General features: G+C 33.6%; 2 protein-coding genes across 2 annotated transcripts; one reads left to right on the top strand and one right to left on the bottom strand.

Annotated features, from left to right (window-relative positions):
* The first annotated feature begins 27,583 nt into the window (after positions 1-27,583).
* LOC129220115 (poly(rC)-binding protein 3-like) lies at positions 27,584-53,016 on the top strand. Its single transcript, XM_054854457.1, has 11 exons — positions 27,584-27,706; positions 30,869-30,892; positions 30,983-31,015; positions 32,728-32,844; positions 40,923-41,051; positions 41,769-41,897; positions 42,757-42,873; positions 46,835-46,916; positions 49,851-49,998; positions 51,751-51,870; positions 52,704-53,016. The coding sequence occupies exons 1-11, from the start codon at positions 27,584-27,586 to the stop codon at positions 53,014-53,016; spliced, it is 1,335 nt and encodes a 444-aa protein (XP_054710432.1).
* A 19,020-nt stretch (positions 53,017-72,036) lies between these two features.
* LOC129220462 (sarcoplasmic calcium-binding proteins I, III, and IV-like) lies at positions 72,037-115,647 on the bottom strand. The gene is made up of 7 exons (XM_054854883.1): positions 115,544-115,647; positions 111,337-111,390; positions 108,670-108,722; positions 103,774-103,887; positions 93,171-93,303; positions 76,733-76,830; positions 72,037-73,024 (listed from the first exon to the last, which is right to left on the bottom strand). Exons 2-7 carry the CDS (start codon positions 111,386-111,388, stop codon positions 72,857-72,859), a joined length of 618 nt encoding a protein of 205 aa, XP_054710858.1. The 5' UTR covers positions 111,389-111,390; positions 115,544-115,647; the 3' UTR covers positions 72,037-72,856.
* Positions 115,648-144,179: the final 28,532 nt, after the last annotated feature.

Below are 144,179 nucleotides of genomic sequence, written 5' to 3'. Positions count from 1 at the left end.
TGAGAAAAACCACTTTTGTTATAAACATCATTAATATCTATTGCAAAAAAAAGTCCAAGTTTTCATAAATTGCAAATTTTTTCTAATTTTGGGCTTTTTAAATCATGTTCACTGAATTTTTGCTTTTCAATCCAAATATATAATTTTATTTCAAACAATGTAAAACAAGCTTTTGCAAAAAAAAAAAAAAAAAAAAAAAAAAAGCAGAATTTTTGCTGTATAATAATGTTGTATTTGGTCGTTAATTACGTTTTAGTGGCCTTCAAAATTCACATATTTCCTGAAATTTTTACATTTTATGATTGTGGGCAATTTTTTTTTTTTTTCAACGTCTCTACGGACGTATTTTCCGCATTGCATGCAAATCGGAAATACACCACAAAAAATTAGTCAAACGTCTTTTTTTTACGTTGTGTATTTTAAATTAAAATTTAGTGGGGAAAGCAACTGAAATTTTACAAGTATTACGCTTGAGTGTTTTGCTTTTTTTTAGATTAATTTATTTATTTTAATTCATAATACTGTCAATCATTCTTAATGTTGAAAATCAAAACACTATACACCTCATCTTTCCCTGCCATCGTAAATTTATCTTTAGAAAGTTTTTTTTTTTTGAATTGATTACTGTTTTAATGGTTTGTCTTTTCCTCCTTTTTTTTTTCATGTGTTTCGCTGTGCTAAAAAATGTCAAGGAGTGTTGTCACGCATTGAAAAAATCCCAGCTATATCTTTGAGTAATCTTAGCATGACTGAGAATATCGCGTAACACACAAAAAATTTTGCACGCACATGTTCGGAGAAAAATCTGTAACTGCGAAAAGTTATATTTTTGGGATCTAATTACTTTCTTCTATATCTAATATATAGAAGAAAGTATTGGATTCGTGCAAATTTTCGAATTTCGAATTTTGACGGATTCGAACGTTTTGAGGTGTGCTGAGTCCATATCGACTATTTTTGGAAAATGTCTGTCTGTCTGTCTGTGTGTGTGTATGTGTGTGTGTGTGTATGTGTGTGTGTATGTGTGTGTGTCACGTCTGTGTGTGACCAGTTTTTTGTGGCCGCTCTACAGCAAAAACTACCGCATGAAATCGAACGAAATTTGGTACACATATGTGCCCCTATGTAAACTTGTGCCCATTGGTTTTTGGCGCGAATTCCTCCAAGGGGGTGGAGCAATGGGACGTTTTTTGAGTTACGCGTGCTTGCTATTCCTCAGAAAGTAACTGGCGGAATTAAACAAAATTTGGTCCATATGTTGCCATTAACAGGAACAGGTGCCGATTCAATTTTGGTGTCAATAACTCAATTGGGGGTTGAGCTATAGAACGTTTTTTGTCGTCAATTGTGACTGCTGTATCTCAAGAAATAATGAACGAAATGAAAGAAAAATTTATCGGCAAGTAGCCCTTAGTGGGTATAAAAGCTGATTTCATTTTGGTGTCAACAGCTAAAAAGGGGGTAGCGAAATCGCCCGTTCTTTTTTTTCCATAGTGAGTGCCCTATCTCATGAAGTATTGCTACGTTCTGGTTGAAATTTGGAATATATGTGAATCCATACGTAAACAGGCTTTGGTTCAATTTTGACGCCAATCGCTCCAAGAGGTGCAGATTTTTTTTTTTTTTTGCGAACAAAAATAGCTTTATTAATGCAACAATAAGAAAGATAAATCGTAATAGATTATCGTCTGCGTATTTCTCGTGATTTTAATTGTATGGAAATGATCGGAAATATTATCTCAATGATTTAAAATTTTTAACTGTTGCCATTTTATGTTTGTTAACAAATAAAATATTTGTATTTAACTCAAGCAAGGCTTTTAAAATAACTTTCAATTTTCGCTCTTTGCTTTGCTTTTGCAATAATTCAGACATTGGAATGGTCGTCAAGTTTTTGCATGTGTAATTTTGTTTTTGTTGGGAATATTGCTTCCTCGTCAAGCATGGGGAAGGATCAGAAAAAAAAGAAAAATGTAGAAGAAAGTTTCGTGATGGCCACAACATACTAGTTTTGGTTTTGTACTAGTTTTGTTTCAGGTTTAGTATTTATTTATTAAATGTAGAAAATGTGCGAACTTGGTTTCTATACTGTACATCCCCAGCCGTCTCACGAATTATCGTTTTTCCCTATTTTTATTATTATTTATTTTTAAATTTTTCATTATTTTTATTATTCTGTGATGATCAAATTTGTATTTTGAGCGCTCTTTAAAAAAAGGTTTTAGAGATCAAACTTTTTAACAAGTACAAACATGTTGTTTTATAAGTAGGGGCGTGTTGTCATAGACGGTTATCTCTCTCTGTCTCTTTGAGAGAGAAAGAATCCCTATAAGTTTGCAATTTATCTGCAATTCTTTACACAATGTATCTTGCGTACCGCACACGAGAGAGACCAAGAGCTAACTTCGTTGTTTTAATCATTTTGAAAAATCAATTAATGAAAATCTTATTTTTTAAATGTCTATTGACATGCGTGTAATTCAACTTTAAACAAACGCTAACTGGTTCGTAGTGTTAGTGAATATTTTTGCATTTTGATTTTAGCTGCGGTTTTTTATTTAAAAAATGGAAAGATCAAGCACCCAGGGGAAAATACTTCTCTCTTCTCTCTCATTCACGCTGCTAGTTTTCCTTATGATTAAAGTTTCTGCGGAATATTGAATTAATTTTCAGTGCCATGACATGATATGGCAGTTAAATTAAACAACGGATAGAGTTAGGGAATTGGAGTGGGGTTCAGAGTAACTTATTTGCTTACTTGCAATCAATTACGATTTGGACGTTCGTTTTTTCTTTAAATTACTGCGTTTCCAGATAACAAAGCACTCGACAAATATTTCCTTATTATGTCTCACTTTGCGGGTGCGCTCACGCACACCCACACAAAGTTTTCCGAAAATAACTTAATTGACTTAGAAACTAAAACAATAGTAATAATCGCAAAAAATAACGCTGTTGTGTATAGCAGTAGTTTAAACTTTGATTACCTTAAGACTTTTAAAATTTTATTCTAAATTATGTCCTAATTTCTTCTTTCCCCCACTCCTATACCTGCATTTTGTAATTTTTGTGCTTTTTTTTTTTTTTTTTTTGTGCATGAAACTGCATTTAGTCATAGTTATTTTTTCTATAAACGTTTAAACTTCAAAACCCTTTTTTTTAAATTTATTTTACTTAAACTTGGAAATTTCAACTGATTAATAAGGAAAACTGGCATCTTTGTTAAACGTTATAAATTTTCAGAATTGATATTTATAAAAAAAATTGAAAAAAAAAAAAAGTTTCCTCCCCTGTTTTTCAATGTCCTTTTGTTTTTATTTTAAATCTGGTTGTATATTTCGAATTGATAAAAATATTACCAATCGTTATTAATGCTTCCGTTTTGAAAGTTTCACTCTTACAATTGTTTTGCATTCTGCTTAATTTTTAGTTTTTTTCGTACTATAACGTTTATGCTCTACTCCAAACTTTTGAATTTCATTTAGTTTATTCGTTTAATATCATTAAGATACATGATTCATGCAGTGGCGTCGCTACCGGGGGGGGGGAGGTCGGAAAGGGCCATCCGAACCGGGTGACACCCTTCTGGGGCTGGGGAGTTACACCCAAAACGAATTTAAAGTTTGATTTAAAAATATATATATAAATGCTTCAAGTCTGAAAAAAATTTCCAATATGTTTTGCATTTCTTGATTTTTTTTTTTTTTTCACTTATTTACACCCAAAATGAAATGCTTTCAATTTATATTTGTCTTCTGTCATTTAATGTATATTAGCTAACTTCAACTTTTATTTCCATAAATAAAAAGTTGTTCTTGAAAATTGAATGAACTTTTACATGCAATATTCAAAGGTAAATTTGGGGGGGGGGGGGACACCAAATATTACCGCCCCGGGTGACACTCGTGCTAGGTATACGCCACTGGATTTATGTATTTGCCTTTTATTACTGGGATTTCCATTAACCAAGTATAAATCTTGATAGTACATAAAATATGAAAATCTTACGATTTACCTTGAACTTTTGGGGATTACACCCTATTTGTGGTGCTGTGAAAAAAATAGGGTACTTCAAAGTGGGTTTTTTTTTTTTAATTTATTTATTTTTACCATTTTAGAGTGGACCCTGCGATGCATTCGAAATTAGAACCATCACTTCAGCTGGATATTATATAAACGAAACTTCTAAAACACTTCTGATTTCTGACAGCTATCAACATTAAAATTCTGAAAATAAGAAAACGAAAAAAGGAAGTAATCGTCGAAATGATGTCTGTTTTCTTAATTATACTTTCTTCTCATTCCCCCCTCCCCCTCTTCAATCTTTTTCACTTCTCTCACAACGATGCCAAAAGTAAATGTATTTCTGTGATAAAGTTTGTTTATAATTGCAATTCTCTCAAACTGCGACTTTTGTTTTTTGTCAGTAGCGTAAGAAACGTTCTACACCGCGCGTAAAATGATTCACGTAGGTAAGAAAGGACATTTTTGTCGACAAAAATTGATGTACTTTTCGCGTCCTAAGTGATAAGCCCAAGGTTTAGGTTTTCTTGGGAAATCTCATTAAAAGAGTAAAAAGGAACAGGAAAAAAATGTAGAAAACATGCCTTGATTGATAGGTGGAACCCGAATCTTATAAGTACTTGCCTGTTCTTTTTCTGCAGACTTGATTCGGATGGCGCGCATTGATGGTAGAGCATAATGGCCCTTTTGATCAGCCTCAATTAGGCAAAAGTTAAATAATATAGTAGGCTGGGCCTAATAAATTAGGATTATTTTGAGATTTGTTCTTGCCGCTTGAAGTTGCTTCTATGCTTTAGTACAGTGGTTCCCAACCTTTTTTAGTCCATCGCCACCCTCTATAGCTTGCCTGACACCTATCGTCCCCCTTTTGTCCTTGAAAAAACCATAAAGTTGCCGCGATTAAACATCGATAGTATTGAAAATATAAATTTCTAATTTTAATTTTAGATGAAAGGTTTAAAATAAAACAATTTTATCGAGTTACTCGTAGACTAAAAATAAACAAATGAAAAAGTACTTTTTCTATGTTTTTTTTCTTTCTTTTTTTAAAAAACGATTGACGTGCTTTTCAAAAACAGAAGTTCATTTTTTATAAAATTATTTTCTTTTCAAATTGGAATCGGGGGGGGGGATAGAAACAATGACGCTTTTAATTTAAAATAATCAAAAAGTTGAAAATTTTCAATTTTTGCAATGGATGATGAAATACTTCCTTAAGATTCAACCAAGGTGTCAGGAGAAAGCTCCTGAACTTTAATTTGTTAAACTTGTAATTCCTTGTTTGAACTCTGAACAGTCGGTTTCGTATGCAATTTAAATTTCGATATTCGCTGGCTTTTTATTATTATTGATTTTATCTTTTAAATACTCATCGCTCCCTCTATCGCTCCTTAAGAATTTATCGCCCCCTTGAGGAGCTAAATCGCCCTTTGGGGGCTGTCGTCCCCAGGTTGGGAACTACTGGTTTATTATGACTAAGTAACTATAGAAATGTTTTTAATAAAGTTGTACATAGGCACTTTCGTTACTAATCTGAATTATTGGCGGAAATAGCTTTGTGCTCAAACTCTTGTTTAACGAGTTGATGTGTGCATCACACACTTTACACCAATTTAAATGTTATTTCCCCATTATTGGCAATTTTAATGTGATTCAATTGTTAACTATCTAAATATCCTCAACAATGGCCAAATTGAAACCAGATTTAGAAAAAAATGAGCTGATGTGTGTATCACATGACTTCCTTTTACTCCAATTTAATGTCATTTCCCCATTACTGGCAAATTTAATGTGATTCAATAGTTTACTTTCTAAATATCACCAACAGTGGCCAAATTAAAACAGATTTTTTTAAAAAAATTGCCAAATTATGTCGCAAAGTTGGCGACAAAACTTGGCGACCAAAATGGCGACATATCGCCAAGTGTCCCCCAAATTATAACACCACTTGAGTTTACATCGAAATTAACAATGATTTACCCCAAAAAGGGGCAAAAGACACCTTTAGAAACACCCGAATGCAACCAAAAGGAGAGGTGCACAACTAGACCCCACTAGGAGTCTACGTGCCAAATTTCAACTTTCTAGGACTTACCGTTCTTGAGTAATGCACGCACATACGTACGTACGTACGTACGTGCATACAGACGTCACGAGAAAACTCGTTGTAATTAACTCGAGAATCGTCAAAATGGATATTTCGGGTGTCTATATGTTCTTAGGTATATATGCACGTGTGGTCGGGTCGAAAAAAAAACCCTCAACATTCATTCCGGGGTGAGCAAAATGGAAATTAAGGTCGATTTTTGTGTGAAATTATTTCGCGAATACAATACTTCCTTTTTTGGATTTGATATCCCGTTCTTTTTCCCTTGCTGCTGGCTGCAGATTGAGTTTATTGAAACAAAACATTTTAGCGCTAATACAAGTTAATAAGAAATACGTCTTTTCATTTTCCACCCAAACTAAGTAGAAAATCAAGTAATAATAAATTAAAAAGACACACTTGTTAGTTGGCTCTGGGCTTAATTTTGTCGTCATGTCTGCGTGTTAACAAATCTTGTCATTCACTTCGTTGAAAAAAAAAGCATGATAAATAACTTCAGTGAAAATGCCCCCCCCCCCCTCAAAAATGAATAAATAATAGAAACTAAAACTTAAAAATTTTGAAAAAGTACGCAATGGAAAGTCGTATCTGCTTATTTCATTTTCGAAATTTTTTTTGTGAACCTCCATTTAAATGACTCACGAAACGCCCCTGCATGGGATGAATTTTCAGATCACTGAAAATTTTTAGCACCGATTTTCTACGTTTTAATCTAAGCTATCCATTATTCTTATAAGTTTCAGAAAAGACCCTCTTATTTTTTGAAATTTATGTGCAGTATACTTTCTGCTACTTTTACGACTACAGCACTGTATATTTTATGGTTTATTTAATGCATGCAACGCATGGAATTCTCCATTAAAAGCCCTTCAGTGTTTGTTTAGTGCATGCAGCTAGTACCGGGATTCTTGCCGTGTGTGACGTCGACTCGACGTGGATTATTACGAAAGTTGTCGAGTTAACTAAAAACGGGAATAAAACTTGGCTCATTAAGCTTGGGAAAAATCTAATTTTATCACTCTGTAAAATGCGGAGCCATCGATTAATTTCGCACCCTACTCTGACGTCATCTGCTTTATCATATACGTTTTTCGTACTCGAAAACATCTTTTTAATTAGGGTCTTGAAGTGGGAGTCACTTTAAGTGGGAGTCACTTTTAATTTGGAGTTAGAAGTCTTGATAGGTAAATTTATGCTCGAGTGTTTGGAAACGGGAAAAAAAAATAGGTTGTCGTAACTGATGCCTCGTTTCAAATATGCTGTTTAAACTTTGAGCCTCAAAATTTTAACTGTTTAAAAATGCTTTTATCATGTGTTTTTTTAAATAAAAGAATCAGAGTTGTGAAGTCGGAGTCCGACTGATTTTGGAGTTAGAGTCGGGAGTCTTAAGTATAAAATTCCAAGTGTCGGAAGTCTGTTTTTCTCTTTGAGTCGGAGCTGGTCATTTTAACCTCTGACTCAGCAGAGCTGAAAAAAAATTGGATGAAAAGACATAAGCTCACTACGTGTTGCATTGAAAAAGGCGTTCCCTGAAACGCTGAAACATATATCTGCAGTCTGCGAATTTGTGCTTTTTTTGACGTTGTTACTTTACGTTACTTTACTGTTCAGCACAAAGATATTTATTTATCTTAATGCAAGTTTGCTAAATAGTTTTTTTTTCTTTCTTTTTTTAAAAATCTATGCAACTTTTCTATTAGGCACATAAATACACAAAGTAGACCAAGTTTTTCTAAAATTACATGTAAAAAAAATCCAAGTAGCTCTTTTATAGTTTTTAATTATCATTATTTTTCAGTCGTTAGCATTTCAAAATAGTCCGAAAAGAATATTTCAACCAAAACTTCGTGTACTACCTAATTTGCTTGTTTACTTAAGATTTATTGAGACTGATTATGAACAATGGAAGCGATGCACAGTGTAAAAATATCTTAACACTAGAATATTTAAATGACAAGTGAAAAAAAAATAACTAAAAATGTCCTAGAACACTTAAAGTAGCATAAAATTACGCTTAATACCTGTTCACACTTTTTTTTTTATCCCCGAAAGACGATGCAGTAAGAGCAAGAAAAGAGAATTCATAAAATTATGAAAACATAAAGCATTCGTGTAACTCTGTGCTCTTAAAAAAAATTAATGCCGAATTTTCACCTTTCAAAGAACTTTTTTTATCCCAATATAACAAAAGAAGTCTCATGTATGAATGGTGGAAACAATGGACCTTAATTTTTATGACATTATTAAAATGTGTATCGTTATTAAAATATGTTAAAATTGTATTAAGTTTGTACTGAGGCTTTTAATTAAAATGATTTTTTTTTCTTTGATAAAAAAAATTGTATTCCTAAATGCATTAAACCAGGAGAAATAATGTCTACAATGGAATGGAAAACATAATGATTTTCTTAAAACCTACTTGTCCTGTATCTATAAATGTTGTCACTGATACATTAGATAAATAAATTTCATGATTTGTAACTTTTAAAAAAAAATTTTTAGACAAAATATGCATTGATCTTTTGATTTTTAAAGTTGCATAATGTACATCAGACTTATGATATATTTGTAGACAGTGCAAAATACTTTTCCATGTTTACGAATGCGTGCTTTTAATTTTACTTTTACTTTTTTATTTATAGTCGAGCTATGATTATGAGGAAATTAATTTGCAAGAATTTATTCTTAGTTATTTGTAAATACCCAGGGTATATACCCGGGTAAATACCCAAATTGGATATATACCCGGGTATTTATTTCAAAAATTTATATTCAGCTAAAATACTTTTCTGTATGTATTCCACTATGTATATATATAACCAACCATACACAAAACAATAAATTTTTGCCCAAAAATTGTATTTTGAAATGATATTCGCATTAAATGTGTTGGATATGCCTAATCAATGTTGATAGCCATATTTCAGATATAAAAACCATTCTACAAAAAGTAAAAAGCTTAACTGGTTACAAAAAAGCAAACAGCAATTTTTTAAGGTCCTAGTCTTTTATAACCCAGTAATATGTCCCTGCATGACATCAAAATGTAACGAAATGCCGCTCAATTTTTTATTAATATTTATTTACCTATATCCTATATGCAGAAATTTCCTAAAAAACCTAGTTCAAGTGTTTAGGTGTATTCTGCAGATAACGTATCAGTCCTTAGTTCGCTTAATTCATTTTGATATTTTGACTTTCACTTCATATTGTATTTCAAGCATATATATTGAGTGTGAGAAAAAATAGAGACGTTACAGCTGATATGCTTTAATTTAAAGAGCAAAATAATTTAATACTAAAAATAAATGCAGTACAACATAAATGTAGCATAAAAATACTTGATCATTCCTTTTTCAGTAAAATGTGTTTGAAGATGTTTTACGGTTTATGTTTTTTAAAAAGAAAATCATCACCTTTTGATATCACCTTTTTTTTTTTTTTTTTTTTTTTTTTTTTTGCAAAATGCGCAATTACTAGGGAATTTATCCTGCCTTAGGATAAATATCCAAAAAAATATTAAACTTTCCTACCCTACATTACTATTTGCGTGTATTAAAAATAGTTTGATTAAATTTTCATCATGAAGTACGGAGGAGCAAATGCAAATGAGCAAGGCAACAGAAAACAATATTTTGATTTTTTTTTTTTTTTTTTTTTGCTTATTAATGCGAAAACTGTTCCTATATTTGCCAGGTTATCACTAAAAAAGCAATAAAATAAATAACATCATTGTGTGTGTGTGTGTGTGTGTGTTTTAATAACTTCTCAGTTTATTCTTCCAAACATCCCTCATGCTTCCTTTTTTTTTTCCTTTTGGATATGACTAACCTAGATCGTGATTTTGAAATCCTGAAGTTCATCATTGAATTACTTATACTTCTCCAATTATGACATTGAAAAGAAAGATTCTTTGGTTCACGATAGATTTCTTTCATAATTTCATCAAATCTTTCAATAAAAATTATTATAAACTGTGTTATTCGTATGTATTGGTTTTACTAATTATTTCATATTTAGATTTTTAAAAACATTTCCCATTCACTTTTTGCATTTTTTTTTTTTTTTTGTAAACTACCCAGTTTTTGGGTAAAATACCCAGGCCTTGGGTAAATACCTGGGTAAATACCCAAAAAATATTTACCTACCCGCTGGATATTTACCCGATCCACATCACTATTTGTAATTAATAATGTCTGAACTATCACAGAAAATTATTTCTTTGATTATTTATACCAAGACATATTGTATTTTTTTTATAATTGTTAAAACTTTTCAAACAATATTCTCCTATAGATGAGGAAATGAAATTACAAGATTTTACTCTTAATCATTTAATTAATTACGAAGAAATTTGGTACAAATATGAATATTAAACATTCCTTAACAATTAATTCTTAAGATCTTCATGATTTCCCTAATTTTTTTTTTCTTTACAAATGGTAATAAGAACCAAATAAACCCGGTTTAAACCAAAAAAAAACTTTTTTTGTCAAAAAAATCGGTTTTTATACCAACCCAGCCCTTCAGGCTCGGGCCCAGGTCAACAAGTGTCCCTTCTCCCCCCCCCCTTTGCACGCCCCTGGTTTGAAATGATTAAACGCACAAATTATCAAGAAATGTATTTATGGAATTGAGATTTCTTGATAATTAGTGCTTTACTTACTTTGGTTTTTCACTTCAACCTCCGAAACTAGTTTGAAATTTCAGTTTGTAAAGTGCTATTAAATTCGAAAGTGATGAAATCTGTGAAAGCCAAGAATTATTTTAATTTGCAGTTTTTTTAACTACATATTTATCTTAACAATCAAAAGAACAAAACATAAAGTTACTTAAAGAACCAAACAAAAACTAGATTATGTCTTATGACGTTTAAATAGCATTTTCTGACTAATGTGACAATGTTTGAACTAATTTGCTGCATGTAATAATAGTGCAGAGTGTTTATTAAATCTCTCAGTAATAAAGAAAATTCATTTTTTCAAAAAGTACTATAGATGTAAACATAATTATTTTATATGTGTTATAATTCTTATCTCAAAAAGTATTTTTCACAACAGTATTCTGAGAAGATTTCGATTTCGCGATAGGCACTAGCGCAGCCAGTGTTTACCGTTTAGCGGGGGGGGGGGTTGACCCAAACAGTCCTTATATGGGTATAAACTGTTGTATTAGTGTAATCAATGTGTGTTAAACCCAAAGGTTCTGGTAGCGGATAGACGCCATTTTCAGTTTTCGCTGTCAGCGCCACCTACATGCCTTTAGCTAATGTGTTACTGATGGGTGAGAGAAGTTGAGGAGATAAGGATTAAAATAAAAATAAAAAAATTATGCATTTATCTTTGTTTTATTTATTTTTTAAATACATTTTCGTTATCAGGGCAGGACTTGTAATCACCCTGTATTTTGCCCAGTTCAGTCTTTCTCACCACTAATGGATTTTTTAATATGCTGTACGCAAATTCAAAGGTTGACAATATTCTTTAAACCTTCTACAAATATGAGCACCTGATAATAAACGCTTGAGACCGAACCAAAATTAAAGAAGAAATCATTAATGTTGACTAAGAAAGAGGCAGAGCTTGTTTTCGACTAGTTTTAGCTAACTTTAGATTTTTCAAGAAAGATTTCTTGAGTCCAGTCTTCTTTAAACTATTGACATCTCGATTTGTTGTGATCCGAACCGACGACCACCAGGCACCAAAGCAAGTTCTTAAATTTTGTTTTCGAATGTGCGCTCTTAATAAATATTCATCGAGACAAAAGAATTACCTCCACATTTGTTTTCCATGTATTTACATTGCAGCCAGGTGTTCCTATTAAACGATATTTGTTCCGATGTTCAGGTCATGTACCGAAAATACAACTTTTGGGAAAAATATCCTTTTTTAATTTCGACTTGGGGTTTTTTTTTCCCTCCATCCTTCCCTGATACAATTTTGTTGAAATGAAAAAACTCTTTCAGAAGAATTCAAGCAAGCTATTACAGGCATTAATAGAGGTATTTCTATCGTAGTCCTAACTCCTAATGAGTATAAAAAGTCCGTTATTTTCTCTGAATCTGAATATTTTTATTTAAGCGCAAGTTCTTCTTTAATGTTTTGTGATATGTAATATATTATATACACACACATATGTGTGTAATTGTGTGTATACAGTAAACTTCCGATTATCGGCGGTTGGATTATCCGCCGATCTTTTCACATTTTTTTTTAAATTTATGATTGTGTTATTGTTTACTTTTAGATTTTGCATATATTTTTTATATTTAATGTTAGTAGATGCGACGTAGCCACGTTTTTAGTACTGGTAGCTAATACAGAATTAGCACTGACCAGCATTTGGCACTCTTGGCTTCCTTAAGAGGTTTTCCACCTCCAGCTCAGTCACTCCTATGCCGGGCTGATGAGTGCTAATAAGCACGAAACTGCAGTCCTCGGCTGGAAATGACTGAGTTGGTGGTGTATTTCACGTATTTCTGCTTTAGCCCTGGTTAATGGGCGGTAATTTACTGAATATACCTTGCCTCGCGTTCAATCTTCGAGTTGAACCGAAATGACTGAGCTGGCGGTGTATTTCACGTATTTCTATACGGTATTCAGGTTCCCTAATTTATGTTTAAAGAAATAATCTCCATTGAAAGCTATTACTGACACGAAAAACTTGACATTGGTGCGACCAAAACTCAAGGAGATATTCCATTTCAAAGTTTTAAGGGACCATATAGAAAATGAGGTTGGAACTTATCGCCCTTTCAGAAGAATGACAGGTTGTCAAAGTAAGAAAAACAAGGAGTTTTAAGTTTTTCATTGCTATTCAAAAATAAATTCAAGTGTTACGCTATGATACGCAAAAATACACTACAAAACCTCGCACAATTTGAAAAACTACACTATATGCATACATATAATTCTAAGCATTTGCTAACAACTATATTTTCCCCCAAAAGGTATTATTGACGGCTAGTGAAAAGTGGTCTAAGTCACAAAACGCTGCGTTTCATTGTCTCGGCGAATATTGGTCTTACTAATTTCAAATTTTTTGTGCTAGAATTATTTTTCAATGGAGATTATTTCCCTAAATATAAGTTAGGGGACCTGGGACCCGTATAAAAAGTTAAATTTTGTATTTTTTGGCTAATTTTTATTTTTACTTCAAACTTTCAATACCTTAACCCTGCATCTGATTTTGAACATTTTTGCAATTGGAAGTATACATCCAGGATTTACGGTTGCGAAAATCAAGGTCTTGCAGGTTAAAGCTGAACACTGTATGTATATGTATATATATATATATATATATATATATAATAATAATAAAAGTGAAAAATATTGAAAAGACCACACCAAGAGCCCAAAGATGCGCAACGCAGCAAAACTAAATAGCCAAGTAAATATAAAATTAAGCAATCAGAATTACAAATACTAAACAAATTATAAATAACAAATGATGATAAAAAGGAAAAATGCAAACAGCTATTACGTAGGAATAGAAAAAGAGTGAATCCAGAGCTCATCAGCCGTGGAGGATTCATTAATTATGGTCAAAAGACCAAAATTTTAACTATAAATAGCTTAGCAAGTGGTGCGTTTGCCCATTGTTACTCTATATTACATGTACTGGAGCTTAAACATTCTCTTCTAGTTTATAGTTAAAATTTTGGTCTTTTAACCATAATTAATGAATCCTCCACGGCTGATGAGCTCTGGATTCACTCTTTTTCTATTCCTACTTAATAGCTGTTTGCATTTTTCCTTTTTATCATCATTTGTTATTTATAATTTGTTTAATATTTGTAATTCTGATTGCTTAATTTTATATATATATATATATATATATATATATATATATATATATATATATATATATATATATTAGAGACGTACCGAGTACTCGGTAACTACTCGGTACTCGGCCAAATTTTGATCAGATACTTGGCCAATACCGAGTAGTTGCGAAAAACTGAATATTGTCCAAGACAGATATTGAAATTTATAAAAAAAGCGCAATCACATATAATATTATGCAGTCATTTACAAGTTAAATTTAAATTTTGAGAATAATGAAGTTTGTAATGCTTCACAAATGGAAGTAATTACTGGAATAAATCTTTATTTTAATGTCCCCAAAGTTAAAACTAATTTATTAAAAATTGTGCAAAAAAAGTAAATATGGAAAATATGGAATTTATATTAAAAATGGATTTTTGCTACAAACAAAAATTAGTTATAAGAAATATAAAAATGCCTTTGCGTAAAAAAAATAAAAGGAAATAAAACAACGTCAAAAGCACAGTGCAGACACGTGTTTTGGCATTACAAGTAAATCCTTTTTCAATGCACAAAATGTGAGCTCGTTTAAAGGCATCCGACAAAAGTCGGATTCTTTTGTCGAATGTCTTTACATTTTTTAGCTCACATTTTATGCACTGAAAAAGACGTTCCTTGTAACGCAGAAACACGTGTCTGCAGTGTTCCTGCACATTTGTTTTATTTGCTTTTAAAAATTATTTATTTTTGGCGGACAAGAACTATAATATTCAGTAAATTACCGCCCATTAGCCAGGGCTAAAGCCGAAATACGTGAAATATACCGTACGGTATATTTCACGAAGAACTATAATAGTTTGGTATAATTTGTTTTAATTCCAACTTGATTAATCATGCCTTTTATATTTATTTTTAATTTTAAAAATAATTCTTTTGTAAAATTTTTGTCAAAAAAAAAAAAAAAATATATATATATATATATATATATATAAACAAACTATTTTAAATAATGCATAATTAAATTTCAGCAGGAATTTAGTTTTAAAAACTATTATATGGACATGGAGGTCTATACAACTATTCCATTAAGTTCAAAATTCATCACATGTGTGTCGGTGGTTCTTCTTAAAACATAATTGGAACTCGGTAACTCGGCCGAGTAGTGAAAGGCTGAGTACTCGGTACTCGGCTACTCGGCCATAGTGCTACTCGGTACGTCTCTAATATATATATATATATATATATATATATATATATATATATATATATATATATATATTATGTTTAGTGCTATTCGATTTGTTTTATCAAAACAGTAAACTGTTACGTTAAAATATTTCAAATTCAATTTTATATACTTTCTCATTGTCAGCCGTTTTAAGAATGGTGACTTTTTTACGAGTCACAAAGTGTGTTATAAACTTGTATATATACAGAAAAAAAAGAGCTTTTAGCTGTCATACTTTTTTTTAACGTCGCGTTTATATTAGTGTGATGTAGTATAAACACATACAAAACTTATGCGGGTAATACGAGTCGATGTCCAGGGTTGCTATTTTGTCCACTTATTTGTAAAAAGTCCGAGACGCCGGAAGAAATTAGACAAAACTGGGTGAAATGGACGGAATGGAGGAAATGAAAAATCAACTGATTATTATTATCCATACATAAATGTATTGTTATGGTGTAATAAAATTAGTATATAATTCTAATACATTATCTATTAGAAATTAATCATTTAATTAAAATAGAACAATTGTTAACTTTGGAATTTAACAAATCTGAAAAAAAAAGAAAAAAAAAAAGTTTAATTACACATTGGTGCAACTAATTTTAGATCATAATCATCTCAAAATTTGAATTTTTATGGAATGTTAATTTTACCAGATGGTCATGCTTACAATTTATTTTTGCTTTTAAATATGCCTAGAGTGAAGGGAAGCACATACTTTTAAAATGTTTTTTGTGTGTGTGTGTGTGTGTGTGTGTGTAACTTTGAGTCAGTAAAAATAGTGTTCAAGTTTTATTTATTTCTTCAATTTGTTGTTTGCATACTTACTATCGACAACAGTTCATTTGTGTTTTTTTTTTTTTTTTGTACTTATTAGACCATAGAATCATAAGTAATTTCTATTGTTTTGAAACGTAATCCGTTTACAATTCCTACTGATTAGAGCAATGACTTCAGATAATCAGATGAACTTTTTAGTCGTCACGTACTTGATGAAAAATCACGTCAAATTGTTAATACTGTTTTGCTTTTTCTCTGCTTGTCATAATAAAAACTGAAACAAATTATTCGGAAGAATGAGGTAATTTTACTGTTTCGGAATATTGAAATGCATATAAATCACAGATTACGAAAACTTTTTTCTTTATAGATTCATGAAGATACATTTTTGAATGTAGCTTCATCATCAGTTATTCCCCCGCTACGGTTTGATTTTTTTAAGCCTTTTTTTAAAAAACAATATTTAATATTTTCTTCGTAATGCAACAGTAATATATTTTCAATAGCATCGATGTTCGTCACGACGTTTTGGGGATCGTTCACAAACAATGTCACGCTTTAAGAGATGTCTTGAAATTGTCAGTGGGTAAAAAGGGGGAGGGAAGGAGTAAGAAAAGGTGTGACTGTGAGTTAGGGTGAGGTGAAGTATGACACTTTGTGACAAAAGGAGGGAGAATGATGGAAAACGTTGAAAAAAGTATGACATTAGTTATGAAAGCCCTTGACATATTGGTACTGATGTAGTCAAAGACCTTTTGCGCAATGGAAATTGCAAATTCGCCTCAAAAATTTAGTCAAGTGTATTTTCTTGTTTTATGCTTTAAATAAGAACTTAACTTCATGGGAAAAGAAGAAAAAAGAAGTGATTTGATTTTTTAAAATATTTTATATTAATATTTTATTTTTGAATAAATACCAAGCATTTTATGTCAAAAATTTCAATAGCACATAGTTCTTTCCTCTGTCTTATCAGTGCCGTTCAAATTTTTCCAAGGCGGGGGGGGGAGGTCAAAGGGTGAATATTCAATGTATATTGTATCGAAAAACAACATAAACCACGCCCAATTATATGTAAATACATTTCAAAAAAACAGCGGGCAATAGACCTCTCCTGATCCCCTTACATGACGAGCCTGCCTGCCGGGCTTAGTGTCACATTTCGTTCTTAGAATGTTATTTATTTTTTAGTTTTGTTTATTTATTAATTTAATTTAATGGAATTGATCACTATTTTTATGGTTTTTACTGTTCTCATATTTTCACCCCTCCAGTATGAATTTCACTCCTCTAAAAAAAGGTCAACGCAAGTTTTCACGCCTTGAAAAAGAAAAAAAAAATAGCAATATCTCTGAATGTAGTATAAATGCTTACTATAATGCTTTCCCTAGTTTTATTATTATTGAGCAATCACGATTGCTTATTGTTCTCATTTGACGGTCCTCGGCGTTCCGGTTTCTTTTTCAGCTTGGACAAGGGGCCTCTGCAGCAGCACCACCGCCCACCGGCCAGCAGCGCACTGTCCCCCGGAATTTGCTTCTTACACACATACACACTCACACAAACACGCCTTTACACACTCAGACAAACACGCCTTTACACACTCACACAAGCACGCCTTTACACACATACACACTCACACAAGCCTTTACACACATACTCACACGCCTACGTGCATACACACAGGTCTACGCACACATACGAGTCTACACAACACGCACGCGCGCCTACACCAACGTGCGCTTACACACAACTGTACACACGTAACCGCCCAGGAGGAGGAGCAGGCTTGGGGGGACAGGAGCCGTTTCTAGAAACAATAACTCCAATGAGTAGGGTCCTGTCTCAACTCGTGATTGCGAAAAACATAATTTGAATTCAAAATGTCAAAATTCAAATTTTTTTTTTTTTTTTTTTTTTTTTTTTTTTTTTTTTTTTTTTTTTTTTTTTTTTTTTGTTTTCTTAACTTGCCACAATTCTGAAAGATTATCATTAGGAATTCTGCAATTATGTTTGTCGATAGTTAGCATTGGTATATTTTGCATGACTGCATTCAATGACATTAGCTAAAACATCTATTTTTCTGTCTTACACATTACGAAATCCAACGTTATTGGGTAAAAATTGTAAACCTACATTTTTGAGTTCTTCTGCTCAAAGGAAAGGATTTCTTGTTACTCGTCAGAACTGAGAAACAAGTCTAATAATAGGCGATATCTCACGGATTCACGCTTGTTATTATGCATGCAGGATTGCTTTCGGCCATTCCGATGGTAAAATTATTAGACCTGATAAGCAAAAGTAATAAATGGTGCCCGGATCTGATGTACCGGTTTTCTTCCACTTGACCTCCATTCGTCTATCATTAGTCCGAAATCTGCTCCAGTATTTTCGATTTTAATATTTCTTATTCCCGTCACAGTTTTTAGGTTCCTTTTAATGTGGCACTTTGAAAAGAGTTAATAGGAAAAAATGAGAAGGCTAGGAATTCCTTTCTTGGAAAGAATTATTTATATTATTTAGCTTCACAGACCATAGGCGTGTTCGAGCTTCTCAGAGGCTGTTGCAATATGGTTTTGGGTTGCGTTCGTCTTTTATTCTTAAAACTAGTGGTACCCGCACGACTTTGCCCGTAGTAGAAAAAATTAAAAGGTCTTTTGGTTCGCCTGTATATTTACAAATAATGTATGGTGAATTTTTTCGCCAATTGACTTGTACCAATGTTACGGTTCCACGTCATGATAATTTCGTAATTTACTCGTCCATCTTATGATAGTTTTGTTCTTAAAATTGGAATAGAAAAAAACCACATCGAATTTTCGAAAAATCGCTTCGAGGTGCACACCCCCATGCTACAAACCAACTATGTGCCAAATTTCATGAAAATCGGCCGAACGGTCTAGGCGCTATGCGCGTTACAGAGATCCAGACATCCTCCGGACAGAGACTTTCAGCTTTATTATTATTATTTTTAAAATAAGAGTTTTTGAGAAACAGGTATTATTAATTGTCATAACAAAAAACATCACGTGGCAGTCATTGGAGAGACTTGAAGCTAGCATAGCTGCCAAGTGCTCCGTTTTTCCCGGAGTTTCTCCGATTTTTATTGCGTACTCCGAAAATCCGATTTATTCTAAAAAACTCCGATTTTTCGACTTTTCTTCACTTATCGATTTCACAAGAAATTTCCTTATCCTTAAAGGCAGGACTTATATACAAACTCAACAAAAGGGAAGACAATTTGATGCTTTGGAAGCATTAGTGTCAGGATAAACACTGACGGGTGCGCCGGAGAACATCAGTTTTTGATCGAGCATTTCGGCTGCACGCGTGTAAAACATCGTCGCCATGTTTGGTCATTCACAAGATGGAAGTCGACGATGCTAAGCGCCCAAGTTTTCAAAGACGAAGCAGATTCGGGTGTTTTTCTTAACTGAAAAATCATTAAAGTAAAGTAAAATGTGCTATAATTTTTTTAAAAAAATATTTTAAATAATTTTCTTGAGAAATGAAAAAAATCATACTATTTAAAATTTCATCTTATCCTCACTGCTTTGGAAGCAATTTTCAATTAAATTGTAGTTTCATGAGGATTTTAAGTTATTTGTATGCAACAAGTTCAAACATTTCTATCCTAATTTTTGACTTAGTCACAATATTTGGTCATTTTGTGAGATTTAAGTACTTAAGTCTCTTTTAATGACCTAGTTTCCAAAAACGGAATAAGATGTTTATTGCAATGTCTTTTTACTTTTCAATATGTAGCTACGTAACGATGCTTTTTTTTTGGGGGGGGGGGTAAAATTATTTTATTTTAATCTTGGTTGTAGTTTTGCTGAAAATCGAACATGAAAATTCAGAAAAGCATTATAATGGTGCTTAAAACTTATAGAAGCTTATGGTACAGAAGGAAGGCTTAGCACAGGCCACAATTTCGTGCTCCTATTTTAACCCTCGTTGCTCCTATTTTTTCCTTTCGGTGCTCCTATTTTTTTTAATCTTTAGGTTGGCAGCTATGAGCTAGTTTCGCTTTGTAAAAGTGTCTTATTAACAATCATATAACTTAAGGCGTTCCTTTTAACAAGTTTCACGGAAAGGAACTATACAACGTATTTCTTACTGTTATCAGAAAATTAGTGTTGTGAAAGATAATTCGTTTAAAGTTACGCTTTTCCGTGCTTTTTTAATTTCCAAATTTCATAGCTTGTCGGATTTCGAGTCCTATACGGGTCATTCTTCAAAAAGTGTTACTTTTCTGTCACACGCCTTTTACAGAAAAAACTTTAAGGAACAATTCATTTAACAATGCTTTTTCATCAAAAATATATCTATTTAAACCAGCCAACAATTTTTTAATAATTTTTATTTTATTACATTTTTGGTTCACAACATGTGAATTCTCACCTCCGTGGCATGCCACGCACCTTAAGTGACTGTTTATGTTGCTTAATAACTTGTTTAACTAAAAGTATATGTTTATTTATTATTCCTTTCACAAGTTTCTCAAATACAAATTGTTTAAGTACGTTTGATTTTTTAATATTGTGTTTTACTTTGTTTTTTTTTTTAGGATAAGTAGTCATGCCACACGAAAAACTCTCACCTCCATTACCTAAACACAAAATGCCATTCCTCATTAGCACGTGGCAGTAATGACATCAAAATTTATTTTCGTGATACAAGGGAGCCCCCTTGTTTATTTTCAGCCATAGTTGAAGTTGTGAGATTTTTGTCGAAAAGCAAAAAGATAGATTTTGCTTTAAAAACTTAGTATGGTTATTCTGACTTCTCACGTCCGTGAACTTGAATTTCAGGGACGTAAATTAATGTAAAAAAAGAAGTGAACATGGTTTAATATGCTTAACATGTGCAGATTGCAGCAACAAAGAAAAAAAAGTTTTCCAAGAAAAATGTATCTATTAGGCCTATATTAAAAGAAAGATCCTCACCTCCGTAAATCTCACCTCTGTGACAGGCCTTATGAATTTCATTATTTCTGAGGTAAAAATAACTGATGGAGGGGAATTACATCAATAATAAGCATTCTACCAAAATTATAAATTGCCAGTACTGTCTGACCACGGATTGTATGGAAAGACAAACATCGGTTTTACAGCCGGAAATGGACAAATCTATTATTTTTAGCGATGTCAACTTTTGCAGAAGCAGAGTCTCATTCAGATGAGCGGAATACACGCATCAAATTTTACTTTTCCCCCTTATTCACATAGATTCGTCTTATCTAGACCTTTGAAAATTCCATGCAATCCGTGGTTGGACAGTATATCCTCAAATTTACTAAATACTATTTTTTGACATACATTTGAAACTACTAATTAAGCCGTACTTGAATTAAGAGGGCTTAATATTATATTCTCACTAATCATTAAAATAGCTGATTGTTTGCACAATTAACAAAATTACTACTTTGATATTAAACTGACCTCAATTTTTAAAATATTTGAAGGTTTTTTTCTTTTTTCTTTTTCTTTTTTTTTTCGTGAACAAGGCATTTTTATTATTTTTTTTTATTTATGAGTAAAATAATTGGAACTTAGCGGGTCATTGTTTATGGTTACTTCTAGTAGGTACCACTTTCATGTAAGAATGAAAAAAAAAAAAAGGAAAAAAACACAAAAGGTTTCGAAATCGAAAAATATTTGCGTTCAAAAGTTACGTTTTCTGAAGGATGACCCATACAAGCCGAACTTAGAAATCCCTCCCTATATTTTAAAAATACCTTTCACACTCTTATTTTTTAGCGTTAAATTTATTTATGTAAAATCGTTCCCTAATTTTACGCATATTTTTTCCCTAATTTTCCGCTTTTAACATTGGCAGCTATGCAGTGGCGTACCTGGCATGGGTGACACCCGGGGGGTAATTTGTGGTGTGTCCCCCCCCCAGGAAAATTTTCAAATTTGTAGCCGTAAAAATGCATTTTAGCTTTTTTTTTTTTTTTTCAAAAGCTTGCAATTCCACTTTGGGTGTCACACCCCAGACGGGTGACACCCGGGGCGAGACGCCCTCCCCCCATAGCGATGCCACTAGCTATGATATGAACTTCAGAACTTATTCACATTCGCAAGCAGCCTGTACTCAGTTTAACGTGTAAAACTTTTCGTAAAACTAAAAAGGCGTACAGGGACTATGTATATGTATAGTTTTTAAATTTAAACAAGAATTCCAGATGCAACTGAAGTAAAAGAATAACAAAGCCGCTCTTCTTTCGGACAGAGAACAGGGGGAAACCGAAACACTCATTCCATCTAAAGATGCGAAATTCGTGGAAAAACTGAAAGAGCTTTCAAAAGTTTTATGCAACTTTCCACTTTTTGTAACCCCTTCCGGGTGCTTGAATAGTGCGTTTGAAAAATTCTTTCCTAATTACCGCCCATGCTATGCTTGTATGCTAAGCTTGGAATCTCATCAAGGATTTTTGGCACTAACTCAGATTTCTTTTCGCTGTTTCCTAGATGCTTGTTTTGTCCTGCTATAATGGTGTCGTTCTTTTTATTATTGCGTCCCCAGAATGTTCTTTTGTTGTGAAATGCTGATTGTTGAATTTTTTCCCCCTAATTGTTTGCTCGTCCTTGTTTGCTGTGATATTACGTGTGCATTTATTTCATGTGTTCAACGAATGGCGCGTTTTTTGCGCTTAGAATACCTTTGTTGTTCTACTTAGTTTTTGTATCGAACCCTTCCACGAGTGTATTTTCGTTCTTCCTTAATAGAATGTATCGAATACTTTTCGCGTTCTCAATGAAATGCAGATTTTACAGTTGAATTGGTTTAATTGTCTTATCGGTTTCAGTATGTTTCGCTTTAGTTGAGGTCACAAAGGTAGAAAGAACTAAAGTGTGTTAATAATAGCTCTTCAGTTGCAATTATTATCCTGTTGGCTCTGAGTCAAATTAAAAACTTAAATGATGATAGCAATTGTGCTTGAAAAGAAATTAAAAGGGCAAAGACTTGTTGTTTTCTGTTGTAAAATGTTATCTAAATCAGCTCGGCAATGGAATGCATTAAATATGTGAATATTATGGAGAATTTTACACCGGGAATTGTTAAATTTTAATAATCATTACAAAAAGTAACAATTTTTCTGTTCCTTTTTTATTAACAAAGACGAGAGCAAAATTCTTAACTTAAGTGACTTCAATTTTTTTTTTACTTTTCCGTAAAGGAGTGTGTAATTCTCCATTGAGGTACATCATTGTGATGTAGTGTAGAGAAATGTATTTCTGGCATATTTCACACTTTCAAAAACCTTGATCGCCTCCTTTCTTCGCACTTCATTGGCTGTACAATTTAATAAACACGCCCGCGCGCGTTCTCATTGGTTGTCATTTATTCCGTCATCAAAAATAATTTTCACCGAAAGGACCATGATTTATCCATTCCTCTAAGATGTTTATTATGCCGGGATAAGTGCAAAATTAATTGTTGCTGTGGGCCTTTATTATTTCTGCAAAATAGTTTCTGCTTCATTAGCTTTATCAAGGAATCATGATCCTCTGCTTTAAAGTGAAGTTTTAATATGTGGTAAACGAACAGCCAATGGGTATGCGATCGGACAAGTGAGCTCATTGTTATGTTGAAATTGAAAACATAGCGCAGCGCATTTCACATTGATTACAAAATAATTTGACCCTGATGCACCGATGACAGGTTGTTTTCTGTGTATTGACACTGTGCTTGCAGAGAAACAACTTTTACAGAGATCACTTGCTTTTCTTCAGAGTAAAGAAAGACTAGAATTAGATTTGAAAAAAAAAAAAAAATGATTTGCCACGTTCGCGTCAAGTTACCTTTAATGCGAAAGATATCGTAATTGACTGTATTTTTAAGTTGACGATCTCTTTAATTTGCTTCTTTGGGAAGCTGAATTTTTCGTGTTTGTCCTATTTTCCTAGTATCCGTTTCATTTCTGCTTTATTTTCAATGCATTCGTATTACTCTGAAACTTTGCAAATAATATTTATTCTTCGACAACTTAGCTCAAAATTCTGGAAACTTTTGAGTCTTTTTCTCTTTTCCTATTTTAGTTTTTCCTCAACAAAAGTTAAACTCAGTATTGTACTCATTGATTTGCAGGAAGAACGTAGTTATACTAATTATACATAGCATGCAGGAACTGGGGAAAATTCGAAAAAAAAAAAAAAACATGCATGTCTTTTCACTATTATGCGCTGTTATGGTAATTCCACGGCAACAGACAAATTTAGTTGTTGCACAAAAGAACTCCAAATGGTGTCCCCTACTTTTTGACGGGCACGAAATCCCCCCCCCCCTTCTCTGTTTCTCAGTTTCAACCTTATCTTTTGATGTATAATATTTCTGTAAATGTATCAGTTTTCTATGCCTGCTTCTTAGAGTCAACAAAAGTTCGGAAATGGATTCAGTTAGGGTAAAGAAGGCAATTGTTAAAACTTGGTAACAAAGCAATCTGAACTAATGAACCCTTTCAGTGTACTCTTACAATTAGGATAAGTTCTCTAGATATTTAACAAATTTTTAAGATTCATAAATAGGTTATAATGTTTAGATAACATATGATTTTTTATATGCTTTGCTACAAAAGGTGGTTTCTATTATCTTGTACATTTTAAGTGTAAAATAATATATTGAACAATTACTTTTCTTAGCTATATTAGTCATTGTGAATAAGAAAATTTTTTACTTTTTTCTGAACTAATTTTGGACTAAAAGGCAAGATTGAAAACGTCTGAAAATCTGTTTCACAGAGAGAGAGGGGTCTGTGTAGTTTAGCCAATTGAAGTTAAGATTGTATAATGCAGTGTAGTTAAATTTAGAGAAACACATTCTAAAAGTGCAAAATAAATTTATAAAAACAAAATCAACTGATGTTAATGATTTTGAGTAAAAATGACAACAACGTGCATAAAGTACAAATAAAGTAATAAAATAAAGTTAAAAACTTTGTAAACTTTATAAACGTTAAGAACTTTGTAAAAACTTTGTTTTTTAACTCTGTTTTATTACTTTATTTTATTACTTTATTTGTACTTGATGCACGTTGTTGTCATTTTTACTCATTCCATAGTAGAAAGTTTTCGACTGCTTTTTTTACAAATTAATGATTTTGTTTGAAAAATCACTTGATTTAAATAAATGATTTTTTATTTAAATCACATGATTTAAATCAAGGAACCCTGTTGTAAAGAAATTTATTCGGCTATGTTGCACTATTTTCTTCATTTCTAATTCAAAAGATAGCTCTGAACTTTAACGTCGTGAAATGGGCATTTTTTAGAACCCCCTTTATTGCTTCTTAAAGCTTTTTTTTTTTTTTTTTTATTCCTCCTAAACTTTTTATGGCAACTATTTTTAGTTTCAAAACCTGGGTCATGGCAAATGAGGTATTTTGTTGCACTTGCGGAAACAAAGAAAGAAAGCGGCTCTATTAATAAATAAGATTTATGTGTGCTGTGTGTTGCCAGTGAATACGAAAATAAATGAAAGTGAATTCTGCGTAAATTTTATTTACGAGCTTGTTAAGTATTTTAGTAGTATCTTTCATATCAAAGGTTGGGGAGAGTTTTGTCGGAAGGACAGAAGTTGGAAAAGAAGTATTTTTGGAGGACATTCCAAAAAAATAAAAAACCCATTTGCGTATTTAGATCTAGAAAATACAGAAAATCCTCTAGCTCCTAACCTAGAGCCTTTTTCTGCCTGCCAGTTTTTTGAATAAGGCGGAAACAATACAGACCTCTTTCCCTTTAGTTTATTTTATGAATTTTTATGAAAATATTGATTTTTTTTTTTTTTACTTTGAAAATTGAGGGTATTATTTTTAGCGCACATTTGCGTTAGGATCTAGAAATAACGGCAAATCCTCATTTCTAATCACCACTCCCACACCTTTTTTTTTAATAATTATTATTTCTTCCCATAAGTTTCTTTATCTTTACTAATAATAATACTAATAATAAGTCTCTCTGTCTGGATGTCTGTAACGCGCATAGTGCCTAGACCGTTCTGCCGATTTTCATGAAATTTGGCACAAAGTTAGTTTATAGCATGGAGGTGTGCACCTCGAAGCGATTTTCCGAAAGTTCGATTTTGTTCTTAGTCTATTTCAATTTTGAGAACATTTTCCGGAGCAAAATTATCATAAGATGGACGAGTAAATTACGAATCATGACGTGGAATGGGAGAGCGAATGAACATAGCCAATTGGCGAGAAATTCGTCATCCATTATTTGTAAATGTACAGGCGAACCGAATGACCTTTTAATTTTCAACTACGAGCAAATCCGTGCGGGTACCACTAGTGTTGAATAAAACGGAAATAATTCGTGCAGATTTTCCTCAAGTTTCGGTATTAAAGTTATGTGAAAATTAATGAGTGATAAAGCTTATGTCATTTGCATGCCATTTCATAAGAAGTATTTTAGAATTCGGAGATGTTATTTAATCTATTTATTAAATTAGCGTATTCTGAGCTAAACAAAATGCTCAATAAAACCCTATTTTTTTCCTCATATAACGTCGTTTAAAATCTTTCGTTTTTTCACTTTGAAACTTTGACCCAACTCCTGATTTTTTATTGCATAAGGTTTGCAGTTATGATTATGTGTCTGACCCGCGACATTCATCTCAATAATCCTGGGATAAAAGCAAAAGGGTTGAGCAGTGGGTACCACTGGTGTACATTAAACTAAATTCTTCTTTTCAAAAGTTTTTTTTTTTTTTTTAATTAATGAAAGGATGTTTGAAGTTATTCCAGGGTTCGTACGTTCCTTCAAAACTCCTCCAATTCTCCTTCATTTGGAAAAAATTTTTTGAAGGGCCTTTCAAACTCCTTCATTTTGATTAGAACTCCTTCAAAACTCTTTCTTTTTTAGTTGAAGACTGCATAGTCTTCCTCTATGACAGTAACTTAAAATACATACTTTGATCGACAACTTAACTTTGTCACAAGGGCGAAGGTATAAGGGTGATGAAGGGGTGAAAATATTACTTGATGACTAAGACATTTCATAATTGAAGTAAACCATGCTTAAATGGGGGCTTGACTATTTTTCAAGTTTTATGATTATTGCATTTCCTTCCACCACACTCTCAGCTGCAAAAGTCGATTTCTCTAATTATTACATAAAGATACATAAACAGATGTACTATATTAAGTGATTGTGTTGATTGTGTAGCAAATGGCAGTTATAATATTGTAAAATTGGTCATCCACAAGTGATGTCATGCCTTGAGGGGGAGACTGGGTCACGAAATTGTGACAAGGGGAAGAGAGAGGGTGACAAGAAGTGACATCACACTGTTATTATAACAATATGTTTATAAAAATGACATGTGACTAGAGGAGGAGTAAGATGAAGTGTGACACTTTGTGACAAAGAGGGTAGGGGGTCAAAGATGTTGAAAAAAAAATGCGACAACATTTAAGGACAGCCCATTAGTACGCACTCCTTCAAATCCTCATTTTACTCTTTCAAAATTCCTCCAAAACTCCTTCATTTAATTTTTGAAATTGAGTACGAACCCTGTATTCCCTTTTCTTGCGTTCTTGACCCCCCCCCCTTACATAAACTTGTATGATATACCCTAGTATTGAACAAAGTAAACCATTTTTTCTCTTATCATATTCCATTTTAAGCTATTATGAAATGAAAATACGAATTTCTTTTTTGTAGGAACATGGCATCAGGTGTAGAAGCTCCTCTGAAAAGTATTTATCATATTCCTCATCAACAAACTCCTCTTACAAATGGCGTCAGTCCTGCTGTCACTCTTACAGTTCGTCTCATTATGCAAGGAAAGGTATGTTATTACTGATTGTAGTCTGCTTTAGAAGTCACATTTTTAAAATCTGCTTTGGGTAATAAATATGAACTCAAATATTTCCGTTTAGGGCTTATTACGAAGAGTTCGTTCAAATATTTCTCTCATAGTTTTAATGAAATCGTACTTTCAGTTAATGACAAAAAGATAATCTATAAGTATTTATTAAGCTATTTAATCTCTATTGTAAAGTTTATTGTATTAAAAGTGAATGGTACTTCTGTTTTTTACTTCCTTTTACAAAAAAGGAAGTATTGTATTCGCAAAAAAAATTTCACTCAAAAATCAGCCTTAATTTCCATTTTGCTCACCCCCGAATGAATGTTGAGTTTTTTTTTTTTTTTTTTTTGACTCGGACTACACGCGGATATATGCCTAGGAACGTACAGACACCCGAAATATCCATTTTGACGATCCCCGAGTTTATTACAACGAGTTTTCTCGTGACGTCTGTATGTATGTGCGTATATACGTATGTATGTCGCATAACTCAAAAACGGTAAGTCGTAGAAAGTTGAAATTTGGTACATAGACTCCTAGTGGGGTCTAGTTGTGCACCTCCCCTTTTGGTTGCTTTCGGGTGTTTCTAAAGGGGTCTTTTGACCCTTTTTTGGGGACAATCATTGTTAATGTCAATGTACACTCAAGTGGTGTTATTAGTTAACGGGCACTTGGCGATATATCGCCATTTAATCGCCAACTTGGCGACAAATTTGGCGGATTTTTTTTTAAATCTGTTTCAATTTGGCCACTGTTGGTGATCTTTTGAGAGTAAACTGTTGAATCACATTAAAATTGTCAGTAATGGGGAAATGACATTAAATTGGAGTAAAAGGAAGTCATGTGATGCACACATCAGCTCGTTTTTCATGAAAACAAGAAGTCTTTAGCCAATATTGCAAACCTTTCTTCGCTCGCACGAAACCTTTCAGCTGTGTTTTGGCGTAGTGTTGAGGGCTTAGAAAACTGCGCTCTTGTTTTCACTAAAAATTTAAATCCTGGATAAAGTGGTAACTAAAAATGAAAATATACTTACGTGACTAAACTAAATTCGCTTTTTGTGTTACAAATAAAACTTTAAATCAAGAGTTTTTTAAGTATGAAAATCAGGAAATAATCCAAGTATTTTGGGTCAGACATAAAAAAACTACCACTCTTATTTAAATTCATGAATTTGATGGAACAGGTTAAAGTGCTAATTTTGATGCCATGAGCCTTTTTTTTTTTTTTTTTTTGGCATATGCATCAAAATTCAATTAGGAGCAGGTAAAATTGTTACCAAATGTCTTCCAAGCGACTTATGTTCCTTGAAAATAATAGTAAATTCTTTTATCAAAGGATTTACTATTATTTTCAGATTATCAGAATATTATGGTACATTGAATATTTTAAATAAATTTATGAATTACCTGCTCTCAATATTTATGCCAAGCAGGCAGTGGCGCCGACTCCAAAGGACTTGAGGGGGCCGGAGCCCCCTCAATAATTTAAGAACATTATTTGTCATATTATGGTTTCTAAAATCACAAAATTATGTTGGTATTTTTTACTTTCCTTGTTTGAAGATAGTTACATTGTAAAATACATTCAGTACTGAATTAAAACAAATAACTATTGCGTTAGTAAGCAGGTTAGTTGAAAACGAGTGATGGAAGACGTGATAGTTTTCTTCAATTATTAGAGTTAATAAAGTAATCTGTATTAACTTTTTTAACTCTATTGAAGGGGCATTCCAAGGTATGTTTGACGTTTATGTAGAGTCCGTAACGTGACCTTTTTTGCCATAACTTTTTAATTTACTGTTTGATCAGCATATTATTTTATTTTGATCTTTACCAACCAACATACCAGCTCAAATTAAAATAATTTGCAAATCAAACGGTAAATTAAAAAGTTATGGCAAAAAAAGGTCACGTTACAGACTCTACATAATGTCAAAAATACCTTGGAATGCCCCTAAAGCATTAATTTTGAGACATTATTTTTATTTAATGAACTCTAAACCTTATTCAAAGCAAGCTTAAATTAGTTATTTCACTTATAGTAATCAAGGTACGACAGCAATCTTTTATGCTTTATTCTTTTAATGATAGTTAAGATTTATTTAAATATCATTTCACTCTTTTCAGAGCTATATATTCACTGCTTTGTAATAGACTAAAAGCATAATTATTACTGTAAATTAAATTAGCTTTTTATGAAAATACCATGCCTGTTTTTTTTTTTTTCAAAGCCAAAAAATGTGTCGGCTTGTCGAGTTTCTCAGAGTGCCGATGGATTTACCAAGAGTCGAGTTTTTGAGGCTCTAATGTTGGTCATGTGACTCTAAAATGCTTAAAAAACTTTAAAACTCACTATTTTTTTATCTCGAATTTTAGAAAATTTCTCCTGGCAAGGCCCCTGTTATGGCACCCTCCCCCTAATAGTTGTTATAAATCGGTGCCACTGGGAGTTCCTTTCCATGCAAGTCAAGTGCACTACCTTGTATAGTGCCGTAGCCTAGCTATGGCACTTCACAGCTCCCCACAAAATGGAACTGTAAAATTGTCCCTCACTTAAGGCAAGTGACATGATCTAATTGAAGCAGAAAATTTGTGTACCAATTTTTAGATTGTTTTACTTTGAAAACACCATGTCACATATTGTTTGTTTGTATAAATTATACATACCTAAAAAATATGTAAGTTGGCATTTTCAAGGCACAAACATCTGAATTTTTTCGGATGGGGGGGGGGCTTCGTGCCTTAACATACTTCCTAGACCCCGGTGACATCCGGACCCCCCAACAATTTTTCCAAGTCGGCGCCCCTGCAAGCAGGTATTGCTTGTAAAACAGCAGCACATACACTCCAATAGTCGACCTTGGCGCAAGGTAATTTTTGTCCTGAAACTGTCTGGAAATTTAAATATATGGGTCTTGAAATTTTCTCTTGTGCTTGTGCTCTCCCTGTTAATGCAATATCTATCACAATAAATGATTTATGAATTTTCTGCTTGCCAACAAAATAAAAGTAAATCCGACTTTTTTGTTGCTTAATTTTAATTATGTTCTATGTTTTATTAAGTTCAAAACAGTATATATTTGTTGAACCATAAATTTGTGCTTGTTTGAATCTAATTTTTTTATTTATTTGTTTACAGGAAGTCGGAAGTATTATTGGAAAGGTGAGAATTATTCTTCTAATTATCTTTTTACAGAAGTGTTTTAGTGGCTGAATTTTTTCTAATGTGCTTCCTTTTTTATTCGTATTTTAGAAAGGAGACAATATAAAGAAGTTTCGAGAAGAGGTAAGTTGTTTACAATTTTTAATAATAAGTAGTGTCTAATTCAGTGATAGTCAACTTTAGTTATTTACTTTGTTTGATGTTGTGCCTATATGCTTTGAGAAAAAAAAAAACGCTCTTAAAATGTGCTTTAACTTTTCTCCACAAATAAGATTTTTTTTTTTTTGAAGAAAATCCCTTTATTCTTGTTTTAATTTACTCCAAAACTTGCTCCAGAGCTGCCAAGTGCAGAGAATGGTGAAGTAAAACTTGTCATTGATTGTTCGCTATCTGCAGAAAAGTTTTCAGCATTATTCATTTAAGAGCTTTAATGAGAATAGCCTGTGAAATAACTTTAAAAAGAAACAAAAATCTTGGTTAAGATTCAGGGAGCAACATAATTGTTTCTTTGAGAATCACTTTCAAAATAGTGTTTGCAAATAGAAATCTTGCAAATTCGCCAAATATAGTATTGATAGGATTATCCTACTGAAAGGCAGGAAAGTTATAGGCACTGGCATATTTTTTAAGTTTTAAAAAATATGTCATAAAAATGTTTATAATTGTTGAAAATTCTAGATTAGAAGTAAAAGAATTAATCTTCCACTATGCAGTTTTCAATCGAACCTAGAACTAATTTTTACATATTGTAAAGTAAAAATTATTTTCAAAAAACCTCAAAATATGTTCGCATTTTTACTTCTTTTTACAAAAAAGGAAGTATTGTATTCACAAAAAAAAATTCACTCAAAAATCGGCCTTAATTTCCATTTTTCTCACCCGAATGAATGTTGATTTTTTTTTCGACCCAACCACACGTGAATTTATCCCTAGGAAGGTACAGACACCCGAAATATCTATTTTGGCGACCCCTGAGTTAATTACAACAAATTTTCTCGTGATATACGTATTATGTGCGTATGTGTTCAGCTGCATATGTATCTCGCATAACTCAAAAAGGGTATGTCCTAGAAACTTGAAATTTGGTACGTAGACTCCTGGTGGGGTCTAGTTGTGCACCTTCCCTTTTGGTTGCATTTGGATGTTCCTAAGGGGTTCATTTTCCCCTTCTTGGGGGAAAATCATTGTTAATTTCGATGTAAACTCAAGGTGTTATAGTTTGTCGGACACTTGGCGATACATCGCCAGTCTTTTGGTCGCCCAGTTTCGACAAATTTGGCGATTTTTTTTTTTAAATTTTGTTTCAATTTGGCCACTGTTGATGATATTTAGAGAGTAAACAATTGAATCACATAAAAATTGCCAGTAATGGGGAAATGACATTAATTTAGAGTAAAAGGAAGTCATGTGATGCACACATCAGCTTATTACTTAATGTTTTTATTTTTTAAATACTTTTTCATATTTAATTTTTATGAAGAAAAAATCTTTTTTTTCCTCTTATGTTGAATTACTTAGGGTTCCCAAACTTGGTGCATCAACACCAAGATTAGATTGCCGTAGGAACAGGCAGGGGTACAACAAAGTGTCCATGGTATCAATATATATGTACGTGTATAATAGCTATAAACTGGGGTGCCATGAGAAAATGGAGTGCCATAAGAGATTTACTGGGGTGCCGTCAATTTTTCAATGGTAATAGTAAATGTAGAAAGAACATGATTCTAAAGTGTTACCAAATTTATTTGTAAAACATTGCAATGTTGTGCAAGTTAAAATGTAAGACTTAATTTATCTCTTTGTAGTGAGTGATAATTTTTTGAATTCCATTATAGAGTGGGGCTAAAATAAATATATCAGATGGTTCATCACCAGAAAGGATCGTCACTGTCACTGGTTGCACAGAATCAATTCTGAAGGCTTTCTCATTAGTTGCTCAAAAGTTTGAAGATGTAAGTCATTTGAATTTTATATTATTACTTCCTATTAAAAAAACTTTTTCTATTATCTTTCTCTCTCTCTCTCTCTCTCTTTTGTATTGTCAATTGCACTTTTAAAGCACTATGCTTTTAACCCATTCGGGACGGGAGCTCGCCAAAGCCAATGCTCCCTCAGGACGGCAGCTGTTACACGCAGACTGTGCGTACAGGCCAAGGCAATTTCTCCCTCTGAGCCTATTTCGCAGTTTCGGAAAGTACGCATTATATAACAATGAATAAAATGTACACTTTGCATAGAAATGAAACCATTTTTAAATATATGATAAAATACGTGTGTCATAATTTCAATCATAACAAAAAAATTTAATAAACAATAAAAAAATACAAAATATATTGTTTTTTACTGTAACTAAGATTATTAAAATTAGACAATATATTTTGCACAAAACAGGAAAAATATTTGTGCTTAATTTTTGTGAAATACTTGAAGAATATTTTAGCAATTCATATTTTAAAGCCTCGTGAAAAATTTCAAAGCACTGAGCAATGTGCATTGCGCATTTTACACTCATAGGTACTGTTAAGTCGTTTGTTCTGCTTCGAGCAAACGACACATCTCCGTCTAAAATCTTTGCCTTCTTTTTTCAGCGTATAATTTAAAAAAGTATCTACTGTATGAAGAACTAAAATAAAAATAATTTATAGTTGTTTCTGTTACGAAAGGAGGTAAATTATTTTCCAAAAGTGTTGGCAACCTTAATTTGCATTAGTTTTTTCTCATTCGTTCTTTCCTTCTTGCAACGAGATAGCGTCAGCAGAATATGCAAATTGCCGGTAGCATAGCATTTAAGCTCCCGCCACTTTGCCTCATTCTCTTCCATTTCAATTTCCACCCAAGTCAGACTTGGTTGTTTTCTTTCGGCAGCTCAGTTGAGTCTGTCCGTTTTTGCCGATAGCTTCGGCTTACTGCTCTTGACATGAATATCATAGCTCGATATGTTTAACGTTTCATACTTTGACTTAGAATGTTATCTTCAGAAGTCATTTAAAGTAGAATGAGCTACTTAATATTGTAAAGAGCGTATTCTCAGCATTTCCTTTAATATGTCATTGTATATATCATAGCCATAATAAACAAGTTACTTTTTAAATTTGGCTCTTCTTGGTGTTGCACAAGATAAATATGTTTCTTCAAGAAGTATCATATGTCCTGGTTGAGCTTCCACTGAAAGTTAATAAGCTGAGCACTTTTAAAAGCTCACAGTTTAACAGTTTCAATGTCGTCTGAAAGATCCATAAATGGATCAGTCACGATTTTAGATATTTCCTCCTCGTAAAGATGACGTGTTCACCATGGCTACACAAATGAATCTAAAAGTAAAACCCCTTCCTAGAATATCTCTCATGAAATCCCATTATAAATGGAATCGAAACTAGAAACATCCATTTCAAAATGAGTATGCGTTTCCCTTTTCATTTGCTAGCACATGTTTATATTTTTTTTCATGAAATCCAATAAATCACAGACACTTGACGAACCCCATTCTGACCCCATTCTGACGTCAGAGAGAGAAATACTAATGTTCTAGACCAATCATCTGGACGGAACATGAATAAGTAACGTCATCTGATAGTAAACTATTTCGTTCCGAAATCGAGCCGCACACTTGCTTCGCTCGGAATCTTGAGTAGTATACGCAAATACACGTGATTCGGATGGGACAATCAGCCGCCACTGGCGCAAACGTGCTCATTCGTCCCGAACAGGTTAAAATACATAAGTAGTTTATAGCTTCTAAAACAAGATTCATAATCAATCTGAAAAGCTGTTGATGCTAGATTGGTGTAGTTGAAAAAGAATTCAAGGAAACTACATCCCCCTACGTTTCATTTTAACCTGTCACTCCTATGTTTTATTTCAATGCCTTTTTTATATCAATAAATGTTTGGTTAGCATTTGCAAGGGTCTCGCCACCAAGCTTCCTGGACTACTACCCCATTAGTTGATATCACAAAATAGTTACGGCTACATCCAATTTCTTCCCAAGTTCCTGTCCCTCGAGACGTCACCTGTCAGATTATCCATTGTAGACACTTCCTTTGTCAAAGGAAACAAACTTTAAAAGCAGGTACAATGTGTCCGCCATTACTGGTCACGCAAAATTTGTAAATCTCTGGATAGACGCTCGCCAAAAGAAGAAGGATAACAGGCCAAATTGTTGCAATCCTTCCAAAAGAGGAACCAGTGTTCTCTCTTCGCAGTTCTTCGAAAATTCTTAGAAGTCGTGAAACTGCTCTTTGCAGTGCAACGGGTGGTAGAAAAGAAATAAGAGATGTGTCACAGCATTCAGTATATAGTCGTTTTCACTCATTTTATTTTTTAATTTAGGACTATTTCTTAACATACCTTCTCTGTCATAATGCACGCTTTTTCGAAAAACATTACAAAATAATAGTAATTTTAAAATTAGAGTTTAGCTAATAAATTTAACGAATTAACATCGAGGATTAAACTTTTCAAATGATGCAGGTTTTTGAGCTTTCTGTGATTCGAAGCAAGTAATCAGTTCAAAAGCGCTTTTAACAGTCTTTTTTTTTTCAGTATAATTGTTCAAAATGGCTTTTGAATTTGAGCTTAAAAAGTTGCAATGTTTAGAGCAGATAATGGGAAACATAAGCTATTCTCTCTTTAAGCGCAATATATTTTTTTTTAAATGAAAGTCTATACTTAAAAAAAATAACAGGTAAATTTACCTTTAATTTAAAGAAGTTTCACCACAAATAAATTTCAAAACGATAAAAACTTAAAATGCACAAAATGGTTTTTAATTCTGAAGACTATATGAGTTTGGTTCGTTCTAAAAAAGTATCAAATGTAATAAATGAGATTTCTAGATGACAAAGCTCAAAAATTTGCATTTTATCTTTTCCCATTATAACTAGTTTAACTCTAGAGCAGCCAATATATTTTAAACTGCTTAGCTGCTATTAAGTTTAGCTAACCTTTAACTAATTTTGTATAATGAACATCCCTGCTGCGGATGAGTCGTAAAGGGGGTGACTGCCTCCTCACTCCTAAAAGTAAAGGGTTCCTTGCTCCCTCCCTTTTCGGAGGTAAAAATTAGTGATCGATCGAAAAATAATTTTCTGCTCAGTGGGGATTGATTTATATCGCGAAAAAAAAAAAGCTGAAAACTCCAAAAAAAAAATAGACCTGTTTCATGTTATTTCATTCGAATGGAACTTTGATTTGGAAAGAAAGGGGGGGGGGTCCTACAGACATCCAGACATAGAGACTTTCAACTTGATTATTAGTAAAAGAAAAATAGTGCATAATAGACAGGGTTGTTTCGTTTAAACCACGTTGGTTTAAACCGTGGTTTAAACTGTTTTTTTTTTTAAACCATTTTATTGTTTTCCCCCAAATGTTTTCCTCAATTTAATATGTTATTGCAAAGGGTAAAATATAATTAATGCAAAGTAACTAGCAAAGCTTTATAGATAAATTACCGATTTAATAAATTTAGAAATTATATTTTTTAAGGTAATGAAAGTTTACTGAATAGTTTTCATTTTTTTTTTTTTCTTTTTAAAAACCTATGCAGCTTTTCTATTAGGTACATAAATATACAGGGCAGACCATGTAAGTTTTTCTAAAATTACATGGAAAAAAAAATCCAAATAGTTCTGTTATAATTTTTATTTTCCATTTTTTTTTTTTTTTTTTTTTTTTTTTGGAATTTTCAAGCTCGTTGCACAATTGGAAGATAGTCTTCACCAGTCGCAACTTTCTGTGCTATTGCAACTCGCAAAAAAAAAAAAAAAAATAAATAATAATAATAATAAATAAATAAATCAATAAATAAAAATTAATTTGAATTTTGACATCTAGAATTCAAGTTATGTTTTTCGCAATCACGAGTGTGTGTGTGTGTATGTATGCGTGTGTGTTTGTGTCTGTGTGCAGGTATGAGTGTGTGGGTAGTTGTGTGTATGAGTGTAGGTGTCTGTATGTATGCATTTGTGTGTATGTGTTTTTTTTGTACGTGCGTGTATGTATGCGTGTAAGTGTAGGATATTGACTCAACCTGGAGGCGGTTTTTGCTAGAGGAGCAGCATCGTGAGGAGCCGGTCGACGGTTATGCTGCAGAGGGTGCTGGCGAGAAAATAAAATGATAGCACATCAAAACAGTCAAATAAAAGCAATAAGCAATGGTGATTGCTCGAAAAAAAATCGATTTTTTTTTTTGCTCCTCTCTATTGAACACTGATAGATTGTGATATTCTAAATAAACTAGCTCTGAAACTGTCAAGTGCGTTATTTTCCACGCAAAAGAAAAAGCTGCAAAAGATTTTATTCTCGATGCAAATGATTATAAAGTTATCAATCATTTATTAAGTTCATAAATTTTTTGGTTAATATATTCTTGATTTTTTTAATAATGATTGAGAATTAAAACATTTTGTTACTCGAGAGTTGAACTTTTTAATTTTTTTCAATTAATAGTTATTTTATAAAATTACGTTTCTTACAATGTATAATTTTGCATTTCATAATTTCAAGATACATATTTCAATGAAATTTTGTATCCTAGATTTGCACTTTTTTTTTCTTTTTGCCTATGTTTGTATACTAACATACTGAAAATATGTGATTGACCGAAAATGTTTAAGAATTTAAACACAGTTTTTGAAATTATGAAACTGCACCAACTAAAACATTTTCAGAGAATCTTCTCGACTTCATGTTTATAGCAGTTAGTGTTTTATTTTCATCTAAAATGATTACTTGAGTTTCAGAGAATTATTTTTATTGTGAAAAACTTTGACTTAAGCTGGAACCTGAGTCAAACGAGAGAGAGAGAGAGAGAGAGAGCTAATATTAGTATCAACGTTAGTACACAAGAAAGTAGCCTTATGTACTTCAAGAATAATTTCTGATTTATTAAATACTGATTTATTAATTCTTAAAAAATAATATAACATTTTTTAAAACCCGTTACTGAATGCTTTTCAAACTGCATATACAGTGGCTCCCAAAAGTGTTCATACACTTACGATTTTCAATGAAATACGCCATTATCCATTCGTTAAAATTTATATTTTCGCTGAGTATTTAATTATAAGATCTATGATTTACTACATGAATTCAACAAAACTACATGAAATTTTTTAATAACATAATAAAACTAGATTTTTAAGAAATCAATAATCAAAAAGTGTCAGAAACTTGATCTCACAAAAGTCTTCGTACACTTTGAAAAAATGTCAAAAAACTAGTCAATAATCTAACTTTTTACTAATTTATTAATTAGTAGAATATCATGCAGTATCAAGAGCAGCTTTTAAACGTCTGGGAATAGATTTCATTGTTTTTTTTTCTTTTTTTTGTGCAATTTCTGAGTAAGTTTTCAGCCGCATTTCGAGTCTTACAGTTTCTAGCTCGCTTTTCGTTTCAATGGTGTATTTTCGTAATCTAGCCACCAGATATCTCCAAATATGTTCCATTAAGTTTAAATCTAGCGATTTACGAAATATTTCTAAGCTTAAGGTCAATTTTTGAGGCACCAAACGCAAACTTGTGCTGCTTATCGTTATCTTGATTAAAAAAAAAAAAGTTGTTTTCGATTACCAAATTTTGAGCTAATAGTTTAAAAATGTTTTTAAAAATATTTAAATTAATAGCATGATTCATTATTTCATCAAAAAATTAAAAAGTTCCAAGTCTTGATGCTGATATACACCCTCACACAAGAACACCTTTACCGTACTGATTAACTGGTCTAACTAAGTTCTTAAGATTAAGACTTGTTAATAAAGTCATCCTTCTTCTGTTTTTTTTTTTAAAATTAGAACTTGATATAGGAATTTGAAGAAAGATTTATATGGGTGTTAAGTATTAGTCAAAACATGAAGAAGCGGCACATGAGGTCTTTGCACACGGGCGGCCGACACCCTAGGATCGTCCCTGATGACAAAATGAGCTTACTGAATTATGTAACTATTCAAAAACAACAAACATCTACAATCTTAACCCAGTAATCTTGCAATCTATAAACCTGTCTCGGATTTAAACATTTAGAAATGTCATCCCTTAATATTGAACAAACATGTAATTGTAGAGTACCCGTGCAACTGGAAAGTCAGTGAAAATCATCATGGATTTCAGTAATTATAAAAAATGGACATGGAAACTAACAATTTGGATTTGTGGATTTTATGTTCTAGAACAAATATATGTACCGAATTTCACAGATTGTGTCCAAGCTGAATGACTAACCAAGTTTAATTTACAGTTTGATTTACACATCGTTTTATTTTGAGTTAGTCCTAACAACATGCAAACTCAAAATAAAACAATGTGCTCATCAATGTGCACAGTACATCAAGCAGTTATGGCAAAAAAAAAAGTGTCATGTTGAAGCCTTACATTCGGAAAAAATTCGATGAAATGGCCCCTTTATTAATTTTTTTAAAAATATATTTATTAAAAAAATTTCAGAAGTTGAAAAAATAAAACTAGCTTAACTATTCGCTATTCACCAGTACTTTTACTTCATTATTACTAAAAGTTTTGAGGATTCTTTTATTTTGGAAAACCATTTTAAAATTAGAAGACAGAAAATTTTCACGACAATTTCATGTCAATTTTCTAATGCGGAACCAGTACGTCTTGTTTCCTCTTTTGGAATGAAAATATGCAGTACAAATAATCTTTATATGTTGCGGAGATTTTCTTTTTCTTGTAGATTGAATAAATGTTACGTCCGCCATTTTGAAATCGTGGACACACGTGCTACCTATTCTTAATTTTCACTCACCTGTTTATGGGTGGGCAACCCCTTAAGAGGCCAAGTAATCGCCAACTTCATTTTCAGAGGAAAAACAGTTTTGTATTCTCAAACACCTTTCTCTGCGGGAGATATGGTTGGAGAGCATCGGCTAACAATAAGCGCTTTGTTAGCTCCCCCTATTCTCCTGGGTCTGAGGAAGAAATTGGAATCCACCAATAGTTACATGACAAAAAGGCTTGGGAAAATGAACTTTTTATATGCTTATCATATTTTGTCTTAGTAAAATAAATCATCCATCTTCCTAGCATCTCATTTAATAATTTTATTTATGAAATCTCTGTTTAAAAGGACATTGGTCTTTTATTTAATTTTGAGGATTGCATATAATGATAGTTTGAAATAGTTTTTTTCTCTGTTTAAAAGAATTCATTTATTGTTTAGTAACGATAATTTTTTCATTCAAAAATAATACTATAGACAGTTTTAATTCTACACAGTTCAGGACCAAAGGTTTTGCAAGTTATACATAAATAAAACTATTAAAGTTAATCTGTTAAAATTATTTTATAGTGAAAGTTTTTTAACTATTTTATAGTACCTTAAATTTATTTTCACTTTTTTAAAGCAATCTAATGTTTGTTCGAAAATTTTGTCAATGAAACATTTTGTATGTCTTTCATATTATTACTCTGCTCTCTGCTCTGAACATATTCATTCATATAATACAATCAAGTAAAAAATAAAATCTGAAATAATGCTCTAAAATCACAGTGGTCAAAAGTAAAAAAATATTTTTTTAAATAAAAAATGGTGAAAACTAAAAAAAAAAGTGCAATATAAAAGTAACAAATTGTGATACATATTTATGACTACTAGTCCATATCTTAATACATTCATAATGCATTATTTTTTATACACTGATTACTTGAAAAAAATGCAGTTTTTTTAATTTTCTAAACCTTTTTTTTTTCATTTTTATTTATGTCTTTACAGCCCTCATTTGCTTTGCCTATTGCTATTCTGGGCCATTCCACTAAAAAGTCAACCCTTTATCCATAAAGTAACGGTTCATTTAAAAGTAATAATTTTGTAGGATAATGACAAAATTTTTGCTTAAGATATCACACATAAGTTTGTAATTTGTTATGCAGAAAAAAAAATTTCATATATATTTTACAGTATTATTTTTAATGACATGAGGGGTCACGTACGGGACAAAATGACCATTTTCCGTGGGATGGCCCTTCTGCGATATTGATACTATTTTTATATCATCTAACTCTTTATGTTTTTCAGGATTTACAAGCTAGTGTTACTGGAACTAATGTTCCAAAACCTCCAGTTACACTTCGCCTCATTGTTCCTGCTAGTCAATGTGGATCACTTATTGGAAAAGGAGGTTCAAAAATCAAAGATATTAGAGAGGTTTGTTGATGATTTTTCATTATTTTTAATGAATTCAGAAATTTTTAAGGGATCAAAAACTTCAATTTTGTAAAAAGAAGTTCAAAAAATCAGTTGCCAATTAAGCTTTTGAAATCGACTACATTGTCACAGTCAACTCGACTACATGAAGCTGACTGTATACTAAAGCAGGAATATGCAACATCTGCCAGATAATTTCATGCGTTCAATTGAAATTGTCAGTTACCTAGATAGAAATAAAAACCTCAATGTGAATTCATCAGTACATTATCCTTTGCTTCTGAGAATGCTGCTGCTTGATATTTTGTAGCTCAATACCATATCAGAAATGTTGATGTTCACATTATACTACTGTTGGTTTATAAATTATTAACTAGGAAATTCCTGCATTTTGACTATGAGAGCCAGTTAATTCATTAAACTCACTGTTAGGATATGTTTCTGATATTACATATTAATTTATTTACAACATTTTGCTTTGTAAATAAATCTTTTAATGCAATTCTCATACTTGGGGGGGGGGGGGGAATGCTTCTTAGATATGTTATCACCTTTTGCTTAAAACGCTTTTGTGGAAACAAAAAATATATCCTTTGTACTCTAGCCATATTGAAAATGTTAAAAGAGAAAAAATCTTTGTATAAAAATAAAAAGTTGTGTTCTTGTTTTGTTATTCAGAAAGTATGAAATTAATTTTTTTTGTAAAAACATTTTCAGGCCACTGGTGCATCTATTCAAGTAGCTAGTGATATGCTTCCAAATTCTACTGAAAGAGCTGTTACTATATCTGGTACAGCCGAAGCTTTGACCAAATGCATCTACCAAATTTGTTGTGTTATGATGGAGGTATTTCTTCATTTAATTTTCATTTTGATGATTTTTATTACTTAAATAAAAAGATAAATTCTTTGCAAAATATTATTGCAAGGAATTTGTTTCAAAAAATGAAATTATTTTGACTTTTACATCATGTATCTTCTAATTTGCTAAATCAAACCTATATTATTCTTGATGATATCTACAGTGAGGGCAAACCTAAGCATTGTGATCGCTATGCAAACCCAAAACACAGCATTATGACGCTGCCAGTTAGGTTCGCCACAACATAGTACCAAAAAAAATTTTCCTTCAAAGCCATGTAATTCATGCACAAATTTTCTGCAAAAAACTTAGTGGTTCACCCGGAAGCTATACTAGGTTCTTTTTAAGTATTATAGATAGCACCAAAAAAAAAATCCTTCATAATTCGAATTTGTTTGGAGCCCCCCCCCCCCCCACACACACCTTAATTTCTATCTGTAATTAAACGAGTGGGCCCTATATGACCTCAAAATGTCTTATCTGTGCACCATTACAATTTTTTTACCTTAATTAACTACATTCATTGCAAAATAGTAATATTTCATGATTGAACTGTATTTATTGTGTAAAATAAAGGTAATGAGGGGATTATGTATTATTTTGAACACAGTTCATAAATTCATGTCTTTAAAATACAATAACCATGTAGCAAAAACTTTTTTAAAGAAAACAATTAAACATTCAAAATGTTTATGGTTAGTGTTTTGTGCCACAGACTGTGATAAGATTTTATACAAAACAAGCGATCAAATTTCATGATATTTTTAATTGATTTTTTTTTTTAAACCTCAACATCATTTTGGCTGCACTGAATATTTGCTAACTGTGAAGGTCTTTTTTTCAGTCACCTCCTAAAGGAGCAACAATTCCTTACCGACCAAAACAAACTGTCATGCCATTACTTTTCTCTGGTGGTCAAGCATTTGCGCTACCAGGACAGTATGCACTTCCTCATCCTGACGTAAGGAAGTTTTCAAATTTGTTTGCAATGTTTTATTTCTTAAAATATTCATAAAATTTCAAATATTTCTGAGTAAATAATTTATGTGTGTTTGTGTTTGTTAAGTTTATTGTAAACATTGTTTATGTGTTTAAGATATTTGAATTTAGAATCATATTTTGATTAACAATGTGTTTAATGTTTGTTATTATTTGAAGTTCATTGCAACATACTTAATGTTTGAAAAGTGTGTGACTTGTTGGTTATTTTAGTTTAGTTAATGCAGTTTAGCTTGAGTAAGTGTTTGTGTAGATATATATGCTGCTGTGATGTTCTTTCACTCTTTGACAAATAAGATTTTTAAAACGTTCCCTTCTCCTTTTAATGTTTCATCTGCCAACATCAGTTTCAACATTATCATTACATTACTTAACAATCTAAAAAAGTTACTTTTTTTAGTTTTCGAAGAAATCCTAAATTTTGTGTTTTATTATTATTATTTTTTTTTTAATTTAGCTATTGGTTTTGCTGCTCTGAATTTGCTTGTTGAATATAGCAGGCATCAATTTAAAGTCACTGAGATGTCAAATCCACACTTTGACACTTAAATCTATGAATTAGATTGAAAGTATTCCAGTATTCTCTTAAGAAAAAGATATTTTTTTAAAATTTGCATCAAATTCTTTGTCGTGTAAAGCCCCTCATTTCATTTTTTTCTGAAATGGGAGGGGACAAAGAGTTATATACTTAATGTATTGTATATTGCATGGAAAAACTACAAATACCGTCCACATATTTTTATTTTAATGCTTTTAACTTCTCAAAACCAGGGAGTGGATTACTCCCCGCTGACTCTGGCATAGTCCCCACTTTTTTATAAATATAATTTAAACTTTTAGAAATTTTCTGTTGCTTTAGGTTTCAATTTTTTTTTTTTTTTTTTTTTTTTTTTTTAAGTATTTTAGATGACATAACAGATGAAATAAAGACAAAAAAAAAAAAACTTTATTTTATTTATTATTTTTTTCCAATTTAGTTGAAATTGTTATTCATTTCATGTAGCATATATTAATGCTTTTTTTTCCCTCCTAAATTTAGAATTCTTAAGTCATTTAGGTCCTTCAATTATTGTACAAACAGAATATTGATAATTTTAAAAGTGCGTAGCCCTCTCTATCAAAATACAGAGAGGGAAATTAGGTCTTTTTCTTGGAATGAGCTTAAGCCCTCTGATAGAAAATTTTGCTGCAATTTTATTACAAACTAGCCGCCTTCGGCCACCAGCTGGTCGCGTTTCTGTGCAAGCAGCCACCTACGGCGACTGTTTGGCTAACTTGTCGTTTACTTTTTTACTTCAAGTTTGTCGCCCTCAGCGGCTTTTTAAATAATTTTGGCCGCAGTATTAATCAGTCCATCTCTATCTTTTTTTTTGTGCCATTCAATTTTTTACGCCAAAATTTCCGCCTTCGGTGGCTATCTACCTTTACAATCTATTTCTAAATTTTCATCTTTCTAGGCCTTACCGTTTTCCCGAGATGTGCGCCACACACACACAACTTATTTTATTATATGTATAGATTAAAACTAGGGCAAAAAAAATTTCCTAAGGAAATACTTCAAAATTTATGCTATGACTGAAATCAATCTTCTTTTTTTTTTCTCAGTATAGATGTTTTGGTTTATTTTAACTTTTTTACTTTTCTTAACTTTTTTTTAAACATTTGTTATCAGTAAAAAATCCTATTTAGTTTCTGAACAAAAGTACAGTTGAGCTGAGTATACTTAGAATCAATTTCATGTATTATCTGTATGTTATGCTTTGTTAATAAAGCATTTTCTTTCGGAATATTTTTTATCATAAGGATCTTTAAATGGTGATGTATGATATACTGTTTGTAAAATGCTGGTCTGTTTTTGCGTAATTAAATTTTTGTTATGATAAAAACTGAAACGAGAAAAGAGTCCCAAAGTTCCTAAGGTTTTTTTCTGAATGCTTAATATATATGCTTATCAAAGAATCTTTTTACTAATAAGTATATATTTTTCTCCCTGTTTCATTTTTTTAAAAGTTGCACCTAATGCCAAATTTGTCCAATAAGATATTTTTTTTTTTTTTAAATTTTTAAGTGTGAATGTATTGTCTTTCATTAAACAAAAAGAGTCTTTTTCTTTTACTAAGAAGGTTTAAAAATTCTATTTTAAATGCTCTCTGCAATCCATTTTGGCGTCGCCAGGGATATTCTTTTTTAAACCTTCCAATAGTTCTAAAATTCATGTTCTTTGATTTGAAATTATTTTCAGTATTTGCTGTAGCTCTTAAAAATGCTTTTGCATTACACAGTGCTTTTTTGAATTTGTTTAATGTATCATATAATTTTTATTTTCACTTAACACAATGCATACATGTTAGGCCCTTCAAATTTTTACTCAGCTTTTCCCAAATAACTTTCAACATGCTTACTTATATTTTTGTCTTCATAATACATTTGTTAATCATTGATAATTATGTATGCAGTCCTTTTGGATTTTGTCATGTGCTTCTCCTTATCCTTGAAATCTCCCTGGCGACGCCCACAAAGTCTTAAACCAGTGGTTCTCAACTAGAGAAATTTAAAGAATGTGTTGAATGACATTTGAAAAATTATGCTTAGTAGGATAAATTATTTTAGCGTATTGCATCTTTTTTATGATGCAATACTTATTGTAGATCAGATTCTTCATATTTTACCAAAATCTGATATCAACTATGAAATATACTTGGAACTGTGGAAAAACCGTTGAGGTTCAAATTTGAAGTCTCTATTTTTTGTAATGTAAAGCTTCTTTAAACTTTAATATGTTCAATCTTTGTCAAAAATGAAGAAATAAATGTTTGATTTATTTTTTAAATCAAAATACTCAATGTAAAACTCTTTACTTATCCGTAACTATTTTTATTGCCTCATTACTAAGTATCTAGATTTCCATTTAAATATTGGGTTTAATTTTGATGTAAGCATCTTTTGTACGAACTATTCTTCTATATTTGACTGGTAGAAAATTACTAATGCAATGTGTACTGAATGAGAAAGATATAAAAATTTAAAAATTAGCCTTGCTCCTTTCACGTTTTTCTAGAATAGCTTCATCAATAATACTCAATTGTCTGCCTGTTCTTGTAAAAGATTCAAAACTAATTTCTTTAGTAGTCAAAAAACTTAAATGCTGACTTTCTTGCAAGTACATTTATTGATAACCTAGTGGTACCCCCGCACGGCTTTGCCCGTAATAGAAAAATTAAAAGGTCTTTCGGTTTGCCTGTATATTTACAAATAATGTATGGTGAATTTTCTCGCCAGTTGGCTTGTACCCATGTTACGGTTCCACGTTATGGTAATTTCGTATCTCGCCAATCGGCTTGTGCCCATGTTACGGTTCCACGTTATGATAATTTCGTAAATAATGTATGGTGAATTTTCTCGCCAATTGCCTTGTACCCATGTTACGATTCCACGTTATGATAATTTTGTATCTCGCCAATTGGCTTGTGCCCATGTTACAGTTCCACGTTATGATAATTTCGTAACTTACTCGTCCATCTTATGATATTTTTGTTCTTAAAATTGAAATAGAAAAAGAACCACATCGAATTTTCGAAAAATCGCTTCGAGGTGCACACCCCCATGCTACAAACTAACTTTGTGCCAAATTTCATGAAAATTGGCCGAACGGTCTAGGCGCAATGCGCGTCACAGAGATCCAGACATCCAGACATCCTCCGGACAAAGAGACTTTCAGCTTTATTATTAGTAAAGATTAAACATCATTCTGCTGACTTCTCTATCTATCTGGTTTGTCGTTGCACTTTGCTACTGCTGAAATTTCTTTGTAAAAAAAAAAAAAAAAATAGGGTTTGCGCGAGGCTAATGAAAAAAGTTGAGAACCTCTGTCATATAGAATGTTGTTATGTGTGTGTTGGTTGACCCCTCTCTTTCCCTCTCAGCTGAGCAAGCTACAACATCTGGCAACCCTTCAGCATGCCTCCACTGCACCCCTCTTGCCTGGGCACACAACGTCACCTCAAGGTAGTCAACCCCTACTCTTACTCTGTCCTCTTCATCTATCCTATGCTTTACCATCGTGTGGCTTGTATTATTATCATCTGAAATATTGTTTCATCAAGAATAAGTGTTACTTCTTTCATGCATTTTACATTACAGTGGCCCCTCATGTTTTGCTCTATTCTTTTCAAGTTTTTTATTGGAATTTTAATGAAAACAATGCCTAATGAACTATTATTTATAATTTATACAAATACAAAAGTGACGACCAGCAACAGGCTCTGGGCCCAGCTAGGCTGGTCCCAGTCAATTTACAATCCCCAGTGAAGATCAATGGCCCTCTTAAAACTATCTACTCCCTTGCTCATTACCACCTCTTCCGGTAAGCTGTTCCAAGGTTCCACTACCCTGCTATAATAATAATTTTTCCTAATATCCATGTTAGCCTGAGATTTAAATAGCTTAAAACAATGGCCTCTTGTCCTGTTTTCAGCGCTAAACTTCAGCCCCGTAACATCTTTCATTTTAATAAATTTAAACAACTGAATCATGTCCCCTCGGTCTCTTCTTTGCTCAAGACTGTACGTTTTTCTCCTTCGAAAGCCTGGAATCATAGTCTAAAATTTCAATTATTCTTTACGGTTAAAACGTTTTGAAACGCTGAATTCACAAAAAAATTTTATTCATAAGAAATTAGCCATAACTGCAATGTTGATTCATGATATTTGGTTACAAAAATTGGATATCTTACCAATGTGCTTCTTTTTAGTTACTAAAGTGCAATTTTGATCTTCATTATTTTTTCTTTTTTATTTAAAACCTAACATTTTGTTTTTATTCAAATATTCAAGAATAAAACCCACAAAAGTAGTTAATATGCTCTAGGCCTAAATTGACTAGTTCCTTTGTGCCTGGCTTTCTACCCTCCGAATGAATATCCATTGACCATTGCAAATATTTAAACTATCATGGATTAACATTCCTTTGCAATAAACTTTCCTTTCATGCATAACTTTACCATGACTGTAATTACTCCTAGCTTTTATCTTGGGATTTAGGAAATTTATAATAACAGATTTTTACTTCCTTTTCTTTTCTCAATTGTAGATCATCAACATTTCTATCTCAATAAACTTTCGAATATAATGTATATATATTTTATTCTTTTTTGCTTTTTAAAATGCAATTCCATTCTTGTATAGAAAAAGCATTGTTAATTTAACGTTTTTTACCAAAAAGTAAGACCTTACAATCTGTGTATATATGCAGGGGTCGAAGTAGTCCTATATATCCTCTATTTTCAAAAAAGCATCAAAATCATTCTATATTTTTCAGAAATGTCCTATATTTCCTATATTCCCTTTTATACCCTATATATCTTTTAAAAAGAACAGTAAATAAACTTTCTGACATCGGGTTTTTCGCTGAAAGTATGTGCCCAAACGAATTTCAAACTAAAAAACTCAACTGACTAAATTCTGCAGCAGGCATCTTCTCTCATTGGCCACAGCAATGTGATGTCACTGTTATAGTGGGTGGAGTTTTGAGAACTAAGGCTGAAGTTGGTTTTAGAATTTTGCATTGGGGGGGGGGGGGGCAACAGCCGTTTGTTTTGTTTTTGTGTTCAGTGCATTATCTAATCAGAATGTTCTAATTTTCCTTTTGCAATCTTGTGGAATTTTGGGATTGTGGAATGTTAGCTCCTTATGATGTTAAAACGTAGTTTGTTGTAATAAGTTTAATTATTATGGCGAAATCGCATCACTTAACAAAATTTCATGTGGAGTTGTTGAACCAGGAGGACATTAATACTACAAATTTTGGTGCATGATGCACTAAAGAAAAAGATGATTTCACCGTTTTTTGACATTTTTGGTACTGTTCAGTGCCTATAAGCAATAGTGGATTTTCGCAATTGAGGCAGCATGCTAAAACATTCAAGCATAAAGAAAACTCTGAAAAACGTCAAAAGTATCCTTCTCAAGCTCTGTTTGTTCTTAATGCAAGTGGTAAAGGGTTCAGTTTAGATATAAAATCAAAGAGCAGTGGAATTAATACTTGGGTCATGAGTGAGGAAGAAAAAATAAAAATTATCTTTGTTCAAATTTTGTTTAGTTATTTAGTCTATAAAGTACACTTTTTTCAAAAATTATTTTTTCAACCACAGGAAAGTCATTTTAGATGTAAGGTATTTTGTTTGAGGTATTTTTAAACAAAATCATTGATAAGAATAAATAATATATGATACATATTATTTCTTTTTTCATAGCGAAGTTATTCATATAATGTGTCCTAAATTTGTCCTATATTTTATGTGGAAAATGTCCTATATGTGACAAGTCTCACTTCTACCCCTGTATATACAAATTTACTCCTAAAAGGAAAATTTGCTCTACATAATTTTAGGGAAATTTTAATGGAATCACTACTTTACTTGTGTTTGTCTTCTGCAAAAGAAAAGAAAAAAAAAAGCCATTTCATCTTGTAAATAAAATATTTATATTTTTAAAAATTGCTCTTGCGTCAAAAACATAAAAGAACCAGAAATTGTTATTTTGTTATATATTGCGCTCTATTCATTATTGAAAGTATTCCATTGCTTAAAAATTAATTCGTACACTTTCATTTCCTATCTTGCATCTAACATTAGCAATAGAAAGGGTAAAATATGCATTTTTGCAATTTTCTTATTATTTTTTTTATTCCTTTAATTTGGCTTATCTTAAATTTTGTTTGTTGTCTCCCAAATATGGCCACTGTAATGAAACTTTATTTTATTTGTGTTTTATTACTTGACTCATGTAGCTAAACAAAGAAAATCTAGTTGCCAAAATGCATTTTAAGTTGTTCATTTCATTCTTTAATTAGCAAAGAAAGGGGGAAACATGTCATTTCAATTATGATTTTAGTTGAAATATAGCAGTATTAACATTTTAAGCTCAAGTGTTTAACTTACAGCATGGGCCTCCTTAGCTGCAGCAAACAGTGTTCGGAATTTGAGCAGGGCAGCTTCCGTGGCTCCCACTTCCACTTCTGAGATGAGCATTTCAAATGAACTCATTGGATGTATTATTGGAAAAGGAGGAACTAAAATAAATGAAATTAGGTATTTATTAATTTTTGTATAGTTCTGAAAAATAACTTTTGTGAAGAAAAAATTGAAACACTGGGAGAGTCTTACAAGAATTGAAATTTTCTTACGAAATTTGGCAGTAAAAACCAAAGGGATGTAAGTGGCCTTATTGAAGTGTTGAATAAAAGGTGTGCAAAACTCAAACTCTTTGATAGTAGTGGTGCGACATCAATGAAAAAACATTAATGTTCAAAATTGAAACATCATTTGTATCGATACATCAGCCCCAAAACATTGGTGTTCAGAAACATCAATCTTTTAAATGTATATTCTATTCTTGCATGAAAAAACCCAAATGAGTGTTTCAATGCTAGAATTAAATTAACAGCCTGTACTTATGAATTAATAACTAACATTTTTGAACTGACAAAGAAAGGTTAATGATATTGATAATCGATAATTAATGTTTCAAATTAAGAATACAAATAAATAAATAATATTATGAGAATCAATTAGAGATTTTTAAAAAAATTCCAACTAGATAACACACACACAAATAAAAAAAAAAAAAACAGAAAGAAAGGAAATATAACAAAGGATTGTTCTTACATACTTACTTCTAACATAGTTACATGGAAGAATTATACAAATTACATTGTGAACTCAAAATATGTTCAAAGATTGTACGTATTTATAATGATTAGAAATATGCATTAGTAACAATATAGTACACACTTATGAATGTAAAAATTATATATTTTTTAATCTACTACTTACTGAGAGTAGGGGACTATAATACAAGTTCATATATATCTAAGAGGAAAAATATCATAAATACAGTGATGTTTTTATTAAGAGAACTTTAGTAACACTCATTATTCAAGTTAACATTGTTCTTTGGAAAAAATTGTTAACTTTTCTGCGATATAAGTCTACTTTTACAGACAACTAACAATTGAAAATTGTTTTCAATGCGATAGATATCCCAATAACTAATCAATAATGAATCTTTTGCCACAACTGTAAACGTATCCCCTGTTCTTTCTCAGGATATTTTTGTTTCAAATAAAGAACTTCAACATCATAAAAACATCGACCCCAAGTTGCAAACATCCACATTGATGTTGTATCACTACTGGGTAGACTTTCATCCAGTTTTGTTTTTTCTTTCAAAAACCTGCTGTATAGCAGCATCTACCCGAGCTTCCATTACTATCCCTTGTTCCAAAACAGGTGATAGTTTCTTACCATTTGAGGCATTGAGAAGCAAAGGGATGTAAGTGGGCTATTTAAAGTTTTGAGTAAATTGCGTTTGAAGTTCAGATCCTAGGTGGGCTTTCATTGAAAAATTCCTGAATCATGCTATACAACAGCACCAACTAGGGGTACTACTATTATCTCTTGTCCCGAAGCAGAGGAGAGGTTAGCCTATCATTTGTACTGGTTATCTCCAAATTTTAAATTTAGTCACTTACATCCCTTTGCTTCTCATTGCCTCATTTGCTCTAATTATCTCCAAATTTTGAATTTTGGCACTTCTCTCTTTGCTTCTTGGTGCTTTAAATTTTGTCTAGGGAATATTTTTATTTGTCTTTAATGTTAAAATAATGCTAAAGGATTAATTGCACTTAAAATAGTTTTGTATTGAATTTTGATATCTTTAAATTTTATCAACATTAATATCCTCCAAAAATATTTTTTATTTATTTTGCTTGTTTCATGATAACTAAATTAATAAAATATGTGGACAAACCTGTTTTTATTTATTTATTTTTTCTATGCTAGGCAAATATCTGGAGCAATTGTGAAAGTTTCCAATACTGAAGAAGGCTCAAAAGATAGAACAGTTACAATTACAGGAAGCCCAGCAGCAGTCAATTGTGCTCAATATCTTATTAATGCAAGGTTAGTAATTTACTGATCTCTTTATACTATTGTGTAGTCATAAAAATAAATTAAAAGAGCAACTCCTGGCCCAACAATAGCATATGGCTGAATGAGCAAGTCAGAAATTTATCTTCAACTGTGCAGTGGTTGCAGCATTCAGAGTCAGGGTTCGTACAGTCGTGATAGGTGTGTATAAAATATCTTTTTTTTCCATTTTTAAGGAATTAGAATACTTTTTTTTTAATTTCTGATGCTTGTTTTTTAAATTTAGCCCTTCAAAAGTCTCAAGTATTTCCAAAACTGCGAACTTTTATCAAAAATGCTACAACTTGTACACAAGTGTATATAGTAAATACATTACTGTAAAAAACCTTTAAATGACTAATCTGTATCATCCGCACAACTTTTCCGACGTAAACAATAAGTTGTGTATAATTTATTTAAAAAAAGAAAACTATTGCTGCATTAGCGATATACAGCATTTTTGGCATACTGCATTTTGAAGCTTCCTGTCATCTTTCCACATTAATTCAAAGCTTTTACAGTGAAAAATAGTGCCTGATTGTACTTGAAAATGCAGCTATTATAAAAACACTTGAGTGCAGTACAATGCTCTATTATGGCGCGTCTTTATTTCAGAATGATAATTAAATTGTATTATTTGAGTCTAATTTAGTCATAACTAATTGTGATGTGCAAATATATTTAAATGTGCCAAATATTTTATAGATTTTTGAAATGATCCATATGATTCCAAAATCATTATAACACAAAACCTGTAGGGCCTAGGTGTGCGTAGTAATGATCCTTCTACCACACATTGATTTTCTTCCTGCTCAACTCTTTTATAGTATTGAAAGACACAAAACTCTGGATCCCAAACAAGTTCCCACCAATGCAGCCGCAGTCAGTTTTGCTCCATCATTGGCAGCTACTCCTTTGAGCCCCTTGGCTGCCGCTTCCCTAGGGCAGCTGATGAAAACGACCCCTTCACCCTTGTCACTGGGCCTCGCTCCGGCTTTCCTGCGAGGGTCGGCCGCGGCCCTCTTTGCCGCAAATTTCAAACAATTTCAGGCGAAAAACCTTTCTTACAAGTTGAGAGCTTCTTCCGTGACCACCGGAGGCCTCAAGAAGGAGGACAGGAACAAGTTTTCTCCCTATTGATGCACCTGCAGCTGTTTTCACATTACTTGTTTAGAACAATGTGCCAAGACAGGTTCCTGCAGAACTCTACAGGGTAGCCACTGTGCTCACTGCATCAACTTTGTGGCTCTTTGGTTATTCAAAGTTTCAGAACTTGTACTTAATGTGTGTGTAAGTACACATGCCCGTGTTATGTGTCATTTCATGTATATAGATATACAGTGGACTTTTTTGGTTCATATTTCCAGGGACCACGTTGTCTAACCATGTTGCTTTAGTATGCTTATTTCTGTATGTGTGTAATTTTAGCTAATGTGAGAAAAAAAGAAAAACTATGTTTCTCTGAAAATTTTGGTTTAAGTTACTTAAAACTCTGTTCTAAAAGATTGCATTGAGAGTAAAAATTTTGCTGTTAGAACATATTTAGATCAATTCCTACAGAAATTTTATTTATGTATGCATAGTATCTAACATGCAGCAAAATGTTGAATATCTAAAGCAGTTGAGTGTTCCACATGCTTGGATGGGTGGTTTTTTAGGTCATTTATAGAAAAAATGCACTATTATCCTAAAAGGCAGTTAGAAATGAAAAAAAAAAATATCAAGCACAAATTATTGTATATTTTGTATCACATTACTTATAAATAACACGGAAAGCTGATGAGCTTATTGATGTTCAAAATAGTGATTAAATTGACAGTTTTTTTTTTTTTTTGAGAGGGGGGGGGGGGCTTAAACATTTTGAACCCCTGCAGAGCTGCGATTAGAGCAACTTCTAAATTATACATTAACTTAGATTCCCCAAATGGAACACTCTCTGTAAGCCACCTTACAACTAATTGGTTTATCAATGCTCTGCAGTTTATATGCGTTTTGGTTTAAGTTCAAATCCAAATTGTGGGTTTAAGAATAAGGAGTTTTGAAAGATTTTTAATTCAATAAACATGTCACGTTTGTGTGGAATTTTTCTTGTTTTCCAAGCAGTATTAACTTTAGAAATCTTATAGTATGATGAAGCTGTATCAATAAATCTTCTAGTAAACGTTTTTCCCTACTGCAGTGAAATATTTTATCATTATAAATATCAGACATTGAATTGATGCAAGTCCACTGTATGTATATATACTTTTTTTCTGAATTAATCTGACCAATTTAAGAAGAATCAACTTTTAATTTATTATTGTGTATTCTTACGTGCAATTCATTCTGAACACTTTTATGTGTATGCAGTACTGGTGATTTAAAAATATTATTATTGTGTATTCTTACGTGCAATTCATTCTGAACACTTTTATGTGTATGCGGGTACTGGTGATTTAAAAATATATCTTTAATTCAACCTCAAAAAACTCCAAATCATGTTGCAAATATACAAGATGCTTATTTATTTTGCCCTGTGTGTTAGTAATTGCAGTACTGAGTTTTGAACTATAATATAAATTTCGTATGCATCCTAGTCAGAAAGTTATTAAATGCACTTTGTGTCATTTATGCACTTGTTATGTGAATTGATATTGAAGAAACATATTTTATCTTGATTCTGTATGCAATTCGGTGTGTTGTCCAAGTTTTTTTCCCCATTTTTAAAATGTATTAGTCTTTAATAACATAAATTAGAACCCTTTAACTTTCTGCCATTTCTAGTTATGTTAGAAATATTGGTAAGGAAACAAATATCATGCAAAATGAAAGGAAGTTGATACATTGTCATAGGATTGTTTTTTAAACATGCCAAAATTGATTAAAGTAGGAAATTTTTGCAATGCGGTTTTTGTAAATAGAAAAGAACTGCAGAAATAGGATAAGTGCAAATAATAAAGAATGCTTAAGGTTATGTTCTATTTTTTAGAAACATTCATAGAATGTAAAAAACGAATTTCTTTTTGCAAAATTAGAATGTATTACATCTATTATTTTTTCTCTTTTTTTATTGTTATTATTAAAAGATGGGTGAATTCAAGTATTTAAGATATTGCATTAGAATAAACCGAACTTACATGAGAGACAAATTCGTAGCTAAAATTTTCACTTTTGTTTTAGTGGTCAGTGATTTTTTTTTTTTTTTTTTGCATTGTTATTTTTAATATACTTTTGTTTTCATGCTATGAATATTCAGCCTCTTGGGCTTATATGGCCAGTATTTCTACTCTGATGAATTAAAGTCCATTAGCTCCTAAATGGAATAGTACTATGAAAATAAATTTATTCATATTTTGACATTTAAAATAGTTGATTAATTGATTTATGCTCACTTATGAAAAGTTTAATGTAAAAAATGTAATGCGTGTGAAATTATAACACTGAGGCTTTTGTGTGTTGGCGTATCTTTGAGCATGAATTTCTTCACTATTCAAATTTGCAAGATAGAATGGATTATTGAAAACTGATTGTTTTGAGGAGGGGGTGGGGGTCAAAATGTATTATTATTTTAAACATTTGTTATCATGCACATATATTAATGTTCCAAAATAGAAAGATATGGTAATACCATTACAATATTTAATAATTTTCAAAATTTATGGTTTTAAAAGTTAATTTAAGGTAAATTGGAATTCTGATTTTAAAGCACACACACACAAAAAAAAAAATAAATAAATAAATAAATAAGCAAGTAAAATGCACACACACATACACACACAAAATTCTGTTGTGTAACCAGAGTATAATCACCCTTGCTGAATGCTCCGTCTTTAGCCAAATATTCATTTTGGGCATTCTTAGTTTCTTGTTGCTTCATAACATATGCAGGGTATTTTTATTGCAAATTCGTACTTTTTTGATGTTGAGATTTATTTAAGCATACAATGAGAAGATTTACAAAACATGTGTACATTAAAGAAAGTGTTTTAGAATTATCTTTCGCATTGATATGTAGTATTAAAAAGACTGAATTTAAAGGGTTTTAATTCTGTTATTAAAATTCGTGATTTGAAAGAAAAAAAATGTGATTTTTCGTAACTGTTATACTATTAACCAAGCTTTGATAGTATGTATTTTAGGTAGCTGAGTTTATGCTGTATGGGTTACATATAGCAGAAACTTCACATATCACTATGTCCTCAAAAACAGACCAAATTTTTGCTATCAGGAGACTTTTGCTACTTCATCAGCATTTGCCAATCACTTTAATCATGAATGTAAATAACCAAAGGAACTGAAATTCTAGTAAAGTTTTCTATGTTTGTGATGGCAGCATATCAAGCAGTATTTTGTGTAGATTTTGAAAATGCTTAAAGTATTTTCCTATTTAATCCAATTTATAGGATTAAAAAATAATCTATTGTAGGGTAGGTATTTTCTGCTCAAATGCATTGTGATGTTTTTATCAGTGTTATTTAGTAATGAATATTGTACAAAAATGAATTTTCAAATTTGAAAAAAAGCATTATTACTCTTCCCAATATAATGCAATTTTTGTTCTCTTTGAAAGTAACTGTACATATCCCAAATTATGTTAAATAATTAATTGCTAATGTGTAAATTTTTATATTTTTCTAAATTATATATTTTAAATCTTTTTTAAAAAACTTGACTCTTAAAACATAACTCAGCTGGAGAAAATCCAATATCTCCTATTAGTTTATTTGCTTTGGAGTAAGATGTCAAAACTTGCCATTTAGGCTTCAAAAATATAATTTTCAAAAAAAAGGGGGGGGTCAGGGTTTGCCCTTAAATTATTGTTAAAATGTGCTTATTTTTTTATTGAACTTTCAAAATGTTATATAAACACATTTCCTTTTTAGTAATTTTCTTTTAATATGCTTCAGTTTAAATAATATTAAAAATTAGTAATATATGATGCTTTCAGATGTTTCTAATTATTTTGGCCATTTTCTGAAATAATTATATTCAAAAATGATGAAAGAAATTGTGTATATTACTGATTTTAAAATTATGAAAATGTCTCAAAGCTTACACATCAAGCAACGTTCTTGACGATATTGAAAAACTTCTATATTTTTTGCAATATCAGACTATCTTTCAAAAAGACTAAAATCTTATCTCAATCTTTCACGATAGTTTAGTGTTATCTTTTGCTACTTCATTTATCTAGTCACTACTATAGAACATTTTTAACTGTTTGGATTCATCAATATTCAGTTTAAATTTTCAGGCTAATATTTAATAATAAAAATTTCTATTTTCCCCCTTATTCCTATTAATCGAAAAATATTTTAATTTATACACACTATTTGCTCTGCATAGTTCAAATATTTTATTTTTTATTGATTAGAAGTTGATAAAAGCTAAAAGCATCCAATGCGAATAAAAGTAAATTTACTTTTTCAAAAAAAAAAAAAAAATACAGAAAACTTTTCACTGTGTGATAATGTACTGTGAAAACTGGTTGAAGTTTTGAGAATAGTTAATATTCAGTTACATTAAGTACAAATATTAAAATGTAGTTATCATGCATATGTTAGTTTTTATTTAATTCTACGTACAAGTTTCATGCTCTACATTAAGAAATAAATGACTTTTTCATTCAGTATTCACATAATAATTTTGATTTTCATGAAACCTTAAGGACTAATACAAAATTGCACCTTTTTCAAAAATTCATTATGATCATTATATTTATTTACTTATTTTTTAATTTAAGAATCAGTTCTTATGAAAATTTCAGAAATTGTAAAGTATGATACATTTTAGGTATTATTAAAAATCTGTATGGGTCATTTTTAATGTAATGTATTTGTTGCAATACAAATAACTGTTTTCAACCGTAAATGATTTCTAGTCTGGATACCTTCTTTGGAAGGGGGGGGGGGGGGGTAGTCATGAAATAAATTTTGCAAAAAAAATTGAGTATTACTTAAAGCAGTTGTCATACCGTCAGCTAATTTTCTTTATTTCTTGTGAAGTTTCTATTGACTTTAAACTGCCTTTTTTTTTAAATAAAAGGCTCTGCTCTCCTATAAAATGTGTTCGATATCCACTCTTACCATACTTTCTATAAAATACATACTCAAAAATTGAGTACAATTTCAATTTCTGAGGCTCCTTATATGCACTAATCTAACTATGTTGACAACAAAAACTACACATTTTAAACTTGACACATATCCCAGTTTACAGCAATAATATTCAAATAAAATTTCAACGCTGTAATTTTACATTAAATTTTAATGTATCTAAAACAGTTTCTTAAAATTCTATTTTCTTAGCATGTAGAGTATTTGTTGTTATCTTGTTGTGAAATATGTAACGTGCAATGTGGTTGTTTAATGTGTTTTTTTGTCTGATATATATATAGAAAACTAATGCCAATTCATTATGTGGCATGAACAACACTGTTCACTTTTTACTCAATTTTTTTCACATTTCTCTCTTCATTTTCTTTTTAAGGTTTGTTAATGTATCAAGTCTTAAAGCTAAATGCCATAAATATCTGCACTAATCTTAATTTAGCGATGCCTGTAATAAGTTTGAATCAAAACTGGGATTTGCTCGAATGAAAGTACCAGGATGGTGCTAAAGAGGGCGGTTGGGGGGGGGTGAATGATGTGTAAAATTACTGGAGAATCAAATTTTTCATTGAAGTAAAATTTGAAATGAATGCAGAAGTGAAGAATGAGTAACTCAGCACAATAAAAAGCACAAATTGCGAATATCCACAGAAGCAAGATTCGAGGTTATACGGAACCCTAATCAATGCATTTAGCTTTGAGCTATGTGATGCAAGTAATCCGATTAAAACTTAAAGCTCACAGCTTTTTATGCATTGGATGTTTTCCTTGTTAAGGGGTCACAGTACCTTTCAAGCATTTTTTTTTAATTTAAGTAAATTTTATATTTCTTTGAAACCATAACATGCATACTTATTTCTTAATTAATAATTTATTTTCAAAATTTAAAAATATTGCCAACTTTTTTAAAAATTTTAAGGCTTTTTTATTTTTGCACTAATTAAAAAAAAGTTTTTTTGCTAAACGATCACTGTAATCATCACTAAAAATCTGTGCATTCATTTGCTTATGAGTTTATCAGAAAATTTCCTGTGATTAATTATGGTAAAAAAAATCAAAGATTTAAAAAAACAAATTTGGTATTTAAAGGTTTAACATGCTCTAAACATTTGAGTAATTTATAAAATGCTTATCCAATGCACAGTTTTGTCAAAACATGTTATCCCAATTGCAAAAAGTATTACCTTTAAGCTGTATCTTTAATAGAAAAAAATCCTTAGGGATTCTAATGACATGAAAACACACACAAAAAAAAAAAAAAAAAACAGCATCGAGCAAAAGGAATTTAAAGTTTTTCTTTTGCATAAGAACACATAGCAAGCATGGGTCTAAAACCACGCATAACTTTTTTAATATTTGAACTAAAGCAATGAAACTTTTCCCCTGTGTTCAGCATAGTTTTTAGTTTTGAAATAAGTGATAAAAAAATTTTTGATCGTTTCATCATTTTTGAGGTACTGTAACGCTTAACTTCAAAACGCTTGCATTATTTTCCCAATATGTGCTTTTGTGATGTTGATTTTTATCATTCAGCTGTGCTTTTCGGAGTAAATTATAACTTCTAAAATAATGATGTACAAACATTATTTGTTACATGTATAGTTTAGTTTAATTGCATTAACTATTATATATTTAAATTACAGTGGACTAGTATTTTTTTATTGAAAATGTGATTTGATAAATTGACAATCTTTTAAAATTATTAACAGCTTCTAAGACTTTTCCAATTAGCCATGTATACAAAATTATCACGTATGTACATATATATATATTTCTTTGATTTTGTCACAACTGTACAGTTTTAATGTTAATGTGATCAGCTAAAGTTTTTGTAAACGTGATAGTTTTGTAACCAAGAATTCATGTTTACAATAGTCAACTTTGTTTTAATTTTCTAGACTTATTAGAGTTTGCTATATGGTACAGCAGGATTAATGTTCAGCTATTTTAATATTTGTCGTCCTCAATTTTTAATTGATTTTAATTTATGTTTCAAATTTGAAATTGTTTTTAATTTGTCTCAAATTTTAAGTTGATTTCATTATTTATAATATTTTTATTCTATATAATATTTCAATGTCATGCCTATAAGTGTGAGTGTTGTGTCACTTGGCATTGTAATTGTTTTATTTTAAATTTAAGTTAAAAATGTGTGTAGTAATGAAAAACGTGAGCTGGATACTACTGCTAAACTCCATTTACAAGAAAGGTAAACTAGATGTAAACAAAGAACTAAACCATTTGGTGACGTCAATCACATAGCTTGACTTGGACAAGAGCAAATTGTTGCCTAGCAGACAGCAATTCCTATTGGTTAACTTTTTTTTACTCTAGAGGAAATCCCCATAAGTGGCATAGCAGCAAATCTTCTGGAAACCTTTTTGTTTACTTTCGGTCTATGTATTTTGTGAATGGAGTTTAGGTAACTACAAATTCGGAAGAAATAGAATATTTGCTAAAAAAAATTTTTTTTTAAGAACGCAAATACTTCTGATTAAATTAAACTTAGAAATGGTAGTTCAAACTCAAGCCTTCACATTCCCCAAAAATCGCGAACAAATATTAATATGTTCAGTTTTACCTGAAGTAGTATGAAATAAACTGAGTTGTGTAGTTGCTTACTTGCAGTATCCACCCCACGATATGAAACTCAAAACCGTGCATGCACGTTATAATTTAAATTAGCATTTTTGATCAGAGTGAAAGGGAATACAATCTAGTCACAATTTTATTATTAGATCACTGCTACAGCTTAGGGAAATGTTTTCCATTTGATTTCTGTGTATAAAAAGGGGGGGGGGGACAATTCATTTTCTTAAGAAATACTTTGCTCTTTCTAACTTCCTATTGATCATAATCGAATAGCAATTTCTGCAGTAAACCTTCAGCAACTCTACCGAGTGGCCCAGAAGTGGAGGTTCTCCCCTTTATTTTCAACATTATTTACATTCAACCGTATTCAACATAATGTTTAAAATAAAGGAAGGAAGGGTATGGCAGACTACTTGACAAAACTGAGTATACAAAAAATTTTCAAAGTTGAAAGTAAAATTGCTGTGCTTTTATTATTAAATTTATTTACTTTATTAAGAGATCTCCCAACTTTCTTTTCAATGTTATATTGAAGTTTTCTTGATTTTTATTTTCATCTTTGTTTCTCCCTATAACTTTGTTATAGATTTTATAACTATAGATGTACAATTGACTGTGAAAAAAGGATTTATATACAGGGTGTCCGAGAAAGATCCGTACAACTTCAAAAATTTATTGAAAAAGAAACAATAGGGTTACAGCGAAACTAATTAGTACATTAGATAGAATAACTCAAAAAGTTTTTTTTTTCCTATAACTTAAGTTATTACCTTAGGAAATTTCTACATGAGACCCTTTCTTAGAGGAACAATATCAAGACGATAATCCAATTCCATCCACGACCGTTTCAGCATGCTAACATCAACAGTAGCTACAGCTGTTTGGATGTTTTGTTCCGTTGTGTTTGCGTATCGGATTTTGTTTCGATAAAAGACGCAACACATTGAGCTTTCTTCACGCGATCCGCCATCGAAATAACTAAAATGCTTTAATTTTCCTTTGCGTGACATGTAGCGCCATATATAGTCAGAAACATACTGCAGAAAAAAACTTTTTGAGTTACTCTATCTAATGTACTAATTAGTTTCGCTGTAACCCAATTGTTTCTTTTTCAATAATTTTTTGAAGTTGTACTGATCTTTCTAGGACACGCTGTATTACTAACTCTTCTGTTTTATTATTGTGTGTGCCAAAATATATATATCTATCAGCTACAGTGCTGATTTGAAGCTACGTTGTTATTGTTTTGTCTTCATTTGTGTAGTAATCACCAAAGCAATAAATTTTGTTATTTTGTATACAGATATACTAGAAGTCATATTTTAATCCAGGTAATTCTATATATTTCTATGTTGTATATTTCTTTTCTGTATGAAATGGAATATGTATTCTCTTTATTGTTGATATTTTGATGTTTCAGTACTTGTTTTTTCATTTCATCAAAAGAAAATGAGAAGTTTGGAATGTGTCTCACGTATTGCATAGTTGAAATTTGTTTTGTTCAATATTTTGTAAGGCGTCAAAGGCTGTTACGTTGTTAGAAGTTTTATATTATCTTGGAAGTATAAATGGCATCTAGCTATAAACAACTGTAAATGTTTAAAACTTTATGCACACGCACAAAAATGCTATTATTGTTTCTTTTTTTTTTTTTGCTTAAGATTACATTAATTATGAGATGAAAAAAGTTACTTTTTAATTGAAATATAATTTTGTAATATATTTCAATTTCATTTGACAAAATTATGCACCATTTGACATCAATTATTACTAACCTTAAATGCATAGCATAAAATAAACATGTTCTGTTGGATCCTTAATTCTTAACTCTCCATTTCGTTAATCTCAGAATTCAAAAATTCTAAATACGAAGTTGAAACAAAAACTAGTTTGGGAAAATTTTCTGGTCGCCACTTTTTTGGAAAATGGATGGAGAAGGTTATTACTAATCTTTTTAGTGTCCAGCTTTTTTTTTTTTAGTCACCAGGTGGCAAGTGTATCCCCCTAATCTTTATCTTTAAAATTAGTACTATTTTTATTGGTCGATTCTTGAATGCTCAGAAATAAGAATAGCAAACTCGTATGTTTTCAGTACAGGGTATCATCTAACTTTTTTTTTAAGTTTGATTTTATTTTTGGAAATTGAATTTAAAAATGTGTGAAGAAATTTAGTTGTTCATAAAGTTTTAAATATTGTGTCTGTAGAAACATATCAGAAGGAAGTGAACATATCGAGATGATATGAGAAAGACAAACAAAGTGTAGTCTCCTCTAGAGATTTTTCACAACTTTATCATTGTATTTTAATATACGAATATGTTTCAATAAAAGATTATACACAAATATGTTGTTTTAGTATTGTTTTCCAAATATATAATCAGTACTGTACTTGAGAGAGGGACACTATTCCATAAAGGTTTTTTTTTTTTTTTTTTTTTTTTTTTTTTTTTTTGAGCAATCACGATTGCTTATTGTTCTCATTTGACTGTTTTGATGTCCTATCTTTTTATTTTCCCACCGCCACCCTCCGCACCCTGTCACCGTCGACCGGCTCCTCACAATGCTGCTCCTATAGCTAAAGCAGGCCGAGGAGTCAGTCACCTTTCTCACCTTTAGTCACCTTTTGAAAATTTGGTTACTTTTAGTCGCCTTTTGCAACTTTTGTCACCTTTCTCACCTTTTTTGAAATGCGTCTTAGGAATTTTCTTTTTTAAATAATTAAATCTTTGAAAAGTATCTGAATGGTAGCTTTAACAGTGAAATTAATTTAAAAAATAGCCTTAAATATGCCCCTCCCCACCTTGTTGTTTAAGAAAACTAGCTATGCTATCAGGAAATCGGGGAATTTTTTTTATCGCTTGCATTGCACCCTATGAGCAGAACCAGTCTTTCTATCCCTTCTACAGATGGACTTGCTCCTTATTTTTGGGAATGTATGTTAAAAGAAGCATGTTTATCTTATTATACTTTGAGCTTTGATGAAACTACCAATGTCAAAGACAAAAAAGAACTGCAACGAACAACAAAATATTGGTCTGAAAGCCAATGTTGCATCACAACAAGGCATCTCAAAACTTTCTTCTTGGGCAAGGCAGTTGGTGAAATTTCGATTGAGAAGCTATGTGAAGCACTTACCGAGAGTAATTATCCATGAATAAATGTCTCATGCTTTCCTTTGGATGGTCCTTATGTTAATAAAAAGGTTTTTAGGTTGTTTGACACTATTATCCTTGAGACATGAGAAAAAAGCCTAATAAATATTAGTACTTGCAGTATTCATACAATGCATAATGCGTATGTCAAAGCATTGCAGTATTTAGGTGAAGAAGCATCTGAACTTCTTAGTACTTATAGCTATTTTGATGGTTGGCCCTTCCCGTTAGGAGGACTTCGAAGAAGTGCAAGCTCAACTAAATACACCTCATCACAAGTTCCTGAAACACACAACTACCCATTGGCTTACTCTTGGACCTGCAGCAAACAGACTACTGGAACAGTGGGATGCTCTTCAGTATTATTTTTTTAAACATGTGCCTTTGAAAAAGAATTCAGCTATGCAATGCAGGTCATATAAAGCTGTTGCAAATGTTTTAAAAAGACCTTCTATAAAAGCTGAGCTGCATTTTATCTTTTCATCTGCTGATATGTTTATGCAGTTCACGAAACGCTTTCAATGCCAAGCGCCTGTGATACACAAATTGTACCAAGAAAGAGAGACCATTGTTCAAACTTTTATGGCTCGAGTTATAAAAGCCTCTGTCATAAAGAAAGTTGATTTTTCAAACGTAGACACGGATAAACTGTTTGCAGTTGGTAACAGACTACCTCTTGAAGATCTCGTTGTTAGTGGATAGGTGACAGATGAACTGTCAAAACTCAAAGAAAATGAAAAGGTTATGTTTTTAAGAGTTATTAAAAAGCATTGTATGACTGCATGCAAGTATGTAATAGAAAAAAGTTGCATATCAAACGGGTTACTGAAAAGTTTCAAATTTTTGGATCCAAAAGAGAGAAGTAAATCAAGAAGCTGTAAGGATTTGATAAAGATTACCAAAATCATGCCTTTTAATGTTCCATTCGATAGGTTACAAGATGAATGGAAACTTTTGCAGCTGGAAAAAGATGATGAAGCATCCAAAAACAAAACCATTGATATCTACTGGCAGCAGCACATTTCAAAAAAGGACTCAACTTCCAATGTTCTAAAGTTTCCCAATGTTTCTAAGGTGATAAAAGCTTTACTTGCATTATCACTTGGTGATGCTGACATTGAAAGATTATTTTCCATTTCAAAGCCTCTTTTTGGTTAAAATAAGACAGCAAGGACTGAAAGATTTTTAAACAGCATACTTATAGTTAAAGACGCTGTAAAAAAGAATATCCTCATTTGCTTTCTTTACCAATTGGTCCAGAAATGATTAAATGTGCACAACAAACACATGCAAATTACACAACATACAAGGAGGAATGTAAAAGGAAAAAGGATTTGGAATTGAAACAGAAGCAAAAAAAGGAGCAAAAAAGAAAGGATTGTGAAGAAGAAACTAAGAAAATGGAGAAAAATTAAAACATCTATTGAAAGTGAAACTGTAGAAATCTTTACAAAAAGCATATAGGCTATTTTGGTAAAAGTCAGTAAAAAGAGATAATCCGTTTCTGTTTTTTGAGTTCTTAACAAATTGCTTTTGGTCTCCTTTTAGTTACTTTTTTTGTCACCTTTTAGTCACCTTTATTTTCAAATTTGTCACCTTTCTCACTTTTTTCAAAGGCCATCAGCAGTCCTCGGCCTGCGAAAGCCGTCTCCAGGTTGCATCCATGTCCTACACACACGCGCATACATACGCAGCTACACACACACACACATTCATGCCTGCACACTGACACAAACACATATGCCTACACCACACATACCCCCCCCCCACACACATTCATATACGCAACTACCCACACACACATACCCCTACACACAAACACACATACCCCACACACAAACACACACGCCTACATACACACACTTGTAATTGCGAAAAACATAATTTGAATTCAAGATGTCAATATTCAAATTATTTTTTTTTATTTTATTTTATTTTTATTTATTTATTTATTTATTTATTTATTTTTTGAGCAAATAGAATTGCTTATTTCAGGAGTGATTGTGTTCCGGGATTTTACCGGATTTCCGGTATTTACATCTTGATTTCCGGTATCTTCATCTTCGAAAATACTGGAACCATCCTATATTTTCAGAAAAACCCACTTTTGTAAAATTTAGGTCGATGTTTAATGAAACGCCGAAAGTCCAAATTGAAGACGTTTCGTTTGGTATAAAGCGTAAGCTACCGTCATGTTTTGCAATCTCTATGGTAATTATTGAAGAACAGCTGAGAGATGAAATAAAGGCTAGATAAGAAGAGAAAGGAGCGTTACTTGATATTTTCCCCCTTAATATTTTCTTTTCAAGATGTCTAATATCGTTTCTCTGTTGCATATCTTAATATGCAGATGATGTAACTAGGGTTGCCCATTCCCCCCGACTGCGATGGCACCCCTCAATTTTACCAAGCCCCCTTTTCCCTCAAGAATTGCCCCCAACTAATAAAAAGACTTAAATTCTTCTAAATTAATTTCTCCAAAAGTTTCTGTGGTATAATCTGCTTCATGACCCCCCCCCCTCCCGGCACAAACACATGAAAATCCTTGCTATAACTATATTATTAGATTAAATTGCTAAAATATTTATTCACCAAGATGGCCTATGGCTTTTCTCTGTTGTAGATGCTTATGTAATAGGTTTTACAGTCCCCCCCCCCCCATTAAATGTAGAATTTAACGACTTATATATATCGAAAATATCAATATTTGGAGAGCGATATATCGTGGCATTAAAATTCGGATATCGATTAGCCCTATTGCGCAGTGATCATAATATATTCTGCCCCTTTTGCCCCAAACTTATTTAATTCTGAAATATTTATGCACTTTTAGAAAATGAATGTAATAACTGGTTAAGGATTCAGATACAATGGAGGAAAATAAAACATTCTTTGAAAAATTTTTAGAAACGAGAAAAATTAAAAGAATTTAATTCTCTTCATGCACACGGACATATTAAGTCCAATTAAAACTTCGAGTTTTAGCCCCAACAAATAATTATGTATATAAATAATGTGTGCATACACGTAATGTGTATATGTATGCCTATCAAAACACTTTTTCTTCTTGGAAAAAAGTTCAGGTATTTTTTCATGGAGTCACAATCACCCCTGGTTATTCTCTCACTTGACTTTTTTTGGCGTCCTATCATTTTATTTTCCCACCGCCACCCTCTGCACCGTCACCGTCGACCGGCTCCTCACGATGCTGCTCCTATAGCGAAAGCCATCTCCAGGTTGCATACATGTCCTACACACACGCGCACACAAACACATGCACACACATACACCCACAAACACATGCACAAAGACATACACACACACAACCAGGGGCGGCATTTCAGCATTTCGTTTGGGGGGTCGAGTTTCTTGAGCATGAATTTCCTCAGTACGGTATAAAATACATATTGGTTAACGAAGGAATAATAAAATGGTTTTAATGTTAAGAATAATTAGGCTTGTTAAGAACAATTAAAATATTTGCGAACAAAGCTTCAAATTTATTTTGTGACAAGTTATCTCGCAAAATATTTCGGTACTAGTTTTTATTTTTTAGTAAAGTTTTAGTCTGATATTCTTGGGGTCAGGAAGAACAGAAAATTTTGGAACTATATTTATTCAATAGTGTTTTGCTTTATTTCCAGTATAGCTAAAGATGAAGGTCTTACTTGCCACATTTCTCTTCAAAAGTAATTCTCTAACCTCCTGAGACACAAAAGTCATCTTAAAAATGACTAACCAGATTGAAATAGACCAAAAACAATGGAAGCAAGAAAGTTTTGTTAAAAAACACACTTCCTTCATATTTTTCTTTGAAATAACCAAGAAAGCTTTTTAAAATGGGCTAGTATTTATTTTGTGTCATTAAAAAGTATAGTCGTAATTCACAAAACAATTGCTCTTCCGTCATGCTATGAATTTTTCTTGTAATTGTTGTGACGCAGCGAGGGGGGAGGGTGAAAACACCCCCCAGAGACATTGGTTTTAACATAAACGCAAATTCTAATGCAGCAGTTTGTGCATATGAAAGGGCTGTTTGATTTTTAAAAAAATCCCCTTCAGAACGTATTTTTCATCCAAAAAAAAAAAAAAAAAAAACCCTCCAGAAAATATACCTACAAAAAACCAAAAAATATACCTACCAAAATACCCTCCAGAAGGAATTTCTGGCTGCGCTAGTGTATAAGGGTAATATTTTCATTTCCGTTTTCTATAACCAACTTACAAAATATTGAATTTAAGACCAAAGAGAACTGTATCTCATCAAATCCTGTCTCATTTTCTTGAGAAAATTGATTAGTCATACATATTAAAATAACATTAGATTTTCTATAATTGAGAAGATCACTTTCCAGTAATTCTTCCAGGGAGCTTTTATAGGTTTAACTCTTGAATATCATTTGTGTCACTCAGAGATTGTCAAGTAAAGAGCCTGAAGATATATTTGTTGATGTGAAAGTATCTTTTGATGGGGGAAGTTTTTTAAAAAGAGCATATCTTTTCAAAAAGTTTCTATGAAAGAATATAATATATCGAGTTGCTAAAATGTGTTTCAAGTACAGGGAAACAATGAACACTTACTAGCGAAACATTAAGTTAATATGAGCATTAAATTTGCGTAAAATGATATGGAGTTTACGTGTCAAAATTGCGCAGTTTCAACACTGTACGGACATCTCATACAAGATGCACCATCATAACATAGATTACACAATTTTTAAATATTTAATCCGTATGAAAAGATTACTTCTTTAGTTAAGGCAAACCATTATTCTCAATCAGTTTTTTCTGTTCTGAAATTGCAGGCAAATGATTTTCTAAGTTATCTAAATTGAATTTACCCCTTTTTTTTAATTATTCTTAGTGAAAAATTTGGGGGTGCAACCGCCCCCTCTTGACCCCCCTATTTGCCGCCCCTGCACACAACTACCCACACATTCATGCCTGCACACAGACACAAACACTCATACCCCCCACACACAAACACACACACACTCGTGATTGCGAAAAACATAATTTGAATTCAAGATGTCAAAATTCAATTTTTTTTTTTTTTTTTTTTTGTCATTGTAAACAATAATTGTTAAACAAAATCAAAACATGAATATGGGTGGTTTGTTGATGTGTTTCTTTCAAAAAACCCATTATTGGGGCAAACCTAACATGGTGGAATTTTGAAAGCAACTCGGATCCTAATCACAGCATTATAACGCTGCCAGGATGAGTTTGCCCCAACTATAGTATAAAATAAACTTATTGAACACAAATATCTAGAATCTGGACATTCAATGATGGAATCAGACAGCACTATGCACAGTGCTATTAATTTGCTGAAAAATGTGTGATGTGCACAAAGCAGGAAGTTGAGCAAGTCCTGGGTTGTGTGAACCGCAGTGGTTGCTCCTTACCCCAGGCGGTAGTCTCAGGGGGACGGGAAATTTACCGTATTACTGTGGTTTTTTCGTTGAAATTTGATATAAAAGCTTGAATGGAGAGGGGCAAATACAGCAGTTTCAAAATTCTGCCCCAGCTCGGAAAAATTGGAGATCCGGCATTGACTGTGCAAGAACTTCTTCAAGGTACGAGTAACTCGCCCTTAGTGGTGGATCCACAAAGGGAGGGGGGAATCGCCCCCCCCCCATTTTTAAATTGGAAAAAAAATTACTGAAAAGGTCACCAAACTCTCCCCCCCCCCCTCTAACACATCACAAAAAATCACCTACAACTGTATTTTTACGACTTTAATTCTAAAAATTTTCCAGGGCCTTCCCTGGAAATTTTTCGGAGGGTCCTTCAACCCCTTCTCTCCAATGTCATCGAAGGTCGCCTAAATTTTGAATTTTTAGAGCTTCAATTTTGAAAATGTCGTTATTGAGGGCCTTCAATTACGTTTTTAGAACTTCAGTTCTAAAAAAAATCCGGGGGAGAACCCCCAATCCCAAGCCCTTCTCCTAACATCAATGAAGATCCACTAACATTACGTTTTTGAAGCTTCAATATCGAAAATTTGAGGGATAGCTCCTGACCCCATCCTTTTTAACGCTACCAAAGATGGCCATTGGCCAACCATCGCATTTCAAGGCACCTATTTCGAACAATTTCTGATGGAAAGTTCCAAACCCAGTTCCTTCCCCCTACGTCATAAAAGATGGCTTACGACTGCGTTTTCAGGACTTTAATTTCGAAAATTTCCGGAGAGGAGCCCCCACGTCCTTCTTTTCTCATCTTTCAACATCATTCAAAGATCGTCTAAAACAGCGTTTTTGGATCTCCTACATCGAAAAATTCTGAGCCCCATGTCTTCTGCTGCGTCATCAAAGATGGCCTACAATTGCGTTTTTAGCCATCAATTCCAAAACTTTTCGGGGGAAAGCCCCGAACCCCCTGGTTTTTAGCATCACTAAAAGATATCTAAAGTTGCGTTTTTGAAGCTCTGATATCGAAAAACGATTGTGGGAGAATTCCTGAATATCATCCTTTCCTTTCAAGAAACCAAATTGTTTTTTGAAAATATACCCTTAAATTTCAAAAATTTTCCGGAGGGGGAACTCTTTTTCTTATTAACCACCAAATAGTCGAATGGGAAATCAGATCTGGGATTTTGGGCGGTCGCTTTATCTTGTTGTCCAATAGTTAGAGAAAGATTATTAAATTAATATCTTGAACACTGCAACATTTCTTTTACAAGGAAAAAAAGTACAATTGAGGACCTCAAATGGCTACTGAAAATAGTTCACAAGTCCTCAAACGAATCAAAAGTTGAAGGATTTAATTTGGATAATAGATCCAGAATATTAGTAGATTTTTTTTTTTTTTTTTTTTTTTTTTTTTTTTTTTTTCAATTTTTTATTCTTGGTACTCGAACACTTACTTTCATTCAAACTCTTTGAACAATTTTCATTATTCGAAAGAAAAAAAACATCATGCTTCGTTTTTTAAACTTTTAAAAAAATTTATTTTCATTAGTCCCCTCTCCCCCCCCCCCCCATAATGTATTACTCAATCACCCCTCCCAACAGGAGCTTCTTGATCCGCCACTGCTCGCACTGGAGGTAAACCTTTTCTCCATCATGTTGGTTTGGAGCTGATTGCCAAACAGTTCAACAAGCTGTGGCTTTGTGCCCTCGATTTTTTAAGGGCATCCAAATGATTAAAAAATGTTGAACTTCAAATCTATTATTTAAAAATCAGTACATTCAACTCAAGCCCCAATCTCTGAATCTTCAGTCTGCCTCTTCTTGGCATCGGTTGCATGCCAAAGATAATGCAGAGAATTGGCTGAAAGTAAAATGTTTCCTGGGGGAAGAAAACATGCTGGATGTTACACGGTGAAATAGGGAAGTTTTCAATTTTATTTTTATATGATAGAGTAACATGTATGAACATCATAGGTGAAAAAATTTTTGCGATACGATGAGTAGTTTTTTTTTTAAATTAATTTTTAAAGTTCAAGCGCTTGTGACGTCAAATGGCATAGGAAGTGACGTCATGCGCTCTTCCGATAGGGGAGAAGCCGAAGGTCACGCATTCGATTTCGAAGACGAAACGTAAAAGGCCCATCTCCTCGCGTTTCTGGAACATTAAACCTCTCATCCTCTCGGAAATATTCGAATATCATCATTGATATTACATGAGGAAGATTATTCAGATTGTGCTTTAACGAATCCAGTCTCCATAGTGTGTTCAAAAGGATTATTGAATTTCTAAAAAATAAAAATATCAGCGCGCTCAAAATGTCCGTAGCGAAAACAAGGGATCTTCGGCGGAAGGCTGCCCATTCGTGCCCTGTGACGTAGGTTCGTGACGTTTCAGAAGAGCGCACTTTTGAGCGTGGATTTTTAAAAATTCATTAAAAATCAACCACGGTGTTTTAAAATTCGGCGATGGTGAGTTTTTTAGTTTTGAGAGTCAATTAACAATATCCAATAGCCAAAATATGAACATTTAATAGGTTGCAACTTCCCTATTGTTCTGAAATCGATGCTTCGGACCGAGAACATTTAACAACTCCTACTCTTTCAAATACTAGGTTTGGTTTGCAGGTCAGGTTTGGTAGTAGGTAAGATATCCAAATGTATGGAGATTACGAATTATGCTTAAATGCCAGATGATGTCTAAAAGATAGATAACAATATTAAATTAAAGTAAGAAGAAGATTGCAGGTAAATCAATTCCTTACCTTGAAATCTTGTATGAAATGAGGTCGAACAATACTGGTTCAAATCGACTTATAATAAAACGAGTACAGGGAGTTTCATTTACAAGTTAAAATAAAATTTAATGTTAATGAAATTGTTTCAGCAAAGAGTACAGTTCATGCAGTCATTGTGCAGACAAAAATATCTAGACTATCATAATTTCTACTCATTTTTGCTGTAATGCTTGTTTTACATCGACATTTACAAAATAAGTTGTCGTCGCTGTTGCTATGAATACACCAACATGAATCACCTTCCATTTTCCGCAATCAACCAATCATACTCCTTAGGGACATTGTTATTTCTAACGATGGAACAAAAAAAATTCCAATAAGTAAGCGACTGTACAACTAGTTAAACATAAAATTATGTAGAAACAATTGCATGTGTTGAAAGCCAGCAACAAAGATTTTGTTGCTGTCACGATCTTTGGGAAATTGGCATCATTCATTGTTTCGATTTCGGAATCAATGAAAATAGTACACCAGAGCCCCAATTATCCGAATTTCAACAAAATGAATTTCCTGTTTATCCAATCTCTCTCTTTGGGTGTAGCAAGTAAATGTTTTAAAAAATTATGCCCCGATTTGTAAACGTTGCGAGAAGTAAAAAGAAAATTTATTTCACCAGGGTACTTTACACATTATTCTGTTGACCATTTTCGTCAAAATCAAAACTTTGCCAAACATGCGATGGATTGCCATCGATAGAGTCGCCAAACGTTTAAAACTTTCGAATAAAGATTTTTCGCGATTTTATCTTTATAGTCCTTTTGCGACAGTATCTTTAACAGTTTTAATAAATTTATTAACGTCCTTTAATTGCCAGTTCAATAATCCGAACTTTTGCTCATCCGAACCAGTGCGATTGCCGTTTGTCCGACAGGTTCGAGTATTCGGCCTCCTGCTGTATGTCTTATCAAAAGGTAATAAACAAATGCGACTGGACATTAGCTTCTTGTCTTGTTCATGCTTTCCAACTCTTGCAAAAGTGCGGAGTCGAAAGTTCCACAGATGTATTTTCCGGGACTGTCGTCATTTTGAGATACCCAAAAGTCGTAAACTAGCTCCCGGAAGCGGTCAGATGTCATTGCATTACCGTTGGCTCGATCTTCATCCTGTGGGTAAAGGAAAACGAAATATTAATACATACACACATACCCAAGCCTAATACAGTAAAACCTGTAAAGTTGACCACCCTTATAAGTTTATCACCCGTGTATATTAACCACCAAAATATGCACCAAATTTTGCTGGGAATCATATAACAAACCCTTTGTAAGTTGGCCACCTGTCTAAGTTGATCACTAAATTACTGCACCGCAAGTGTTCAACTTACACAGGTTTCACTGTACATACAAACGCGAGAGATTCATAAAATAAGTTTCCCTTGTTGACTATGGTCAGAGTTTTGTATGAAAGTCAAAAAATTGAATGATGCATTAAGGGAAAGACTTAACTTTATTTTCGTACCAAGGACATTGAGACATCTGTCGTACTGCTTCGAAGCAGTAAAAAATCCAGGGTTTTCCGTAAGGAAGATTGACTTCAGCACAGCTTCCAGTTTCCTGTCGACCCCACAAAGTCGTCTTCCGCCGAGATTCTTCGTCAAAGTCGGAAATAGATGGAAGCCACTTTGTGCGAGATGAAGACTATGGTGGATGGTGTAGGCGCTCTCATCCAAGAGTTGCAGTATGGTCTGCCGTTGCCGAGTGTTGTGTAGCATTGTCATCCAACATCAGAACGCCAGGCCGCTGTATCACTTTGGCTCCCAGCCGTTCAACACTTCGTCTGTATACAAAGCCCTGATGTTTTCCTGAAGGACTTTTTGAAGCTTATCAAGCATTAAGATGAATTGTTCAACGTGCTTGGTTATTTTGTTGACAATTAAAGTTGTGTCATATATTTCATGTCTCCCGATGTTGTTTAACTTTTATCAGTCATATTATGACTGGTGATTTTTTTGATTAGGTGAAAAGAGACATATCCATAAAATGAAATCAAATGGTAATTAGGATGCGATAATAAAGATACCTTTATTATGGCTAATTTGCACCCGTACATTTGAATCGATTATTGAAAGACTAATTTAGAGCGATGAAAATGCATATCAAGTGAAACAGATTCGTTTCAAACTGCTTTATAATAATAAACGAGCTGATTGTGTGCATCACATGACTTCCTTTTACTCTAATTTAATGTCATTTTCCTGTTATTGGCAATTTTAATGTGATTCAATAGTTTACTCTAAATATCACCAACAATGGCCAAATTGAAACCAGGATTAAAAAAAAAAAAAGAAAATCCGCCAAATTTGTCGCTAAGTTGGCGACCAAAAGACTGGCGATATATCGCCAAGTGTCCGCCAAATTATAACACCACTTGAGTTTACATCGAAATTAACAATGATTTCCCCCAAAAAAGGGGCAAAAGACCCATTTAGAAACACCTGAATGCAACCAAAAGGGGAGGTGCACAACTAGACCCACTAGGAGTCTACGTACCAAATTTCAACTTTCTAAGACATACCGTTCTTGAGTTATGCGACATACATACGTATATACAGACGTCATGAGAAAACTCGTCGTAATTAACTCGGGAATCGTCAAAATGGAGATTTCGCGTGTCTATACGTTCTTAGGCCACACTTATCCACGGGGGATTGATTCGAAAAATAAACTCAACATTCATTCAGTGGTAAGCAAAATGGAAATTAAGGTCGATTTTTAAGTGAAAACGCGAATACAATACTTCCTTTCTTGTAGGAGGAAGTAAAACTAATATAACGAAGTGACAAAAATAATTAGTGAAGTCCGTACTCATAACTGGGTCATTCCATACGAAATGAGCAAAATTCGCAAAAAAGTGGTGGCCGCATGGTAACAGATTTTTATGAAATTCGGTATATAGGTTCCTTTTATGCCTATATAAAAATATCTAAAATATTTTTGCTTAATTTTTTTTCTTTGAATAGTTACATGCGATAGAAAATTGGTCAAATTGAACAGCATTCTCATAAATGATAAATGTTGCAATTTGAAGGCTTGTATCTTATTAACTATTTAATGAAAACATAAAAGTTATATGTTGTTGCAGTCTATGGAGTAGGGTAATTAATCTGATACATATCAGTAAATTTTTTAAAGTTATTATAGTTAACTTTTAGCCGAGTTTCAAAAACTGAAAATATTTCAATTTTCTCATAATTAAGCATTTTATTTTTTAATCTCAATCTTTAAGGAATGCATATCTTTGATGAAATTAATACCCAATAATGTGCTAAGTATCATAAAAGAAATATCTTACTTTTGAAGTTGTATTTTAACTCCTTTGTCTTCAAAATCAGTTTTAAACTTAGTGACATCTTGTAAAATGATGATTTTCATCTTCACATACACACAAAAATTCAAATGAGGGAAAATTCAGACAACTTCAAAATTTTACAAGAATATAGAGCTGTGTTTCTACTATTTGCTTGAAGAAACTCGAAATTGGTTTTTGATTTCTAAACGTAAAATGAAATTCAGAAAAATAGCTTTTTTTTGTTTTATGGGTCAATTTATACAGGTTCGACGGATGGGTGCGCTCGAACATTTAATTTTTTTTTTTTTTGAAATTCATATTCTTAAAAGCTGCATATGAAAGCTGTTTAAAGCCACTTTTATTTTTTCGCTCAACTGGACCTTTGATTTTTTAGAGGTCATCAAAAGTGATTTTCGTAGTCAAAAATGAGACTTTTAGACCTTTGCATTTTGGCCGAAATCTATTTGAATTACATTTATGACAGTTAATTTAACGCTTTGATGTTAAAGTGCATAAGTTGATAGTCTTACATGCTGAGTTACGTAGCTGTAAGTTAATAATTAAAATAATGGCAACTGGTTAAAGTTCAAGACCAAATGTAAAAATTTTACTTATTTCAAAGGGGAATAACTCACGTAGGGGACGGAAACACAAAATGAAATACGACAAAAACTAATCACTGGAACTATGCTAAAAAGAATATGTAACTTACGGAGTTATTGAGTCACAAACTGGCAGCAATGAACTCTAAAAATTTAGGCTTAGCGTGAGCATCAACTTCTAATTTCAATAACAAAGCAACAAACAGTTTGTAAACTTCCATACTTTGCATTCCCTCATAGATATGCATGGTTTACCAAAATAAAAATTTTCATTGAAATCTGTGACATGTCAGCCACAGCTGATTTGCTCATTTTGCATGGAATGACCCAACTTCATCATCTTAAGAAAATACATCGTGTATTTTCCTCTTTCTCTCGTCCTGTTCTTGTGAAATAATAAAGTAGTGGGAAAAAAAAAAAAAAAACAGACTACCAAAGATATAGGTCCATTCCCACTAGGTATGAGCCCAGGTAAAGCGGTTTGACTGCATAGGCCCTAGTTCGTCTGCAACGTGGATCCAAAATTGATAATTCGGATTAGGATCTGGATTTTTTTTTTTTTTTTTTTTGATGAATTTTTGCTTTTTAAGTTCATTTTCATGTTGATGCTTAAGAGGAATGACGCAAACGATTTGTAACCATGGAAAGGAAAATTAGTTCTCTTAATGAATATCAAAACATTGAGCTAGACCTATTCTCGTCGTCATAGCTATCTGAAAAATCAGAGCAACATCACCATCGATCAAGTGAGCTTAAGAAGAAATTCGTGATTGCTCAATAATTGCTCCTAATGCATCAAAATCAAAATAGCTCATCTAAATTCGTTGAAGACGATCAAAGAATTCCATGAAAAGATAAAATCAACATGAAAATGAATTAAATTCAAATAAAAAAACTGAGTAGAAGATAGAATTTACTTACGATTAGCATAGTTTCGAAACATTCTTTTGCTCTTGTAACATCCATATCATGGCTGCCGAGGTATTTTTTGTAATCCTTAATGCAGAAAAGCCCATCTTCTAAAATGATCACAGATATTATTTTTAACACCTTTAGTCAGAATTATGAAATACTTGACGAAAAATGTTTTCATTCGGTAGACAGTGCATTACGGTGATGAGTATCTTATAGACAAAATTTGAAGTTTGTAGATGAAAAATTAAGATGTGTCCAATATTCCGGACTTTCATTTTTGAAATACATATTTGAGGTAAAAGACGATGAAAAATCAAACAAATTTCATTGCTCCAACTCCAAACAGCATTAAAACATAATACAAGATTTTGAAATGATCAATAAAAGACTACATATTTTTTTAAAAAATCAGACAAAAAACCTCGCCTTTGCGAAGAGAACCCATGGTTAGAAAAATTAGCCATTCTCAATCTCCCAGACCCTATTTATTAGCGTTGTCTCAGTCCCCCCCCCCAAAAAAAAAAAATCTTTCACAGATAAAAAATAAACAGAATGGCGGTGTATTTCATGTATTTCTGCCTTAGCCCTGGCTAATGGGCCCCGGTATCTTACTGAATATACCATGCCTTGACTTCAATGTTCGAGTCGAACCGAACCATTGTTTCGGTCCTGGGCGGTCATTCCAAGCTCGCTAGCTTGCGAGATCGAGATTCTCGCTCACGTGATTGCTTGTGACGTAGAAATGTCGCAAAGTAGTATTCTCATCTACTCGAACCTAACCGCAAGCTAAGTTCGAATAGATTAGAATACTACTTTGTGACATTCCTACATCACAACCAATCACGTGAGCGAGAATCTCGATCTCGCAAGCTAGCGAGCTTGGAATGACCGCCCTGGTCTGTTAGCTACCAGTTTGTTTGGCACTCTTGGCTTCCTTAAGAGGTTTTTCTATCTCCAGCTCAGTCACTCTCCTATGCCGGGATGATGAGTGCTAATAAGCACGAAACTGCAGTCCTTGGGTGGAAGTGACTGAGCTGGCGGTGTATTTCATGTAGAATATAGAGTCCAATACGAAAAATATCAAGTAAATTTAATCAATTTCTAAATGATTAGCAGCTGTTTAAAGCGTATGTCCGTTGTACTGGACTGGTCTGAAGGGGTAAATTTTCTAGCATGCAATGTTTGTACCATTAGGCGAAAAAATGCCATGCAAGCTTGAAAGAGTAAAGAAACGTGTACATAAAAAAAGCAAATGGAGTTAGTCTGCAAAACACGGTAACGCAAGGACGGCTACAAGGGATGCGGGCGCTTGCCCCTCCCTAGAGGGTCTCTGCACCGGCAATTTTTCCAAATTAAAGTTCTGAAACACATGTGTAGGCCATCTTTGCCGATGTTAAGGAAAGAAATGGGGTTCGAATCTCCCTCACGGAAAATTTTCGGAATTGAAGTTTCAAAAAGGCAATTTTAGATGATCTTTGGTGCTGTTAGGAAGAGGCGTTTGGAAGCCTTCTCCATTTATTTTGAAGTATTTACGTCAAAAATTACATAACATTACATCTCAAGTAGTGTTTTTAGGGGAAGGAATGGGTCCAATGTTTTTTTTTCCGGTAATATTTCGAAACTGAAGTTCCAAAAAAAAAAAGACGTCTGATCCTCGTCCTATCCAACGAACACGCAGCTTGTACACTCTATAATAATAATAAAAAAAATAAATAAATAAATAAAACAATCGACGCACTAAGAAGGAGGGATCCGATTGAGATGAAAATTGGTGGATAGGAAGACAATGCACAGAATAGTAAATGATTAAATTCTCAGAACAATTGAATAATTTATGTCAGAGTTACAGTAATAAGTTCAATAAGATATTTACCCGCTTCTAGCCTGGATACAAACTGAAGCACGACGTGGCAAACACCGATAAAGCTCCCGGAGGTTGTCCTGCGGTATTTCCGGCCAAATTCGCTCCAGTTGTCGGACCAGGTTATCAACATTCCTTGCCAAATGCAATCGCCATCCCATCATACCCAAGACATGCTCGATGGAGAGAGATCTGGCGATCTGGCTGGCCACGGAAGAGTTTGACAAGCTTACAGACAGTTCATAGCAACACGGGCCGTATGTTATCTGGCGTTGTCCTGCTGAAAACCAGCCGAGAGTACTGCAAAAGGAACAGCAGCATAACAGGTCTTAGGATGTCGTCGACGTACCACTGTGCAGTAAGCTCTAATTACGACCAAAGGGGTCTAGTCATCAAACGAAATGGCACCCCAGACCATAATGCCTTGTTGAGGGCCAGTGTGGCGTGCAAAAGTGAAACCAGGTCCCCCCCCCCCCTCTGCCCTGGGTGTCTCCAAACACGTCTTCGATGATCATCATGACACAGTTGGAAGCGGAGCGACTATACGTCCTCAGTCGACACCATTCCAACCTGATCGAGTCATGCACCACTGTAATCTATCTCGGCAGTGTGTAGGCGTCAGCGGCAGGTGGCGTAACGGTCGGCGCGAGCGCAGATTTCGTTGTCCCAATCGTCTGTAAATGGTCATGATGGACACTGGTGTTTGGGTTGAACGTCTGATAGTTCATAGAGATGAAGAAAGCGCTGTGACAACTAATCGGACAGTCACTCTGTCATCACTATCTGTTGTGACGCTAAGTCAACCGCTACCATCCTGACGCTGAACTCTGCCATTTTCCACGCATCCTTGCCAGCATCTTCGAATCGTCGCATCGCTTCGACTAAAATGACGAGCGATTCTCCCATTTGACCAACCGGCCTCTTTCAATCCAATCATACGACCTCTTTTAAACTCTGATAGTTGCTCGTAATGAGCAGGAAGAACGCGGCGAGGCATTTTTAAGTTGTTGAAAGGTAATCTGAATCACAATCAAACCGAAAGTTGTAACAACTGTTGTAGAACTGCTCTTTATATACATCTGCGCAGTTTCGATGCGCTGGAGGTCAAACTATTCAGTCATTGGACACCAAATTTTAATCATTTGCATATCAGATCAAAACATTCATGTATACAAAATTTCAAAGCAATCTGATGATTACTTCTTGGTGCGTCGATTTTTTTGTTATAGAGTGTAATTAAGGAAATATTATTATTGAGGAGGCGAATTTCTGTTAAATATTGGAGGGCTACCCTCTCCTGTTGGAAAACGAAAAAGCATGTTTTGGCAATTAGTGCTATAACAGACTAATATGCGGACTTATATATAGTTTCTGTTCTATGGTGACTCGGTTCTTGTTTTTTGGTAAGGTTACTTGTGTGACACAAGTGTTTCACTGTGTGCGCTTAGAGAGGGGTGGGGGGCCTAAAAAATCGGGGCCACAAAAATAACTCATTCCAGAGTATTTTTAATACCCTGACCCAAGTTTAAAATTCGAGAAACGAAAATAGAAATTACAAATAAATAAACAAAAATAAATCAGTCTGGGCTGTTTTTAAATGTACAGGATTAATAGTGTTTTGACAAGGGATGTAAATTTGCGGAAATTTCGAGGCAGTGGAAGAAATGCTTATTTCCCCCATTTCACTTCATTTTCACTTTTTCTCTGTAACTGTGCAGTTGGAGAGAAATTATGTTCTCTGCAATGAAGATAACAGGGGCGGCAAATAGGGGGGTCAAGAGGGGGCGGTCGCACCCCCAAATTTTTTGAGCAGAATGATAGAAAATGGGTGAATTCAATTTATGAAAGTTGGAAATAATGTTCCTTAAAAAAAAATCTCGCTGGTTCTCAGTAACTATTTGATGAAACTCGACACATTCTTACAGTGGCGTACTGGGTCGACAATATGTACCGGGAAAAACACTTGACCGGCGCCTTGCCCTATTTTCGTAACTCCCCCACCCCCCTCCTCCACCAAGCTCAACTCATAAATTAAAATTGACGAATTTCCTATCAGAGAAGTAGATAATCTTCAGCGCCCTCGGATAACTGAAGCTTTTGTGCCCCCTCGCGTTTGTCGAAATGAGAGAAAGTTTCTTTTTTTACTTCCTTCGGTGATGTTAGAAAGAGGGGTGTTCTGGGGGGGGGGAGGGTATGCTCAACTGGAAGTTTTTTGAAATTGAAGTCCAAAACACGAGTGTAGGAAAATCTTAGACAACGTTAGTAAACGGGGAAGGAATGAGGTTTGAGACTCTTCTTAGAAATTTTTCGAAATATGTCTCAAATACGCAATACAATAAGCTATCTTAGGCGAAGTTAGAAGGGTTAGTGTGGAAAACGCCCAAGAACTGAACTGTTACGGAGATGTGAGCCAATGGTTAACATTCTGGAACAGTTTTGAATCTGCGATACATAAAAATGAACTTTTGAATAATGTTGACAAATTCAACTACCTAAAGGCATATTTAGGTGGAACTGCCATGAACACAGTTGAAGGATTTCCAATTACAGCTGAAAATTATGATAACGCGATAAGAGCATTGAAGGACCGATATGCTGAAACTGACTTATTAATTAGTGCTCATATGAATAATATCATCAATATGCAACCTCTTAGAGACTCTAATGATGTTCGTGCATTTCGAAGATTTTATGACAACTGTACAACGCAAATACGGTGTTTAGAAGCATTAGGTTTGTCATCGGAAAATTACACTAGTGTATTATGCCCCCTGCTATTAAAAATCCTTCCTGCGGATTTAGTTTTAGAATATAGCAAATTAGAAAGTAATACCCATTCAAATCTGACAAACTTACTTGATTTTCTGTCAAAATCTTTGATGTCGCGAGAAAGAGCAATGCATATTATGTCAGTTAACATAAATCAAATTTCCCCCAACGAGACTTTCGCGCCACATAGGCAAAACACTGTCGAAAACCGTAATAGAAATGATTTAAGGAAGAATAGGAAACAAATCGCTACCGCGTCTGAACTGATTTCTACCGATGAGATAGAAAATCCCAGAAAAATTAAATGCGTATTTTGCGATTCATTTACCCATTTCAGTTCTGAATGTGAATCTGCCAGTAATTTATCGCTAGAAGAACGGAAAAATATCCTGATGAAAAAGGGAGCGTGTTTCAAGTGTTTAGAAATTAGGAAGCATATTTCTCGGTTTTGTAAAGCAAACGTAAATTGTAAGCATTGTAAGGGAAAACATTCTTCTTTAATGTGTTTTACTAAATATAAGCAGAAACTTAACGTAGATAAGAATGTCCCTCCTGAAAATTCCGTCCTCTCAAACCAATCTTCGTCGAATGAAGTTTATTTGCAAACTTTAATTGTGCGTATTCGAAATCAAGGTTTAGAACATTTACTGCGTGTAATTGTCGATTCAGGGTCACAAAAAAGTTACATTTCGGAATTTGCTGCAAATAAAATGGGGTTAAAGAGTTCGGGAACTGAAATTGTTAAGCATGGGCTTTTTGGAGGGATAGAAACTACAGAACAGCATAATCGTTATTCTGTGCTCTTGAGTAGTCTTGATCGGAAGCATAGTTTTCAAATTGAAGTAATGGATCAGAAGAAAATTTGCGCTTTTATTCCGAAGGCTAAGACAGGTCAGTGTATTAAAATTTTGAAGCGGGCTGGTATATTTTTGAGTGATATATCGTCAATGAGTAAAACATGTTTGTATGAAGAAAATAATAATGAAATACACATGTTGTTAGGAGCGGATATAGCGGATAAATTGTACGCGAATGGAATCAGACATTTTTCGAACGGTTTAGTTGCTGTTAAAACTAAGTTGGGATGGACACTCATGGGAAAAGACTCAAATAAAGCTAACGTAGATAATTCACTGTAACTGTTATCTCTTCATGTTAGTGACGCTAAAATAAAAGATTTGTGGAATTTAGATTCTTTGGGAATTCTTGATCCAAGTGAGAAAATAAATAAAAAAGAAGCCCAAGAATTGGCGTTAAAGCATTTTAGAGATACAATAGGAAGGCAAGAGGATGGGAGATATATTGTTTCTTTACCGTGGGTAAAAGATCCTCATTTGCTAAATGATCATAAAAATTTGGCAGAAAAACGTTTGAAAAATACGGTAAAAAATCTTAAATATACAAGAAACTTAGGGGACTACGAAAATGTCTTTTGTGAATGGGAAACAGAAGGAATAATAGAAAAAATTCCAATTTCAGAAAATAAAACTGAAACTGCTTCTCATTATCTCCTACACAGAGCAGTAGTTAAGGAAAGTTCGACTACTAGAATTCGTCCAGTTTTTGACGGATCCGCTCATTTACCAGGAGGTTTATCTCTTAATGATTGCATCGAGAAAGGGCCTAATTTGATAGAATTGATCCCTATCATCTTGAACCGTTTCAGGATTGGAAAGTTTGGGGTGGTTGCTGATATTCGTCGAGCTTTTTTACAGATAGCTTTGCAACCAGCCGATAGGGATTTTTTGCGTTTTTTGTGGAGGACAGAGGGCAATCCAGAAAAGACCCTAATTTATCGCCACGCTCGTGTCGTTTTTGGCGTAAGTTGCAGCCCTTTTCTTCTGGCCGGTACACTTGCTTACCATCTCGATCAAGCCCCAGATGAACTTAAAGAAACTGCGCAAAAACTTAGAGATTCTCTTTATGTGGATAATTGTGTGGCTAGCGTAGACAGCGTAGCAGAATTAGAAAATTTCCGTGTACATTCTTGTAGGCTTTTATCATCCGCAAAATTTGATCTTAGAGGTTGGCAGAGTAATGCATTAATTCCTGAAATCGCTAACTTGGAAAAAAGTGAACCGGTGTCGGTTTTAGGACTTTTGTGGAACACCGCTGAAGACACGCTGTCGTGCGATGTCAGAAAAATAACAATAGATGGACCAATCACAAAAAGAACTATTTTGTCCGTTACACATCAAATTTTCGATCCGATTGGTTTTACTTGCCCAATAACTTTGATACCCAAAATAATTTTACAAGAATGTTGGAAAATCAAAGCTTCGTGGGATTCTCGGCTTCCCGATGAATTAGTGAAGCGTTTCGAAAAGTGGAAAAATGAGATTGCAAAATTGTACAGTCTAAAAATATCCCGACGTTTATCCAAATTGCCATTTACTCTTAAAGACATAACTTTACACATTTTTTGTGATGCTTGCAAGACATCTTATGCTACGTGCATATATTTTAGAGTGGAACAGGTTGGATTCCCAGTAACTTGTCATTTGATTGCCGCTAGAGCTAGAGTTGCTCCTTTAAAAAAGATTACGATTCCTCGTCTTGAACTTTTAGCTTGTTCGATTGGAGCTAGATTAGCAAACACCATCATATGCGACTTACGTCTCGAAGCCGTAAAAACTGTCTTTTGGTCAGATTCTATGGATGTGCTATTTTGGATAAAAAAGGAAGGCCCGTGGGCAACATTCGTAGAAAATCGTGTTCAAGAAATCAGAAGACTGACAAAAATTGAACAGTGGAGATTCGTACCAGGAGTAATGAACGTAGCTGACATTCCGTCCCGAGGATGTACCTTAGGAAAGCTATTGCGTACGGAATGGCTGTGCGGACCGGACTGGTTGAAGAGATCTGCCAAATATTGGCCGAAAGACGAATTTCTGCCTGCCATGGAAGTAGTGAACGCAGAAAAGAAGAAAGTTATAATCACAGCTACTAACTCCGAAGATAAGGGAAAATACTACTACAGATATTCTTCTTACGTTAAACTACTACGAATCACCGCGTGGATTTACAGATTTGTAGAAAATTGTAAAAAATCCAAAAAAGATAGACGATTTGGTGTTCTTGACAGTAAAGAGCTTCAAAAGGCTGAACAAGTAATTTTAAAGCAAATTCAATCAGAAGCTTTTGGAAGAAATCCTGACGCAAGATTAAGATCGATCAATACAATCGTAGGCGACGATGCCTTGATTCGAGTGAAAACGAAGATATTTTTTAGAGATGATGACATGCATTTTCGGCTTCCAGTTGTACTTCCCTCCGAACACCCGGTTGTCCTTAGTCTCATTCGGTGGAAACATAAAGAGTTAGGACATTGTGGCGTACAACTGCTTATGTCAGCGCTTCGAGAAAAGTACTGGATTTTGAAGAGCGGGAAAACCATTAAGAAGGCAATCAAGTCCTGTATTGTGTGTCGAAGATTCAACTCTAAACCGCCCGAAGTTCAGGAAAGTGTTTTACCGGAAAATCGTGTAAAAGATGCATCAGTTTTCGAAATTCTAGGAATAGATCTAGCAGGACCCTTGATCCTCAAAGATAACTCAAAAGTTTGGATTTTGATTTTCACCTGTGCTGTTTTTAGAGCTGTTCATGTTGAGATGTTGACTTCAGTGTCTACAGATAACTTTCTTTTGGGGTTGAGGAGATTCATCGCGAGAAGAGGCAGACCGTCAATTATCTATTCCGATAACGGAAAGAACTTCGTTGGCGCAAAAAACCAATTAAGCAAGATTGATTGGAAAAAGATTCAAGATGAAACTACTGCTTCTTCTATTGCTTGGATTTTTATCCCCCCTTCTGCTCCCTGGTGGGGAGGATTTTGGGAAAGGTTAGTAGGAGTTTTGAAGAGAATTTTAAGAAAAGTTTTGGGTCAAACATCGTTGGATTATGAAGAGATGTTAACAGTCCTCTGCGACTGTGAGAGTATCATAAATTCGCGACCGTTGACTTACGTTAGTGATGACGTTCAAGATCTTACCCCGATTACACCTTCTATGTTTTTGCAAGAGATTAGAGAAATCGGTGTTCCAGACTTAGATGTGCTGGATCATCAGAAATTAAATAAACGTCACGCGTATACACAGAAAATACGAAAAGATCTCCGTTCGAGATTTCGAGTGGAATATCTCGGACAGTTGCGACAACCTGTGACTAATAGAAATAATTCTCCAGTTCTAAAAGTTGGTGACTTAGTTATCGTGTGGACAGATAACTGTAAAAGAATTGACTGGCCACTCGGAAGAGTTCTAGAAGTGTTCACAAGTAAGGATGGATGTGTGCGAGTTGCTAAAGTCAAGACAAAAACGGGTGTCTTCATTCGTCCTGTTAAAAAGTTGTGTTCTCTGGAGTTAGGAGCGGTGTCATCTTGTGAGCTTCAAAAGTTAAAACCCCCTCCTGTGACTGTTCTTGAGGATTTGTGTTGCACCACCACCACCAGTTCATCACCTAGCCTGACAGCATTGAAGTTGAGTTCCGGAGTCCCGAGCCCTGAACTCAAGGTGGGGAGTGTGGAAAACGCCCAAGAACTGAACTGAACTGAGTAGTTAAGTTTAAATAAATTAGCCGGACTCGCGCACCTCGTAGCAGTTCTTATAGCAGTATGTAATATTCAAAATTCTTGAGATTTTATTTTCGAGAGAGTTCGTTGCCGATATCTTCATTATGTTGTGTTTATTAATTAACAAGTTTTTATTTGCAACTAACATTGTAGTTTATTGTGCTGTAATTAAATTTTTCTAAGTTAAAAATTTCAAGTGTTTGTGTCACAATTTCTACACGAAGGAATATCTGAAGACTTCAGTACAAATGATTTCATTGCCCCGCGACTTTTGGAAGCGTTGAAGAAGTTAAATAGATGGTAAGAGTTTTTAAATTTAGAAACTTACTTTGACGCGCAACAGTTAGGTTTCGGAAAATTTCGCTCGGAATTTTTTCCATATTACAGTCTGAAAAACGAAAATTCAGACGTTTTTTTCAGCAATTTTGGAACAATGCTGAGTTCAGAGGTTCTCCTCCAGAATATTTTTAAAAACTAGGTTCTATAAACAAAATTAATGATGTGGGAAATGAGTTGCTCAGAACTTTTTCTCCGGAATTTTTTTTTAAATTAAAGTTCTGAAACCGTAATGTAGACCATCTTTGATGATTTCAGGGATGAAGATTGGGAATTCTCCTCCAATAATGTTTACAAATTCAAGTCCTAAAAGATAAAAAAGAGACTTTTTTAAATAATAATGGGCAAAAATAGAGTATGGGGCACACTCGCGGAAATTATTCAAAATTGAAATCCTAAATACGCCTTCGTCTGTCATACTTTGATGACATTAGTTGAAAACATGGATTTCGGGGACATTCCCTGGAAATTTTTTCAAAATTGAGGTCTTAAATCGGAATTTTTAGACGATCTTTAATGAGGGTGAACATTGCGTTTGAGGGGTTCTCCCCGAAAATTTTTTGAAATTGAAATCACAAAAACGTAATTTCAGACTTAAGCTATCTTTGTTAACCTGAAAGGAAGAAATGCAGATCAGGTACTCATCCTCGGCAATGTTTCGAAATTGATGTTCGAACTTCTAAAAACTGAACTTTAGACGAGGTCTTATAAATTTATGACAGGATTCACGTTGACGGAAAGCTCTCCCACAAAACACAAGAGGAGGCTCTCTCACAAAGTTTTTAAATTGATAACTTGGAAACGCTGTTTTAGACATTTATAAATGTCTACAATCGGGAGTGTTCCCTGGGCTGCCGCGAAGTTAAAAAAGTAGAGGGTGTACAGGGGTGGATACAAAGACAGTTTTTTCAGGGGACAATGGACAGTAAAAAGCAGGGCAGGACTGGACCCCTCAAAGGAACGCATGATATTTCTGAACCTATTTACCCATTGTAGATATATACAACGAGGGGAGTAAGGGAGGAGAAAATGTTTTCGCGTGTCATTGCTCATTACTAACTACAAAATTTCTTGCATAGGTGTTCCCACGAGAGGGGCATTAAAATTTTTATTTGGGAGTTTTGGGGTATTTTTGGGGGGGGGGGAGTTGTCTTTCTTAGGATTATAATGTTTTTACCTGCTATCTTTTTTTTTAAATTGACCTTAAGAGAGGGAATTTTATTAGAAGAGTAGTGCAGGGTTTCCCTTTTAGTGAGATATGTAATGCTTTAAAATTTAGGGGGGTCCGGAGCTCCCCCGGAGGAAATTTTCAAAAAACGATGTAAACTTATGCATTTTGAAGCCTTATAAGGGGGAAATCGTCACTACAAAAATATCAGAAAATAAAATGGATCAACTAAGTTTTTTACGGTATATACTTCAACTGAAAATTAAGATAACACACAGTAAAAATTGTTTTGGGGTTGACAAATCAATGGCTGCAGTCGACAGAGAGATAGAGCCGCGGAGGAGAAAAAATAATACTTTGTTACCTCTGTTACATCGGCTTTCGGTGTGATTAGTCTTAGAACAACCCTCCAACAGTGGCGCAATTTTTTTTTTTTTGGAGCACATTAAAAATTCTAGAAATTGAAGCTTTAAAAACGCGATTATACGCCATATTTATTGACTTTTGGTTAAAGAATGGAGCTTCAGGGAGTGACCCCGATCTTTTTTTTTTTCAATAGATCGAAATCAATTATTCCTCCCCCTCCAAATTTTCGAAATTGAAGTTTCAAAGACGCAATTGTCGACAAATTTTGAAGATTTTACAAAAAGGAGGTTCTGGAGCTCTTCCCTGAATTTTTTTTCGAAATTATGGTCCTTAAACAGAAGGAATATTTTGTATTCAGGGGCTATTCCGCTTTTTTTTTTTTCTTTTTTGCAAGTGTAGTCTAAAGAACCTAATTTTATATAATTAGAGGAAGGTGGTTCGGGGACCCTTGCCCATATATTCTCCTTAATTGACGTCTTAAAAACGCTATTGTAATACCATATTTTGTAACCCAAGAGCCGGTAAGTTTTCGAAATTAAAGCTCCAAAAACGCAATTTTCAAACTTTCTGGGCATTTGGGGGTGTTTCCATAAAATTTTGCGGAATTGAAGATTTGGAAACGAAATTTAAGATGATACATAATGCTTTCGGTGTGCGTGTGTGTGGGGGGGGGAGCTTCGGAAGAGTAGCATTTCGAAGACTTTCGTACTTACAGTCGAACTAGAAAAAAAGGAAAGGAATGGGGGAGGGGGGATAAATAACTGACCAATAAAAAGTAACTATTGAATATTTTTCATTCAAAGATTTTTTTAAAATAAATTAAGATTTTCCCCCGACAGTATTATTTTTCTTTTTTAATTAAAATCACTTTGTTTTGACCTATACGTGTTATTCAATAATGAAGAACAGTTTTAAAAAACATTCAACTCAGCATTCTGGGGAGAGCTGTGAGCCCCCCTTCTGGTTACACTGACTGAGACACTGCCCTCCAACCAAAAAACTCTAATAATTGCATAGAAATTTTGCAAAAGGAACCTGTAAAGCTTTTATGACATTTCTACTTTAACTGATTACATGTCTGATGTCATTGATTTTACTGCTTCTTTGGAACGAATTAAAATAATACTGATTACCGATACACAATGTATAACATTAAATATTTCATTATAATAAAAGTAAAATATGATTCTTTTGAGTCTAAAATTATGTTTAAAAAATGTGGTTACCGTATCATAGTGTACAAGAAATTGCTCTTTTAATCAAAATTATTACCACATCCAAAGCTAAAGTAACATGGCTAAACATCAACATAAAAACGTAATATAATGTTATCTGAAAATAACGGAAAATCTATAAATAATTGTGAACGAATTTTACGAAATAAGTAAATGAGCTGAAGTCAATAATGGCAATTGTGGAATCAGATAAGAGAAATTATGAATTATCAATATATGTACATAAGGATGCTTCTATAAAAGGAAAAGCGGACATTTTCCTAAAAAATAAGTAAAAGGTTATCATAAAGTTTAAAGGAATAATTTAATAAATATCTTCACAATGATAAAAGTCGTCTCTTTTTTTGACTTCACAGAGTTCATCAATAACTTTTTCATTGTAAATTGTAAAAAGTTTCTGTTATATCCTGTCTTTTCAAAATTCAAGCTGGCAAAAACGGACCCTTCAAGAAACTATTCGCCTACAACAGTGCATAAAAAATATCCTTAAAGACCTGAGAAAATGGGGGAAGGGAGCAGCCCGGATCTACGTAACCGCAGACGCCGCAGTACGGGGAGCGGGGCACACCGCAGAGTGACCCACGGCCCGAGAGACCAAAGAATCTTTGTTAAAATAAATAAAAAATGTGTGCTCAAATTTGAAAAGGTGAAAATATTTTCAACATTATTATAAAAATCAGGATATAAGCCCCTCATAACTGCTCAAAACCTTAAACAAATATTAAATAAAAATAAATTTAACATTTAAACAAATGAGCTCATAATTATGGTAGAAATATTGAAGCGGTAAAAAACAAACAACAACAGGGAAGTTTCAACCTATTAAATGTTCATATTTTGACTATTGGATATTGTTAATTGACCCTCAAAACAAAAAAAATCACCATCGCCGAATTTTAAAACACCGTGATTGATTTTTAATGAATTTTTAAAAATCCACGCGCAAAAGTGCGCTTTTCTGAAACGTCACGAGCTTACGTCACAGGGCACTAATGGGCAGCCTTCCGCCGAAGATCCCTTGTTTTCGCTAGGGACATTTTGAGCGCGCTGATATTTTTATTTTTTAGAAATTCAATAATTCTTTTGAACACTCTATGGAGGCCGGCTTCGTTAAAGCACAATCTAAATAATCTTCCTCAAGTAACATCAATGATGATATTCGAATATTTCCGAGAGGATGAGATGTTTAATGTTCCAGAAACGGTAGGAATTAAATGCGAAGTGATAAGCCTTTTACGTTTCGTCTTCGAAGTCAACTTCGAAGCACGTCGGTTTCTCCCGTATCGGAAGAGCCCATGACGTCACTTCCTATGCCATTTGACGTCACAAGCGCTTGAACTTTAAAAATTAATTAAAAAACTACTTATCGTATTGCAAAATTTTTTCCACCTATGATGTTCATACATGTTACTCTATCATATAAAAATAAAATTGAAAAATCGAAAGCTTCCCTATTACTCGTTTTTAAAAATTAGCGATTAAAGGATTGCCGTAAAACTTATGCACTTCAGAATTTCCAGGTGTCAGGATAAGAGAGTAGAAAAATCGTCAAAGGGAAAAAAATATTTTTTAAGCGACAAAAAAAGAGGGGGGAATCAGAGCAACGTGAAGTATTCATGGGGGCGCCACGCCTGAGCCACGAAATTTGCAATTACTTCACTATAAGAGAATTATGAAACTATTGAAATATTCCGCGGTGCTCCTGAATCATGAATAACACTAAAGGGCTGTGCAATGCTGTTATTTCAGTTTTATTAATTTTTCGCTGTTAGTTATGATTAGTTATATCAGTGGTGAATCCAGGGAAGGAGCTACGTGTTTTTTGTGTGTGTGGCTGCAGCCTGCAGCCGCACTCCCTGCCCGCAAATTTGATGAAACCAAAGTTTTTGCTTTTCTTTTACTTCGTTGGAACCGACATCAAGACGATATAAAAAAAATTCGACCTCAGTCCCCCCCCCCCCCCTGACGGACTAAAACCCTTGCCTTGCCATTGAGTTATATAGTGAAGGGCGCCGTAGGAAGGTTAGATGTTCAAAATAGACTCCTTGGTTCACAAAATCTTGTAACCACGGTAATAGACAAAAATTTAAATGGAAAGATGTATTAGTTTCATTTGAGTTCAAGTCGGTGCTACTTATTGTACTATAAAAAAAAATCCTATGAAGTAGTACGGTCGTCTAACTTGTTCATTTCATACAATAAATCTTATGGTAAGTGGCGCCGTAATATCCAGTACAAAATCCTTTAAAAAAAAAAAAAAAAGACTTAGACACCGGCGCACCGGGAATTTTCCCGGTATCCCGGCGGCCCAGTACGCCACTGCATTCTTAGACTAGAAAAAGTGTTTTTCGTTATTTGGAAGTAGATTTAGAAATTTATCAAGCATTTTCCGGCCGTTTCAGAACATAGAAAACTGATAGAGAAACATGGTTAATTTCAACTGACGAAGACATTTCCTCATATAGGCTAAATATTTCATACTTGTGTGCCCAGTGTAACGATGGTATGTCCAATATGAGAGACTCGTGCAAAGTGATATGGCTACGTGGTTTTCACAAGAAGATTCCTTGATATTTTACATTCACTTTTACGCTCACTTTTGAAGTGTATATTTATTTAATGAGTGTTCATCGCTTTCTTCTGCTAGAAACACGTTTCAGCTGCTCAATACATTATAATGCTTTCATAGAAACTTCTTAAAAATGCATTTGATTATTGAATTAATAAAAACATCTCAACAAATACCTTTTATAGGGTTCTATAATTATGTAATCTTGGAGTGACACAAGATGGTATTCAAAAGTTAAAACCGTAAAAACATTTCTCTATAACTTCAAAGCAGTGATTTGACGACTGGAAGAATTTTTGCGAAACAATTGTTTCAATGGTGAAAAAGCTCATGCCTTTTAGCATGTATGACTTCGTTTGAATTTTTATTCAATTTGTTTGTATTGAGGAAAGTTTTTGAAAAATGCTTTACTCTATCAAAACATCTTTACTCCACTACCCTTAATTTTCGGAGTATTCAAGCCACAGTTCAATCTACAATTGATCTGTTGTGCACCATACTACCATAGTTCAATCTACAATTGAAACTGAAAATAGATTTTACATAGATGTATATTTCAATCAAGCGTGAAACTTAAAAAAAAAAAATTTCTTCCTTAGTGCCGATTTTAAAAAAGCGAAAAAAAAAAAAAGTGACAAAAATCCACATGATGTTGTGAAGTCAAACAGTGATTTTTTAATATTTTGTATAATGTAATAGATTCAGTTTGAATGAAATTAACACAAGATTTGATGATAATTATTTTTCTGTATGGTTGGCTCTATATTATTTGAATTGGATTTTGAAAACGTAAAATAAAATGTTTTAATTATGAGTAAAATTTTAGCATGAGGCAAGAAAAATTACAAGCAATATACCGGCAGACCAGTTATCACATCCGGAGACAGCAGTTTCGTCAGTCTGGAATAGTGAAGAACAGACCTGGAGGCAGATGACATCTCATTGAAGTTGAGACTGCCGACGAGACTAGATTATTCAATGATGAAAAATTAAGCTCCTCACAAAGTTTGAAGTTGCTTGGGTAATTTTAAAGAACAATATATAAAAAGTGTTTTCATACATAACTTAGTTACTTCAATTATTTTTTAACTATTCCAATCAGCTTAGATAGTAGAGAAAGATTTTTTTATTTCTCAGGGGGTTGTTTTCGGAGCACAATGGGCAAAAAAAAAACAAAAAAAAAAAAAAAAAAACCTTTTCTATTTAGCTGTACCGACAAAACAGCACGACACTGGGCACTGATTGATTAGTAACACGATTCCCTGCTCTTTAGAATTCCAAAAATCATGCATTAAAACTTTTCCAAAAGCTATAAAAACTTGAGTATCGAGATGTTTTGCATAATAACTTATTAGAAAATGAATCAAAATTTTAATTGTTTCTAAACACTATTTTTATCTATATTAAACTGATTTTATGACCACTTCCTGTTGGCTTATGTGTGTTTGGTATCACACTGTGGTAATACATATTTAAGAAACTCGACCCCCCAAATGAAATGCTGAAATGCCGCCCCTGGAAGATAATAACAAGTAACAGTAACAATAATTATATATAATGCGAAACTTACTGTTAGTGTCCATTATGAAAAAGAACAATTGAAGATAATTCTGTAAAAAGTCTGGTAACTCCTTATGGGTCTTGGTTTGTTGACCCATATTGTGAAAGAATTTCAACCATTCGTCAAATTCCACAACTCTGTCCTTCAAAAGAAAAGAAATGGTTATTCATTCGTTTTTAGTTTAAAGACTCTTGAATAGAATGGGGTCGTTTCCAAAATTTTAAAATAATTTTTTTCTGAAAGAGCATGCTTAAAAATATAGGATATGACCATTTTTAACACGCTTTTATTAGCTTCACCTGTATGTATGTATGTATGTATCTTGTAACGGAATCTTGCAGCTCAAATTTCGCCCACTTCCTGCGATCAAATTCTTTTGAAATTTGTCACGCGACCTCAGACCCGATGACAATGCAATATTCTATAGTCAAATTAATTAATTAACTCATTTAATTGTTAGTTTCCTCCAATTTTAATCAATATTTTGGCATAAATCCAACAATGTGAAAAAGAAAAAAATTAAAAAAGATACATTAAAAAAGGCTCGCAAAAATTATTTTAAAATATCTACAAAAACCTTTAATTTTTCTGCATCAGACAAAATTTGTTTCAATGTTCCAAGGTAATTAGAACATGAAATATAATTGTTTTTAACTAATTTCATGCCAAAATTTAGGTGACCCTTCAGTTGGAAATTCATTGCTGATCAGACCATTGTTGAACAAAACTTTTATTCAAATGCATCTCAAATTTTCAAAGTATAATGTAGATATGATTTCCGCACACATACATCGATGACTCAGATGGATTAGCTGTATTAGACAATTACTCCACAGGCAATATATCAGCGAAGTTGAATGTTTTTAGAGCTCGGCTATTACACTTTAAGGGGTACTGTTACTCTTTTGGGAGTTCGAGAGACCACGCTTCAAATGCCACCCGAGACCTTTAGTCGCTTTTTTTGGGAACATTTCATGAATATAAAAGATTTGAACAACGTTGAAATGAATATTTTTTCGTAAAACAAGTTAAACTAAAAAGAAGAAAATAAAATAATAGTTTAAAAAACTAAAAAACACGCTTTCGTAGCAAAATGAACTAAAAAGTGAAAAATAATCTTTGAATGATAGTAGTTGACCAATCGCTTAGTTTTAATGTAATACAAAAAAGCGTGGGGGGCTTCTTATCAGTTGTCTTGAATTTCTTCCATTTGTTGTCCAAGCAAAAATGTAAGTAGACAGCACCCCACGGTTTTTTGTATTGCATTAAAATTAAATGATTGGTCAACTACTATCATCCAAAGATTATTTTTCACTTTTTAGTTCATTTTGCTACGAAAGCGTGTTTTTTAGTTTTTTAAACTATTATTTATTTAAATAATTTGTTTAAGTTTTATATTTTGAAAAAATTACTTAAATCGGCGCGCTTTCAATGTTTATGCTTCTGTCCGATGACATCACAAATGATGAAATGCCATTCTGTGTTGCCATTCACAGAGAAAAATATTTAATTCGCATCTTTACTCACGTGTATTGGCAACGATGTGGTTGATAGCAAGCGTAGAGCGCAATTGTAATTCGCTGCTTGATTATCATAACGTGGAAACGCGGTACAAAGATGCGCCTAAAAGCATCATTTGTGACGTCATCTAGACCACGCCTTTTTTGAAAAATCGGACAATTTAAAAAATTAATTAAAAAATAACTGTAGGGAAAATGAAAGAATTTTCTGGGTTCAGGTTATTATTATTATTATTTTTTTTTTTTTTTGCTTATTCTATCAATTTCAGTGACTAAAAGTACTAATTTTGATGAAGGAAACAACCCCATTTAAAAAAAAAATGCATAGTCGACCAGTGCAAATGTTAATCGATTTTCTGATTTTGATCGTCATCGAACGTAGTGAGGACTTTGGATTTTAACTTCGGCGTAGATTCGGATTTTAGGTTCATGCTGAAGAACCTAAAACTTTCAATTTTCGTAACGGTATTACAAAATCTGTTTCAATGAGGTTGTGTCCATCAGTCAAAAGTACTACTTTTAATCACTCAAGTTGATAGAATGAGCAAACAAAATTTAGCATGGAACGAGGAAAATCTTTTATTTTCAAAACGATTAATAAATTTAAAAAGTGTCCGATTTTTCAAACAAGGCGTGGTTTTTATGATGTCACAAGTGAACTTTGGCACGCTACTCCACTGGCGTGCTGTATGCTTACGCCTGCTGTCTACCGCGTTTTTAGATTATGATAATGGGGTGGTTCCCTTCAGTCAAAAGTAGTACCTTTTGATATATAATTTAAATTCAAGTAGTCAAGTTTCATGATAACTATTGAGTAATTCACAAATGCATTCAAGTTAATTCTTTATTAGTTGACACAACATTTATCGTAGCTTCATGCACTACTACAACTTATCTATATAACTGGCAAATTTCAGAAATTCAATGAATGATCAAGATTCGCATTAGGTGCGGTTACAGTATATAAACTAGTTCACATGTGCAGATCTAATTTACATAAATAATTCTAACACACTGGGCCCGGCTGAACAGAATGTTCAGAACACCAAGAACCCAATAACTTTCATATTAGAGCTTCAAGATGCTCAAATCAAATTCAAATATTATTTTTAAACAATTTCAATTGTTTTTTTTTTTTTTTTTTTTTTTTTTTTTTTAAGAATTACTTACCAAACTTCTCAGAAATATCTCAAAATACCTTCAAAAAATTACTTTAAATTAAGAAATTTTTACATTTAAAATTTTTCAAATTTTATTAGAATTTATCAAACAATTCAAATTAACGAAATTGAAAAAAGGTTCAAAATTTTGTTTAAACAACAATATTAGTAAACATTTTTTTACAGCATAAACTTGCTAGTAAGAATATCAAATATTAGTAAACTTTTAACAACAATTAAAAACAAATGTTCACAATAATTTACAATTTTAAATACATGTAACAACTCATTCACATTCTAACTTAACCAGCAACTGAACTGGCCTTTTTAATATGCCTCTTTCCGTTTTAATTTCGCAACTGCGAATTAATCCATCTCTTCCAGTAAAAGTCTTAACAACCTTTCCTAATCTCCACATGTTACGCGGTAAAAGCTCTTCTCTTATTACAACAATATCATTCACGTTTAGTTCTGTTTTAGTTTTGTGGTTTTTCGCACCGTTTACCGATTTTAATTGCAACAAATAGTCTTTGTAGAACAACTTCCAAAATCTATTTAAAAGTCTTTCACGATATTGATACATTTTACACATAATTTTCCTATTACTAGTAGGCACAAAGTCTGTATATTTCACTGGAGGCAAATTTAATGGTTTATTTCCTAAAAGAAAATGAGCAGGTGATAATACCTGGTATTCATGTTGATCATCCTCAATGTACGTCAGAGGTCTGTGGTTTATCACCGATTCTATTTCAATCAAAACAGTTTCCAACTCGTCGGCATGCAGTGAGGCGCGACCAAGTGTTTTTCTTAGCATAGTCTTGACTGATCGTACAAGTCTCTCATAGAAGCCACCCCACCATGCTCCTTTTTCTACGATGTATCTCCACTGTATACCTTTTGCGGCATAAAAGTTCTTTACGTCAGGATGACTTAATACTTGCCACATCTTTTTAAGTTCTGCATCAGCTGCCTTGAATGTTCTTGCATTATCAGAATAGATAACAGAGCATAATCCTTTTCTTGACACGAATCTACGGAAAGCTTGCAAGAAAGATTCCGTAGTCAAGTTTTTAGTTAATTCCAGATGAATACCTCTAGTCACCGCACAGGTAATCAGAAGAATATAATACTTCGTATCTTCGTTTTTAACAAACAGAGGTCCAGCATAGTCCACGCCGATTACATCGAACGGATTTGATTTTTCGATTCTGGCAGATGGCAAAGGGGCTATGTCTTGCTGCATTGGTCTGGAATTAAACCGCTGGCAGATGATACATTTTCTTATAATACGTTTCACATTCTGCCGTCCTCTAACTATCCAATATTTTTCCCGAAGGTACCCAAGAGTACCTGCCATTCCCGAATGGAAAACTTTTTCATGTGCATCTCGCACCAAGATTTCAGTAAAATGAGTTTTTGATGGAATAATAATTGGATGTTTTTCGTAAAAACTCAAAGTCGATTTTTGTAGTCGGCCTCCTACTAACAATATCCCGTCTTCACTGAGGAATGGATTCAATTCACGAATTTTAGAATTTCTACTAATTTGATGTTCTTGTTTTAAACAAGTAATTTCGTCACTAAAATGCTCATGTTGAATTTCCTTTATCAAACTTAACTCTGCAGCGAAAAGTTCTTCAGCTCTTAAGGGACCTTTTTTCTTGTCAGCTTTACACCTTACATTATAAATAAATCTTTGTATCCATGCGGTCACCCTAACAGCTCGACTTAGTTTACTATACTTTTCAAGATTCAGAAGACTGTCAGAATTCACCGCAACAGAAGGTAGAACTGTATTTTTAGCAACACATTTCTTCTTTTCTAGCTCCACATCAGAAAACCCAGATGTCAATGGCATTTTCTTGGGCCAATTGTTTTTTGATTCGGACAACCAATCTGGTCCGGATTTCCATAATTTTGATGACAATAAATGTTCAGCAGAACACCCACGTGACAATATATCACTCGGATTGTCGGATCCACTGCAATGTCCCCATGCATTAAATTTTGTTAAAGATTGTATTTCAGATACTCTATTCTTGACAAATAATTTCCATCGCTCAGGGGCACTTCGAATCCAATGTATTACGATCTGACTATCAGTCCACAAGTAAATGTTCTCTTCTTGAATGGAAAACAAATCTTTTAGATACTTTGCGAGTTTTGATGTCGTTAATGCAGCTAACAATTCTAGTCTTGGTAGTGTGAGTTTTTGTTTAATCGGCGCAATTTTAGATTTTGCCATAACAAATGCTACAGTACAGTCCTCAACCGATCTTAAATACGCTACTGAACCGTAAGCTTTTATTGATGCATCACCAAATATATGCAATTCTTTATTCTTATTACGATTTAGTTCGCAAGGAAAATATTCGCGGCAAATTTCGAATTTCTTTAGAGTTTCTATTTCATCGCACCACTCGGACCACATTTGTTTGCATTCAATTGGAACTTCATCGTCAAGTTCTAAACCCAACTGCCAAAGATTTTGCATTATTAATTTCGCTCTCAATACAAAAGGTGAAATAAATCCTACCGGATCAAAAATAGTAGCGGTTACTTTTAATATGTTTCTTTTTGTGATTATTCTACATTTATTTAGTATTTCAGACAACTTATCTATATTTAAAAACAATACATCTTTACTATTACACCAGTTAAGTCCTAGTACCTTTAAAGTATCATTGTGCTCTTTTTGTACCTCAACAATTCCATTCTTATCCCAGATTTTTTCAAGCTCTTCTGAATTTGTACTAAATTGACGCAAATTCATTCCCGCTTCTTTAAGTACGTTATAAGCTTCAGTGCTTAACTTGAAGGCATGTTCTACGGAATCTGAACCGTAAAAAATGTCATCTACATAAATAAAATTATTTAACATCTTAAAAATCTCTGGATTTTCCACTGACAATTTCTTTATGCGATGTTTTATAGTACATGCGAGAATAAAACTGCTACAAGCAACTCCAAACGGAGCACGAGTCATACGATAATGTTTTATATTTAATTCATTGTCAAAATACAAAAATCGCAATGCGTCCCTATCAGTTTCTACAATCCCAATTTGATGAAAGGCTTTTTCGATATCTGCCGAAAACGCATATTTAAACTGCCTGAAACACAATATCAAATCTAAAATTGAAGGGTTTAAATTTGGGCCAGGTATCAAACATTGGTTTAAAGATACCTCATCATTAACTTTTGATGACGCATCATACACTATACGGACTTTAGTTTTTGACGCATTTTTTCTTACGACCGGAGAATGCGGCATGTAGTACATTGTATTACCATCGTGACTTTCAACGCCACATTCTTCAATTATTTTGTTCCTTAACTGATCATTTATGATACTATCATAATTTTCCCTAAGCCACTCATCATTAATTAATTTGTTAGATAAATGCATAAGACGCAGTTTAGCATTTTCAAAGTTACTAGCCAAATGTTCATGATTTGACTTCCATAACAAACCAGCTTCATATCTCCCATTTTTGAAATTCAATTCACTTTCAAACTTTTTTATGACCAATTCATCGTTTTTATCATCTTTTTCCTCCAAACCCATATGATCTAAAGCCCAAAATTTTCTCAAACTATCATTAATTGAGCTATGATCCTCGCTTTCACATTGCATAGCACCAATTGTAAACATAGAAGCACTAGATTGATTTTCCCCGAAAGCTCCAACTAACGACCACCCAAACAATGAAGAAACTGCAAATAACCTTTTACTAATTCGTTTCTTTTGCCCTGTTTGTACTTCCCAACACGAATCAGAACCCAGCAATAATTCTATTTCAGAGGACTCGCCATTATCGGCTAATTGTAAATTTTCCATTTTCAACATTTCTAAAATACTTCTCGAGGGTACTTTTATAAGCGCTCCAGAAATTGTATCTGTTACAAGGGCTTCAATTGTTATACAACTATTAGGTTCATGCATACTTTTTAGTTTAACTTCGACAACATCATATTCTTTCAATTTACCCTTAATGTATCCAAAAGAATATATGTACAGTTTTTCCCTTCTTATACATTTTAATTTTAATTCCTTTGCTAATTCTGATTTAATGAACGTTTTTTGTGATCCTGAATCAAGCAAAATGCGCGTGATTCGACTTAACAAGCTATTTTTATCTGAAACATGAACAGTACAAGTTTGCAGATATATACCTTTATCAGCAGTTTCAGAAATTGTCTTTGAATTCAGCGACAAAGATGCAATCGCATTTTCTTTATCTTCAGAATCTGAAACAATTTTCCTACAGAACAATTTATTGTGATTTACACTGTTACAAACTTTGCAAGGTGGAATTTTTACCCTACATTTAAACGAAACGTACCCTTTTCTAAAACATTTATAACAACGCCCTTGATTCTTTAGAATCATCCTTTTTTGTTCATTTGTTTTCTCACATTTTCTAACATCATGAGTATTTTCATTACAATAATAGCAGTATGAATTAGTCATTGTGGTTAGCGCCGAAGTTGTGGGAACACTTCTAGAGTAATTATTTTTATTCTGCGCAAACTCACTATTTGATTTCCTTTTCTTTGAATTTATAATTACATTCGAGGCTTCCAAACTTTCTACCTCTAATCTAATGAAATCCAAAAGCTCCGTGACGTTATACTGTTTTTTCGAATTACGTTTTCTATTAAATTCTAAATTCATATCATCAGGCAACAATTTTAAAATAATTGGTCCTAATAGACTCCCATACGATTCTGAAACAATCCCCAATGAGTTCAGACTTCTTATGTTTATTTCACAAGAATCGTAAAGTGTTCTTAAAGCTTTTACATTAGACGAATACTTTACAGGATCCAAATTAAGAAGATTATTCATGTGGGAAGAAATAACTAAATCTACGCGTCCAAACCTTTCTTTAATCAAACCTATACAAGCGTCATAATTCTCATCTGAAAGTGAGAACCCAGATACTGCATTTAACGCAGCTCCTCCTAATAACGATTTCAAATAAGTAAATTTTTCAATCTTTGATAATTCAGAATTATTCCCGATAGCATTTTCAAACGAATTAAAAAATTCCAAAAAATGGCTTGGATCTCCGTAATATTTAGAAATTGAAATCTTAGGCAAACGAATGTTATTTTTTACCTCATTTTTGCATGAAACAATGTGGTCACCAGTGGATTGATTTTGTACAGCATTTGAAATAGAATCTAATTTCTTTTTAGTTCTAAATTGACATAAACTAATTTTTTCCTCATACTCTAACACGGAACTATATTCCTTTTCTATTTCAGCTTCTTCCCCGACAAAACAATTAAATATCTGCTCATTACGAATTTTTAACTCTGATTCTTTAGCATTAAGCAAATATAAATTTTCCTCAATTGCATTTCTATCAAAAGTTTCACTTTGCAGACCTGATTCTATACAATTTACAAGTTTAGTTACTGCAATCCGAATTGTTTTTCTAGCCGCTTTAAATTTATTAAGTTCAGCAGCTGTCTTTACTATATTACCTTCTACTGACATTTTTAATCGCTTACCTTTATGAAAAACTCGCACACACCAGTTTCAAAGGTGATAGAAAATTCTGTAGGTGTAATTTTATCGAAACGGACGAAAACTGCCATGATGTACAAATCTATTCATTCCGTTGTCAAATTCAACTTAATGCGATATTTCAATCTTCATTCGATACTTCAAGACAGCGTTTTTCAACAATACGCCTGCTTCCGAATTACAACTGCTACTGTTCTGAACTGCATTTATTCCATTCGCAGTCGTGCCGCACTAGTTGGGCGCCAAAAAAAATGATATATAATTTAAATTCAAGTAGTCAAGTTTCATGATAACTATTGAGTAATTCACAAATGCATTCAAGTTAATTCTTTATTAGTTGACACAACATTTATCGTAGCTTCATGCACTACTACAACTTATCTACTTATAACTGGCAAATTTCAGAAATTCAATGAATGATCAAGATTCGCATTAGGTGCGGTTACAGTATATAAACTAGTTCACGTGTGCAGATCTAATTTACATAAATAATTCTAACACCTTTTGTCACTGAAATTGATAGAATAAGCAAAAGAAAAAAATAATAATAATAACATGGTCTCAGAAACAACTTTTATCTTCCCAACAGTTATTTTTTAATTAATTTTTTAAAATGTCCGATTCTTCAAACAAGGCGTGGTCTTTATGACGACACAGATGATGCTCTTTGGCGCATCTTTCTATCGCGTTTCCACGTTATGATAATCCAGAAGCGAATTACAATTGCGCTCTACGTTTGCTATCAACCACCTCGTTGCCAATACACGTGAGTAAAGATGCAAATTAAATATTTTGGACCGTGAATGGCAACACTGAATATCATTTCATCATTTGTGATGTCATCCGCAGAAGCGTTAAACGATGAAAGAGCACCGATTTAAGTAATTTTTTAAAAATATTCAACTTAAAGAAATTATTTAAAAAATGATCAGATTCTATGTGTTTAAGCATGCTCTTTCAGAAAAAAAATACTTTTAAAATTTTGGAAACGACCGCATTAAGAAGTGAATTAAATATTGCGCTCTAACAACCATACCGTTGCCAATACATGTGAATAAAAAAGTGAATGACATTTCATCACTTTTGATGTCATGTGCAAAAGCGTAAAAAATGAAATTGAATTTGCGCGTATCAATGAAAATAATTGTTAAAAAATATTAAATTTAGTTAAATTATTTAAAAAATGGTCAAATCCTATGTTTTAAAGCATGCTCTTTCGGAAAAAAAAAACTTTTAAAATTTTGGAAACGATTTCATTGATATTTAACGCAGACGTTTTTTACTCACGTACAAGTGGAAGTTAAACGAATAAAACGCATATTATTATAATTTGATCGCTTTGATTTTCAAAATAAGTTTTTGCTATTTTTGTGATTTATTCTGAAATAATCCTAAAATGAACCACTCCCCCCCCCCTATCACAGAGAACCTATAATATATTCCAGTTTGAAAACACTTTCTAATGAGTGAGCTTTTTGATAAATGTAAACTAACTTTGAGTTACGTCTATCGTTTCAAAATTTGGCATACTCTAACTAGACCCGTCGTTTCGCGATTTACCGGAGGGGGGGGGAGAAAAAGGTTTATGTTCAATTAACTTTTTGGGAAAAACCATAAAATACGTAGGAAATGCATAATTTTCTAATTTCATTATGTTTCTAAAATCCGGGAGGGGGGGGGGGCAACCATCCAAGTGACGAGTCTGGCTCGAATGAAGTAAAACTGCCCAATATATACACAGAACACCTAAAATCCTATTTATTTTCTTTATCTTTACTAATAATAGAGTTGAAAGTCACTGTGTCTGGATCTTTGTCTATACGCGTATAGCGCCTAGACCGTTCAGCCGATTTTTATGAAATTTGGCACAAAATTAGTTCGTAGCATAGGGGTGAGCACCTCGAAGCAATTTTTCGAAAATTTGATTTTTTTCTTTTTCTATTCCAATTTTAAGAACATTTTATCGAGCGAATTACCATCACGTGGACGAGTAAGTTAGCATAACATAGACGAGCAAATTACCATAAAATGGACGAGCAAATTAACACAGCATATTGACGAGAAATTCATCATATAATTATTTGTAAATATACAGGCGAACCAAAAGACTTTTTAATGTTCTAATACGGGCAAAGCCCTGCGGGTACCGCTAGTTAAAAATAAAATGTACGTAAAATTTGATGACTAACAGAAATTTAAACAAAATTTGAAGAAAAACTTCTAAAGCCTTTAAACTTCTGAACGTCATGAACAACAGATAATCATCTTCAGAAATGCCATCTGACGGCCTTGAACGCCTTTTTACGGTCTTGCGTTTGGAACGTGAAATCGTGTTCATGACCGTCAAAGGGTTAATTGTGCGTGTATAAGAACTACCAGAATGCACTTACCTTGTTGAAATCAGCATGTTGAGTGAGCTCATCCCACCATTTGCCAAGAATGGATTCCCAGCGCTTGTAAACGTCTTGATCTAGCTTGCCACGTCTTTGGATTTTTGTGTATTTCTGCAATTCAATTTAAAAAATTAACTACGAAAAATAAAATTCGAATAAAATTCAAACAAATCAAAAAATAAAATTCAATTCATACCAAAAAGTTTTTTTAACAATCATGATTGCTTATTGTTCTTATTTGACTGTTTTTGATGTTACGCTGATTTTATTTTCCCAGCGCCACCCTCCGCACCATCACCGTCGACCGGGTTCTCACGATGCTGCTCCTATAGCGAAAGCCGTCTCCAGGTTGAATCCATGTCCTACACACACGCGCATACATACACAACTACACACACACACACGCACGCACACACACACATACACACACGCATACATATAGACACCTACACATACACACACACAAAAACATACACACAACTACCCACACATTCATGCCTGCACACAGACACAAACACATATGCCTACACACACATACACATACCCCCTACACACACACACCCCACACACAAACACACACGCCTACATACACGCACTCGTAATTGCGAAAAACATAATTTGAATTCAAGATGTCAAAATTCAAATTAATTTTTTATATATATATTTTTTTCCCTTGTATTAGAGTAATGTTAAGTGATTTTTGATAAACAGTCGGCTACAAATGATGTCACGTTTTGAGGGGGTCGTGAAATTGTGACTCGGGAGAGGGAGAGAAAAAGTAGCATAACATGTGACAAGGAGAAGAGAGGGGTTAAGGTGAAGTGCGACACTTTTTTGACAAAGCTGGAGGGGTTCAAAATGTTGAAAAAAAGCGAGATATCATTTGTGTGTGAACAGCCTTTAAGGGATGTGATAGTTATTTTCAATGCTTGCGAATTTGACGAACATTTTATTGTTGTCATTGATATTTTTAAGAAATAATTTAAATTAAAAAAAAACCACTTCTATGGGGTCGTTTCCAAATTTTTAAAAGTATTTTTTTCTGAAAGAGCATGCTTACAAATACAGGATCTGACCATTTTTTAAATATTTTGTTCAAGTTTAATATTTAAAAAAAAATGACTTAAAACGGAGCGCTTTCATTGTTTACGCTTCTGTCGTGTGACATCACAAATGATGAAATGCCATTCAGTGTCGCCAATCTCAGAGCAAAATATTTGATTCGCATCTTTACTCACGTGAATTGGCAACGATATGGTTGATAGCAAGCGTAGCGTGCAATATTTAATTCGCTTCTTGATTATCATAACGTGGAAACGTGGTAGAAAGATGCGCAAAACTGCATCATTTGTGACGTCAATAAGACCTCGCCTTGTTTTCAAAATTGGACATTTTAAAAAAAATTATTAAAAAATAACTGTTGGGTAAATGAAAGTTTTCCGGGTTCAAGTTATTTTTTACTCATTCTATCAATTTCAGTGACTAAAAGTAGTACTTTTGACTGAAGGAAACCACCCTATTGAGACAATGCGTATAACTTAAAAGCATTTTCAAAAACCATCACTAAGATTTAAAATCCAGTAAATTACGCCTGAATGCAATGTTGGAGCACTTCAGTAAGCTTTAGCCATGCACTCAAAACCTTTAAGTTAGAAAAAGTGAACTCCAAAGAAGAAAGCAATGAAAATTCTGATGTATTTTTTTTTTTTTTTTCGGCACGGACTTTAAAAGGGGCGATGGAAACTAGTATGAAACACAGGATGACTCGCATGTCGGTGCAATAAGTTAAACTGCTTATGTTTTTGAATTCCTCTTTAAAATGAGGGATAAAATAAGCGAAGTTATCAGACACTTTTACTGAGGCTGCGACTTGGTGAAATGGCAGAATTGGCGACTTGGCGAATGGTGAAATCAAGCAGTATTTGCCCCTTGCTGTAATAAATCAAATCCACTGATACAATGACCAACGTTAGGGAGCAACAAGGGTTTTCATTACCAATACAAGTTAAATTGGATACAGCAAAATACATATCCAACATACATCGCTTTGTCTGAAATTTTGTCATTCTTGAGCAAAGACCCAGCATTAAAACGAGCTGATGTGTGCATCACATGACTTCCTTTTACTCCAATTTAATGTAATTTCCCCATTATTGGCAATTTTAATGTGATTCAATTGTTTAACTCTCTAAATATCACCAACAATGGCCAAATTGAAACCAAATTAAAAAAAAAAATCTCCAAATTTGTCGCCAAGTTGGCGACAGAACTTGGCGGTCAAAAGACTGGTGATATATCGCCAAGTGTCCGACAGATTATAACAAACTTGAGTTTACATCGAAATTAGCAATGATTTCCCCCTCCCCCAAAAGGGGCAAAAGACCCCCTTAGGAACATCCGAATGCAACCAAAAGAGAAGGTGCACAACTAGACCCCACTAGGAGTCAACGTACTAAATTTCAACTTTCTAGGACATACCGTTTTTGAGTTATGCGAGATACATACGCACATACATACGTACTTACGGACGTCACGAGAAAATTCGTTGTAATTAACTCGGGGGTCGTCAAAATGGATCTTTCGGGTGTCTGTACGTTAGGCATATATCCACGTGTGCTCGGATCGAAAAAAAAACTCAACATTCATTCGGGGGTGAGAAAAATGTAAATTAAGGTCGATTTTTGAGTGAAAATTTTTTCGCGAATACAATACTTCCATTTTTGTAAAAGGAAGTAAAAAAAGAAAAACCTATTTTAGAAGGTGATGAAGTAAATGCGGATCTTTTTCTAAATGTACACAATTATTTAATTTGAGTAAAACCAATTGCAATGGAGTCACAGCACGTGTTTTCATCAAGCACATTATTTTTAGAGCAAAAATCCCTTAAAATCCCATACGAGGGGTACACTTTTGCTTACCAAACGATAATTGCCAACTAGGATCTGGTTTTGTAGTGCTTTACAATTACTGCACGGAATTTCAAGAAGATTCTTAATCTTTATCTTTACTAATAATAAAGCTGAAAGTCTCTCTGTCTGTCCGGATCTCTGTCTATCTGGATTTCTGTGACGCGCACAGCGCCTAGACCGTTCGGCCGATTTTCATGAAATTTTGCACAAAGTTAGTTTGTAGCATGGGAGTGTGCACCTTGAAGCGATTTTTCGAAAATTCGATGTGGTTCTTTTTCTATTCCGATTTTAAGAACAAAATTTTCATAAGATGGACGAGTAAATTACGAAATTATCATAACGTGGAACCGTAACATGCGCACAAGCCAATTGGCGAGAAAATTCACCATACATTATTTGCAAATATACAGACGAACCAAAAGATCTTTAAACTTTTCTATTACGGGCAAAGCCGTGCGGGTACCACTAGTTCAAGTAATAAAAGCAGTCCTTCCTAAACAGCATAACGTTTTCTATTTGACTTAAAAATTTAATTTTTGGAAGAATAAAGTCAATCTCGTGGGATCCCGAGGGATTGAAAACCTTGTTCCGCATCCTGCTTATACGCATGTCATCTCATAAATCTGTTCTGTAAAAGTCGTTCCTTTGCTAGCTGAGTATCAATGCAGTGAAAACAATTTGACATTGCCACAGGAATATGGTTAGCGCAAGACTACACTTACGCGGCCGCATTCGCGTTTTGACGGTGACAAAGTGTGCCGGTATGGAACTCTTTTTTGACAAAGTTACTTCCTTCTGCAAAAAAAAAAAAATAATAATTTGAATTCTGAAATTTTGAATTTAAATTATGTTTTTCGCAATCACGATCTGAAACAGGACCCTACTCATTGGAGTTATTGTTTCTAGAAACAGCTCCTGTCCGCCCCCCCCCCAGCCTGCCTCTACTCCTGGGTGGTTACGTGGGCATAGTTGTGTGTGTGTAAGATGGTAGGCTTGTGTGTGTGTGTGTGTGCGTAGACCTGTGTGTATGCACGTAGGCGTGTATGTGTGTGAGTGTGTGAGCGTGCGTGTGTGTAGGACATGGACGCCTCCGACCTGGAGAAGCGGATAGCTCAGGATCGGAGCAGCCGCGCCGCCTGCAGAGGACGGTGGGCGGTGGTGCTGCAGAGGTTTCTCGTCTAAGCTGAAAAAGGCACGGAACATCAAAAACGGTCAAATGATAACAATAAGCAATAGTGATAGCTCAAAAATTAATTTGAATTTTGACATCTTGAATTCAAATTATGTTTTTCGCAATCACGAATGTGTGTATGTAGGCGTGTGTTTGTGTGTGTGTGTGGGGTATGTGTGTTGTGTGTAGGGGTATGTGTATGTGTGTGTAGGCATGTGTGTTTGTGTCTGTGTGTATGAATGTGTGTATGTGGGGGGCGGGGTATGTGTATGAGTGTGTAGGCATATGTGTTTGTGTCTGTGTGCAGACATGAATGTGTGGGTAGTTGTTTGTATGTGTGTGCGTGCGTGTGTGTGTGTGTGTGTGTAGGTGTATGTGTGTGTATGTGCATGTGTGTGTAGTTGTGTATGTATGCGCGTGTGTGTAGGATATGGATGCAACCTGGAGACGGTTTTTGCTAGAGGAGCAGCACCGTGAGGAGCCGGTCGACGGTTATGCTGCAGAGGGTGCTGGCGGGAAAATAAAATGATAGCACATCAAAACAGTCAAATGGCGACAATAGGCAATCGTGATTGCTCAAAAAAAAAAAAGAAAGAATACTTTTTCAAAAAAGGAGGGGGAGTATTTTTACTCTTTTGAAAAATTCTTAGCACGATCTATGATCACGTACCGGCAAAGAAAATATTTTCTTACATTTATGTAATGATGACAGATTCGAAATAAATAAAATTTGCATATAATGTAATTCAGTGTTTCTTACCAGATACGAAATAAATGATTAGATTGAAATGAAAAAGTAATAAAATGGCTTACTTCTGCCAGCAGACGGAAGTCATCCCAAGTAAGAACACCATCACCATTTACATCTGGGACAAGCAAGAACAGAAAATCATGAATTAGTATTTCGTAACAGTTCATTGCATATTATACACTGTGCAGCAGCGTAACTTCCTAAATTCAATACGCAATAAAGCCCAGTTTATGAATCATAATTTATTTATTTATTTATTTATTTATTTATTTATTTATTTATTTTTTTTTTTTTTTGACTTAAAAATGAGAAAGAAATTTTCAAAATAAAGGCAATAATTTTTAAAAATATTTTTAAAATCTGAAGAATGAAAAAAGAAACATTAATGCCGCATAAGGAAAAACTGGCCGAACTAACAAATAAAGGTATTTTTCCTTTACACCAGCCTTTTAGTGATTAGTAATGTTATTTATGAACCGGTGTTTGAAAAATTGCCAATTTTTTAAAAACATTCAAGCGCATAGCATGCGCTTCATTTTACCACGTGTACAGTTATGAAACGCAGATTATTATATAGAAAAACACGTAAATTCAAGAAAAGTATAAAAACTGCTTGCTTCAAAATATGCTCCATGGCCTATTTTATATTTTCTTCGTCCTTAGGGAAATTTATGAACAACATGCAAGTAAAAATCTCTCTATTTTGCTGCAAACCGTTCATCGGACCATTTTCCCACATCTTTGTATGAACCAAGCTTTACTCGGGAGATGCGTGACCCACCGATGAAACAAATGGTAATCGGAAAGAATCAAGTCTGGTGAGTAATCTGCATGAGGTATAACTTCCCAGCCGAACGGTTACAGCGTGTCGCGAATACGTTTTTCCATTTTTGGTGGAGCATTGAGCATGAAGAAAAGTGACTTTGTTCAGCCTCTTTTGGCATTCTGCCTATTTTCAAGCAGTGAACTGTTAAAATCGATCTATTGTTGTTGGTAACGTTTAGCATTAACCATTTCCCCGGGATTCAACAGCTGATAACAGACTGGTATGTGGGTCGCGTATAAACAACCTTTACGCAGTTAGGGACCTTGTAATAGTGTCTAGTGCCTTTTTGAAGTTCTTCATGAACCCCAACTTTATATGAAGTGGAAGCATAGTACTCGAAATGTGAAGGGAGACTAAGCATTTTTAAATAACATTGTAGCTTATATATTTCCGTTGGGTATTAAAATTTTGTGGGGCTATGAATTACTTACAATCCGGGGAAAAATTCGGCGTTCCCTTAAAAATAAAAAATAAAAAAACTTTTGAATCTTTATAATTAATTTGAATTCTGAAATTTTGAATTCAAACTATGTTTTTCGCAATTCACGAGTTGCGACAGGACCCTACTCATTGGTTACTACCCCCACTCACTTGTTTCTAGAAACGGTTCCTGTGCCTCCAAGCCTGCCCCTCCTCTTGGGCGGTTACCTGTGTATAGTTGTGCATGTGTAAGCTTGTGTGTGTGCGTAGATCTGTGTGTATGCACGTTGACGTGTGTGTAAAGGCGCGTGTGTGTATGTGTATGAGCGTGCGTGTGTGTAGGACATGGACGACACCGACCAGGAGAAGCGGCTACCGGGAGGAGTCGCTCCTGCAGAGGATGGTGGGGTTGAAAAAGGAACCAAATATCACGGACTGTAAAATGAAAACAATTAGCAATCGTGATTGCTCAAAAAAAAAAAAAATGAAAGGGGATTAAAAGATACATGTTTTTATTGATATCTTGAAAAACTAACGTGTAGGAGCAAAATGTTTTCAAATTTGTAATCAGCATGCAAAACTGCATTAGGAAAATTAACATCATGCCAGATATCTATGGCTTGTTTATCAGTGTAATTAGGGCGTGTAATACAAACTATACAAGAGAAGGATGACGTTTCCCCGTTTTAGCCAATCATCTGTCTCCAAATGTTTACATAGCCTCTAGCAGAGTAAAGGTTGTTTATATGCTCTGCTATTATTTTCTAGAACTCTTTTTATTTTATTTATTGTTTTTATTGTGTTTTATTTTTTTTTTAATATTTTTTATTGATTGATTTATTTATTTTTAATTATTATAATAATCTTTATTATTTTATTAGAAAAGTTTTGTGCTACGCCAATGGCACACACACACACACACAAACTAAATAAATAAATGAAGTAAAATATCAACAGAATAAAATAAAATAAAATAAATAACTCAAATTAAAAATTAATTTAAAATAAATTCAAATAAATAATTTTAAATAAATAAATGTAAAAAATATAAAAATCCTCCCAGAAATTTCGCCATAATCCCCTCCCCCTGTGGCCACCCCCGGGATTTTCTGCCAATATCACCACATTTGAGTCCCCGAAACCATCCTTCCAAACGTATCTTTCGATGGAAGCTCATCATAAACTTTTCGAAGCAATCGGTATGATTCTGCAGCAGTTCTCTTCAAACGAATGCGAAGAAATTAAGGCTGTCCGAGAACGCCATTTTTTCTGTAAAAACTTAAACATTGAACGCAACAGCACAACACTATGCACACTTTTCCAATTTATCACTCGTGCGCATCGAACACTTGTTGATGACACAATGAAAGGGTGCAGTATCACAGCTTTATAGCGCAAACTTCATTGGTGCAGCATCTGTTGTCTGAAATCTGCATTTCATACTTGTACACCTGATATTACGCAATTTCCAGTTCATACTCACCCCAAAACTTGTGAAAGGTATATAAGTGTTTATGTCGAAAAGTTGATCCCATATCTGAAAAGAAAGAAATATTCATTTTTAAGCATGAAATTCTTTTCTGAATTTGATTACCTATGGTATTGGGCGTCTTCATTTTTACCCCGTCTCGTACAGTAATGGGGTGGTTTCCTTCAGTCAAAAGTACTACTTTTAGTCATTGAAATAGATAGAATGAGAAAAAAAATGACATGGACTCAGAAAGTACTTTTATTTTCCCAACATTTTTTTTAAAATTAATTTTTTAAGTGTCCGATTTTTCTAACAAAGCGTGGTATTTATGACGTCACAAATGATGCACTTTGCCGCATCTTTCTACTACGTTTCCACGTTATGATAATCAAGCAGCGAATTAAAATTGCGCTCTACGATTGCTACCAACCATATCGTTGCCAATACACGTGAGTAAAGAAGCGAATTAAATATTTTGAACCGTGAATCTCAACATTGAATGGCATTTCATCATTTGTGATGTCATCGGCAGAAGCGTTAAACGATGAAAGAGCACCGATTTAAGTAAATTTTTAAAAATACCAAATTAAAAGAAATTATTTAAAAAATGGTCAGATTCTATGCTTTTAAACATGCTCTTTCCGAAAAAAATACTTTTAAAATTTTAGAAACGACCCCATTGCTTTACTGCGAAAGCATTTTTGTCACTTAAATGCTTGTATTATAAGTTAATCATTATCAAATGTGGAGTTCAAAATAAAAATTTCTTTGAAAGATTATGAACAATGTAAAATATTGTAGATATAATAATAAAATCACATTCTTACATTTTTTTACGAAAAATAATGAAGAAATCTTTCTAATATTTGTCTATTTTCCATTTATACAGAAATGTTTTGCACATTTTTTTTAAGTGATAGTTTAAATTTTCCTTTAAATGTTATCTTACAGAGGAATTCTCCACACCTCTCTGATATTGCATTATTTTCTGATGTTTTAGAAAAATATGAATTCTATTCAGGATTAAAAATTTTTTTAGGAAGAAAAAAACTTGACTCCTTTATCAGGGATTGCAGGGAAGTGGCCTTCAGTTTTCCAGGGGCTTTAGACACTTAAACTATCCAGACGCCATAGGTACGCCACTGGCTGTATTATAATTAAAAATAAGACTTCGTTAGATCAAGCAAGTAATGTTTATGATGTTTCAAAAATTCACATTTTTGGGTGTAATATTTTCTATTTAGGATGATTATGCTGAAATCTTTACACATAAATGGATACTTTTGTATGTATGTATGTATGTATTACATACATGATCCGGGGTAATCTTCAAAACTACTGGACCGATTTTAACCATTTTTTCACCAAAGATAGCTACATTATCAGGGAGCAACTTAGGTTATTATTTGTTCCTAAATATCTTAGTTTAAAAACGTTATGATGGAAAACAGTAAATGTCGTGTCATTTCCCCATTAAATGATTAAATATAAAACCCATTGTTACGAAAATTCGTTGCCTTATAACAGCAATATTGAAAATAATCTTAATGAAAATTTTGCATCAAAGCTTTTCCGGAGTAAACATGAGTTTAAAGTCATTTAAACATTTGGAAACTCTACTTTTTGCACACTTAGGGAAGCATATAGTAGAGAGCTTTTTTTTGTGTGTGTGTGTATTATTTAATTAAATAAAGCGCACGGTTTTTTTAGTGATCTTTGTTTTTGTTAGTTAGTATTTTGGAAATTCTTCATATTTTTATATGCTTCGATTCGTGCTTTCGTTTCTAAATGAATATTCATTCGTTCTTTATACTTATTGCTATTTTACTTTTATGGGTAAGAAAGAAGCTCGATTTTTAATCACGTCAAAGTGGTGTGTTTTGAGTTCTTTCAGTTAAAACAGAAAACAAACGAAAGTAGCTATTGTTTCTCACAATTATTACTGACCCAGGCAACTTCGGGTATTTTTGCTAATATTAGCATAAAAAGTGAAGTAAAAAGCGAATCAATATAAATAAAGGAATCTTTAATCACTAATTAGTTTCGATATTTTGCTTTTAACTAATTTGCTGCAAAATAATAAAAATTTTGTGATTTTCTAACAAGGTTAAATAAATCGATACGTCGCATAAAAGTGAGAGTTATGTAATTCATGAACTTTTGTAAGTGGCTTCAAAAAGGAAGTCATCATTTTGTACATTATTTATTTATTTATTGTTTGCACACCATTATCCCAGAATGAGCACATTTAAGGGGATTTTATGGTGTTATAAGTGAATAGTTAATCCCTTTTTAGCCTACTTTCCCAGTAAAAGTCAGAAAAAGAAGAAAAAAAGCATGAAAGAAGGCTTAATGCATCTTAAAAATATCGCGAAAAACAAAAAAAGTCAAAAATAAATAAAATTTTAAATAAATATCGAAAAATTAAAAATTGGAAAGTAGGGTATTGAGATGGGAAAAAATGTCTGTCGGTCGGTCTGTCTGTCCGCCCCCCCCCCCTAATAACTTTTCAATGAATAGTCCGATTCGAACAAATTTTTTTTTGTTCGAAAGATTTCGGCGAGGACACCTCATTCCCATATTTCACTTTTTGATTTGAACTATTTTTTGTTCAATTTTGAACAATTCAAAAAAACTTAACATTAGCGCCTACGGGGAAATTCAAGGCAATTCCGAACTGTGAGGCAAATTTGCTTCAAACGAACTTTGTAGGAAAAAGTTTTTGATGAAAAACTTGTATATAAAATATCTTTTTGATTTGAATAATTTTCCGTTCAATTTAAACAGTTCAAATCCCTTAACATTAGCGCCTACGGGAAAACTGAAAGTCAATGTAGATTCTGTACTTGAAGGCGGATTTATTTCAAACAAATTTTGTAGGAAATAGCTCTTGACGCCAAACTCCAGACTCCGACTCCGAGGATTTAGGGGCACATGACTCCGAATCCGACTCCTGTGCCCGACAATTAATCGGGCTCCGACTCCCCGACTTCGACTCTGACTTCGCAGCTTTGACAAAAATTTATACACGAAGGACAAATGACTGACTCCGATTCTTGGATATTCGTCTCCGATTCCTTTATCCCAAAATGAGATTGACTCCAACTCCGACTCCGCAGCTATGGTTTTAACTGTGAAATAATTATTGTTGATATGACTTGTTTTTATTTTCACGCTAAAGTTTTAATTTAGGTATTCAGTTTTCGGTGGAAAAACTCGAAGTCATATATATTTCTACATAAAGATATGCGCAGACGATTTTTTTTTTTTTTTTTTTTTTTTTGACAATGAAAAGTATTTTTTTAAGTTGACATTTTATTGTATTTATTTATTTTGGTACGTGCATTAATTCATTAAAAAAAAATTATTTTTGGCAACAGGAGAAAAAGAAACGATTTTTTTATATGATGTATTTATTTTAATGAACTTATTAATTTTAATTATTATTTTTTCGTTTTGAAAGCTGTTAAAGATTTTTTTTTTTAATGGAAAAAAGTGTATTAGCTCATTTGTTTAAAAGGTGCAGCTATTTTTTTTTTTATGCATTTAATCTTTTTAGATGAGTGAGGTATATTTTATTCCTAAAAATTAGCTTAAAATATTTAAAAAAAAATTCGTTTGAAACAATTAGCGATTTTAGCTATTTTTGAGAATATTGATCAAGTACTAGAAAGTAGTACAGGTATACGGGAAACTAGGCTAGTATAGTTCTAGACGGAACTTCTTGTTTAAAAGTGTATTTACGGTTTTGTTATGGTTAAGGGCGATTATATGGGCGGTTATTATGGTTGTATAGGCGTTATTTTAAAAAGGTATTGAAAAGTAGGAATACAAATTAATCGTCTCTAAACAACAGCAGTTCGGCTCTGAAAATATTTTTGAATTCAACAAGAAAAAAAAACCAGTTGCAATATCTAGATGATAATAATTCTTTAAACATAAATACTAATCCTTTTTAATGTCATTTTTAAAGATGTTTGAATGGCAATCAAATATTTCTCGAATGTGATTTTATTTTATTTTATTTTTTTGTTTTGTTTTTTTAATCCTTATTTATTTTATTTATTATTATTATTATTATTATTATTATTTTAATGCTTGCGATTTAATAAACTTAAACGTAAATGCACATTTTCGAAAAAATGTTTCACTTGAGAATTTTTCGGAATAACAATATTGTTGGTTCTGATAGAATAGTTGTTGAAAAAAAGCTGCTTACCTATTTTGCCGAACGATTCAACTACAATGCTACCAATTCCATAGCAAACTGCTGCGTGCGAAATATGTTTAGGAAATGCTTAGGAAAAAACATATGCGTGGGTTTCCATTTGGCAGCCACCCTCTTCAGTTATTTATAAACCATTTCAGTTGTGTTTAGTCGTCGGCAGTTTCGCACTTCCAAAGTAAAAAAATATTGTTCTGATGACGTCACGAATGATGTCACGGCTCAAGCAGATAATTGAAGATTAAGTACCCATGAGGGGAAACCCTTGTATCCAGAAATCTGAAAGTAAATGCATTTTGAAGGCTGGTTGGACTAGAATTTTCCTTTGCCATGTTTTCTTTTTAATGTCATTTGAGATAAGGCTTAACTAATCGAACAGGGGCTCGACGACCATATACGGACTCTCACTTAATGCACAAAAAAAAAAAAAAAAAAAAAAAAAAATTGAATTTTGACCTCTTGAATTCAAACTATGTTTTTCGCAATCACGAGTGTGTGTGTGTGTGTGTGTGTGTGTGTGTGTACGTAGGCGTGTGTGTTTATGTGTGTGTGTGGGGGGGGTATGTGTGTTTGTGTGTAGGGGGTATGTGTATGTGTGTGTAGGCATGTGTGTTTGTGTCTGTGTCAGGTATGAGTGTGTGGGTAGTTGTGTGTAGGTGTGTGTGCATATGTGTAATTATCTGTATGTATGTGTAAGTATCTGTATGTATGTGTAAGTATCTGTATGTATGTGTACGTGTCTGTATGTATGCGTTTGTGTGCATGTGTTTGAGTGCATGTGTGTAGGCGTATGTATTTGTGTGTATGTGTTTGAGTGTGTGTGTACGTACGTGTATGAACGTGCCTTTATGCACGTGCGTGTATGCATGCGTGTAAGTGTAGGATATTGACGCAACCTGGAGACGGTTTTCGCTAGAGGAGCAGCATCGTGAGGTGGCCGGTCGACGGTGTGCTGCAGAGGGTGCTGGCGGGAAAATAAAATCATAGGAACGCCAAAAACAGTCAAATAAAAGCAAGAAGCAATCGTGATTGCTCAAAAAAAAAAAAAAAACACTTCAAAATACAGAATCTGCTAATTCATGACCAGGCCTGTCTTTTCGATTTTTTCCTCAGAGGAGGGGGGGGGGGGCAGAGCCGGTCAACGAGTGCAGGGCCCGATTGGAGAACTCTGGATGGACCCTTTACACAATAATTTTATTTAATTCGAGACATTAAAAGAGAATGAGAGTAAATTTTAAAAAAAGGTTGCTTAAGTTTAACATTTAGAACTTCGAGATTTGCAGTTTTGTGCTTTGGCAGAAAATTTATTTCCCAAATGCTACAAGACCTAAAAATGAAATTTTGGACCGTCTTTGATTTGCAATGGTCCGGTTTGCAGCGGGACAAAGGTGAGTGGTCGGGCGATCTCCCCTGGAAAATTTTATAAATTGAAGTCTCTTATAAATTGAAGTCTGGAGAAGAAGGTAGAGAAGGGACAAGGGAGAGAGGTTCAAAGTCCTCCCGCGGAAGAATTTTGAAAACTGAAGCCAAAATAACAAGTTTAGCCAATTTTTGGTAAAATTAAGGGAATGGGAATAAGAATGACTGAATTATTTCAAAACTGAAGCGAAAATAACAAGTTTAGCCAATTTTTGGTAAAATTAAGGGAATGGGAATAAGAATGACTGAATTATTTCAAAACTGAAGTCAAATTTAAGCTCAATTTGACGACATTAAGGTATCTGATCCGGAAATATTTCGATGTTGAAGTGTAAAATTGCAATTTTAGGATATTTTCATAACGACAGTGGAAAGAAGAGATAACAGCCTCTAGAACGTTTTTCAAAACAGACGTCAATTTTAGTCAATTTTAAGAAAAAAGAGGGTAGGTGTCCGCGGAAGGAAAGGGGTAAAAGGCTCTGGGCCGCTTCCCTGGAAATTTATCGAGGTCAGAATTTTAAAATAGCAACTTGAGGTTACCTTTAGAAATATTAGGGCAGAGAGAAATCTCCCACTTTAGGCTCAAACTTTACTAGGCTGAAAACTTTAGGCTCAATTGGAGGCAATCTTTTCAGAACTCTAACGATCACGTTAAATAAAAGAGCAGAGTTTGGAGACTTCCACTAACAAATTTTTGACATTGAATTTTTAAAACCAAATTTTAGGCTACATGTTGAAATTTCGATGGAGAGATAAATGTTTTGAAATCCATTGCTCAGAAATTTTTGACATCGAAGGTCTAAAAACATAATAAAATAAATAAGTAAACTAAATTTAAAAGACAGCTTTAGGGACCCTAAAATTTAAGTGCCTCTGGTCATTTTTCGCTTTGCCCATGTGTATGGGTGGGGTTTTTACTCTATTACTGACTCCACTAATCGACGATAATTGTTAAAAATTTCTTTTTTGAGTCCCCATTACCTATTTCCCTTTTATTTCTCCTGACCGTTGGTACAGTCGGTACCAGTGATTGGAAATAGCGCGCTACAAGTAGCGACGCTACTGTAGTAGCAACATTTTTTAGTAGTTTGTAGTGTAGCGCACTACTTTTTAAAAAAAGTAGTGTAGTGAGTAATTTGATACAAAAAAAAGTAGTTTGTAGCGATTTCTGCAAAACTACTTTTTAATAAAGTTTTTTTTTTTTTTTTTTTTTTTAAGAAACAATTAGGTTCGAACGAATCTGACTCGTGCAAATCTAAAACGAGTACATCAGCGGATGGAATGAGGAATAAGACTCATAAAAATACGAGCTGACCTCAGGCATATCATTTTGACGCGATATGCTCTATCTGTTTGACGCCATTAGTTTGTTTGTCATCTTAATTTTGTTTATCATCTTAATTTTCATATTTCACCAATATTTGTGTTGAATGGAGCTTGATTTGAATGAAAATATCAATGATTTCGTGAGTTGAAAATTTCGTGAATTTTATATGAACAGACCGAAAGTTGAAAAACAAAAATATTTCGCGAAGCTTAAATTATCGTGATTACTACGGGCACGTGAAAATCGCGGAAATTAAAGTCTCGCAAAAATAAGTGATTTTACGGTATTTACGAAATAAAGAAGCTACTGTAAATTTTATACAAGAGAATGATATTGAATTGCCCTGACCGGCTTACAATGAATACGAGCATTACAGTGTTATGCAAGAGTATGATAACGGACACTTTTGGAAGAATAGAAATAGAAAAAAGAAATATATTAGATAATGGGATCGTTTCCAATATTTTAAAAGTATTTTTTTCTGAAAAAAACATGCTTTAAAACATAGGATCTGACCATTTATTAAATAATTTGTTTAAGTTTAATATTTTTAAAAAATTACTTAAATCGGTGATCTTTTATTGTTTACATTTCTTGCAGATGACATCACAAATGATGAAAGGCCATTCAATGTTGCCATTCACGGTCCAAAATATTTAATTCACATTTTAACTCACGTGTATTAGCAACGATGTGGTTGATAGCAAGCGTAGAGCGCAATTGTAATTCGCTTCTTAATTATCAAAACGTGGAAATGCGGTAGAAAGATGCACCATAGTGCATCATTTGTGACGTCATCTAGACCACAACTTGTTTGAAAAATCGGACATTTAAAAAAATTAATTAAAAAATAACTGTTGGGAAAATAAACTGACTAAAAGTACTACTTTTGACTGAAGGAAACAACCCCAGCCTTAGCAATATTCTTTCTTCATTCACCTTCTTCAAAAAAATTATTTTTTTCGATACTTATTTTTAAAATTGTATGATAAATTTTACGAAATTTATCAAGCTGAAAAATATCAGCAGTAAAGTAGGTAATTAGTGTTAAATAGAATTTTTTGCTCTTGTGCAATGTTGAAGTCTCCCACATAGTGCTCAAACATATGGATGTTTTCAAGATTAAGTTGAATTTTTCATTTTAAATACATTACTTTTTTATTATTCATTTGCAAATGTTGATCTGAAAATGTGTTCGCTAATAATTTTAGAACATGATATTTTATTTAAATTTACATGTAATCTCTTTATAGTAAATAAAAGTAAGGTTTCAAAGAAATTCTGGAGGGAAGTCTGTGGCGGACGTGCGTCTAGTACGTCCCATAGCACCTACAGCCTTGAAATTTTGTACAAAATTACTTCGAGTTCCGGGGTGTGCACCTGGGGTTTTATTTATTTTTTTTAATTCGAATTAATCCTTTTGTAATTAATTTTTTTAAGCTCAAATTTCGCGTACATTGCCTATTATTGCCTATTAAAGGGGTGAAAAATTACTTGCACACATTAATACTATATATCGCTGAAAAGGGTAGGATTTTCTGCGTTATATAGCAATTTGTTTCAATGCTCTAAGTTAAATACGGCGGGAGCTATTTGCGTTTTTAGCTCGAACTTTTTTAGGTTAAGCCAAAATTTAGACACTACTTTCTTCATCAAATCTATCAGTAAAAAGCAATGAAACTGTCCCACAGTTTTCTTTTTGACACCACTAGAAATAGCGCCTTTTTTTACTTAAGATCTAACTCGACCAATTTTCGAAAAACTGAGCTTCTATCTCCAAAGAGAAAAAAGTTACAAGCCGTTAAAAATAAACTTCGAATGATTTCATCTTTTCATTGAAATTATTCCATGTTTTATTTGGCGTTGCCATAGTTACTTCTTTCCGATTCGCACATACAGTGACTCCCAAAAGTCTTCGTACACTTTGAAATTTTTTAGTAAAACCAAAATAACGCGAAACTGAATTCGAAAATAAAGTCCAATATTTTTTCACATCATTCCTATGTCATTCTAAATAAAACCCTGTAGTTTTTTCAAAATATTGACGGATATTATTTTTAAACTGGGTCAAAAAACGAAGAGACAGAGAAATAGTACGCCACAAAAGTCATCGTACACTCAAATATTTTCGAATAAATTCATGATTAAAATTATCATATATCGTTTTTTTTATTATTTTTCCATTGTGAAATGCCCTTAGAAGTAACTTGGCTTTAATTTTTTGTTTATTTATTCCTTAATATTGTGATTATTGCTTTAAAATGGCTGGTATTCGTAAAAAAAACCACAAACACCGTTCGAAGTTTGAATGTTTTACTCACAGTAGTGGTAAATTTGTTTGAAATGTCTCTAAATTAGTTAATTCATTCCATTCTACAGTAAAGTGCTTGATAAAATGCTTTAAAGAAAAGAATCGGGCCGAAAACAAGGTAAGAAAAGGTCAACCGGCAAAGTTGACAAAGCCTTATCGAAGATTTACAGTTAAAAATTTCAGGAAGAATACACATTTGAGTGCTGTAAAAGTTTCTGCAGAGTTAAATGAAACTTTTTGCATGTAATTTTCACCTACAATTGTTCGCCAAGTTCTCTGATTAGCTGGATTAAAAGGGACCTCTTCCCGAAGACATTTTCTTCCATGCGAAAAACAGAAAGCTTACGCTTTTCGTCGCTAAAATCGATGATAAATAAGCTCAAGACATTTTGGAATTACGTCTTGCTTACACACGAAAATAAATTCAATATTTTTGGTTAAATAGTTGCATAATTGTAAGTAGAAGAAAAAATTAGGAACTTAATCTTAAGAACTTAGTTGGACCAGTTAATCAGGACAGTGAAGTTGATCTTGTGTGAGGGTGCATATCAGCATCAGGACTTGGTAGTTTGGAATTTTTTGAAGAAATAATGAATCATGCTGCTTATTTAAATATTTTAAAAACCAATTTTAAACTCTTAGTCAAAAATTTGGTTATTGGATACAACTTTGTTTTTTATCAAGATAACGATAAGAAGCACACGGTTTTCAACGTTTGCGTCTAGGGCCTCAAAATTGTCCTAAAGTTTTGAAAATATCCCTTCAATCTCCAGATTTGAACTTAATGTAACATATTTAGAGATATTTGGAGGTTACATTACGAAAATACGGCTTTGAAACGAAAATAGAGCTAGAAACAGTAAGATTCGAAGTGTGGTTGCACACTTACTCAGAAATTACGCAAAAAAAAAAGAAAGAAAAAAGAATGAAATCTATTCTTAGACGTTTAAAAGGTGTTGTTGATACTGCATGATATTCTTCTAAATAATTACTTAATAAAAAGTTAGATTATTTAATAATATATAGAAATTTTTTAAAGTGTACGAAGACTTTTGTGAGATAAAATTTCCGGCACTTTTTGGTTTTTGATTTTTAAAAAATTAAGTTTAAATATTTTAAAAAGTTTTTTTATGTAGTTTTGTTGAAGATTGATCATAGATCCTGTAATTAAATACCTATTCCGAAATATTAATTTTAACCAATGGATAGGGTCCTATTTCATTGAAAGTCGTAGGTGTACGAACACTTTTGGGAGCCACTGTATATCTTACGTCGGAGAGCTGCGCATTTCACATCATTTACATAACTCAGTAATGTACGTCTCCTCTAAAATTCTCCAAAATTTCTGAACTCTCCTTCTTGGTATTGCATTTTCAATGTCGAGCAGTGTATATAAGGCAACACCTCATCCATATTTGTAATGTATTTCAATTGGTTAATATTTTTATTTATTTCATTTTACACAAACTGCCGAATGGCAACATCTCATTGTTGAAAAGTAAAAGACGCACAAGATCGTGTTCGAGAGATTTTTAATTTAATTAAGCGAGGACTTGTGTAGCAACGTTATGTGTGATGTTAATAAAGTTTGATTGATTTTTATAATATAGCGGAATCAAATTTATATACAAAATTAGGGAGTTGGTTCATACCTTCCCGACTTCCTCCTTACCTTAGGTTGGTTTATACCTTATAGTTTTGTCATGCCTTGACGAAAACTAACCGATGAAGAACGTGCTATCGCACTACTAACGTGCTAAGATGATATCGCAATTCGGATTGTGAAAACATCTTTTGAATGCAACTTGCCAGCATTCAAATGAAAAGGGCCCATCGCCAGACGCGGATGTTTTTTTTTTTTGAGCAATCACGATTGTTTATTGCTTTTATTTGACTGTTTTGAGGTCCTATTATTTTATTTTCCCGCCAGCACCCTCTGCAGCATCACCGTCGACCAGCCGCCTCACGATGCTGCTCCTCTAGCGAAAACCGTCTCCGGGTTGTTTCCATATCCTACACTTACACGCATACATACACGCACGTACACACACACACACAAACACATACACAAACATACATACGCCTACACACATACACAAACACATACACACACTCAGAAACATACACAAACATACATACACCTACACACATACACAAACACATACACACACTCAGAAACATACACACACACGCATACATAGAGACACCTACACATACACACAACTACGCACACACTCATGCCTGCACACAGACGCAAACACATATGCCTACACACACATACACATTTCCCCCCCCCCACACACAAACACTCATACACACAACTACCCACACACTCATACCTGCACACAGACATAAACACACATGCCTACACACACATACACATACCCCTACACACAAACACACATATCCCTCCCCCCACACACAAACACACACGCCTACATACACACACACTCGTTATTGCGAAAAACATAATTTGAATTCCAAATGTCAAAATTCAAATTAATTTTTAATTTTTTTTTTCTTGCTTGTTCTATCAACTTTTGTGACTAAAAGTAGTACCTTTGACTGATGGAAACAACCCCATTATCGCTCGCACCACGAAAACATCACTGTTACCAGAGTAACAATCAAGATCTGGAGCAAATTTTTCGGAACAAAAATCCTCAAAACAATTCAACAGGCAAGCATTCCCGCAACCTATCCTAAACTGTCTGGAACTAGACAAGGGAAATATTCTGGTGGTGGAGTATTTTAGAATCTGTAAAGTCATGGGACATTGTAGCCTCGCTAAAATAGGAGATTTGGAAGCAATCAAAGAAGATAACGGAAAAGTTTTTAATTTAGTTGAGCCTTTCCCTATTTTCACGCGTTGTAAAAATTCATGAACCAAACTATCGCGCGTCAGATAGTTTAAACTTTCAATAAGGTGTCACTCTTAAGCAAACGTTTTAATTTAAAAGTTTATAAATTGCATTATAAGCTTCAGTAACAGAATGGACCATACAAATAATAGTGAAATGACTGATGCAGATACAAACCCGAATTCCCTAAGATATATAATTTTATCGCCTTCAAGAAATTTCAGAAATGTGAACAAGAGCAACGAAATAGAAGAAGGAATGTTGGTCGATGAAACAGGAATTGAATTTAACGAAACTACGCCATTTAGCCAATCGGAATATTTTCAAGAACACGAAGGTGGGACTCCAAACAGCAGCGCAGACTTCCCTTCTGGTAGTACTGCCGAAACAACAGTCTTTCCACAAAGTGTTGCTGATGATAATGAAAAAGCATTCAGTTTGTCAAGTGCTACAAATGAAGCAATTTCCGGAACAGAAGAACATGAGATGCAATCAAAGAACGAAATTATTCACAATCAAGCTTCTGATGGAGGATTCAATTTTGAGAGGGATGTCAGCATAAGTTCCGTTATTGGGTCAAATACTGATGTTGTTGCAATCGGGGACTGTAACATCTCACCGATTGCCAATACTTCTTTGATGGCTCATAGCTTAGAATCAACAATTCCATCCAATAAAGATGTGTTTGCAATTCCTCAATTTCCTGCCCGACTAAACAGCAGACGTCAACAGCCAAGAACAAATAATTACTTCTCATCATCAAATCTGGCAGAAATTCCATGTAACGGGAGAAATATCTGTCCTGATTTTGGTTCTGGTGATTCTAGAAGATTGCCCTTCCCTGGTTCATTCAGACAGTCGGAGATGATGGTTTTCAATTACGAAACTGGTGAACCTTGCCCTACACCTTCAAGCCTCACACCTCAAAGTTACATCATCATAGATGAGTACATCAGGAGGAAGGTATTCAACGCCATCAAAACTCTGAACAGCAGCCGAGGATCAACCAAAACGGAAATCATGTCCCAGATAACGAGAAAATTGAGTCGCAAAGAGCTCAGTTCTCTGCCAACTCTCTACCATGATATACAGATCTTCCTGTCATTGGCTTGTAAGATGAAGATGTTAAAGAGGTTAACTAGTTCGAGGTACGGATTCCCACACCAGAGTCTGGTTAGACCGAGAAGAAAAAGTGAACGAGGAACGAGACAGCAGAATAGTCCTCAAGTTCAAAATGACAGTAATCCGATTGGTCAACCTGCCTTCGATTTGGACAATGGGCGGAGTTCAAGGGTGGTCACGAGAAGTAGTTTGAACAACCGAAGAGTTCAATGAAAATGAACTTTGACTGCTGAACATTGATTGGTTTTTCAAAATTTACATAACTTTGATTGAATTTCATAGCCTTATTGTAATTCCACTAAATTTATGAACATTTTTCATATAAATTTTCAATTTACAATAATTAAAAAAAAGGTAAAAATGATAGATTAAATTCCATAATATATTTCTTAAACTTACACATAGTTTATGTTTTATTCTAATGAGATGTTTCAATAGTACATGTTGGCGATTACAAAATTTGTGGCTCGCCTGCCAACAACTACTGGAAAAAAATAACAGTAGATGACTGAAACACACAGCAATATTACATTTTTCATTTATTTAGGGAGGAATAGCGATTTTTACTATCCATCAAAGTACGATCAAATGCAAGCTCTTTACATCACATACACAATCGAGAGGAATCTCAAATGTGTTCAAAATGTAGGTTGATTCTATTGAGTTTTATGGCGCAAGAGCTTTGATAGAACATACTGCGCCAAGCCTTTACTTTCACCAATGTAGGAATTTCCCGGAAAACTCAAATTTTTCAAAATGTATGAATTTTCCGAAAAACCCAATAGATTTGGCAGGTATGTACCACAGTGTGGTATTACTTATTATCGGGCACAGGTTCAACTCAAACGAAAAGGTTTCTTTAAAGTGCTACTAGGAAAGAATTCGATAATTTGAAATTTGGCGATCTTCAATTATTGGCTTCAAACTTGTAGCACCAATACCAGCGCGAGGAATACTTTCTTTTGCATGTACACAAGAGTAGGGAAATATCTGTTCACATTGAGTACCATAAAGGATAAAGGTTACCAAAGTAAATTTATTTTCGCCAAAAATTTGGCAACTGCGTCAAATTTTCCAATTATCGAAATATTTCCTGTATTTATAAAAGAGCCCAAAAAAAATAAATAAATAAATAAATAAAAATTAATTTGAATTTTGACATCTTGAATTCCAATTATGTTTTTCGCAATCACGATTGTGTGTATGCAGACGTGTGTGTTTGCGGTAGAATTACGGCAACCGGGTCGCGTTGGCGTATTTTTTAAAAAAAACTGCCAAATTTGGCATCTACGACTAAAGTAAACAAAGTACTACAACGTAAACAAAGGAAATCATCCAATGATAGTTGATCCAAAGAAAAGGGGCGGAGCTTCGGATTGCTCAAACTATCACCTTGGTAACTATAACTGCCATCACGAAACTTTCTTCTATATTTTTCTTTTTTTTTTTCTGATCCCTCAACATGCTTGATGAGGAAGCAATATTCCTAACAAAAACAAAATTTCACATGAAAAAACTTGACGACCATCCCACTGTCTGAATTATTGTAAAAGCAAAGCAAAGAGCGAAAATTGAAAGTTATTTCAAAAGCCTTGCTTGAATTAATTACAAATATTTTATTTATTAACAAACATAAGATGGCAACAGTTAAAAATTTTAAATCATTGAGATACTATTTCCGATCATTTCCATACAATTAAAATGACGAGAAATACGCAGACGACAATCTTTTACGATTTATCTTTCTTATTGTTGCATTAATAAAACTATTTTTATTCGAAAAAAAAAAAAAAAAAATCAACACCTCTTGAAGCGATTGGAGTCAAAATTGAACCAAAGCCTGTTTACGTATGGATTCACATATATTCCAAATTTCAACCAGAACGTAGCATTACTTCTTGAGATAGGGCACTCACAATGGAAAAAAAGAATGGGCGATTGCGCTACCCCCCTTTTTAACTGTTGACACCAAAATAAAATCAGCTCTTATACCTACTAAGGGCTACTTGTCAAAAATTTTTTGTTTGATTCCGTTCGTTATTTCTTGAGATACAGCAGTCACAATTGACGACAAAAAACGTTCTATAACTCAACCCCCGTTTGAGCTATTGACACCAAAATTGAATCAGCACCTGTTCCTGTTAGGGGCAACATATGGACCAAATTTTGTTTGATTCCGCCAGTTACTTCCTGAGGAATAGCAAGCACGCGTAACTCAAAAAACGTCCCATTGCTCCACCCCCCTTGGAGCAATTCGCGCCAAAAACCAATGGGCACAAGTTCACATATGTGTACCAAATTTCGTTCGATTTCATGCGGTAGTTTTTGCTATAGAGCGGCCACAAAAAACTGGTCACACACAGACGTGACACACACACACACACACATACACACATACATACACACACACACACACACAGACAGACAGACATTTTCCAAAAATAGTCGAAATGGACTCAGCACACCTCAAAACGTTCGAATCCGTCAAAATTCGAAATTCGAAAATTTGCACGAATCCAATACTTTCTTCTATATATTAGATATAGAAGAAGGTAAAAAGGGGGTAGCGCAATCGCCCGTTCTTTTTTTCCATTGTGAGTCCCCTATCTCAAGAAGTAATGCTACGTTCTCGTTGAAATTTGGAATATATGTGAATCCATATGTAAACAGGCTTTGGTTCAGTTTTGGCGCCAATCGCTCCAAGAGGTGTTGATTTTTTTTTTTTTTTTTTTTTTTTTGCGAATAAAAATAGCTTTATTAATGCAACAATAAGAAAGATAAATCGTAATAGATTATCGTCTGCTTATTTTTCGTGATTTTAATTGTATGGAAATGCCACGGAAATATAAGTTCGTTGCTTGAGGCACCTGGGGCCCTGCCCCTTATCCTCTGGTGTGGTATGTTGATAGTTCCCCGGTTGGGGCCATGGCTTTATTTTGGCGCAGAAGATGGTTGCGTGGATGTACGAGAGATGTGGCTTCCTCTAACGGAAGTACCATAATGGTTAGCCGAAGGCTCTTCAAAGTAAATTTCAACTAAAGTTCTTCTTTATTTAAATAAGTTTAAGTATTATTTTTTTTTCGCTTCCTACATATTTTTTTAAAGTTTTATACTTTTTTTTTCCCCGTGGGGGATTTCTAGGCTATTTGAATGAATAAAAATAAAATAAAATTAAGACAATGATAAAATGTTGATAAGAAATTTAAAAAGAAAATAGTGAAATGAAAATAGATAGGAGCATGCTCCCAGCCAGAGTGTAGCACAGTAACTAGAGTCGAAACGAGGTATGAACCCGTGTATGGAAATGGTCGGAAATATTATCTCAATGATCAGGGCCGATCCTAGGGTGTCGGCCGCCCGTGTGCAAAGATCTAATGTGCCGCCCCTCAATAGTAATTTGCATATTTTGACTAATCTTTTACGTCCATATAAATATTTCTTCAAATTTCTATATCAAGTTCTAATTTAAAAAACAAGAAAAAACAAGAATGATGAACTTATAAAAAGGAAGAAACGTTTTATAGCAATAAACCAAAGAGTTCTATAATAGGGTAGAGACTGAATCTGGCAACAGTTCCATGTTCCAGTAAGGGGAAAAATTAGAGTGGCAGAATACAAAACATTGTATTGAGTTCGAGTCGACTAAAAGATTTTTATTCTGCTTTTCGCCTTTGTTTATGTTTTTAAAATGGTGAAATCTTGTTCATTATGGTTGCACAAACAGAGCAACCGCACTCAATCAAAGTTTAAACATTTTTAGATGAGCAATTAAAAAAAAAAACTTTATTCATGCTTGTGTTAGTGTTTACAAAAATGAATAATTTTGCATTTGATAAAAATATGTTTCAAACTATTATCGAACTCTATGATAACAGATGGCTAGTGAAATATGTGGAATTAACTTTTTATTGGTGATGTGATTTAGTAAATCTGTCCGAAGTTTACTCAAAGGCAACACAGTATTCTTATTGGATACAACATACAGAAGTAATAAATAGTGCAAATAAATTTGTTTCATGTTATTAAAATTAGAGGATCATCTTACAGACTGTTTGTTTCGTTAAAAATAAATGTGACATTGTAAATAAAAAAATGATGCATAAAAGTTTTATTTATTTTTTTCTTATGAAGCAGGGTTGAGTGATTTAAATCAGTTGATTAAAAAAAAAAATCATTGATTCGTAAAAATCATGATTTTTAAAGATAAAATTTTTAAAAGTTCAAAAAGCTGAATTTGATGGACATGAAGTTCAGAGTATTTTTATTAGAAAAACAATGAACAAACAAACATTAGTTATAAGTATTCTTACTAAAAGAAACAAAAAAAAAATCATATTGTTATTAAATAAATTTAATTGAAACCCAAGAAAAATATTAAAAAAAAATCATAGTAGCAATTAACATTAAAAAAGAAAGAATTCGCAAAATATTTTTTTTAAAGACTTACAAATAGCATTATGCTGTAAAAGTTTCAGTTTCTTACTCAAATTTTAAGAGGGTGCTCAATTTAACATTAGTCGTAGCATGGAAAATGTCCTTGATGAGTTTTATTAAAATATTTAAAATACAAGAAGCATATGGTTTCCTTTTTTTCTTCGTGCATTTTATTTCAGGTGTTATTTTTCCAAAAAAAAAAAAAAAGGAAAATAATTCAATGTTCTGCGCTATTTTTATTCTCTCTCAGTTTATGTAATTCCATATTATTTCCTTTTTTTTTCTTAGAAAAAAGGAAGGTGTTATTTATTTTGATTGTAAAAAAATGTCTGGGAAATACACCCATATGGATATGGGACTTTATATTGTAGCAAGATTTTATCAAGCTCTGATGTGTAATTATTTTTTACTGATTTCTGAATTACTCAAACTTAGATTTTATGAATTTTTAACAATATATAGAAAAAGAATTATCTAATTTAACATCTAACTTGGGCATTTTAACTTGTTAATATCAAATACTATATTTAAATAAATTTAAATTTCAAAAATTCTATTTAAATCAAAAAAATCCGATTTAAATAAAAAAATCCGAGTCTTTATATGTATATTTTTAAAAATCCTGATTTTTATCAACCCTGTTATGAAGTAAGATCCAACAATTTAAACACTAGTTTATAATCTGTTTAATAAAATATGTAGAGTTTTTTGTTGTTCTTGAGCATTGATTAAAAAGTTCCCGATTTATCTGTTGAAAATCACTGTATTCTGTCAGTGCATTATGTTTTTATACATCATTCATTAAAACTTTTTATACAGTTTAACCTCAAATTATTTGACAAAAATTCCCAACAGATTCCATCGTTATTTCCATTTGAAATTGCATTTGAGGAAAAATATCAGCAATTTGACGCAGTAAAAAACATTTATCGCCGCAGTACGTTTCATAACGAAACTACCGTTCTTGCCACTCTAATCTCTCTCAAACCGGTCTCCGTGCTTGGTCATGGCGGCCATAATGGAAGCAGTATACGAGTCGTTCCTCTACCCTATTATAGAACTCTTTGCAATAAACTCCTAAGGTACAATTTATATCTCTGAAGAAAGTAACACATACCAAAATTTACTAGTCGTAAAAACGCATTTTATAGTCTATCTTCGGTGACATCAGAGAAAGGACGGAGGAGGGGGAATCAGGGGAGGGGGGATAGCTCCCAGAAAATTAACAAAATTGGCGTACGAAAAATAGTTTTAGTAATCTTTAGTTGTGTTTGGTTGCTAAGAGAAAAGAGTCGGGTATATTCAAAGTGCATGGTGAAATTTTCGAAATTGACGTCAAATATCGCAATTTTAGGAACTTTTTCGAGACTTCATTTGAAAAGTAATGTTGGAGTTCTCTCCAAAAATTCCTTCAAAATTGCAATCAATTCGAAGCTATTTTTTGTGACCGTAACTTAGGAAAGATCGGCGCTCTTCCCGAAAATTTTCCGAAACTGAAGTTTTAAACCAGTAGTTTTGTGTTATCTTTGTTGACGTAGTGGGAGGGAGATTCAATCACCTCCTATCGAAAGTTTTTGAAATTGAAGTACAAAACGCAAATTTAGGCTGTTTTTGGTAACGGTAGGGGATCTGGCGGCTTTAATCCGGTAATTTCTCGGCACTCTTGTTTCAAAAACCCATTTTTGGCAATATTTGAAAACGATAGGGAAACGTGAAAATATTCCTAACCGAAATATTTTTCGGAACTAAAATTCATTTTAGACTATTTTTGGGAAGAAAGGGTTTTGAGGCTCCCAAGTGGATATTTCTAAGAGCGCAATTATATGCTATCTTTGATGACATTAACAAAACTGAGAAGCTTCGGCGGATCTTTCGATATTAATGTCTGAAAAACACAACTATAGACTTTTGTGCATCTCACTTCCACGATTGATGGGTATATGCCCTAGCGCCGTAAAAAGTAACATAAGCCAGGCAGTTCTCCTCCAGAGTTTTTTTTAAAAAATCGTATTTTACGCATTGTTTGATAACGATGGGACAAAGAGCGGGCGGGGGTTCAGTGTGCCCTCACGAACTGTTTTTTGACACTGAGACAATTTCAAACTGAGGGGGTGGGATTAGGGGCCTTTCTAAAGACGCTAATTGAGACTATCTTTAGTAGTAATGTTTGGGAATGGATTTCGGGGCCCTCCATCGGAAAAATTTCGAAAAAGAAATGTGAAAAATGTCATTAAGCAATTTTTGATGACATTCAGAAGGGCTGTCCTCTGAAAACACATTTTGGAGTTTAAACCCAACATTTTCAGGCTATGCTTGATTAAGCTAAGGTGGAAGGTGTGAATCAGAGATTTAATTGGGTCCTTAAGATCAATGGTTCAAACAGCAAAATTTTCCGAAATTAAAGTCCTAAAAACGCAACTTTAAGCCTTCTTTAGTCTCATCAAGGAGGTCATGGCATCTTTTTGGATCTTCGTTTTGGAGCTACGTTTAAATTTAGTACCCGGGGCAAGAGCCCTGTTCTGAAACTGAGCAGTTCATTCGTGATTTTAATTCGAAAAAAATGCTGTAAAGGGGGATAATTACAAAGTTTTAGTTCGTCATTCATCATATATGTTTGACTATCAGGGGAGTCGCAATTTTCCACTGTCTCTCCACGCATCCGCGATGGTTGAAAACAGAATTTGTTGTTCGAAATGCTTGCGAGAGTATCTAATCAGAATAGCTTTTTAAAAATATAATATAAAAAATATGTCTTCATTGTTTAGGTCTCTAAAAGCTTTGTGGTTAAACATTAGTGGCCGCCCTGGGCTCTGAGTGCTCCTTTTAGAAGGCACCCTTTCATGCTTCAGGAGGGGGCCATTTCCCTCATCTCCCCTCCCCTGTATCCATGCCTGATTACCGGTTCTGTCACAAATTTTGCAGCCAAATGAAGCATGTGTGTAAAGAGTAGATATTAATGGACAAATGAAACAACATCGGCACTTACTCTGATAATTAAACATTTAAAATTCAGCATATTTATTTGACTTATTATAAGTTATCTTGTGAGAAATTTTTGAGGAATTTTTGCTTGACTAAAAGAACTATATAATGCGGCCTGCGGCCGCCCCTTGCTTTGGCCGCCCTTGTGCGGTGCACACGCTGCACACCTGCCAGGATCGGCCCTGTCAATGATTTAAAATTTTTAACTGTTGCCATCTTATGTTTGCTAACAAATAAAATAGTTGTAATTAATTCAAGCAAGGCTTTTAAAATAACTTTCAATTTTCGCTCTTTGCTTTGCTTTTGCAATAATTCAGACATTGGGATGATCGTCAAGTTTTTGCATGTGTCATTTTGTGTTTGTTGGGAATATTGCTTCCCCGTCAAGCATGGGGAGGGATCAAGCATGGGGAGGGATCAGAAAAAAAAAGAAAAATATAGAAGAAAGTTTCGTGATGGCTACAACGTACTAGTTTTTCCAGTGGAAAGGAAATAAGCAAGCTTGTACAAAAAAGCTTAAGTATAACGTGTGACAAAAATGCGAAAAAGATTTTAAAATAAAAACTTGCTGATAATGCTCTTTAAATTCCCATTGCAGTAATATTAAACTTATTTTTTCCTTTAATTTGATACATTTTTTAAATAAAAAAAATATTTAGAAGCAGAAGTGTATAGGAAAGGAAATAAAGTATCATAATGTATTTGAACGAAAAGGTTCATGACATACAGTAGCTCCCAAAAGTGTTCGTACACTTTGAAATTTTTTTGTGAAACCAAAATAACTCGAAACTGAATTCGAATATGAAGTCCAATATTTTTTCACATCATTCCTATGTCATTCTAGATACAACAGATTGGTTTTTTCAAAATATTGACGTATCTTCTTTTTGAAATGGGTCAGAAAACGAAGAGACAAAGAAATAACACGCCACAAAAGTCATCGTACACTCAAATATTTTCGAATAAATTCATGACTAAAATTATCATATCCCGTTTTATTAATATTTTTGCATTGTGTTGACCCTTATAAGTCATTTGGCTTTAATTTTTTGTTTATTTGTTCCTTAATATTGTGCTTATTACTGTAAAATGGCTGGTATTCGTAAAAAAACTGCAAACACCATTCAAAATTTGATTTTTTCCCCCACAGTAGTGGTAAATTGGTTGGAAATGTCTCTATATTAGTTAATTTATTTGTTTGTATAGTAAAGTGCTTGATAAAATGCTTTAAAGAAAGGAATCGAACCGAAAACAAGGTAAGAAAAGGTCAACCGGCAAAGTTGGCAAAACGTGATCAGAGACTTAAAGTTAAAAAATTCATGAAAAATACACATTTGACTGCTGTAAAAGTTTCTGCAGAGTTAAATGAAACATTTTGCATTTAATTTTCACCTAAAATTGTTCGTTAAGTTCTCTGATTATCTGGATTAAGTGGGACCTCTTCCCGCAGAAATTTTCTTGGTCATGCGAAAAACAGAAAGCTTACGCTTTTCGTCGAAAAATCAATGATAAATAAGCTAAAAATGTTTTAGAATCACGTCTTACTTACAGATGAAAATTAATTCAGCATTTTTGGTTAAATTGTTGTATAACTGTAAGTAGAAGAAAAAATTAGGAATTTAATCTTAAGAAATTATTTGGATCAGTTAATCAGGACGGTGGAGGTGTTCTAGTGTGAGGGTGCATATCAGCATCAGGACTTGGTAGTTTGTAATTTTTTGATGAAATAATGAATCATGCTGTTCCTTTAAATGTTTTAAAAACCAATTTTGAACTCTTAGCCAAAAATTTGGTTATTGGAAACAACTTTGTTTTTTTATCAAGGTAACGATAAGAAGCACACGGTTTTCAACGTTTGCGTCTAGTGCCTCGAAAATTGTCCTAAATAGAAAATACCCCTCAATCTCCAGATTTTAACTTAATGTAACGTATTTAGAGATATCTGGAGGCTAGATTACGAAAATAGGGCTTTAAAACGAAAATAGAGCTAGAAATAGTAAGACTCGAAGTGTGGTTGAACACTTACTCAGACTTACTCAGAAATTACGCAAAAAAAAAAAGAAAGATAAAGAATGAAATCTATTCCCAGACGTTTAAAAGGTGTTATGAATACTGTATGATAGTCTACTAATAAATAACTTAATCAAAAGTTAGATTATTTAATAATATATAGACATTTTATAAAGTGTACGAAGACTTTTGTGAGATAAAATTTCCGGCACTTTTTGGTTTTTGATTTAAAAAAAATTAAGTTTTAATATTTTTTAAAAACTTTTCATGTAGTTTTGTTAAAAATTGATCATGGATCTTATAATTAAATACCTATTCCGAAATATTAATTCTAACCAATGGATTGGGGCCTATTTCGTTGAAAGTCGTAGGTGTAGGAAGACTTTTGGGAGCCACTGTATATGGTGTTACATTTTTTACCAACATGTTTAATTTCCTAAGGAACATTAAAATGAAACATAAATTTCTACCGAAATTTAACAACAGTAAAAGTTGGATAGAACACGACATTAGTCTGAAATAATCTGAGAAATAATCATTAAAAGTACTTACTGTTTAATTAAGACTAAAAACGATCTACTAAATAAGTTAAATCACATCAAAAGATCCATTCAGAGAACGTTATCATAACTAAAATTGAAATTCTAACTTACTGAATTAGTTATTACGATAATTAATAAATTTTAAGTTTAAGATAGAACAATAAAACATGAAGGAAATAACTTACTGCGAACACATTCCAAAAAAGTATCCAAAAGGTATGAATAACTAATTTTTAATTCTAAAACTTAAAAAAGCTAAAAGTGACAAACAATTCGCGATGTAAAATTTTATAAAATGTTTCGAAGATCTAAAAATTGAAAAAACACAGTATGTTGCCAATTTTCAGAAAAAAAAAACTTTGAGAAAATTTAAATAATTATTTTATGGAATTCAAAAAAGAAAGATTTATTTGACAAATAAATTACAATTTTGTAAAGGTGAATTCTGAAATGGTTTATTGGCCAAACGAATAGCAAATCAGCTTTGGTGTAGGGTTACCAAAATTGCTCCGTCGCCAAGGTAATGTAGCGGGTTGCCAGAATGAAATATTTATCGCCGCGACCCGGTTGCCGTAATTCTACCGTGTTTGCGTGTGGGGAGTATGTGTGTTTGTGTGTGGGGGGTATGTGTATGTGTGTGTAGGCATGTGTGTTTCCGTCTGTGTGCTGCCATGAGTGTATGGGTAGTTGTGTGTATGTGTGTTTGTGTACGTGTGTGTAGGTGTATGTGTGTGTATGTGTTTGTGTGTGTGTGCGTATTGGAGCGGAGGGTGGCGGTGGGAAAATAAAATGATAGGACGCCAAAAACAGTCAAATAAAAGCAATAAGCAATCTTGATTGCTCAAAAAGAAGAAGAAGAAGAAGACTCAATCAAATTTGTTTTTGCTAGCACCGATCTAATGCAAAGTGAATTTTAAAATTTCAGTTTTTCAGTTTACCAAACTTGAAAATTTCGTGTTAGCTCATATATCATTTTCGACAAAACCATGCCCCAAATGCCGTGAACTTTTCGGTGCCTTTTAAATCAAGCCAAAAATGCCTATCCGAAAGTTTTCCAAAATGAGGTTTCCGCCATCATTTTCTCTTAAAAAGTAAATGTATTTTGTCCGCAAACATTTTGATGTGTATTGTGACAGCTGAAAAAGAGCAGGTGAAATCATTCTGGATAAAATGGTTTTCATATTTAACTATCTGCTTTGGTTTCCGCAGATTTGATCAGCAAAAAAAAAACGAAGGTAAGAATTTTTTTATTCGATACATTCGGAAATTTTGCTGTGATGTGTGAACATTCCTAATTTGAATTAATAAATTCCCATATAATCTCTACATAGTATAAAATGAAGTGTCCAAAAAGCGTCTGTTTGTTTGAACTCGCAAAACTCGAGAACTATCCGGCCGATTTCGCTGAAATTTTCACAATTTGTTCCTTTAAGTCCTGAGAAGGTTTGCAGACCAGTTCGAAAACAATTCGATGAATAGTTCTTTTTTTATTCCAATTTAGGCCCAATTTTCACATAAATTCCCGAATATGGGGGTGAAAAAATACTCGCAATTAGTAATATTATATATCGTTGGAAATTTTCCGCGTTCTATGCAATTTGTTCTAACGCTCTAACTTAATTGCGGCGGGAGTTATTTACGTTTTTAGCTCGAATTTGTTTAGGCTTAGCTGAAATTTAGGCACTACTTTCTTCATTAAATTTATCAATAAAAAGTGAAGGAATTGTCTTACAGTTTTCTTTTTGACACCATTAAAAAGAGCTACCTTTTTTACTCCAGATCTAACTCGACCATGGTCGGAAGTTTAACCCTCTATCTCCATTAGAAAAAAAGTTACAAGCGAATTAAATGAAGTTCAAAAATTCTCTATTCAAGTTTTTGACCATTTTATTTTGCGTTTCCACGGTAACGCTTTTTGAATCCATTATTTCCACCTTTCTCATTTTTAATTCTGAAACTTATTTTATTTTGTGTTTCCATGGTTACGCTTTCCAAATCCATCTTTATCATTTTATTTTAATTTCTTAAAAGTATTTTAATATCTGTCGTCATTGTTTGGAGGGGAAATTTTGCATGATGATTTTTTTTTCTTTTATTTATGCCTGATTGTTGAATATACGTCACTTGACACAATTTTTGTTTTCAAAATAGACCGGGCAAAGCCGGGCAGCGCAGTTAGTTTATACATAAGTACCGGGTGTTTATAAAGTCTTACAATGATAAAGAATGTTTATTTTGAAAAAGATGCTTACGTTTTATACATATTTTATGTATTTATTTACTTGTTTATATTTGGCTTATCCTTATCTCATCATGCCCCCCCCCCCCCTTCACTGGCACAATACTAGCTGAAGGTTAGGTGTCGTTAACATCACAGTTGAAAGGTGCGTATGTGACAGAAAAGACTGCCCTGGGGCACTGCGAAAATAAACCCCAGGCCCGTCGTTTCACGTTTCTCCGGTGGGGGGGGGGGCAAAAGGTATATATAGTGCGAATTATTCCAGAAAACAGCAGAAACAACTTAATAAACGTGGAAATTCAGTGTAACACCGATTTTAAGCCCCCTAATCTGCGTTTTGCTCCCTTCTTTTTACGTTTTCTCCATCTGGCGCTAGTTTTTCCGTATGCTAATATTATTAATTTAACCCGTATTGTATATTTGTTATTCAGAGGTGCCCACCTGGGGCCTGGGGAGGGGGGGTTCATGGCTCAGACTGCACCATTGATATTTTTAGTGGGGGTTGTTTTAAGGTTGATTTTTTTTTTTTTTGGGAAGCTCTTGCACTTGACGGGGGGGGGGGGGCTCTTTATGGTATTTGTGGGTGCGCTCTTGCTCTTGGGGATGTAGTGGACACCCCTATACAATTTATCTAATTTCCCGCATTTAACATTTGCAATGAAAATTTTAAAAAGGAAAAACGAGCTGATGTGTGCATCACATGACTTCTTTTTACACCAATTTAATGTCATTTCCCCATTATTGCAATTTTAATATGACTCAATAGTTAACTCTCTAAATATCACCAACAGTGGCCAAATTAAAACCAGATTTAAAAAAAAAAACACACCAAATTTATCACCAAGTTATTGACAAAAATTGGAGACCAAAACACTGGCGATATTTCGCCAAGTGTCCGCCAAATTATAACACCACTTGAGTTTGCATCGAAATTTACAATGATTTCCCCCCGAAAAGGTGCAAAAGACCCCTTTAGAAACACCCAAATACAACCAAAAGGGGGAAGTGCACAACTAGACCCCACTAGGAGTCTACGTACCAAATTTTAACTTTCTAGGACATACCGTTCTTGAGTTATGCGCACATACGCACAAAAGTACATACGCACATACATACGTACATACAGACGTCACGAGAAAACCCTTTAAAATTAACTTCGGAAACGTCAAAATGGATATTTCGGGCGTCTATATGTTCTTAGGTATATATACACGTGTGGTCGGGTCGAAAAAAAACTCAAAATTCATTCGGCGGTGAGCAAAATGAAAATTAAGGTCGATTTTTGGGTGAATTTTTTTTTTCTCGAATACAGTACTTCCTTTTTTGTATAAGGAAGTAAAAAAGTAACGGCTGATCCACTGATGGTCTCACTCTGAAAATTATTGGATGTATTCATTAAAACACATTATTAATCATAATGGGGTTGTTTTTTCAGTCAAAAGTAGTACTTTTTGTCATTGAAATTGATAGAATAGGCAAAAAAAAAAAAAAAAAATAAATAAATAAATAACATGGACCCAGAAAATACTTTCATTTTCCAAACAGTTTTTTAAAAATTATTATTTTTTTTTTAAATGTCCGATTTTTCAAATAAGTCGTGGTCTTGATGACGTCACAAATGATGCTCTTTGGTGCATCTTTCTATCGCGTTTCCACGTTGTGATAATCAAGAAGCGAATTAAAATTGCGCTCTACTCTTGCTATCAATCATATCGTTTCCAATACACGTGAGTAAAGATGCGAATTAAATATTTTGTTCTGTGAATGGCAACTCAAGAACGGCATGTCCTAAAAAGTTGAATTTTGGTGCGTAGACTCCTAGTGGGGTCTAGTTGTGCACCTTCCCTTTTGGTTGCATTCGTATGCTCCAAAGGGGGTCTTTTGCCCCTTTTTGGGGGGGGAATAGTTAATTTCAATGTGAACTCAAGTATTGTTATAATTTGGCGGACGCTTGGCGATATATCACCAGTCGTTTGGTCACCAAGTTTTGTCACCAAATTGGCGACAAATTTGGCTTTTTTTTTTTTTGAGTAATCACGATTGCTAATTGTTTTCATTTGACCGTCCTTGATGTTTGGTTCCTTTTTCAACCCCACCGTCCTCTGCAGGCGCGACTCCTCCCGGTAGCCGCTGCTCCTGGTCGGTGGCGTCCATGTCCTACACATACTCTACACCATGTCCTCATACACACTCACGCACATCCACACACTCGCCTTTACACACATACGCACATGCCAACGTGCATACGCACAAGTCTGCTTACACACACAGATCTACGCACACACACAAGCCTACACATACACAACTATGCACACGTAACCGTCGAAGAGGAGGGACAGGAACCGTTTCTAGAAACAAGCGAGTGGGGTAGTAGCCAATGAGTAGACTCCTGTCGCTACTCGTGATAGCGAAAAACACAATTTTAATTCAAATTTCAGAATTTAAATTAATTTTGAAAATTCAAAAGGGTTTTTAAATCTGAACGTGAAACTTATTTATTTTAATTTGGTTTTAATTTGACCACTATTGGTGATATTTTGAGAGTAAACTTAAAATTTCCAATAATGGGAAAATGACATTAAATTGGAGTAAAAGGAAGTCATGTGATGTCAGTCATGATGATGTCATGGAAGTCACACATCAGCTCGTTTTTTCTTAATTTTATAATCTTCTTTTTTTCTTAACTAATAATAAAGCTGAAAGTCTTTCTGTTCGGAGAACCTCTGGATGTCTGTAGTATCTCTGGATCTCTGTGACGCGCATAGTGCCTAGACCGTTCGGCCGATTTTCATGAAATTTAGCACAAAGTTAGTTTGTAGCATGCGGGTGTGCACCTTGAAGCGATTTTTCAAAAATTCGATGTGGATCTTTTTCTATTCCAATTTTAAGAACAAAATTATCATAAGATGGACGAGCAAATTACGAAGTTATCATAACAACGAACTGTAACATGGGCACAAGTCAATTGGCGAGATACGAAATCATCATAACGTGGAACTGTAACATGGATACAAGCCAATTGGCGAGAAAATTCAGCATACATTATTTGTAAATATACAGGCGAACTAAAAGACCTTTTAATTTTTCTATTACGTGCAAAGCCGTGCGGGTACCACTAGTTGAGTCAATAAAGTGTCCTACATTATTTGCTGTAACTATCGATCCTTTCATGGTATCACTCTGACACTTTTTAGATGTATCTTTTTAAATACATTAAATATTATGTATTTTTATCAAAATATTCAAATTACACTATCTCAAACATAGTTGAATTTTAAATTTTGTGAAACTAATCTTCATCTTAAAATGCAATATCCTTTTAAATGAGCTGTATTACATACACTACTCTGTAGCTCTCATAAATTTAAATTACAATGTTTTAAGCAAAATTTCAGCAAAAATTGCAATTATTTTCCTACAACCTACATTATTTGCTGTAACTGCAGTAATCCCATCTGCATGGTCCCACTCTGAAATGTATCGAATGTGTATGTATTCATCAAAAAGCATTGCAAACCATATACTTCTCCCAAAATTTTTAAAAGACAGTTTCTTAAAAAAACTACAATTTTCAATTTTGTGAATTTTTTTATTTCGAACTTTTTAAAATTACATATCAAATCAAAGTGCATTTGATTTTCTTTAAAATGTATTTTACACCTCTGTAGCTTCCATAGAACTTGTGTAATAACATTTTAAAGCACTGCCAACATGTTAAAAAAAAATTAATTTGAAATTTGACATCTTGAATTCAAATTATGTTTTTCGCAATCACGAGTTTGTGTATGTAGGCGTGTGTGTTTGTGTCTGTGTGCAGGCATGAGTTATGAGTTTGTGGATATGTGTGTGTGTGTGTGCATTATATATGTATGTAGGCGTGAGTGTTTGTGTCTGTGGGCAGACATGAGTGTGTGGGCATGTGTGTGTATGTATGCGTGTGCGTGTAGGATATAGACACAACCTGAAGACGGTTTTTGCTAGAGGAGCAGCATCGGGAGGGGCCGGCCGGTCGACGGTGGTGCTGCAGAGGGAGGTGGGGGGAAAATAAAATCATAAGACATCAAAACCGTCAAGTGAGAACAATAAGCAATCGTGATTGCTCAAAAAAACTTTTTAACGAGTTACAAAAATTAATTTCTCATCAATTATGAGTGATAGTTTTTTTTTTGGTATAAGTTAAAAATATCAAAGGGTAAGATATCTGAAAATTTCATGAAAACTGAAATTGTCTGACTGAGATTTTTTTTTTTTTGGTTGATTTGAGATGGAATGCTTACAATGGGGTTGTTTCCTTCAGTCAAAAGTACAACTTTTAGTCACTGAAATTTATAGAATAAGCAAAAATAATAACATGGGCCCACAAAATGATGCTCTTTGGCTCATCTTTCTACCCCGTTTCCACGTTATGATAATCAAGAAGCGAATTAAAATTGCGCTCTACGCTTGCTATCAACCATATCGTTGCCAATACACGTGAGTAAAGATGTGAATTAAATATTTTGCTCTGTGAATGGCAACACAGAATGGCATTTCATCAATTGTGATGTCATCGGTATGTAAACAATAAAAGCGCACCGATTTAAGTAATTTTTTTAAAATATTAAACTTTAACAAATTACTTAAAAAATGGTTGGATCCAATGGTTTTAAGCATGTTCTTTCAGAAAAAAATATTTTTAAAATTTTGGAAACGACCCCATTACAAAGGCGTCGCGCATGCGTGGACCGAGAAACCCTCTCTGAACTGCGGCGTAGACTGTATATTGCTGTAAAGAGCTGTAAAGGTTTTTCGAAATCAGTGTATGTTTGCCGATGGAAGATATTTCTCCAGTATTCATTCAGGGGCGGATTGGATTCCTCCAAAGGGTCGTCAACCTTGACTCCAAAAGGGCGCAAAAAAAAAAAAAAATGCACAGGTTTTAGAGTGCAATAATAAAAAAAACCGTAAGTACAAGGGTTCGAAGGCGAAGAAAAAAAGAAAGAAAGAAAAACGAGAGCGCGCAAACACATTCAAGGACGCAAATAAAGTCAATTTATATAAAATAAAAACAAACAAAGGTGCACAGACTCGAGGGCGCAAAGAAAAACTGGAAAAGCCCAGGTTTAAGGGAGGGGGGAAAAAACGTAGATGGTTATGTTCAAAGGCGCAAAACGAAAAAAATACATTAATTTGAAATTTGTTATCTTGAATTCAAATTATGTTTTTCGCAATCACGAATGTGTGTATGTAGGCGTGTGTGTTTGTGTGTGGGGGTATGTGTGTTTGTGTGTAGGGGTATGTGCATGTGTGTGTAGGCATGTGTGTTTGTGTCTGTGTGCAGGCATATAAGTGTGTGAGTAGTTGTGTGCATGAATGTGTGTGTGGGGGGCGGTATGTGTATGTGTGTGTGTAGGCATATGTGTTTGTGTCTGTGTGCAGGCATGAATGTGTGGGTAGTTGTATGTGTTATGGGTGTGTGTATGTGTAGGTGTCTGTATGTATGCGTGTGTGTATGTATTTGTGTGTGTATATGTTTATGTATGTGTGTGTAAGTGTATGTGTTTGTCTGTCTGTGTGTGTGTAGTTATGTATGTATGTATGCGGGTGTGTGTTTCGCTATAGGAGCAGTATCGTGAGGAGCCGGTCGACGGTGATGCTGCGGAGGGTGGCGCTGAGAAAATAAAATGATAGGACATCAAAACAGTCAAATGAAAGCAATAAGCAATCGTGATTGCTCAAAAGAAAATTAATTTGAATTCTGAAATTTTGAATTCAAATTATGTTTTTCGCAATCACGAACTGAGACAGTACCCTACCCATTGGAGTTATTGTTTCTAGAAACAGCTCCTGCCCCCCCCCCCCGAGCCTGCCTCTCCTCCTGTGTGGTTACGTGTGCATGGTTGTGTGTGTAAGTGTGTAGGCTTGTGTGTGTGCGTAGACCTGTGCGTATGCACGTAGGCGTGTGTGTGAGTGTGCGTGTGTGTAGGACATGGATGCTTCCGACTAGGAGAAGCGGATAGCTCAGGACCGGAGCAGACGCGCCGCGCCACGCCGCTTGCAGAGAACGGTGGGTGGTTGTGCTGCAAAGGCTTCTGGTCCAAGCTGAAAAAGGCACGGACACCAAAAACGGTCAAATGAGAACCATAAGCAATCGTGATTGCTCAAAAAAAAAAAAAAAAAAAAAAAAATTTGAATTTTGACATCTGGAAATCGAATTATGTTTTTCGCAATCACGAGTGTGTGTGTTTGTGTGTGGGGGAATGTGTGTTTGTGTTTGTGTCTGTGAGCAGGCATGAGTGTGTGGGTAGCTGTGTGTATGAGTGTTTGTGAGCGTGGGGATGGGGTATGTGTGTGTGTGTAGGCATATGTGTTTGTGTCTGTGTGCAGGCATGAATGTGTGAGTAGTTGAGTGTATGTGTTTGTGTGTGTGTGTAGGTGTCTGTATGTATGTATGCGTGTTTGTATGTGTTTGTGTGTGTGTATGTGTGTGTACGTGTGCTGTGTATGCGTGTGTGTGTGTGTGTAGTTGTGTATGTATGCGCGCGTGTGTAGGATATGGATGCAACCTGAAGACGGTTTTCTCTATAGGAGCAGCATCGTGAGGAGCCGGTCGACGGTGATGCTGCAGAGGGTGCTGGCGGGAAAATAAAATGATAGCACATCAAAACAGTCAAGTGAGAACAATAAGCAATCGTGATTGCTCCAAAAAAAAAAAAAAAAAAAAGCGCACAGGTTCGAGGGCGCAAGAGCTGCGACAGGACCCTACTCATTGAAATTATTGTTTCTGGAAACGGTTCCTGTTCCCCCAAGCCTGCCCCTCCTCTTGGACGGTTATACGTATTTATAGTTGTGTGCGTGTAGATTCGTGTGTGTACGTAGACCTATGTGAATGATCGTTGACGTGTATGTGTGTAAAGGTGTGTGTGTGTGTGTGAGCGTGCGTGTGTAGGACATGGACGCCACCGACCAGGAGAAGCGGATTCCGGGAGACAGTGCTCCAGGACCGGAGGAACCGCGCCCGCGGAGGACGGTGAGGTTGAAAAAGGAACCGGTACGTCAAGGACGGTCAAGTGAAAACAATTAGCAATCGTGATTGCACAAAAAAAGTTGTATAACACCTGCTAGAGGGCTTAATGAAACGAAAGTGCACAGAGTCGAAGGGGCAAAAAAAAAAAAAAAAAAAAAAAAAAAAAAAAAAAAAAACGAAAGCATGCACGTTCGAGGGCGCAAATAAGATGGAAAAAAAAAAGTTCAAAAAGGGAGCGAGCAAAAAAAAAAGGGGGGGGGGGGGTTAGAGATAAACAGAAGACGCACAGGTTCGAGGGCACACACACAAAAAAAGAAAGGTGCTATAAGGTTTGAGGGCGCATAAAATAAAATAAATAATAATAAACAAAAGCACGC

Source organism: Uloborus diversus, chromosome 4, assembly GCF_026930045.1.
Source record: "Uloborus diversus isolate 005 chromosome 4, Udiv.v.3.1, whole genome shotgun sequence".
In the NCBI taxonomy this organism is placed as follows: Eukaryota; Metazoa; Arthropoda; class Arachnida; order Araneae; family Uloboridae; genus Uloborus; species Uloborus diversus.
Note: the sequence above shows the minus strand (reverse complement) of the source record. Positions and strands in the feature narration are given on the sequence as shown.

What these genes read in the sequence shown, in the direction of transcription:
- LOC129220115 (XM_054854457.1), top strand. Translation starts at nt 27,584, where the DNA reads ATGGCATCAGGTGTAGAAGCTCCTCTGAAAAGTATTTATCATATTCCT. An exon ending in AAATCAAAGATATTAGAGAG is followed by an intron (nt 41,052 to 41,768) that starts GTTTGTTGATGA and finishes AAACATTTTCAG; the next exon opens with GCCACTGGTGCATCTATTCA. An exon ending in ATGCACTTCCTCATCCTGAC is followed by an intron (nt 42,874 to 46,834) that starts GTAAGGAAGTTT and finishes TTTCCCTCTCAG; the next exon opens with CTGAGCAAGCTACAACATCT.
- LOC129220462 (XM_054854883.1), bottom strand. Translation starts at nt 111,388, where the DNA reads ATGGGATCAACTTTTCGACATAAACACTTATATACCTTTCACAAGTTT. An exon ending in ACTTCCGTCTGCTGGCAGAA is followed by an intron (nt 103,888 to 108,669) that starts GTAAGCCATTTT and finishes ATTGAATTGCAG; the next exon opens with AAATACACAAAAATCCAAAG. An exon ending in AACATGCTGATTTCAACAAG is followed by an intron (nt 93,304 to 103,773) that starts GTAAGTGCATTC and finishes TTTCTTTTGAAG; the next exon opens with GACAGAGTTGTGGAATTTGA.